This window comes from Lepus europaeus, chromosome X, assembly GCF_033115175.1.
Source record: "Lepus europaeus isolate LE1 chromosome X, mLepTim1.pri, whole genome shotgun sequence".
NCBI lineage: Eukaryota > Metazoa > Chordata > Mammalia > Lagomorpha > Leporidae > Lepus > Lepus europaeus.
In genome coordinates, this window is record NC_084850.1 from 11,579,700 (window position 1) to 11,723,878 (window position 144,179).

Genomic DNA, 144,179 nt, shown 5'->3' on the forward strand with positions numbered 1-144,179 from the left:
CATAAATTATCTCCAACATGCCAAACAACAAACGTAGAAGCCGAGGTAACAAGAGCAAGGAAGACACTATGATGCCCCCAAATGAAGAAGACACCCCAATGCAAGATTATGAAGATGAAGAGATAGAAGAAATGCAAAAAGCAGATCTCAAAAAATTGATAAGAACATTAAGAAGTTCTCAAAAAAAATTCTTGAACTGCAAAAATCCTTAATGGACAAGATAGAAAATCTCTCAAGAAAATGAAATATTAAGGAGGAATCAAAATGAAATGAAACAACTAGTAGAACAAGAAACTGTGATAGTGACAAGAAACCATAATGAAGTGAAGAACTCAATAGATCAAATGACAAACACATTAGAGAGCCTTAAAAACAGAATGGGTGAAGCAGAAGAGAGAATATCAGACTCAGAAGACAGAGAACAGGAAAGGAAACAGTCAAATCAAAGAAAAGAAGAGGAAATCAGAAATCTAAAAAACACTGTCAGGAATCTACAGGATACTATTAAAAAAAAACCAACATTCGGGTTCTAGGAGTTCAGAAGGCATGGAGAGGGAGAAAAGATTAGAAGGCCTTTTTAGTGAGATACTAGCAGAAAATTTCCCAGGTTTGGAGAAGAAAAAGAGACATCCTAGTACAGGAAGCTCATAGAACCCCTAATAAACATGACCAAAAGAGATCCTCACCATGACACGGCGTAATCAAACTCACCACAGTGAAACACAAAGAAAAGATCCTAAAATGTGCAAGAGAGAAATGCCAGATTACTCTCAGAGGATCTCCAATTAGACTCACAGCTGACTTCTCATCAGAAACCCTACAAGCGAGGAGGGAATAGCGAGATATAGCCCAGGTATTAAGAGAGAAAAACTGCTATCCCAGAATATTATATCCTGCAAAGCTCTCACTTGTGAATGAAGGTGAAATAAAGACCTTTCACAGCAAACAGAAATTGAAAGAATTTGTCGCCACTCGTCCAGCCCTGCAAAAGATGCTTAAAGATGTGTTACACACAGAAACACAGAAACACAATCACCAACATGAAAGAAGGTAAAGGAAGGAAACCTCACAGCAAAAGAACACAGGAATCTCAAACCATATATTAGAAAATATCTTTGGCAAATGGCTGGGCAAAGTTACTCCTTATCAAAAGTCACGCTGAATGTTCATGGCCTAAACTGTCCAGTTAAGAGACACCGATTGGCTGATTGGGTTAAGGGACAAAACCCATCTTTTTGATGCTTACAAGAAACACATATTTCCAACAATGATGCATACAGACTGAAAGTGAAAGGCTGGAAAAAGATATACCATGCCAACAGAAATGAAGAAAGAGCGGGCGTAGCCAACTTAATATCGGACAACATAAACTTTACCACAAAATCTGTTAAGAGAGACAAAGAGGGGCACTATATAATGATTAAGGGATCCACTCAACAGGAAGATATAACGATTATCAATGTATATGCACCTAATTACAGGGCACCAGTTTATTTAAAAGACTTGCTAAGGGACTTAAAAGGAGACTTAGACCCCAATACAATAGTACTGGGGGAATTCAATACTCCACTCTCAGAAATAGACAGATCAACAGGACAGAAGATCAACAAGGAGACAGAATATTTAAACAACACTATAGCCCAAATGGATCTAACAGATATCTACAGAACTTTTCATCCCACACAGAAAGAATTTACATTCTTCTCAGCAGTACATGGAACCTTCTCTAGGATTGACCACATACTAGACCATAAAGCAAGTCTCAGCAAATTCAAAAGAATTAGAATCATACCATGCAGCTTCTCAGACCACAAAGGAATGAAATTGGAAATTAGCAACTCAGGAATCCCTAGAGCACGTGCAAACACATGGAGACTGAACAACAAGCTCCTGAATGAACAATGGGTCATAGAAGAAATTAAAAGAGAAATAAAAATTTTTCTGGAAGTAAATGAGGATAACAGCACAACATACCAAAACCTATGGGATACAACAAAAGCAGTGTTAAGAGGAAAGTTTATATCAATAGGTGCCTACATCAAGAAATTGGAAAAGCACCAAATAGATGAGCTTTCAAGTCATCTCAAGGATCTAGAAAATCTGCAGAAAACCAAAGCCAAACCCAGGAGGAGAAGAGAACGAATTAAAATCATAGAAGAAATCAACAGGATTGAATAAAAAAAATTACAAAAAATCAGCCAAACAAGGAGCTGGTTTTTTTGAAAATATAAACAAAATTGACACCCCATTGGCCCAACTAACTTAAAAAAGGAGAGAAAAGACCCAAATCAATAAAATCAGAGATAAAATGGAAACGTAACAACAGACACCACAGAAATAAAAAGAATCATCAGAAATTACTACAAGGACTTCTATGCTAGCAAACAGGGAAATCCATCAGAAATGGACAGATTCTGGGACACATACAACCTACCTAAATTGCACCAGGAAGACATAGAAGACCTAAACAGACCCATAACTGACACAGAAATTGAAACAGTAATAAAGGCCAACCCAACAAATAAAAACCCAGGACCAGATGGATTCACTGCTGAATTCTATCAGACATTTAGAGAAGAACTAACTCCAATTCTACTCAAACTATTCAGAACAATCGAAAAAGAGGGAATCCTCCTAAATTCTTTCTATCAAGCCAAAATCACCTTAATTCCTAAGCCGGAAAAAAAAGATGCACCATTGAAAGAGAATTACAGATCAATATCCCTGATGAACATAGATGCAAAACTCCTCAATAAAATTCTGGCCAATAGAATGCAACAACACATCAGAAAGATCATCCACCCAGACCAAGTTGGATTTATCCCTGGTAAGCAGGGATGGTTCAACGTTCGCAAAACAATCAATGTGATACACCACATTAACAGACTGCAGAAGAAAAACCATATGATTCTCTCAATAGACGCAGAGAAAGCATTTGATAAAATACAACACCCTTTCATGATGAAAACTCTAAGCAAACTGGGTATGGAAGGAAGATTCCTCAATACAATCAAAGCAATATATGAAAAACCCGTGGACAACATCCTATTGAATGGGGAAAAGTTGGAAGCATTTCCGCTGAGATCTGGTACCAGACAGGGATGACCACACTCACCCCTGCTATTCAATATAGTTCAGTAAGTCTTAGCCAGAGCTATTAGGCAAGAAAAAGAAATTAAAGGGATACAAATTGGGAAGGAAGAACTCAAACTGTCCCTCTTTGCAGATGATATGATTCTTTATTTAGGGGACCCAAAGAACTCTACTAAGAGACTATTGGAACTCCTAGAAGAGTTTGGCAAAGTAGCAGGATATAAAATCAATGCACAAAAATCAACAGCCTTTGTATACACAGGCAAAGCCAAGGCTGAGGAAGAACTTCTAAGATCAATCCCATTCACAATAGCTGCAAAAACAATCAAATACCTTGGAATAAACTTAACTAAGGACATTAAAAATCTCTACGAAGAAAACTACAAAACCTTAAAGAAAGAAATAGAAGAGGATACAAAAAAATGGAGAAATCTTCCATGTTTATGGATTGGAAGAATCAATATCATCAAAATGTCTATTCTCCCAAAAGCAATTTATACATTCAATGCAATACCAATCAAGAAAACGAGACCTTCTTCTCAGATCTGGAAAAAATGTGATTCTGAAATCACATGGAGACACAGAAGACCTCGAATAGCCAAAGCAATCTTGTACAACAAAAACAAAGCCGGAGGCATCACAATACCAGATTTCAGGTCATACTACAGGGCAGTTGTTATCAAAACAGCATGGTACTGGTACAGAAACAGATGGATAGACCAATGGAACAGAATAGAAACACCAGAAATCAATCCAAACATCTACAGCCAACTTATATTTGATCAAAGATCCAAAACTAATCCCTGGTGTAAGGACAGTCTATTCAATAAATGGTGCTGGGAAAATTGGATTTCCACGTGCACAAGCTTGAGGCAAGACCCCTACCTTTAACCTTACACAAAAATTCACTCAACATGGATTAAAGACTTAAATCTACGACCCGAAACCATCAAATTATTAGAGAGCATTAGAGAAACCCTGAAAGATATAGGCACAGGCAAAGACTTCTTGGAAAAGTCCCCAGAAGCACAGGCAGTCAAAACCAAAATTATCATTTGGGATTGCATCAAATAGAGAAGTTTCTGTACTTCAAAAGAAACAGTCAGGAAAGTGAAGAGGCAACCAACATAATGGGAAAAAATATTTGCAAACTATACTACAGATAAAGGGTTGATATCCAGAATCTACAAAGAAATCAAAAAAATCCACAACAACAAAACAAACAACCCATTTAAGAGATGGGCCAAGGACCTCAATAGACATTTTTTGAAAGAGGAAATCCAAATGGCCAACAGACACATGAAAAAATGTTCAAGATCACTAACAATCAGAGAAATGCAATCAAAACCACAATGAGGTTTCACCTCATCCCAGTGAGAATGGCTCACATTCAGAAATCTACCAACAATAGATGCTGGAGAGGATGTGGGGAGAAAGGGACACTAACCAATTGTTGGTGGGAATGCAAACTGGTTAAGCCACTATGGAAGTCAGTCTGGAGATTCCTCAGAAACCTGAACATAACCCTACCATACAACCCAGCCATCCCACTCCTTGGAATTTACCCAAAGGAACTTAATTTGGCTAATAAAAAAGCCATCTGCACATTAATGTTTATTGCAGCTCAATTCACAATAGCTAAGACCTGGAACCAACCCAAATGCCCATCAACAGTAGACTGGATAAAGAAATTATGGGACATGTACTCCATAGAATACCATACAGCTGTAAGAAACAATGAAACCCGGTCATTTACAACAAGATGGAGGAATCTGGAAAACATCATGCTGAGTGAATTAAGCCAGTCCCAAAGAGATAAATATCATTTGTTTTCCCTGATCAGTCACAACTGAGCACCAAATGGGAAACCTATTGAAGTGTAATGGACACTATAAGAAACAATGTCCTGATCAGCTCCTGTCCTGACTTTAGATGTACAATGTAATACTTTATACTTTTTAGTATTTTGTTGTTGTTGTATTTTTTATTGTTGTTGTAGTACTAGTGGTTGAACTCTGCAATTAACACACAATTACTCTTAGGTGTTTAAATTTTAACTGAAAAGTGATCCCTGTTAAATATAATAGTGGGAAGAAGAGAGGGAGGAGGTGTACAATTTGGGGCATGCTCAATCGGACTTGCCCCAAATGGTGGAGTTAGCAATGTGCCAGGGGATTCCAATACAATCCCATCAAGGTGGCATGTACCAATGCCATCTCACTAGTCCAAGTGATCAATTTCAGTTCACAATTGATGGCTCTGAGAGGTCTAAGAGTCAAAGGGATCACACAAACAAGATTAGTGTCTGCTAATACTAACTGATAGAATCAAAAAGGGAGAGAAGGATCCAACATGGGAAGTGGGATACACAGCAGACTCATAGAATGGCAGATGTCTAAACAACACTCTGGCCTCAGAATCAGCACTTAAGGCATTCGGATCTGGCTGAAGAGCCCATGAGAGTATTGTAGGCATGGGAAGCCAAGACACCATGGAAAAGAAAAAAAAAAAAAAAGAAGACCTAAATGAAAGATCTCTGTGAGTGAGATCCCAGTGGAAAGAACGGGGCCATCAAAGATGGAGGTACCTTTCTCTGAAGGGTGGAGAGAACTTCCACTTTAACTATGACCCTATCGGAATAAGATCAAAGTCGGTGAACTCTAAAGGCTTCCAAAGCCTTGGCAACTCATGACTGGAGCCTAGGGAGATTACTGAGGCCATAAACAAGAGTGTCAAATGGTTAAATCAGCAACAGAAGTCACTGTGTACTTACATCTCATGTGGGATCTGTCCTTAATGTGTTGTCTAATGTGCAGTGATGCTATAACTAGTACTGAAACAGTATTTTTACACTTTGTGTTTCTGCGTGGGTACAAACTGATGAGATCGTTACTAATTATATACAGAATCGATCTTCTGTATATAAAGATAATTGGAAATGAAAAAAAAAAAAACCTGGTGTTAATTTGGAAATGTCATAGGCTAAACCTCCGCCTTGCGGCACTGGCACACTGGGTTCTAGTCCCGGTCAGGGCAGTAGATTCTGTCCCGGTTTTCCCTCTTCCAGGCCAGCTCTCTGCTGTGGCCAGGGAGTGCAGTGGAGGATGGCCCAAGTCCTTGGGTCCTGCACCCCATGGGAGACCAGGGAAGCACCTGGCTCCTGCTTTCGGATCAGCACGATGCGCCAGCCGTTTTGGCCATTGGAGGGTGAACCAACGTCAAAGGAACACCTTTCTCTCTGTCTCTCTCTCACACTGTCCACTCTGCCTGTCAAAAAAAATGAATTAATTTTTAAAATAAATATCATGTAGGATCTCTGTCTTTAATGTGCTGTACACTGTTATTTAATGCTATAACTAGTACTCCAACAGTATTTTTTCACTTTGTGTTGCTATATGGGGGCAAACTGTTGAAATCTTTACTTAATATATACTAAACTGATCTTCTGTATATAAAGAGAATTGAAAATGAATCTTGATGTGAATGGAAGAGGAGAGGGAGCGGGAGAGGTGAGGGTTGCGGGTGGGAGGGAAGTTTTGGGAGGGGCAAGCCATTGTAATCCATAAGCTGTACTTTGGAAATTTATATTCATTAAATAAAAGTTTAATAAAAAAAGAAAAACTATGTCTGAATTTCAAAAATGTATCAAAATTATCTTTTAATTCCAGTTTTCCATGAACTTTTTGAAGGAACTTCATCTGCATTTCCAATGTTTAAAGGATCATTATGCAAATGTTGCTTTTGGACAGAGGTGAAAAAGAATATGCTTTCATTTCAAAGTTCATGAGAAGAGTTTGGGCGAGTTCTATGGGAATGCATGAAGCAAACATATATGGACATTCACTTTACCCTAAATAATAATGAAATGTAAGTTGCCGAAGAAAAAAGAAATTCTTTCAAAACATTTATTATTCCAGTTTGTGAATATACAACTGAGAAATGATTGAGGTGGCAGGAGCTAGTCAAGGACTTTATTATTTATTGTGCTCATGTGTCTATATGAACATCCTGGGGGAAATGAAAATTACTTTCTTTGAGAATTGTGCTGTTTGTACTATTATTAAACACATTTCATATGCTTGTGAATATGTTAGCATAAGGGAACGATTGAGTTATATGCTACATTTGCTTCAGGAAAAAAATATTGCTCCTTAACTTAAAGGTATATAGAAACTCAAATGTGAAAATCCATAAATAGACAAAAAATTTCTTTGCTTTTCCCTGATTCTAGATTTCCAAAAAATCTCATTTCATCCATTTTAAAGACACCAAAATAATATCATTACAAATAAATGTAGGTATGCATACTTATGAATATGTAATTAAAATGAACATAAATGATTTGCATACTAGTTCTTTTTTTGCCTAAGTGCTTTTTGGCTTGCTTATTTATCTCTGTATCACTTATTTCATGAATATCTAAATAGTACCTAGATATTCATAAATTAACAAAATACTGAAGGAACTTTTGCTGATAACTTTATCTTCATTCTCACATTTATGTACAATATCTTTAAAGAAAAAGCTCATGTGTGATTCCATTAAAAATGTCAATATTTTTCCTAAAAATTAAATTTTACAAAATATACTATGAAATGATGATTTCTTTATAAAATGAGTTTACATAGAATCATTTTAGGGAGTTCTCCTGGATTATTATTATTTTTTAAATATTTATTTTATTTATTTTCAAAGGCAGTTACAGAGAGAGGAGAGACACAGAGGAAAAAAAAGAGAGAGATCTGCCACCTCCTGGTTCACTCCTCAAATGGCAGCAACAGCCAGGGCTGGGCCAAACTGAAGCCAGGAGCCAGGAGATTCTTCTGGGTCTCCCACGTGGGAGCAGGGGCCTAAGCCAGCCATCCTCCACGGCTTTCCCAGGTACATTAGCAGGGAGCTGGATTGGAAGTATAATACCTGGGACTTGAACCAGTGCCCATATGGAATGTCGATGTCTCAGCTGTGACTGTACCCAGTACGCTATAATATTGGCCCCTTGAATTATTTTTTAGATAACACTATGTAATAAGATCAATGTGATGTGCTATTTCGTGGATATATTGGTTACAGAAAACAAAATATATAACTGTATTAGCTATCCATTATGTTGAAAGCTAATTTTAACTTGTTTTAAAACATATTTTGAGGTGCCTGCTCTGTTGTGTAGCTGGTTAAGCAGTACCATCATCCCATGTGAGCACCAGTTTTAGTCTTGGCTGCTCCACTTCCAATCCATCTCCCTGCTGATGTGCCTGGGAAAGCAGTGGAGGATGGTCCAAATGCTTGGGCCCCACATGGGAGACCTGGAGGAACCTCCTGACTCCTAGCCTCTGATAGGCTCCGACCATTGAAGCCATTTGGAGAGTGAACCAGCACATGGATAGAAGATCTCTCTCTCTCTCTGACTCTCCTTTCTCTATCTCTCTCTCTCTCTCTCTGCAACTCTGCCTTTTAGATAAATAAATAATGTTTTTTAAAAAGACATATTTTGAAAACATACTAATGACAATTACTATGACACTGACTTGAGAACCAACAGGTTAATAAACAAAATAAGCATTCCTAAAATAAATCATAGTATATATAGTAATTTAGTAGTTAAAAAATAAGTCTTAGAAACCAATTTGGGGACTCGATAGAACTTTTATTGAGTTATGATGAGGATTTTGGTTATTTTCAGGATGGGATCATGTTTAAACCTCATACTGAATTATATAATGTACAAAAATATATCATCCATAAAAATAAACTCCAATACTGTAATAACAAAATTGAAAAAAATAAAGCCTTAATGTGGAAAAGAAAATGGACATAAAAAATGGCAATTGTCTCAGGAGGGGAAAGAAGTTTTTAGTTACAAAAGAAATTACAAATGAAATGTTTCATCTATTTTGTTATGTAACATTTTTAATCTTTCTGTTTAAAAGAAGGTAAAGGAATACAAAAAAATGCATAGGAATGAAACGAACATCTTAGGATATGATTGACATTTTTAGCCCTTTTTTATACTCCTTGTGGAACTGTGCTCTTCCTACTTTTTACTTGTTGAATATTGTGGCTGGTGGTGAGTTAAGTCTGTGATTATTGAGTGGATTAAAAGTATGTCTTTGCAAATATTAATGAAAAAAAGAAAGGAGTGAAGGAGGGGGATTGGGAGAGAGAGAGGGAAGTATGTTTATCATCTTAAAATTGTATCTATGAAATACATGAAACCTGTTATCTTTATATTAGTTTAAAAAAAGGAATAAAAAGGGTAAAGGAAACGTCAAAAATATATAATTATTAACAAAGTTAAGGACAGTTTGATATTTCTGACATATACAGCATTTAACAGCCAACAAAATAAGGCTAATAAGGTAGCTTAAAATGCAAAACACACAGCTAAATAATAGATGGAATATAAAGAGTCAATAGCTCTACAAAAAGAGTTCAACTTAAGTATTAATGAAAAAAGTCCACATCTAAACATATATATATATATATATATGCAAACACACACTCATATATACACATACATATGTATACAAACACACACACATACATTCAGAGGCATGATAAGGCAGTATATCTTTGATAGGCACATAAAGTGTAATTTGCTAGGCACATAAATTGTAGTCTGGTATATGTTTTCTGGAAAGAATTGTAACAACATTTATCAGGGACATTGAATGCAGTAATATCCTTTGATTCAGTTAAAATTTATCTAGGAATACAAAGAATAAGTGTGTAAAAAGTATTTATCAGAGTGATGATCCTAGTTGTGAAAAGCAAGAAATTACCGCTTTATTGAAAAATAGAGTGATTAAGTCACTGTCCTCTCAAATGAGATATTGTACACATTTAAAATTGTAAATTTTTTGAACCTTAGAAAAACACTTGTTATATTTTATCACAATTTACCAGTTACAAAGAAAAACTACATGAGCATCTTAATAAGATGCAGACAACATCCCTTTGATGAATATTTAAACTTGAGAAATTCTAGCTATGGTGAGCAGATTCAAAGGTGACCTCATGGTTCCTTTCTCCCCTGGTGTTCACATCTTTGTTTAATCCTCTCCCCTTGAGTATAGGCAGTAGCTATGACTTTCATCTTACCAATAAAATACAGCACAGGTGATGGGATATCACTTCAGAGATAATGTTAGGCAGGTTGTAGCACCAACATTGCTACAGGTCACACTTTCCCTTTCTGGATTTGATGAAGGAAGCTGGCATGTTGTGAGATCTCCCTATGGAGAAGGCCACATGGCAAGGAAGTGAGGAGGATCTCTAGCAGATGGTGGGTGAGAAATTTTGATCCTCAACTTGACAGCCTGCAAGTAACTGAATGCTGCCAACAACTCCTGGAACATGAAAGTAAATTATTCCCTGGTTGAGTCTCACATGAGACCACACTACTGGTCAACATGTTGACTGTACCTTTATATACTTAAACAGAGTACCCAGGTAAGCTGGCACCAAACTCCTGATCCACAGAGTGTGTGATAGTAAATGTGTGCTGTTTTAAGCCTCTAAGTTTGTGATGATATTGTTATGTGCAAAAGACAATTAATGTACTATCAAAATATTAAATGTGAAAAGCATGATAAAAGTGTATGTATTGTGCTTATGAATCTTTGCTGCGTAATCACTCTCAAAACCTCAATGGTTTATGAAATCACTCATTTTTAACTTACATTATGTGTTGGTGGTTGCAGGGAAGCTGTCCTTATTTCTTGATTGATTCTGTGACCTTGACTGAAGGACCAGTTCCTGAAGAAGGCATTCCCATCTGTATGACAACAGGACACAGTGGACTGAAAATGAAACCTCTGATTGCACTTAGAGCTTTTGCTAAGAAGTCATTTACATTCCATCAATTTGTTATGGTTGTTAGATTGAAGGCCCCATTTGCAGCATGGAGAACCCTTGTCATCTCCTAGGAGTTTCTCAGAGTTTTTAATATGTGCTTTCTTATAGGGCATCTCACAAACTCTCTCCACATCAGAATGAGCAATAGGGTTTCTCATATTGAACCTTCCTCAGTCTTCAAATCCCTCAGTCTTCCACTTCTGCTCCCAACCAGGGAAATGTACTGCTTTTAAAGTCTCCCCTGATTGGATCTGATTCATGAAGATAATCTTCTCATATTAAGGTCGATTTACTTGGAAATTTATTTGTGCAAAATCATGTGACAGCACCAGCTTGATGAGTGTTTAGATAACCAGAAGATGAGAATCCTAGGGAGAATTTTTGACATATGGATACAATAGTGACTAACTCAACTGAATGTTTCAAGGACTAAGTGGAATAAAGTTTCTAATGTTCCTAGCAAAGCTCTTAATATATGCCTTTGCTAACTGGAAGCTTGATTAGTCACCTTATAGCAAATTTTGGTTTTAATAAATTCTTAATATCAATCTTTAAAGCAAAGAAATTCAGCAAAACAAATGATAGAGATGATAAGTGGATGTCTAAGTAGATCTCTCTATATATACACACATACATACACACATGCATATACATGGAAAATATATACTTAGCATATTTTGATAATGATATCTACCTGCTTATCAAGGTAATGTAGTTAAAATTATTATACAAAGTGTAGGACTCCATCTGTATCCCATTAATGTGTTCTTTCTCTTGGCAAGGAAGTTGGATGCAGAAAGGATCTGTGATGTTCCTTTACCCAGGCTATGAGTTTTTCTTCACAGAGCCTTGCAGCATGTGCCAAAACAGGCGATGAGACACAAGGTTTGAAACCAAACCCATTTTTTTTTTCATAAAAGATTACAAATCACTGTCATTTCATTTCCAAGACCATTGCTTCAGCTTTTTAAAATGAATTTTTCCTGGACTATGATCAACAATCAGCAAAGGAAAGGCACTGAGATGCCAAACCCATGCTTCTGATACGTGATTTTCTAACTGGCAAACACAAAACTAGGAAACAGTCTAAAATGACTGTTCCATCTTAGTTATTCTTGGTAATAATTTATCACAAGTTAGAAACTTATACCAGCATGTATATATGAGTCCTTAGAGGTATTCAAATGCAAAAGCTATCTTTTCTCCAATGGATAAATTGAGGTGTGGAAAGTAGAAAGAATCCAATTAATATCCAACCGCAGATTCTTGTCTTCGGCTATTTTATAGTAATGGGATAAACTGGAAATTTCTGACTCTCTGCAAAGTAATGACTGGATCATTATTTCTATAGTTAACAAGATATTAGCTCACTTATGGCATCTTTCCTAAAATTAAGACACTGCTAGCTAGGTTTGGACCATGGTCAAATTCAAGGAGCTCATCTTTAATGACTTAGTTTTCTCCTTTGCTTACTCTGTGCCTGTATCTCCTGACCACTCTGCACCCATTTAGAATGGTTGCAAAACACGGTAAACATGCTTTATTCTGTGCCTCTCCTCACTCACTTGAATCTCAAGAAAGGTGAAGTTACACTCATTTATGGTGAAATATTACCATTTCATAAGGCCTGTGGATTCAGTTTTTGTAGACATATTTCTGTGTTGCTAAAGGATGATGCAATAGATGTTTAAAGTGTTGAAATCAGCAGATATGAATTCAATTGAGAGAGGGAAAAATTTTATTCAGAGTAAGTTGTAGAGATCACAGACTGTGTGGGGATTCTAGGAAAACACCATATTCCCAAATTCACTGCTAAATCACTCTAACATTTGGCAGATTACAAATCTATAATATGTATTAACCAAAGCTTTGCAAGAGGGGGACTCTCTAGCAGTGTTCCTTTTGGACACATGCAAGTTAACTCATGGGGATTGCTACATAACCAGTTATTTTGAATGAATACCTAGCAATGCAATGGAAAACAATCCTGTAGAGAGAGAGAGAGGTGTTCTATACCAGCTGGAAGTGCCTTATAGAGGTTGTGCAGTGGTTGGATCAGGGCTGACTTTCCTCAGACATAAGACAGAAAGCATACCATTTCTTCCTCCCATAGTATTGTTTGGACTGCAACTCTTCCTGTTAAGCCTCTGCTCCTTTCAAGGGCCAGATCAACCTCTATATCCTCTGGGTTTCTCATTCCCTTCCCAGACTTGACATGTTGAGTTTGGAGACAGATCCAGGGTATTTCAGAAACCTAAATTAGATATAAAGGCCCTTTTCTCCAGCATCACGGGAATGGTATTCGTAGCAATGACCTTCAAGGTAGGGCAGTCTGTCCCAAGGTAAATAGTTGGGCTGAGTGACCAAATAAAAAGAAAAAAAACTATGAATCCAAAGAATTTGCACTTCCACTTAAGATGCAGAAAACTTCAAGAGGAAGTTGTTTCCATCATAGCAATAAGATTAAAGGAGAATCTATGAAACCATAACCACTCCTGATTTGCTCAGATGGCTGAGGTCACAAAGCAATCAGGTGAACTGAGTCCCTTATGAAAGAGGCAGGACCCTTGTCTAGACTGTTGAGGAACAGTTCTCTTAGGTTTTTTATTCCGTAATTTCTTTCTGTTTCTTTTTCTTTCTCGGACTAAACAGAAGAGGGAGGAGGAAGGGGTGGGAAGAATTATTACGTTCCTAATGTTGTATTTATGAAATACATACAAATAAAAAACTAGGTACTGAAGCAGTAATTATAGCCCAAATTTGAAGAAAATTAAAAAAAAACTATTTTTGAGGAAATTTAAAAAAAAAGAAAGAGACAGAACACCTAAAGTGTTTTCCTTTAGGAAAACGTGGCAGGAAAATATGATAAACAAACATCAGGCAAAAATAAAATAACTGAAATTTTAATGGATTCTTAAAGATCTATTGTACATTAGTAATTAATTTTGAATGCTTGAAAGTCTCAGATAAAGGGGTGTGTGCACTCACTCACAAGCTCTTCCCAGCCTCCACCGATTGCTCCCAAGAATTACTGCAGACACTAAGACCTAAGAGAACGGACTTTTTTCATGTTGCAGACATGTAGATGGTGATCTGTTATCACTGGAAGCCAGTCAGAAAATGTTGCCCACTTCTCTAGATTTTTCTCTCATTCCAAACACGACCCATTTTCCATATGAAGAAGAGGAGAAAACCCTGGTGCTCACAAGACCCAGGCAAAGTCTCAGTGCTTTTGAAGGAAGAAAGATAGACATAAATGTCATTTGCCTATGCGATGAGATAAAGAAATATTTAGAGTCTAGGAGATCAAATACCATGGAGGGGGAAAGGAAACTCTCTTTACTATAGCTGACAGATAACAAAAAAGAGAGCTACTGTCATCAAAAGGAGTAGGGACACTATGAAATTGCTTCTTCTGTGGTCCATGTGCAGTGTCTAAAACAGAGCCTGCAGTTGGAGAAATGAGTGCCTCCTTTGCAAACAGCAAAAGTCTCCCATTGAGTGCTATAGTTTGAACATGTCCCTCAAAAATCATGTGTCAGAAACTTAATTCTCCAATGTGACAGCTGGAGACAACTGGGAGGTATCTGTGTCTTGGCAGTGGAAACTTCATGAATGGATTTATTGCTTTTCTTGCAGGAATGGGGAGTTTTTTCTCCTTTTTTCCCTCTTCCACATGTCCAGCTTACCTCCTACTTTCCACCATGCCTTAAAACAGCATGAGGCCTTCACCAGAAGCTTCACAGATGCTAGTAATACATTCCAGGATTCCCCAGTCCCCAGGACTGCTAGCTAAAATAAGCTTCTTCCTTTATAAATTACTTAACTACCTTGTATTCCATTATAGAAAGTGAAAATGGAGGCTGGGGTTGTAGCTCAGTGGGTAAAGCTGCCACATGCAATGCCAGCACCATATAGAGTCCTGGCTGCTCCACTTCTGAACTAGCTCCCTGATAATGTGCCTGGGAAAGCAGTGGTAGATGGTTCATGTGCTTGGGCCCCTGCACCCAAATGGGAGAAGAAGCTCCTGGCTCATGTTTTCTATCTGGCCCAGCTCTAATTGTTGTGGCCATTTGAGGAGTGAACCAACTGATGGAAGATCTCTCTCCCTCTCTCTATGTGTCTCCCCTCTCTCTGTAACTCTGCCTTTCAAATAAATAAGTATATCTTTAAAAAAAAAAAAGCAAATGAACTAGGAAAAGAAGTAACTTGAAATAATAATCCACTGCTGAGGGAATAAAAAAAATGTAGACAAGTATACACAGCCTACTAAAATATGGGGTTGGAATAGGAACAGTGAGAAAAGATTTCCAGTACTCCAAGTAGCATACCTTTCATGTCAGTGAAAAGGATGTATCAATTTCTTTATGCCTATGTATACTATAGAAGAAACAAAACCTTAGTCTGTCTCAATTACTGATCATATTGATTTAAAATCATACACTAAAAGCCTGAAAAAATGAAATGGCATACACATTTATGTGCATAAATAATATTATCTCATTAAAGAAAAGCAAGTTAAAACCATAGTTAGAAATAACTACATACCCACTAGAATGACTTCAAATAAAAGGACTGGCAGTGCCAAATGCTGGTGAAAATCCAATGTGAAGAAATGTTTCACAGATTCCTGTTGAGATGTGGAATGCTACAACCACTTTGGAATTTTTAAATAATGTTGGCTACATGCTTATCATGTGACCCAGTGACAATTCTGTTCTCAAGTAAGAAAAATGAAAACTCTTATTCACACGCAAATCTCTACAGATATGTTCTAACATATGAAGGTTTGTCTTGTGATGTTTTTACTATAAAGTAGTAGAGAAGCCATATACATTCATTAGAAACTGGACTTCAAATTTGGAATTTCCATCTTTTTCTAGGCTATTTATTGTAAGCAATGTGATCCTTTCTCATGATACTGGACAAGGCAGCAAGCACAAGAAACAACTAACACTCTCTAGTGTGCTGTGGTGATAAACCAGGATGTTTGATAGTTTAAGTGGGTTAAATACATTTTTAAAAGATTTGTTAATGTATTTGAAAGTCAGAGTTAAAAAGAGAGAGGGAATTGGAGAAAGAGCAAGAGCAAGAGCGAGAGCAAGAGAGAGAGAGAGATCTTCCATCTGCTGGTTCACTCTCCAATGGCTGCAACATCCAGGAATGCTCCAGGATGAAACCACGTGCCCAGAATGTTCTCTGGGTCTCTGACATGGGTAGCAGGGGCCCAAGTACTTGGGCCATCTTCTGCTGATTTCCGGTGCACATTAACATGGAGCTGGATATAAAGTGGAGCAGCCAAGACTCGAACCGGTGCATATATACGGATGCTGGCATTGCATACAACAGCTTAATGCACTGTACCACATTGCCGGCCCCCTAAATGCATTTTTACTTATAAAATGTTCATCTTACAAAGGGTTTATCGAGATGTAACCCTATCACAAGTCAAAAAGGATGTATATATGAATGATTATAATAGCTGTATTCATAATACCCAAAAATTGGAAACAACCAAGATATCTATCAATTAGGGAAAAGATAAGCAAAATACTGTAATGGAAAATATTCTACATTAGAAGTTATAAACTACAACAATGTGAATGAGCCTCAAAATAACTAACTATGCTACATGAAAGAAGCCAAACACAAAAGATGACATACTGTATTTTCCCTGTATATGAAATTATAGTTTGATGAGTTTTAATAAATGCCATTAAATGACCACATCATAATAAAGAGTATTTCCATCCATCCTCAGAATTCCCATGTCTCTGAGTTCTTTCTTAAATAAACAACCACATAAAAATATTCAGTAGTGCTTCCACACAATGTACAAGGAAATTGACAAGGATAATCTCACAATGTTTTGAAATATGTTACCTTAACAAGTGAGGAAATTGAGACTACAAAATATTAAATAATTTTTATGTGATCATAGAGAAAGTAAGTGCTGGTACCATGTGTATCTGACACCTCAGCCTGTGATCAATCTACCTTGCCATTGAGTTCTCCCATGAGGCTAAGAGAAGGCTTGACACTTTTATCAATAATTCTCTCAGTAATACTAAAGTATTTCAGGAGGAAAAAGCTTTATAAATATCCTAGTCCAACTTATTCTTTTGACAGATGAGGTACACAAATCTCAGAGGGGATTAGTGACTTGTCCAAGGTCATAGGGCCACTTATTGAACTTTCTCAGCTATAATCTAGATCTCACAACTCCCCATCTAGTACTCTTTCCAGTTTCTGTTTTTGGGAATCAATGGCCACTCAACAAAATGTTTATCAGATCAAGGGAATAAATTTGATTAACGTGCTCCCTTCCAAAAAAATACTGAATAGTATTTGAGTATCAGGAGGACCAGGTAAAAAAGTACAATAAGAGAAATCCATAGTGTAAAAAGAAGTTCTGTATTCACTTCCTGATGAGTATAGGTCACAGAAGCTACCTTCTCCATGGAACCATCTCTCTACCCACCTAGCAATTATACTGAAAAGTTCCTCTAGGCATGAACCCAAGGAGTCTAAAAGTGGGATATAACTAACTGCTCAAAATGGTTATCTTTCTTCTAGCAGGTTAATTAAAGAGTCCTCCAGAGAAACTGCTTATCTCAAGCTGATCTCTAGAACATAAGATTCTTTTGTGAGAATCTGCACCGGAGCTTTTTAGGCAAGAGAAGTGGTTGCAGTGAAACGTGTCACAATAACTACCATTTATTGACTTCTTACCATGAGCCATGCACTATTTTAGGTTCTTTACACCTTTTAGCTTAATCCATGAACTAGGATTATATAAAGCTGGCACCATCATTACTTTCTAACTTTACAGTTAAGGAAAATGATGTTAAGAGAATCTAAGTAATTTGCCAAAAGTCAACAGTGATCCAGGGAGGAAATTTAGCTCGCACATGCCTCACCATCACAGCACAACTGAAACCTTCTGCTACAGCTCTAGTGCTTTTGAAAGGATATTCAATTAAATTTCCAAATGAATGATGCCAATTTCAATATTCTGAAATATGTCCTTTTTTTGGTCAGGCTTCTAGTTTTCCTGTGGATATAGATAACAGGTTGTAGCTTATGGAACCACCTTCCAGCAGAAATTTGATTTCTGTCTCTGTCATTTACTGATTGGAATTGTGGTCAGGATAATTAGCTTGGCCTGGGTTTTTCAACATCAAAGTCAATATAATCTTGTTGAGCCTGTGTGACTGCTGTGTATGTCATCCAAAGTCCAGGTATGAGTCATCATCAAAAGAAGTGATGGCAGTTGTTCAATGGAGAGAATATTGACAAGATATGGACAGAATTCACAGAAACCAGCAAGATATCTAGCAATAGTGAGGATCCATTATCACCTCTAGGCCTGAAAGATCAAAGAGAAGGTACAGGAAGCTAAAGAAAATACTTTTACCATGGGTAAGCTGAGGCGACCTGAAAGGAGCTAGAAGCTTTAGCTGATGGGCACCACCATATCAGTGACATTGGAGGAAGCCAAGAGAATAAATTGCCTGACCATTCCCTACTTCTTTGCTTAATCTCTTGCCTCTATTCACTGAAGCCAACAAAAGTCAGAGAGCAAGAGAATCAAGTTGTCACAAGTTTACCTCCTGTTGTGTCACCTGAAAAAGGGTGAAGCGTGGCTCCATAGAGCACATTGAAAGCATAATGAGATGGCTGATATATGTGAAAATATCTGACACACAGCATGGGCTTATGCTACGCCCACAGCTGTGATACCCGTGTAGCAAGATGTTGCTGCGTTGGGGGTCTAAGGCTGCAGGGTTGAGGTTAGAGCTCTGTGGAGTGGGGCCTCAGGCGGCTCCTGTGCAGTCCGCGGTTGTAATGACCCCCGACTCACATTATGGAAGCCAAGACTGTCCTTGTTGACTTTGGGGACACTGTGTCCCTGCTCTGCTGATGATCTCATTATGCATTATCTACCTGCTGTGTTTACACTTTACTGCTTGCTCTCACAATTATCAGAAACAAGAAAATCAAGAAAAAGAAGTTAACGTTTCCCATAAGATTATGGAGAAATTTAAACAATCTTTACTTCTCCGTTTACTAACTCATTTTGTCAACCTTTGTGATAAAAGTTTTACATTTGCCTGTAGCATTGTCCTTTACTATATAAACCCAAGCCTTACTATAATAAATCGCAGCAGCATACTCATAACGTGTGTGTCTGTCTGTCATTTCCCCGCCGATTCCTGATTCTCCTAAGAGCCTTCACCCCCTGTTTCTCCCTCGGTCTGTGTCTCCGCGAGAGCCGGTCCACGGCAGGCTTAATCATATTTGCCTATTTTTTCTCTAGGAGTCATCTGTTTCTGACAGCTCAGCACTGTTTTCCCTTATTTCAGTAATATAACTTTTCCTGTGGTAACTGCATTAACTGTGGGATAGTGAGAATAGAGGATGTGAAAATATATCAGTACTTGAAAGTTGCATATTTATGGAGGTATTCTGTAGCTTAATGATCAAAGGTATGGGATCTAGAATGAGATAGACTGGATTAAATAATAGCTGGGACCTGAAGGTCAGAAGATTGTAGAACATTACTTCCCATTTTTGTATAAAGGGAACATAATACTTATACTGACTCGATAGCATGATTTTGAAGATTAAAGAAGATTGCATAAGTACTTAGCATGGCGGCTGGAATGAAATAGTGAGCTTTTGTGCCAGGCTTTCCTACTGTTATTCCATGTGTTCTTGACAATCAGGGCATCACTGACCCACTGCCTTCCCTACCAGTGAGTAGGTATGTGCCTCAGACTGGGTCAAATTGAATTTTTCTCCTGGGAATTTAAATTCTACACAGAATGATAAAAGGTTAAAATAGGCTACTGATGCTCAAGTCACACTGATAGCAAGGTCTTTAAGAAACTGTCAATATTTCTTACTATGCAACCCCAGTAACTCCTCTCATTCTGTACTTCCAGACCAGTCAACTGTTTCTATGGTTTTAAAAAGTACATTGAGTTGTCACCGATCAGGGAAAACAAATGATATTTGTCTCTTTGGGACTGGCTTAATTCACTCAGCATGATGTTTTCCAGATTCCTCCATCTTGTTGTAAATGACCGGGTTTCATTGTTTCTTACAGCTGTATGGTATTCTATGGAGTACATGTCCCATAATTTCTTTATCCAGTCTACTGTTGATGGGCATTTGGGTTGGTTCCAGGTCTTAGCTATTGTGAATTGAGCTGCAATAAACATTAATGTGCAGATGGCTTTTTTATTAGCCAAATTAAGTTCCTTTGGGTAAATTCCAAGGAGTGGGATGGCTGGGTTGTATGGTAGGGTTATGTTCAGGTTTCTGAGGAATCTCCAGACTGACTTCCATAGTGGCTTAACCAGTTTGCATTCCCACCAACAATGGGTTAATGTCCCTTTCTCCCCACATCCTCTCCAGCATCTATTGTTGGTAGATTTCTGAATGTGAGCCATTCACACTGGGGTGAGGTGAAACCTCATTGTGGTTTTGATTTGCATTTCTCTGATTGCTAGAGATCTTGAACATTTTTTTCATGTGCCTGTTCGCCTTTTGGATTTCCTCTTTCAAAAAATGTCTATTGAGGTCCTTGGCCCATCTCTTAAGTGGGTTGTTTGTTTTGTTGTTGCGGATTTTCTTGATGTCTGTGTAGATTCTGGTTATCAACCCTTTATCTGTAGTATAGGTTGCAAATATTTTTTCCCATTCTGTCAGTTGCCTCTTCATTTTCCTGTTTCTTTTGCAGTACAGAAACTTCTCTATTTGATGCAATCCCAAATGATAATTTTGGCTTTGACTGCCAGTGCTTCTGGGGACTTTTCCAAGAAGTCTTTGCCGGTACCTATATCTTGCAGGGTTTCTCCAATGCTCTCTAATAATTTGATGGTTTCGGATCATAGATTTAAGTCTTTAATCCATGTTGAGTGAATTTTTGTGTAAGATGAAAGGTAGGGGTTTTGCTTCAAGCTTCTGCACGTGGAAATCCAATTTTCCCAGCACCATTTATTGAATAGACTGTCCTTACACCAGGGATTAATTTTGGATCTTTGATCAAATATAAGTTGGCTGTAGATGTTTGGATTGATTTCTGGTGTTTCTATTCTGTTCCATTGGTCTATCCATCTGTTTCTGTACCAGTACCATGCTGTTTTGATAACAACTGCCCTGTAGTATGTCCTGAAATCTGGTATTGTGATGCCTCCGGCTTTGTTTTTGTTGTACAAGATTGCTTTGGCTATTCGAGGTCTTCTGTGTCTCCATATGAATTTCAGCATCATTTTTTCCAGATCTGAGAAGAATGCCTTTGGTATCTTGGTTGGTATTGCATTGAATGTATAAATTGGCTTTTGGGAGAATGGACATTTTGATGATATTGATTCTTCCAATCCATGATTATGGAAGATTTCTCCATTTTTTGGTATCCTCTTCTATTTCTTTCTTTAAGGTTTTGTAGTTTTCATCGTAGAGATCTTTAATGTCCTTGGTTAAGTTTATTCCAGTGTATTTAAATGTTTTTGTAGCTATAGAGAATGTGATTGATCTTAGAAGTTCTTCCTCAGCCGTGGCATTGCCTGTTGAAGTGAAATGGAAACTATAAGAAACAATGACCTGATCAGCTCTTGTCCTGACTCTAGATGTACAATGTAATATTTTATCCTTTTTAGTATTTGTTGTTGTTGTTGTTCTAGTACTAGTGGTTGAACTCTGCAATTAACACACAATTATTCTTAGGTGTTTAAATTTTAACTGAAAAGTGATCCCTTTTAAATATAAGAGTGGAAAAAGAGAGGGAGGAGATGTACAATCTGGGCCATGCTCAATCGGACTTGCCCCAAATGGTGGAGTTAGAAATGTGCCAGGGGATTCCAATACAATCCCATCAAGGTGGCATCTACCAATGTCATCTCACTAGTCCAAGTGATCAATTTCAGTTCACAATTGATGGCTCTGATAGGTCTAAGAGTCAAAGGGATCACACAAACAAGACTAGTGTCTGCTAATACTTACTGATAGAATCAAAAAGGGAGAGAACGATCCAACATGGGAAGCGGGATGCACAGCAGACTCATAGAATGGCAGATGTCCTAAACAACACTCTGGCCTCAGAATCAGCCCTTAAGGCATTCGGATCTGGCTGAAGAGCCCATGAGAGTATTGTAGGCATGGAAAGCCAAGATACCATGGAAAAGGAAAAAAAGAAGACCTAAATGAAAGATCTCTGCAAGTGAGATCCCAGTGGAAAGGACGGGGCCATCAAAAATGGAGGTACCTTTCTCTGAAGGGTGGAGAGAACTTCCACTTTAACTATGACCCTATCGGAATAAGATCAAAGTCGGTGAACTCTAAAGGCTTCCATAGCCTTGGGAACTCATGACTAGAGCCTAGGGAGATTACTGAGGCCATAAACAAGAGTGTCAAATTGTTAAATCAGCAACAAAAGTCACTGTGTACTTACATCTCATGTGGGATCTGTCCTTAATGTGTTGTCTAATGTGCAGTGATGCTATAACTAGTACTGAAACAGTATTTTTACACTTTGTGTTTCTGTGTGGGTGCAAACTGATGAAATCTTTACTAATTATATACAGAATCGATCTTCTGTATATAAAGATAATTGGAAATGAAAAAAAAACTGGTGTTAAATTGGAAATGGCATAGAAAATTAATTATTTTTTTAAAAAAATATCATGTAGGATCCCTGTCTTTAATGTGCTGTACACTGTTATTTAATGCTATAACTAGTACTCCAACAGTATTTTTTTCACTTTGTGTTGCTTTGTGGGGGCAAACTGTTGAAATATTTACTTAATATATACTAAATTGATCTTCTGTATATAAAGCAAATTGAAAATGAAGATGTGATTGGAAGGGGAGAGGCAGCGGGAAAGGGGAGGGTTGCAGGTGGGAGGGAAGTAAGCCATTGTAATCCATTATCCATTGTAATCCATAAGCTGTACTATGGAAATTTATATTCATTAAATAAAAGTTTAATAAATCAAAAAAAGTACATTGAAACTTTTAAAATTTTTAACAAATTCATTGAGATCTAATCTTATATGGTACAATTCACACGTTAAAAGCATATGAGTCAATGATTCTCAGCATATTCGTAGAGTTGTGCAACCATCACCACAATCTAATTTAGAATACTTTCATCATTCCCAGGAGGAATTCCCTGCTCTCTTGAGCAGTCATTCCACATTATCCAAATTTCTTCTTCCCAGTATATCACAACCACTAGTATATAGTCTGTCCCTATGGATTTTCAACAAGGATGCCAACATAAGTCAATGCGGAGAAAGTAATATTCCCAACATGAGACAACTGGATGGCCACATGCAAACGAATGACATTACCCACTTATCTCACATTCCATATAAAAGTTAATCCAAAATGAATCAAAGACCAAAACAAAGGAGGTAAAATGTATAAAATACTGAGAAGAAACAGGTTTATATTTTATTCCTTTGATTCTGGGAGTCACTCACTTTTCAACAATTTTCTTTTGGAAATTGTATAAAATTTTGTTTTTTGCTATTATTGTTTGCTTGTTTGCAAGTGCAGCATTCACAGTCTGCCACCACTGGCCCTCTTGCAGTTAGAATATTCTTCCTCAAAACAACTCCCACTCCCACACTCTCAGACCAGCCGCACAAAGTATAACACAAGTGGATTAGAACATGTTCTCTCAGCTTATAGCTGTAACATTATGTACATTTTTACATATGGAGAAACAACTGAGTAGATTTTTGGTAAAAGACAGCATTGCCAAGAATAGTCATCAATATTTTTATTTAACAATTCGAATGTCTGATTCTTGCCCAATACTTTGAACAGGAAAATTTTTCAAACTCTGAAGGCCCAGACCAGATTTCCTCAGTTGTTCACCCTAGGTCATCCCACTGACTGATATGCTAAATTCAGGCTTAAATGAAAGGACATTATTGCTCAAGGTTTGACTGAGTATGAAATGCTAATCCCCGTGGTATTTAAACAGCAAATCTCTGGGAGTTCAGTATGTGCTTTTGCAGGGCTAAACGAAGCTTCAGCAAACTTAAAATGACAAAAGAAATAAAAGTTAAGGAGTTGTCCAGTTTGGTACTGTGGGAGTTTGTGATGAGGAATGGAATTGAGAGTTTATCATAAACAGGACCAGTGAATTCCCACTTAGCCAGGGAATTTTAAATTTTCCAATAAATCGAATTAGAATATGAACATCATTAAAAAAAAGAAGTAAAATTACATACACACACATATATATATGTGTGTGTGTGTGTATGATGGGAGAGGAGAAGATGGGGAAGAAATCAGTGTTATTCTCATCAGTAATAATATGACATTCTAACTGCAAATGGGTCAAGGATGAATGCATGTACTCACATATCTAAAACAAATGACTGTTCGCTACACTGAGTAAAAATTATCAACCCCATAAAGTGAATGCAAGACTGTGTTGTTGAGAAAATGTACAATAACAGAAATTTTTTTAAAAAAAGAACACAATCGCCGGTGCCGCAGCTCACTAGGCTAAGCAGGTGCTTGAGCCCTGCACCCCATAGGAGACTAGGAGAAGCACCTGGCTCCTGGCTACGGATTAGCATGGTGCGCCGGCCGCAGCGGCCATTGGAGGGTGAACCAACGGCAAAAAGAAACACCTTTCTCTCTGTCTCTCTCTCTCACTGTCCACTCAGCCTGTCAAAAAAAAAAAAAAAGCACACAATAGCAATGTCCTTTATTGTATAGGGTGGAAGATGCACAGTTTCAACAATTTTCAGGGATTCTTTTTTCTTTGAAAAAGCCAATTGAACCACATGCTTAGAAAATATTATTTTTTTATATTCTGAAAGAATGAATACATGTGTTTCAAGTTAGAAAAATGCAGATGGAAAGGACAGCAACGTGAGCACTAATATCCATCTGAAGCAGGGGACAAGCTTGCTATTACTAAATCTGGGAAATAAGATAGATAAAGATGATATGTAATGAATCAACTGGTGTGGGAAAAAGAGTGTGTAAAAATAAGCAATAAACTAACCTTCCCTCCTCTTACATATCTTGTTGCTCTGAATCATTTGTTTTCTGGCTAGGCGGGAAATGTTACAATTCCTCATTACCTAATCCCAGATCCTCCTATCTTTTACTTTACATTAATTTATAGACCATTTTATCCACACCTATGGCTTCAATTATCATTCACTCACAGTTAAATTTCATAGTTCATATGTGCAACTCCAGCTTAGAGTGTCTCCTGTAATCTGCAAGTTATCCATCTCCTGAATATCCCTATATGGATGCCTCAAAAGTGTATGTTCAAAGCTAAACTCATAGATCTTCATCCCCTAAACCGCTCCGCTATCCTCACCATTTCCCTAAATGTCACCACCAACCACTAACATCCACAAGTCAGAAACTGAAGGTTTATCCGTAATATCCCCATATCATTCATATTCTGTAGATCATTCATTTGTGACAGAAGCACAAATTGAACCATGGTAGTTACTTCTAGTCTAGTATTATTAAATATTTATTTATTTGGAAAGCAGAGTTGAGAGAGAGAGAGAGAGAGAGAGAGAGAGAGAGAGAGAGAAATCTTCTATCTGCTGATTCACTCCCTAAATGGCCACAACAGCCAGGGCTGGGCCAGGCTGAAGCCAGGAGCCAGGAGCTTCTTCTGGGTCTCCCATGAGGATTCAAGGTCCCAAATACTTGGGCCATCTTCCACTGCTTTCTCAGGTGTATTTTCACGACCCCTCATATGTATGGGTTTCAAAATTTTCTGCACCAAAATAAACTTTTAATTCTATTTTCATGAATTTTTTGAAGTACCCTCATATTTACAGAATCATGAAACACATGGAGGTGAGGTGCTGAATGGAATACTGGGATGGGATGCAAGGTGTCAACGTAGTGGCTGTTTGCCAGTGGATATAGAAGTATTTCAATGTTTCAGCAGTAATCTCAGTGGTGGTAGGAACTTGGCCTTGGAATATCACTATTCTCCAGGGGCTATCCATGGGCTGCAAAACATTTACTATCTCTGATCCTTGGCCGCTAAATGTCATTTAAGTCAACCTGATAATCAATAATGTCTTCGTGTATTTTAAAAAGCTGCCTGGGTGTTAGAGCAGTACTTTGTAGGTTGAGAACTATTTCATCACCCCCACATCCAACCTCCCCCCACCACGGGAACTATGTAAAAAATAAATTCACAGGGCTTCAGCAGTTCTAAAATAGAGGCCCACAAGGGAACAAGCAATTCGATACCACTGTTACCAAGAAACTATATGGCCAGGAAGAGATAACTGGGAAGCAACAATAGTGATCATCAACAAGAAACACATTATAATCATAGACAAGAAGAGAGAGACTTGTGCCCCTTGCCTCCATCTTTTGTCTACCTCAATGTACTAGAAGTGTTAGGACTTGGAAAAGGAGAAGAGAAACATGTGTATCAGACACTGTGACCCCTAAACTATTCACATCCAGTTTTAAGCCTGTACTGAGGAAAATTAAGGGGAATGCAAGTGAAATAAAGACTGAGATAAAACCATAAACTAGATTGAAGTTTAATAACAAAAATTTCCCAGAGAGTTATTGAACCTGTTCAAGTCTTCATTAAAGGACAGAAAAGGGAGATTCAATAAATGTGGTTGAAGGAAATGACTGTAGAAAAAAAATTTTAAAATATGTCATGTTTATATCCCACTGAGCCCAGGCTCCACAATAAACTGATGGCAAAGCACCCTTATCATTTTATTTTAACCTGTAATTTGGCTCTTTCCATTCATGTTTGAATACACAGTTAGTGGGCTGACGTCTGATTGAAGAAAAAGATTTATAGCTTTTGAGAGACTATCATTTTCTTTTTCTTTCAATTATATTAAGTTTATACGATCTATGTATCAGCATGTTCGATTTTCTATTTTCCTCTCATATTTTTAGCCAATAAGGGGAAAATAAAATACAAAACATTCAAATAACTGCACAATAAACCCTGATGATTATTAAGAATTGCAACACAGCTGAAATTGAACTGATGTCTGGCTGGAAGTACTACTATGCAATAGTGCACACTATATGGTATAGTTACAATTTCTTAGTTGTTTTATTTCAGTTCAAAATTTGAAGTATGATAGACACCTTAGGTATTTAAGAGTAAAACATGGTAAAGTGTAGATTAGGCAAAGGTTGGGCAGTGAAACTTGAATATCAAGCACTGATAGTGATATCCTACATGGGGCCAGTGCTGTGGCTTAGCTAGAAAAGCCATTGCCTGCAGTGCCAGCATTCCATATGGGCACCGGTTCAAGTCCCAGCTGCTCCACTTCTGATCAGCTCCTGAGAAAGCAGTGAAAGATGGCCCAAGTCCTTGCCCCCTGCACCCAGGTGGAAGCTCCTGGTTCCTGGCTGTTTGGTGAGTGAATCAGCAGATGGAAGACCTCTCTTTCTGCCTCTGCCTCTCTGTAACTCTGCCTTTCAAATAAATAAATAAATAAATCATTAAAGAAATACCTTGCCTGAAGTTATATCAGGGGGAAAAATAAGGGCACCACCAGCAATCTCCACTTAATTAGCTGAATACAGAAAATCCACTTGAAGGCCTTTATTCTTAAAAATTAACATGCAAATTATCATATTATTATTTTTTTTTTACAGGCAGAGTGGACAGTGAGAGAGAGACAGAGAGAAAGGTCTTCCTTTTGCCGTTGGTTCACCCTCCAATGGCCGCCGCGGTAGACGCGCTGCGGCCAGCGCACCGCGCTGATCCGATGGCAGGAGCCAGGTGCTTCTCCTGGTCTCCCATGGGGTGCAGGGCCCAAGCACTTGGGCCATCCTCCACTGCACTCCCTGGCCACAGCAGAGAGCTGGCCTGGAAGAGGGGCAACCGGGACAGGATCGGTGCCCCGACCGGGACTAGAACCCGGTGTGCCGGCGCCGCAAGGCGGAGGATTAGCCTAGTGAGCCGCGGCGCCGGCCCCAAATTATCATATTATATCATCCCCATCCTTCAATGATGACATAGAATTATCAGTCTTTGTATTTTAAAGCTTTGAAATTTCAATTTTTTAAAATAAAACTTTAAATTGGGCCGGCGCTGTGGCTCAACAGGCTAATCCTCCACTTAGTGGCGCCGGCACACTGGGTTCTAGTCCCAGTCGGGGTGCCGGATTCTGTCCCGGTTGCCCCTCTTCCAGGCCAGCTCTCTGCTATGGCCAGGGAGTGCAGTGGAGGATGGCCCAAGTCCTTGGGCCCTGCACCCCATGGGAAACCAGGAGAAGCACCTGGCTCCTGCCTTCGGATCAGCGCCGGCGGCAGCGCACTGGCCACAGCAGCCATTGGAGAGTGAACCAACGGCAAAGGAAGACCTTTCTCTCTGTCTCTCTCTCTCACTGTCCACTCTGCCTGTCAAAAAAAAAAAAAAAAAACTATAAAAAAGTAAAACTTTAAATTTAGTTGATATAATTGCCCATATTTATGGGGTACAGTATGTCATTTCAATACATGTATGCAATCTGTAGTGATCACATCAGGGTAACTGGAATACCCATCACCTTCAACATTTATCTTTTCTTTATGTTAAGAATATTAAAAACCCTCTGTACTAGCTATTTTGAAACAGTCAATTTTTGTGAACCATAGCTATTCAAACTATAAATTTTAAAATTTTTAACAAATGTACCTCATCAATCTCATTATGAGTCTGATTATGATTATAGACTCTCTGCTCAGAAAAATAAATATACTGCATATACAAAGATTTATTTATTTATTTGAAACGGTTACAGAAGGAGAGGGAGAGACACACAGAGAAATCTTCCATCTACTGATCCACTCCCCAGATGATCCCAACCTCCAAGGCTGGGTCAGGCTGAAGCCAGGAGCCAGGAGTTTCTTCCAGGTCTCCCACAAAAGTAGCAGGGGCGCAAGCACTTGGGCCATCTTCTGCTGCTTTCCCCAGGCCATTAGCAGAGAGCTGGATGGGAAGTGGAGCAGCCGGGATACAAACCGTCGCCCATAGGGGCATGGCAAGTGGTGGCTTTACCTGCTATGCCACAACCATGGTCCCTGTATATACAATTTTAACTACAGTTGCATGCTTCCAGACTATTCAGTAACCTCAGATAGGACAAGTATATTTTACAAAAGTGAAAACACTGCTGTTTATCGTATCTTAAATGATCTCTTACAGTTTGAGGTTGATATTCTGACATTGTATGTTGGAGCTATGTTCCCTCTTTAATCTAGGAAGATCATTCTAATGGATTTAACCAAATGAAGAATGAATTTGGAATAAATTTGACACCACAAACAAGATTAATTTATATGGATCAAAAACCTTAATATAATAACCAAAAGTATGACACTTAGATGAAAACATACGTGTGAACACTAACACCCATAGGTTAAGCATAGGTCACATAGATTGAAAAATTGAAGCACAAGTAATCCAAAAAACAAATGCGGAAATGGATCTTCATCAAAAGTAAAAACTTTCCTACTTTAAAGAATACCATCAGGGGATGGTGCTATGGTGTAACAGATTGGGTTGTGGGCTGTGTGCTGGCACCGGCATCCTTTAGGGGGCTGATTGGAGTCCCTGCTGCTCTCCACTTCTTCTTCTTTTTTTTTTTTTTTTTTTTTTTTTTACAGGCAGAGTGGATAGTGAGAGAGAGAGACAGAGAGAAAGGTCTTCCTTTTTTGCCGTTGGTTCACCCTCCAATGGCTGCTGCGGATGGCGCATCTCGCTGATCTGAAGCCAGGAGCCAGGTGCTTTTCCTGGTCTCCCATGCGGGTGCAGGGCCCAAGGATTTGGGCCATCCTCCACTGCCTTCCTGGGCCATAGCAGAGAGCTGGCCTAGAAGAGGGGCAACCGGGACAGAATCCGGCACCCCGACCGGGACTAGAACCCAGTGTGCCGGCGCCACTAAGTGGAGGATTAGCCTGTTGAGCCACATCGTCGGCTGCTCCATTTCTGATCCAGCTCCCAGCTAATGTGCCTAAGAGGGCAGTGGGGGACGGCCCAGCTGCCTGGGTCCCTGTACCCACTTGGAGGATCGGGAAGAAGCTCCTCACTCCTGGCTTCATCCTGGCCCAGCCTTGGTCATTTTGGGGCCATTTGGGAAGTGAAGCAGGGAATGGAGGATTTCTCTTTCTCTCTCTGTCTCTTCTTTTTCTCTATGGCTCTGCCTTTCAAATGAATAGATAGATCTTTTTTTTTAAAAGAGTACCATCAGAGAATGAAAAATATTCTCACAGAATGGGAAAAAATATTAGTCATCTATCCTATAAGGGGCTAGTTAATTAATGGAAAACATCCCAACTCTTTTTTCATATGGCTAGCATAATGTAGTTAGCAAATTCTAACAAGGAGAGAAGGAGAATGAAACAAAAGAGTGTCAATTTCATCCAAAACACAATATAAAATTATAAATAAAATAAATAATATTAATAATAATAAAATAGTTACAGTTAATACAGGAATGCAAATTTTTCTGTCATTAAAGAATCAAATATAAATCAACAGATCAACAGATAAAACAAACATGATCATTTCAATAGACAAAGAAGATGCAATTGACAAAACTCAACATTCACTCATGATTTTAAAATGAAACCCTTAGCAAATGAGAAATATAAGAAAAATCCTTAGTCTCACAAAGGGATATATGCGAAGACAATGAGACTGAACATACATTTACTTATTGCTGAAAACTAAACTTATTCCCCCATGAGAAACAGATTTAGACAAGGATGTCTGGTATTATCACCTATATTCAACAATGTATTAGATGTTATAGCTAGTGCAGAAAGCTATCAAAAGGAAATGAGAGATGAGGAATGTAAGACAAAGAAAAAAATTGTGACTTATTTTATGTTTAAAGAATCCTAATGAATATACAAATAAACTATTAAAATTAATAAGAATGTTGCAGGATTATGGAAAAAATCAATATCAAAAAATTAATTGTACTCTTCCCTTCACTCTTCTCCCTTTCTCTTTCATTTCCTGTGTGCACACAGTGGAATAGTACACAAACTAAGGCAACACATCAAAGTTAATGAATCATTTCACAAACCAAATGGAGGGTGAAAAAAGTAAAACTCATTATGCACTATTTCATTTAAATAAAGTGTAAAATCTGTCAAAACTAAACTATATATTTAGAAATGCAAACATAAAGGGTAAACCACAAAGAAGAACAAAAAATCACATATATATATATATTATTTTTCCAAATGTGCTATACACCACAAAAAAGAAAAAAAAACACATCCAAAGAATGTATGCATGAAACACCACAGCAGGATAAAAGAGGTCTTTTCATATTTGGCTCTGTATATTTTTGTTGCTTAAATGTACTACAAAGAGAATATACATTTTCCACTATCATAAATAATTTATTTTTAAATATAATTATAGATGAAAATACTATAAAATACACCAAAAGCATCTATATACATTTTATACAGAAAGGAGCATTTCAGAGTTAAGATAGCTTGTATAATGAATAGAGGCAAAACAAATAAAAAATACTGAGACTTTTGAGGGCCTTCAGGTATTTTGAGATAGTTGATGCAAAGGATACATATGTGGGAATCAATCTGAGCTCTCTGGTACCTGATGTTGGAAGGGCTGGGGCTGTACCATGTAAATGTGGCTTGAGGTCATGCAGACTGAATCACATGGCAGCATTCTTTTTTATTTTGACCCTATCAAAGCTGGTAATAAATTCCGCAATTATTAGCAATTCTAACTACAGAGCACCAAAGAACTGATGAGGCCAGAGGAAAGGTCTGCCCTTTAACCAGCAGCTATACATTCAAGTCACCTTCAAGGCAATTTTCTGGGGCAAACCACTGCCCATGCATTTATGTGTGGTTAATGAGTAGTGAAAAGCCCTTTGGAATGTTCAGAGACCCTTTTCATTTGCACACAATTAGGGTAAAAATGAAATGTGCAAATTAACATTGAATGACATTCTTCGTTATCTTTTTTCTATCACATCATGCATGAAAACCAAAGGTCTCTTTGTGATAATAGGGTCTAAACTGCTTAATCCATGAATTTATAAACTTGTGTTATTTCCCCACAGAAAATTCGTCATGATTTCTGAGCTCTTGAAAAATTCCAGAAAGTGTTAATGCAATAAATTGTGTATATAAACTCAGAATTCATAGCAGAAGACTGGTAGGAAAATTTAAGTTCAGAGGATAAAGGATGAAAGGCGAATGGTAAACGTTTACTTTGGCAACTGAACTTTAAAAGATATGTGTTTCCTGAGGGGAAAAGCAGTGGACAAAGTTCCTAAATGCGTTTTGGATTTAACTCAGCTTGTACATTAGCATATATGGGAATTTGGCACTTGAAGATATCTTCTTGAGGAAAGATATGGAAGCACACAAGTGGTGACCTTGTTTGTGGAAGGAAAATTATAGGAACTCTGATATTGAATCTTCAGTGGTCTCTATCTGAACAGTAATAATGAAGGTTAAGGGAAACGTTGCTGCAGAGTGTTTCCCGTTAAGTCCCCACTTCTCTGATTTTGTGTCTTCTTCTGTAACATAGAGAAGAGGGTAATAATTCCTGCTTCACAGAGATGTTATTAGATTTAAGGAAAACATGTAGTGTACTTCAGATGTTTCCTAGTGCATTGTGGACATGTATTTTATATACATTATTATCATCAGAGTTTGAACATACATCATGGTATAGAAAGTGAAAAAAATTTAAGTTAAAGATAGAATTAGAAAGTATTTCTTAAGCCTGAATTTGAATGTGATTCAAATTACTAGAATATTTAGTAGTTTCTTTTTTTTTTTTTTTTTTTTACAGGCAGAGTGGACAGTGAGAGAGAGAGAGACAGAGAGAAAGGTCTTCCTTTGCCGTTGGTTCACCCTCTAATGGCCGCCGCGGTAGCGCGCTGCGGCCGGCGCACTGCGCTGTTTCGATGGCAGGAGCCAGGTGCTTCTCCTGGTCTCCCATGGGGTGCAGAGCCCAAACACTTGGGCCATCCTCCACTGCACTCCCTGGCCACAGCAGAGAGCTGGCCTGGAAGAGGGGCAGCCGGGACAGAATCGGTGCCCCGACCGGGACTAGAACCCGGTGTGCCGGCGCCGCAAGGCGGAGGATTAGCCTGTTGAGCCACGGCGCCGGCCAGTAGTTTCTAACTCATTGCTCTACATTTGCTCTTCAACTCCTTCCAATTCACCTATATTGAGGCCATGAATTTTTGCATGTGAAATCCATGGCCTCAATATAGGTCTCTGTTTTCCCTTTCTCCTTTTTGAAATGCTTCACAGGGTCTCATTGTACCTCTTTGTCACTGTCTCTGGAGTTGGCCTGCCAATCTCCAGGATGCAGTCTTTGGGATAAGCTTCCTCTCAGCCGCTCCAGTCATCAAACTAGAATGTGAATCCCTACCCTGCAGCCTGTCCAGGATGAAAAAGACACAACACCTCCAGGCAGCTCCACACCATCACTGGTCCTCATTCCCATGGCAACGGTGCTAGAACTGCAATTACTTCAAATTTTCAAACCACTATCTTCTAAAATGGAGGCATTCAAACCGCAGCCCACGTGCTGAGTGCAACCCTTTGCCTATTTGAATATGGGCCTTCAGATAAGAATAAATTTTCCTTTTTAAAATGATGTAAAAGAAGAGGCAGAATGAGATGAAGAAAGAGGTCAAGGAAAAAAAAAAAACAGGTGACTAGGATAAGGAACAAAAACAAAGAAGAATATGTAGTAGAGACCAGATGTGTCCCGCAAAACCTACAATATTTACTGTTTGGATCTTACAGAAAGAAAGGGTCCTGATTGCTGTTCTAAAACACAAATGTCATCTTTTCAATCTCTTGCCTAAAATCTTTCCATAATTCCCCTCACTCTAGGGATAAAAATCTAGACTCAATCATTTGATCCTACCTACCACCTGGCCCTTATCAAATTGGCCTCCATATGTACTCTCCATTAACAGAGCCAGAACTGCTTACACTGTTGTGAATATATGCTGGACTTTCATTCTGCTGTCCCCTTTGTTCACACCCTCTCGATTCCCTGGAATTCCCTTTCCTTCTGTCTCACTTGGAAAACTCTTCCTTGAAGTTTAGATAATCTCACCTCCTGTCTGAAGCCTTCCATGATTCTCCCAAGCAGAATTAATATGTCCTCCTCTGCACACTCACAGCATGGAGTTATGCCTTCTATTGCTGCACTTAATATAAAACTGTGTGAGCCACTACTCTCAGCTGGAAACTGAAAGGTTTTTCATTTCCATCTAGCTATTTTTATCATGGGGACATTCTAAAAGGTGCCTTATGTTTGAATTTATTTCTATGTCTGTTTACTGTTTACCTAATTTGGGAAAAAACAAAGACCAACAATCAAAAATTAGAACTATTATTTTCAGTTCACAGCAATATTGTTCTCAAGTCCAGGGAATACTTTGAGAAATAATTGAAATATTATCTGCACGGTCAGATACCTTCAAGTTTTTTCTTGTGAGAGAATAAGCTTTACACATATCTGAAGAACTGCAACTGTGTTTCAATATAATTGATGTTAGGTTAGGAATTCTTTTAACTTGAATTCCTACATGATTTAAGAGACAAAAGAGAGAATAGGAAAAGATTAAGTAATTCTCTAGTCAATGAAGTGAAATGAAAAAAAATCCGCACGAATATTCACAGTGCTCTATAAGACATGATCATTTATTTGTAAAAATCAATTAAATAATTAAATTTGTTATAGTGAATGCATACTATTGACTTCTATAGAAATGTTCAATAAGATGAGGCATTAACATCGAAAAATGTTGATGAGGATAAAGTGTGTTGGAAATCTATATAGACTATGAGCTTTATGTAGCATTTACTCACAGTGAAAGACAAAACACCCTGTGTGTATATATGAATGCATGTATTTACATATCAAAATGTGCAAGGTATGCCTTCTTAGTGAAATATTTCCTCTATGAGTAAGCGAGGGGGTGATGGATGCGAAAGCATAGCTGGGAGAGCTGGCAATCCAAGGCAGTCAAAGGGCATTTTGCTGCCACTTTTACTTGTGAATTGCTTCACTTTTTAGAAGTAATGAGCACGTTTTCCTTTTGTCAACTTGAATATAAAGCAATATTCTTTTCGATTTAAATTCAAACCAGTAAAATATCCACCCAAATTACGATGCAATTCTACACTACTACAACACAGAATATCTCCATGGGGCCTAAAAATATAGGTAATAGTGATATAGTCTAATTCATTTAACATACACACACATTTGTGTGTGTGTGTGTATATATATATATATATATATATATAACATGTACTAAAATAGTTATTCTGAACCTCAAAAATAGGTTGAGAAAATCAGAAATAAAATCATACAGACTAAAGTAGTTTCTACTGAAAGTGCATAAGACAGACAGGAGATAAAAGCTTTGCAATCATGGAAGCAAAGGACATGAACACCAATTTAAAAAAAGGAAGGGGATGTTATGATTTGTTACAACCAGTGATTTCAATCAGAATGAATTTCTAGAACTAACATATTTTTACCTTTGAAAATTAATAAAGCTGGTTGGTTAATTTCAGTGCAGACTAAACTGTAATATAGTCATTTTCTCCTCTTTGATTCATTAATTCAAATATTCATTCAGCCATAACAACTTTAGTAAGTTCTGTGATGAGACAGACCCTATAATAAGTGTAGATGATACAAAGAAGAAATAATTCATGCTTTTTCTTGAACTAACAAAGCTCAGAGTCCCATTAGCCTTGATTCTAAGCCAATGATCTCTAAGGGAGGCACTGGATATCTGCAACAATATTGGTCTTTTTTTTTTTTTTAAATTCCTTCTACAGTTAGTAGAGATTGTTCCTAAATATACCACAGATCCAAATTCTTTTCTGAGGCAAGAACTGACAATGTGGAGAGTCACTTTCTACAATTTGTTCATCATCTCTGCTTTATGAGCTTCAGCATAGGGAGTTCTTGTAACGATCCAGAAAAGAATATTTAAGTCTTTCCAGGTAAAGCATGTAAGACATTATGGAAGCATCTATAAAACCATTTAAAATGTAAACATCATTCTCAGATTGTGAGCCATATGAAAATATGGCCAGATTTTACCCATAATTTGCCAAATCCTATTCTATTAAAAACATTTGGGATGGGGGGAGGGCAGCAAAATTGTTCTTCCTACCATCTATGGCCAGGCAGTTGGCTAAGCTCTGGTAATAAGATGGAGAACAAAATAGACATGGTCCTTGCCTTTCACAGAGTTTATAGATTAGGCACACACCTGGTGCACAAAGGAAATCATTATACCTAGAAGCAATTGTAATCCCACGAGGATCTATGTTTATCTTATTTCCCCTGAATGTCACAAAACCAGCAACTATTTGAAAGCATTTCTTACACTTATTCCATGATGCTAAAATGAACTGTTTTCATTCACGTATCTCTAGTAGGCAAAAAACAAAAACAAAAACAAATAAAAAATCCTACTGAGCCAAGAATTATGTTTTATTTATTTTATATTCTTAGTACCTAGCCCCTCCTGACCCTTGTACATGTTATGTGCTCAATAACTGCTCGCCAGGTGAGTAGAACTGAAGTGATTTTTGTCACATTATTTGGGTGCCTTTTTTGGTGGCCCGTTTTCCTTTTACATTTTAAATGTAACTTAACTGTGTTGTAAGAAAGACTCTGAGTTCAAAGGCTTTATGCTTGAGAATGGAGTAGGGTATTATTTTCACTGCACTTGACATCACCAAAGGTCTAAAAAAAATCTTAGTGACATCCTATATTTTCAACTGGGAGTTGCAGAGAACTATTGTTTTCCTTTCCTCCAAGAAAAATTCTACCTAACAACAATTTTCTTGTAGGTTTCAGAAGGAGGCTGTTTGTGTACTTACCCCTCTGGTGAGATTGATCATGTCTGACATCGTTGTGGTTTCTTCCCCTTATTATTTTCTAAAGGGAAGGGACAGCTTTTCCTCCTATTGACTGTTCTGTCTTTGCTTTCTGTGGATAAAATGGAACATACAGGTAGTGACTACACAAAAATCCATCTAGATAGCTAAAATTGACACTTTTCTTCTAGTTGAGCAGATGTGAAACTAAATGTGTGTCCCTGTCAGCATGAAATATGCAAATGATTTCAAAAACATGCTATTTTTACTGGTAGGAGAGAAATGCATGTTCATTGTAGAAAGTTTGAAAACAGGGGCCCAGCACTGTGGCTTATGCGTTAAGCTGCCACCTGCGGTGCTGGCATTCTATATGGACTCTGGTTTGTGTCCTGGTGCTCTCTGTGTCTCCCTCCTCTGCACTGTGGCTCTGCCTTTCAAATAAATAAATAAATCTGTTTTTTTTTAAGTCAGCCTTTTCATTAAATGTTATTGAGAAAACTGGATAACTACAAGTAGAAGAATGTGATTGCACCACCCTCCTTGTTGTCCAATGTGAAGTAATGCTATAACTAGTACTGAAACAGTATTTTTACACTTTGTGTTTCTGTGTGGGTGCAAACTGATGAAATCTTTACTTAGTATATACTTTATCGATCTTCGGTATATAAAGATAATTGAAAATGAAAAAAAAAACTTGGTTTTAAATTGGACATTGCATAGAAAATTAATCAATTTTTAAGAAATATCATGTAGGATCTCTGTCCTTAATGTGCTGTACATTGTGATTTAATGCTATAACTAGTATTCAAACAGTATTTTTCACTTGGTGTCGCTATGTGAGGGCAAACTGTTGAAATCTTTACTTAATATATACTAAACTGATCTTCTGTATATAAAGAGAATTGAAAATGAATCTTGATGTGAATGGAAGGGGAGAGGGAGCGGGAAAAGGGAGGGTTGCAGGTGGGAGGGAAGTTATGGGGGGGAGCCATTGTAATCCATAAGCTGTACTTTGGAAATTTATATTTATTAAATAAAAGTTGTTTTTTTTTTAAAGGGACAGGACTTGTCCAGTGGGTGAGGCAGCTGCTTGGGACACTAGTATCCCATATTAGAATGCTGGTTCAATCCTGGCTCCTCCACTTCCAATCCAGCATCCTGCTAATGCATCCTGTGAGGCAGAAGATAATGACTCCAGTGCTTGGGCACCTAGCACACACAGAAGAGATCTGAACAGTGTTCCAAGGTCCTGACTTTGACTTGTCCCACACCTGGTTGTGAGAAGCATTTTGAAAGTGAACTAACAGATAGAATATTTTTCTCTCTTATCTCTGGATGAATGAGAATATGGTTAACATAATTAATCATAAGATAAACACAAATAAAAACAATTAGATCTCATTTCACAGATGTTAGAATAGTTATTATAAAAAAAGAAGAAAAATAATAGGTGCTGGTGAGGATGTGGAGATACAGGAACGCTTGCATACTGTTCGCAGGAGTGTTGGTCAAGCCATCAAGGCAAATAGTATTGAAGGTACTCCCATGTGATGCATCAATCCCTCTCCTGGGTATATATACAAAAGAAATGTAATCGCAGTGTGATAAAGATATCTGCACCACCATGTTCATTGCAGCATTACTCACAATAGCCATGGTGTGAAATCAGCCTTAGTGTCCATCAACAGATGAATGGATGAATGAAATGAGGTGTATATACACATTGGAACACTATTCAAACTTTTGAAAATTTGAAAATTCTGTTATTTGCAACAACAACATTGATGAACCTGGAGAGCTGTCTGTTCAATGAAATATGACAGGCAGTGAAAGACAAATACTACATGTTGGCTATAATAAAGTCAAACTCATTGGGGCAGAGAGTAGGATGATTATCAGGGTATGAGTGGCAGGATGTGTTGCACTGTGGAGATGTTGATCAACCAATACAAAATTTCAGTTAGGATGAATGAGTCCAAGAGATCCATTGTACAACACAGTGACTGTAGTTTACTAACAATGTATTTTATTCTTGAAAATTGCTAAGGGGTAGCTTTTAAGTGTTATCATTGCAAAAACATGATAAGCATGTGAGGTAAGGTAATGCATATGTTAGCTAGCTCAATTTAGTCCACATTCTATACTTATTTCAAAACATCATGCTACTTACCTTAAATATATACATTTTATGTATCAATTTTTTTAAAAGTAAAAGGCATATGTTTTGGTGTTTGATTAATAGAATGAATATTTTATTTTACTTTATTTGAAAGATTTATTTATTTGAAAGTCAGAGTTACAGAGAGGAGAGAGAGAGCAAAACAGAGAGAGAAAGAGAGAGAGAGCGCACTTCCATCTGCTGGTTCACTCCCAAAATGACCACAATAGCTGGGCTGGTCTGAAACCAGAAGTCAGGAGCTTCAACTGGATCACCCACATGAATTCAAGAGCACAAATACTTGAGCCATTCTTTGTTGCTTTTCCCAGATTTTTTTCAGGTAGTTGATGGGAAGTGTAGCAGCCAGGACAGGCACCAGAACCTGTAAGGGATGCAGCATTACAGGTGGTAGTTTTACCTAGTATTCCACAACACTGGCCCTACGAACAAATATTTTAAAAGTAGTCATATCCATTCTCCAAAGATGTTAAGTTTTCAGAAACTCAAACTAAGAATATTCCATTTTCTCTGCTTTCTGCCATATTACTCTTTAGAATGGTAAATACAAAAGAGCTTAACTACTAGGATTTGGAAATGGAAATAGAAAGAAAAATAAGGGGCTGGAGCTGTGGCGTAGTGGGTAAAGCCGCCGCCTGCAATGACAGCATCCCATATGGGCGCCGGTTTGAGTCGTGGCTGCTCCACTTCTGATCCAACTCTCTGCTGTGGTCTGGGAAAACAGTAGAAGATGGCCCAAATCCTTGCACCCCTGCACCCACGTGGGAGACCCAGAAGAAGCTCCTGGTTCCAGCCGTTGTGCCCATCTAGGGAGTGAACCAGCAGATAGAAGACCTCTCTCTCTCTCTCTCTCTCTGCCTCTCTGTAACTCTGCCTTTCAAATAACTAAATAAATTGTAAGAAAAAAGAAAACTATGCAAGACAAGAAGGAAATGATTAATAGTGTCTTGCCCCTTGTCTAAAGACTTCTCCATCCTCAGAGGAATGCTGCAACTTCACAGGCAACTGATTCTTCTTCCTTCCCTTTTCCATGAAAAGCAGAATGAAACTTTAAATACTCTAAGAAATTTATTTTTTAAGCTATCCTAGTATGAATCCTTTAGTAATGAATAATTACCTTCTAATATTTCTTAATATTTGAGAATTTTCTTTAAGTGAAAGCTATAGTTACCTTTATTTGGTCTGATACTTAGGTAGTAATCTGTAGATTTACCAATGATAACCATGGTCATAAATTACAATGGAATTGAAAAAACAGATTTTTTCCTTTCATTTGCAAGATTACATAATTAATGAAATGAATGCCTTAGGTTTAGAAATTGTAAATTTAAATAATTATGCTCACCTATTTTAAATCAATCATAATTTGTATTTATCATCTCTTTCCTAGAACAAATGTCTGCCCTAAAGCTCCTAACTTTAGGTAACATATTCCGAACTATCAAATCTATCAGCATATCACTTTTCATTGATTGAATTAATGACAAAGCCTGCTATAATTGTCTTTCTATTAGACATGTAAAAACAAGATACAATATATCTCTTTAGGATATGTCTTTGTTATACAGTTTCATTGTATATTTTAGTAGCAAAGCACATGCCACCTGGTGGCTGAAAGAAATATTTAACATAATACATTTCAAAAATACCTTGTGAAAAACCAGATTCCAAAAAACTTCGGATCTATTTCTAAATTAGTAGCAAACGTGTGTTTTGGGGCAAGACCCATGACAGTGGAATATCTTATGTGTTCAGAACGACACCGAATAAAGGCTGTGCCAAATGAATATATTTAATGGCAATACTCCATCGAAGATATTTTTAAAATCCCTTTCCAGAATTTTCCGGTATTCTGAAATATTTAGTGTTTTTCTGTCATATAGATTTTACTAAGCAGGAGTTCAATTCAGAGTATTTACATGCAAACAAAATAATAGTGAATTATCACCTCACAACCATTGATTGGTACAATCACTATATATATCAGACAGAAACAGAAAAATGAGGGAAAATGTTTTCTTTGCTTTCGACTAATTGTGACCACAGAAGCTCAAACAATGTTTTGGTAAAGTTTCCATTTTTCAAAAAAATAGTTGTAGTAAACACACGTAAAGGCTGGTACCTGTGGCATAGTGGGTAAAGCCGCTGCCTGCTGTGCCAGCATCTCATATGGGTGCAGGTTCGAGACCCTGCTGCTCCATTTCCAATCCAGCTCTCTGCTATGGCCTGAGGAAGATGGCCAAAATCCTTGGGCCCCTGCACCTGCATGGGAGAACCGAGAGAAGCTCCTTGCTCCTGGCTTCAGATAGGCTCAGCTCCAGCTGTTGTAGCTATTAAAGGAATGAACCAGTGGACTGAAGACCTCTTTCTTTCTCTGCCTCTGCCTCTCTGTCCTTTCAAATAAATAAATAAATCTAAAAACAAAAACATAAAATTACCCTAACCATTTTAAGTGTACTCTTCAACAGTATTATAGTATAATAGATCTCTAGGACATTTAATCCTATAAAACCTAAACTCCATACAAACTGAAGAACAACTCCCTGCTCCTTCTCCCCTAAAGCCCTGAAAGTCACCATTTGTCATTATGAATCTGTGCGTTTGACTGCTCTAGGTAGTTCATGGAAGTGGAATAATAACAGTATTTGTATTTCTGTGAATGACTCATTTTACTTAGCATAATGTCCTCCAGGTTTATTTTAGTTTTAACATAAGACAGGATTTCCCTTTTTATTTAGGTGGAATGATATTTTATTTTATGTATCCACAATGTTTCCTTTATCCAGCTGGTAATGGCCATTTGGGGTTCTTCCACCTCTTGACTATTGTGAATACGAGATGTTCAAATTCTTTCTCAATACCATGCTTTTCTTTTAGAAAAATCTCTAGAAGTGGTATTGCTGGATCATATGGCAATTCTAGTTTTAGTTTTGTTGAGGAAATTTCACACAGTGTTCCATAGTGGCTGCATCATTTTAAATGCCCACAAGTACTGCACAACAGTTCCAGTTTGTCAACATCCTGGCTAGCACTTCTCATTTTCTGTTTCTGTCAGTTCTTTCAGTCATAATAGCAATAGTTGTGAGGCAACATTTCACTATCATTTTGATTTGCATTTCTATAAAGAAAAGTGATGTTGAACACCCTTTCATATGGTTGTTCACCAAATCAATGCATTATTTGCGAAATATCTACCTAGGTCATTGGCCTATTTTATAACCAGGTTACTTTTCCATTGTTGAGTTGTAGGAATTCTTTATACACTCTTCTTATTAATCCTTTATCAGATATATGATTTGCAATTATTGTTCTCCTTTCCAGAGGTTGTCTTTTCATTCTATTGTTTCCTTTAATGTGCAGAAATATTTAGGTTTGATGTAGACACATTGATATATTTTTGCTCTTGTCATTTGTGCTTTTGGTGTCCCATGCAAAAAGTTGGTCAAACGATATGATGAAACTTTTTTCCCATTTTTTTCTCCTAAGAGTGTCAGAGGTTTAGGTATTATTTAGCTGTTTAATCCATTTTGATTTAATTTTGTATATGGTGTAAAATAAGTGTGCAACTTCATTCTTTTTCATGTGGTTATCCAGCTTTTCTAGCACCGTTATTTAAAGCAACTGTCCTTTGCCTATTATGTAGTCCTAGCACATGTATGACAGCTTATATCTGAGCTCTCTATTCTGTTCTATTGGCATACATCTCTTCATGCCAGTGGCATGATGTTTTGATCACTGTAACTTTGTAAAATGTTCAGAAATTAGGAAGTGTGAGGTCTTCAACTTCATGATCTTTCATTTTATTTTGTGGCAGTTTGGAGTACCCTGGAGGTCTGTGAACATTTCAGTGATTCTTTTCTGTTTCTGCAAAGGGCTTGCTCACAGCCATGTGACATGAATATCTAGCTTTTGATGTAGAGCAGTGTTAACCTCTGGTTTAACCCAGCAAAGGAAATTCTTTACTTTATGCATTGATTCAACTTCCATTATGCATGTGTGAACATTTCATCATTCATATTATTATGGCCTATGATAGCAACTTACTGAATGATCCATTTTTAGCCATGGTATTCTCCTAAAGTGACTTATACCCTAGACTCACACTATATAATTTTCTTTTGTATTTGTGCCTTTTATTCTGACTAGTTAGCTATTTATTCCTCCTGGACTGGCCTTGTACATTATCTTCTGTTCCACCATCAATCACTAATCTACTAAAGCTTCTTCCCCCATAGGAATTATGCCGTATCATCCTGACTTTAGCCCCACAAGGCCGCTTTCCCTTCCTGAGAATCTCACAAAGTAGGCACCACCAAATACAATGTCTGAATCGCTGTACTAAGCAGTGCAATTTTTAAGTGTAACATCAGTTGAACTGAGAAAATCTTGGCCCTTTTCTTAGGACCCAGAAATTTCTGTGCTGCACCTTTCTGCAACAGGATGTAAAGGCTGACTGTGTCTTAATCTCCTGTTGGATTCAATAGTGAATGACTTAAGGATAACTATATAGTATGCACTGGGCAAAGGAGACAATGTAATGACTTCCAGATGTGACCAAGACATTTAAAAATTCTAATTTGTTTTATGAGACCAACTCATCATAGCGGAAAGTCCATCTTAGTTCATATTATCTAAAAATGTCTTAGCTGATTGTTAATTGGTTATTCTGTTATATTTCAGTAGTGTCACAAAATTGATGCCTAATTTGACAAAATAATATACTGATTACAATAGAGATTCTGAACGGCAGACCAAATCAGCTGCATGAGAATGCAAGTAGAGAGATGAGCATTTGACACATAGCTAAGATGCTGCTTAAGATGCCCATATCCCATCTGGAAGTGCCCGAGTTTGAGTCCCAGATCTACTTCTGATTCCAGCTTCCTTATGGTGCACCCCCTGGGAGGCAGCATGTGATGGTTCAATACTTGGGACCCTGACACCCACGTGGAAGACTTGAATTGAGTTCTGGGCTCTTGGCTTCATCTTGGCCCAGCCCTGGTTGTTGCAGGCATTTGGAGAATGACCCAGCAAATGGGAGATTTCTTTATGTCTGTCTCTATCTCTCCCCTTTCAAATAAATAGAAAGTAAATTTTAAAATTTTAAAAATTCAAATTTTGAAATTAAAAAAGTACGTAGATATTGCAGTGATTTTGACAAAAACAATGCTCATGAAAGATTGATATGTTTGATTATAAAATTTTCCCAGCATCACATGAAGATACGTAAACAGATACAATGAAAACTATAATGGAGTAGGTGCTTTACATATATGATTTCACTTAATTATTACAATAATCCTGTAGCAAAGATGATATTATTATCTTATTTCATATATGAAATCATTAAAATCCAAACAGGTTTTGTGCTTCAGGTCACATAACTGGTAAAAATAATATCCAAAATTAAATTCCAGATATGGATAATGACAAAATTACATTCCATTATATTAACAGTTATGTGATAGCTTTAAAGGAAAAAGGCACTAGAAACTCAGATACCTGAGAAATTTAATATGTGCTGATCAGAAAATACTGAACATTTTGAATATTTGTTTCTTGAAACCATACACTATTATCAATATGAGAATTTTTATTATAAATATATGCATATATGTGTCATGGATATATAAGTATGGATCTGCTACATAAGTGACTCTACTACATATTTTAAAAGATGATATGCATTTTATCACTATCTTTAGCTGAGTAAGGACCAAGTCTATATTTGATAGATGGTGGCCCTCGTTTCTGGTTTGCATCTTGCAAGCCACATGAAAACTCATGTTTCTGAAGGGGATAGAGAACAATAGCCTGTGTGTTCTACCCCAACTCTGGATAGACCACAGAATCTACAGACCCATTCACTCATTTTGTAAATTTGTGTTAAGTACTTATTATATGAACTTTTCTAGGTTCAATGAGAAGCATGTAAAATAATTTTTTTAAAAAGGAAAAAAAAAACTTGCCTCTATCTGACCCATTGATCTGTCTTAAAAGTTTCTGGTTGCTTTAGGCTCATCAAACTCAACACAGGAAACTTATATGGTACAGTCAGTCATTCTATTCTTATAAAGCTTGTGAGACCCATACCACCAACATTGTGTAAGGATATGTGATTTTAACTTCAACTTATATATAATTATTATTGCTATGACAAATACATTTTAAAATCTCTCAGTGCATTACCCATGGTAACAGTTTTACTCTTTAACAGTAAGCAGCAGTTAAGGAACCATATCAGGTATTCCAGCAATCTGCTTTAATACTAATTAGCTAATAAAGTAATTAGCAATGTAAGAAATATATTACTACTGTTCTGTATTATGATTTAGCAGAAATTGCATATGCAGATGCGTAATGTGGAATTTCTAAAAATTCCATTTAGGAAATTTAGCAGTGTATTTAAATATTTCCCATTCACAGGCAACCAGCTGTGATGGAAAAAGCTATACTTAAATAGTTAGTCAAATTCGAAGGTGCCAGTAGATTTCAATTAGAACACCTGAAAGAGAACTTTTAAAAAACTTTGTTTTCCTTGTTGGCATGGATTATCACAAAACACTGAAATTGAGGTGCTAGGTTTATTTTAGCTATCTATGTACTTTTAAAGCTTTACAGTGCAGTGATTTTAAGTGCACAACTTTCTGGTAATATTAACTAAAAAATCTCCTTGCACCTGTGCACCTGTGCCAGATACTATTAGCATGAGTAGTCATAACATTAGTGTACATATTGTAGTACAATTGGGCATAGCTATTCAAAGGTAACATACACACATGAAGGGACCACAGGATGTTCATAAAAAATTTGCATAATCATTTATTCCATTTTCCAAAACTGTTTGACACACTTCATATAAATCTATATTTGCATCTATAGGTATACCTGTACCTATATCTTTACCTGCACTTATATCTGTGTCTATATCTATATTTATCTCTATATTCTGGCCAGAATCTTTTTATACTTCATATAACTACATTACATTATTGTACTGCTGAGACATCTGTACTATTAAAAGTACAGGCTTTTTAGTATTAAAGCAGCCATACAGTAAACAATGCAATAAATCAACAAAGAGTTTTTCCTTTCTTTTTGAAAACACACAGTGAAAGAACACAGAGAATTTTTAGAGCAGTGAAACTACTCTGCATAATCCTATAATGGTGGATATATGTGGCAATACACATTCATCCAAAGTTACAGAATGTACAACATCAATAGCGAATTCTATTGTAAGCAATTGACTCTGGGTGATAATGATGTCTCAGTGTAGGTTCGTCAACTGTAACAAATTTACCACTCTGGGAAAGAATGTTGATAATGGAGAGGCTATGCATATGTGGAAGAAGAGGGTATTTTGGAAATCTCTGCACTTTCCAATCAGTTTTGCTGCTGTGAAACTGAAACTGCTTTTACAAAATCCATTATAACATGATGAAGCATACCTCTTGTATCCACGGATAGATACTAAATTTAAAGAAGCATAGTTACTGTTTTCCTTTTCAAAGGATGTGTACATCATTTAAAATTATTGGGAGTCTAATTTTGTATGGTTTTATACAAAATGAATCACATAGATTGCTTCTTGCAACCTAGCAATCTCTGCCAGAAAACAACAACAACAAAAGAATTAAAAGTGCTAAAAAAAAAAAAAAAAGTAACCAAAGCATAAAACGAAGACATGCAGCATTTGAAAGGAATACAAAAAGAGCAACATCTACCAGCCTTTTTGGAATGTACATGGTTAGGTAGATTGTGAAATGTGTGAGGAAATTCTATGACCAAATGAAGCTTGAAAGGGTAAAAGGTTGGCTCTTCTCTAAGCATTCTGAGAAAACTCTGCAGAAATTGTGGGACTTTAGCAGTGGACTGGGATTGCCAAATGTGTTTAGTATTTAAGGGCAATGGTGAGTAGGAAATAGAAATGGAAATATGATTTTTTTGAAATATCAAAAAGAATATTTTGATCTTCATGATAGAACTAATGCAAAATTATTTTGCTAAATAAAGTTGTTGTTGTGAATTATCTAACTAAAGATGTAATCACAAATGAATAGATGATACTAACTCATCACCTTAACTTTCCTGCCATGCCTACAATATTTGATCATCTTTCCAGCTGGTCCCACCTTGATGATTATCATAAGCTTGAAATAGATGACACAACAAAAGCACTGAGATGAAACCAAAAAACATAAGCCAAAAATACATTGAAAGAAATGCAGAAACAAAGATTTCCCAAACTGTTACCTATTTTTAATTGTATGCAAGATTGTATAATATTGACTGATCAAAAATTATTTGAAGAAAAAAATGATTAATGTATATTGAATTTACAAGAATGTACCTTCTATAGTAATTTTCTTAGAAAATTGAAATGGGACTTGTTTGGAGAAGAAACACTAATCATTTAAAATACTGTTGCATTACTATCATCACCATCATTCAATAATAACTATTTTAAGTTATCTAGGAAACAAGGTGTAACCTGTTTTGTGAGGTACCTTCATTTAATATTGTGAATGGAAAGTTGTAATCACTCACTGATTGGCAAATAAAAAACAAGATAAAAACTCCTGGAAGGTCACTGGTCACTGAAAAACAAATTCAAGTGAAGACAAATAAGCCCCTGCTTATAGAAGTGAGCCATTCTGGTACAAAAGTCTAAACCAGCCCCAAATTGTTTCCCTTTATTTCCAGATCTTTTACTGGGTCTTTATTTATAAATGTTCAATGGGTTTTCTAAAGAAAATTCCCCAAACAGCCATCAACTTCTCACCCCAAATGGGGATATGAATCCAAGTCCTCTGATCACTTAGCCAAAACCACATATTACCTTATCTGAAGAGAATTCAGAAAATCAACACACAAAAAATTCAATAGCATTCTTATACACCAACAATGCTCTGGTTGAGAAAGAACTTATAAGGTCAGTCCCAATGAAGTATCCCCTCACTCCAGTTACAAGAGTTATTATCCAAAAATTAAAAAAAAATAACAAATGCTGGTGAGGTTATGGAGAAAAGAGAACTCTAATACACTGTTGTGGCAATGCAAAGTTGTAGAACCATAATGGAAAAACGTATGAAGATTCCTCAGAAAACTAAAAATGTATCTATAATATGACCCAGCTATTCTGCTTCTGAGAATATGCTTATTTGTCAAATGAAATGAAGTCAGTATATGAAAGAGCAGTCTGTGCTCCCATGTTTATTGGAGCACAATTCACAGTAGAAAAGATATTCAATCAAGCTAGGCATTCATTAGCTGATGACTGGGTAAATAAAATATGCTGTATACATGATAAAATATTATTCAACCACAAATAAGAATGAAGTCCTGAAATTTGCTACAAAATGGGTGGAACAGGATATCATTATGCTAAGTAAAATAGGTCAGACACAGAAAGCCAAATATCCCATGTTTTCTTTCATATGTGGAAGTTAATATACAGAAAGAAACTATAAAACTATAAACAGGTTTGTGCACATGTCATATTATTTGGTATATAGATAATTATAAATATTGTATTCAGTGACTTATACCACCTATATGACAATATATCTCTTTCCTAACTTTATGATAAATGTCATGAATATGATATTAATCTTTGTTTTGAAGAAAAATAGTATATATGTATATGTATATAATTTATCTACATATGAAATGAATATGATATAAACATTAAAAAGTGTTAAATCGGCCGGAGCCGTGGCTCATTTAGTTAATCCTCCACCTGCGGTGCTGGCATCCCTTATGGGTGCTGGGTTCTAGTCTCGATTGCTCCTCTTCCAGTCCAGCTTTCTGCTGTGGCCTGGGAGGACAGTGGAGGATGGCCCAAGTGCTTGGGCCCCTGCACTCGCATGGGAGACCAGGAAGAAACACCTGGCTCCTGGCTTCGGATCGGAGTAGCTCTGGCCATAGCGGCCATTTTGGGGGGGTGAACCAACGGAAAGACCTTTCTCTCTATCTCTCTCTCTCACTATGTAACTCTATCAAATAAATAAAAAAAGTGTTAAATCAAAATAAATTTAAAAATTGCTATTTGGATCACAAAGACAAAAGAGAAAGTACCCCATAAATATGTATAATTATTGTTAATAAAATATTTTAATGAAAAAGGAACCACATATTACCTTATCTTTAACATCGTTACCAAATCTGTTACTCCAATTCAATTAATTCAAGTGGCATATACTAAGAAGTTAGATTGTGCCCGGTATGGGGCTATACATAATCTATATATCATTGAGTAGGCAATGGGGAGGTAACAACAAGCAGAAAAAACAGAAGTCCCATTAGAAGTCTACAATTTGATAAGGAAAGGTAGTGGTTATGATTTACTCTAAAGGATGGTGAAGTACTTATATTATTTTGAGGAAATATGATTGACTGAATAGTTCAATTAAAGGCTTTCTTGACAAAATAGCATGTTGGATTTGGCTTGAAATATTAACCCCAGAACTTTCATAGACATACATAAGCGTAGATAAGGCTTCCAGTCAGCAAGTGCAACAGATGAACATAACAAGAGGTGCAGCAAAATGAAGTCATAAAGAGTGGTCATGTGTGTCCCAGTAATGCAAAATTCAAGCATTGAGTAATTAAATGAAAACTGGGAATGTGTAGAATCTACTTTTTCGAAATAATGTGCATGAGCAGTGACATTTGCTAAATGCCGATGAGCTAGCTGCCGGTCATATATCAATGCATGTCACTGAAAGTGTCTAACTTACTACTGGATCATTTCTTCAACACATTCTAGACATGATGTTTCAAAAGTGGAATTCTCATCCATTGTTGGAAATTGTAAGTTTATACCTTAATGCAATTTTAAATATTTCCTCCTCTATCACTACCATGCATCTAATGTGCATTGTGCTACCTTCTGCAAATATATAAAAGTTTAATATCTTTTTTGTAAAATATCACCCTAAATTACTCAGAAAAGTTAATCTTCTTTTTTTTTTAATTTTTGACAGGCAGAGTGGACAGTGAGAGAGAGACAGAGAGAAAGGTCTTCCTTTTGCCGTTGGTTCACCCTCCAATGGCCGCAGTGGTAGGCGCGCTGCGGCCAGCGCACCGCGCTGATCCGATGGCAGGAGCCAGGTGCTTCTCCTGGTCTCCCATGGGGTGCAGGGCCCAAGCACTTGGGCCATCCTCCACTGCACTCCCTGGCCACAGCAGAGAGCTGGCCTGGAAGAGGGGCAACCGGGACAGGATTGGTGCCCCGACCGGGACTAGAACCCGGTGTGCCGGCGCCGCAAGGTGGAGGATTAGCCTAGTGAGCCGCGGCGCCGGCCGAAAAGTTAATCTTCTATTTTGAAAGTGAAACACCTTTAGTCTCATTAATGTTTTCTCATCATACATTATTTCTAGATGCCAAAAGTTTCATCCTAGATACTTTGTGTGAAATGTGATACCTGGAACTCCATACTTTACTCTTGATATGTTGTGACCAACAGAAAAGAGAATAAAAACTATCATTTTATTTATTAAAAACTTTGAATTTCTACTAATAAAGCATATTTTCATTTGTGTCAACCATGCCCACTACTGGCTCACAGTAGTCTTGTACTCATTTGATTCGTATAAGGAATCCATATATTATACCTGTGAGCTTTCCTATAAGATGTTAAAACCAAGACCTTGAGGCTGGTGCTGTGGCTCACTTGGCTAATCCTCCACCTGCGGCGCTGGTACATGGGTTCTAGTTCCGGTTGGGGCGCCAGATTCTGTCCCGGTTGCTCCTCTTCTAGTCCAGCTCTCTGCTGTGGCCAGGGAGGGCAGTGGAGGATGGCCCAAGTGCTTGGGCCCTGTACCAGCATGGGAGACCAGGAAGAAACACCTGGCTCCTGTCTTCGGATCGGCGCAGCATGCCGGTCATAGCAGCCATTTGGGGGTGAACCAACGGAAGGAAGACCTTTCTCTCTGTTTTTCTCTCTCACTGGCTAACTCTGCCTGTCAAATTAAAAAAAAAGCAAGACCTTGAAACACTATACCAGCCACTAGGATCACACAGCCTGTTTATGACTGTACTACTAACCTCACACTCTCTGGATCTTCATTGTTCTAGAAATTAAGATAATAAAATTATATTTTTCATCAGGTTGTTGTCACAATTAGGTAGATTCATACATAAACACCATGTAATACAGTACCTGACTAGATACAAGTTCAAGAATTACTAAAGAGTCAGAGATGAGGAGAAGTCAGGTCCATGGATGAAGCTTCAGTAACCTGAAGCAATCAGTGAAAGAATGCCAACTTTTACAATCAGTCTTGAAGTAAGGTTGGTAAAAGTTTTCATTCTTTTAGGAAAACCATTGAAGATAGAGGCCAGAAACTGGGAAGAAGCTAAGACACCTCCAATTTGGAGACTTTTCAGGGAAGAGTTTGTGAATGGAAACCATATAGGTAGCCACTTGCCCTAAGGTCACAAAAGTATATGTCAGGTAGGGAAAAGTGATATAACCAGAGAGATAATACTGAAAGAGATTGAAATTTCTATAAACAAATTTTGTCTGAACTTTTCAAATACAATGATGGTGCAAATCTGAATCTACTTTGGACCTGAGTCAAAGCAGTTAAGCTTAATAACCAATAACATATGACCACACTTTTCATTTTTTTTAGAATAGTTCTATTATAAAATTGGCTCCCTTAATATCAGACTGGGGTTGGCAGTATTTTGCTTAGAAGTCAAGTACCCTATTCTAGTTTAGCAAGACAGTAACAACTGTAGACAAGGAATAATGACTCTAATAACTTTAAAATGGGGTGGGAACCGTTTTTTCTGCCAAGGGCCATTTTGATATTAATATCATTCGTGGTTCATACAACATTATCAAGTTAAAAATTAGCCTGCTATAGATTTACTGTACTTTTGAGTCCAGCCTGTGGTTGCTTTGGCAGAGCCAGACCAAATGATTTCACTGGCTTATATGGCCCAGGGACCAGACATTCCCCATCCCTGGTTTAAAAGATGCTTGAGGAGACTGGCACTGTGGTGCAGTGGGTTAATGCCCTGGCCTGAAGCACTGGTATCTCATATGGGTGCTGGTTCTAGTCCCGGCTGCTCCACTTCCTATCCAGCTCTCTGCTGTGGCCTGGGAAAGCAGTGGAGGATGGCTCAAGTCCTTGGTCCCCTGCACCCACATGGGAGACCCTGAAGAAGCTCCTGGCTCCTGGCTTCGGATTGGTACAGCTTGGGCCATTGCGGCCAATTGGGGAGTGAACCATTGGATGGAAGACCTTTCTCTCTCTCTCTGCTTCTCTTCTCTCTGTGTAACTCTTTCAAGTAAAATAAATAAATCTTTAAAAAAGATGCTTGAACTCTTTATAACCAACAGCACAGGATTTCCTCCAACTGCAATCTCCACGAAGGTTGGACTTTCTAGGACCACTGTTGAAATCTTAGTATATAACACAGTTCCTGAAATTAACTACGTGCTCAAAAGTTATTTGTTGAGTAAATAAAGCAATGACATTTCTGTTCACCTTAATATTTTTCCTTGTGATTAAGAGGAAAACACTTTCAGTAAGATGTTTGGGAAGATAAAAAATAAAAGCTGATAAATAGCATTCTACAATCATGTTTATTGTAAAGGAGCCCCTTAGGGGCTATGACGTATGGCAGAAATGATAAGGATGAGAGAAATACAGGATAATGTATGAAGCTTGTGTAAAGAAAGAAAAGGGGAAGAATAAGAAAACTTCTCTGGGCCAAAAGCATTGAATTTGTGCAAGGTTAGTGTAATTCCCTTAAATTTATCAGGTTATTGAATTTTCAAAATCACCTATTCTAGCATGATCAACAAAGCACAAATCTAGTTTATTATGATTACAAATGAAATCTTCCAAATTACTATAATTACTTTAAATTTTAATTTAAAAATGTAACCAAAATCAATCCGTGAGTTCTCCACATTTTCCACCAGGCTTCATAGTCCGACATGCACTGTACTCCTTTCCATGACACATCCTGTGGCGACAACAGTCAGAGAGATCTGGAAGCTTGGCATCAATGCGAGTTATAATTCAAAACACTATAACATTATGAAAAATGAGTCTACGGAAGTCACTTGTCACCTCTTGGTTTGCAATTTCAGAAGATTAATCTTTATTATCAAGGACAATTTTGGAAGATTTTTTTATTTGTTTAATTGATTGAGTGGAGAGAGAGAGATGGGTTGGGTCAGTCTGAAGCCAGGAACCAGGAACTCCACCTGAGCCTCCCGCACGGTTGGCAGGGGCACAAATACTTGGGCCATCTTCTGCTGCTTTCCCAGCTGCATTAACAGGAAGCTGGATCAGCAATGTAGCAGTCAGGGCTGGTGCTGTGGAGTAGCAGGTAAGGCTGCCACTTGCAGTGCCGGCATCCCATATGGGCACCAGTTTGAGTCCCCGCTGCTCCACTTCGGATCCAGCTCTCTGCTATGGCCTGGGAAAGCAGTGGAAGATGGCACAAGTCCTTGGGCCCCTGCACCCATGTGGGAGACCCAGAAGAAGCTCCTGGCTCCTGGCTTCAGATCGGCCCAGCTCTGGCAGTTGCTGCCAACTGGGGAGTGAACCAGCAGATGGAAGACCTCTCTCTCTCTCTCTGCCTCTTCTCTCTCTTTGTAACTCTAACTTTCAAATAAATAAATAAATCTTTTTTAAAAAGTAGCAGCCAGGACTTGAACAAATGCTCTAATATGGGATGCCCCCTTCACAATAGTGGCTTATCCCAGTATTCCATAATGCCAGCCCCTAAGGACAATTTTTGTTGCTACTACACAAGTGGAAATGATTATGTTTGGTATTGCTTATTTAGGACTTTCTAGCTGCTTCTTAGTACTTCTATGACCAAGAGAAAAGATGAATAGAAAACTAACTCAAGGAAGGGAGGAAGCAGGACTAAAAATTCAGGTCTTTTACAAAGGTCAGTGTGTCAGAGAAAGAACACCTATGAGGCGAGTCCTGGTTTAGAGCAAAGGAAACATGGAAAAGGTAGCGGAAGTAGGTAGTTAAAAATATTATTTAAGGCTTTGTGAAAGAAAAGGACCATAGCAGCTATGGCTATTTTCTCCCTTGATTATTGTGTGGATATATATGCTTGGACACATATGTGCATATACACACATGGACACATATAGCAACAGTTTTCTATAAAATAAATACATACAATTTTAAAAATTTTGTCTAAATTATATTCATTTACATATAATTTATATAATATATATGTATAAATATACAAGTATACATACAACATACACACATTCTTCAAACGTATTATAAAAAACTATGCATGGATTTCAAAAGAGGTTTACACAAAATTTTCTTATTTGAATTCCATTTTCCATGAATGTTGTGAAATATCATTGTATGTGTGTGTGAAATGATTGTACTGTGAATGCATGAGATATGGATGTGTGTACGCACATACACATCCACATCTCTCCTTTTCCCCATTTTGTGATTTTATGTAAAGATTTTTGTTGGTAGTTATCTTTACAGTTTAGTCTTTAAATAATAAAATGTCTAAATGGAACTAAAGCAGTACGAAAGATGGATGTCATGATTTTGGGGACTTTGTGTTGTGGAAAAGAGGAAATCATCTTCATTTTGAGGAGAGATCAAAAGCACAGAGTTTGTTGTATAAAAGTTAAACATGTAGGAAGATAGTTATGGATACTAAGTAGCCAAAGAGCACTGTGCTGGTTATTAAACTGTGGTCTTTCACCTCCTAATCAACATTTTTATACACTGTTCTCTCAGGCTGCCTCTGGGACTCTGCACAAGGTATTTTTTCTCAGTGTTAGATTTTGTCAACGTGGATCCTAAAGTGAGGCTGTAAGGCTGGAAGGGAAACAAGAGTTCTGATCATCTCTGATTACCTGATGATCCTGTCAGCAGTGCCCCAGTCACTGCCCTTTACCCTGGCAGTAACAGTAAGTTCCAGTCTCTTTTCTTTTGCAAAACCATTCTTCTGTTCTTCCACTACTATATTACAGCTACCTGCCTTAGGAGTTGTAGAAGAAAATTTTTGTGTGTCAAAATCAGAAAAATCAGTGTTTTTTTTTTTTATTTTAAACTGTGCAGCTTTTTTTGCTTTTTTTCTTAGCTCCTATTTTATCAGCTAATGTATATTAATAGAGTTAGCTTAGGCTGTTTCTTGTACAATAAATAGTATTAATTTGATGTCTTTCTTACAATCTACAAGAGTGTTGTGAGCATTAATAAGAAAATATCTGCAAAGCTTCTCAGATATGGAACAATGATATAATTCTGAGCTAAGACTCAATATGGCAAAAGAAATAATTTTCCATATTCAACCTTTTGGAAAATATACAGGCACCAATCCCAGATGAATGACTAATAAACTGAAAATCAGTCAAATAATAGTACAGCAGCAGCAACAGTAAAATATGTTCTTTTTCTTTCCAAATAATTTATTTAAGGAAAAATTAAACTGCAAGTAGATGGAATAGCAACAGGGGACTTTAGTGTATGATACTGAACAGTGGATGTTTCACTACTTTCTTGGTTTTCCTTCTACCTTTCTTCCTTATTGGAAAGGCGTGCAAGAAGGAGCCATATGAGGGTTTATTTAAGCAATAAAGTAATGAAAGGGAGAAGAGTATTGGCAAATCTTGACTACCGGAGTCCCAGTGAAATATATGTTCAAACTCAAAAGTAGGAATCCTATAAGAACTGTTATTGGTGGTGGGCTGAGGAAAAGTAAAAATGAAATGCCATTATATAAAACAAGAATCAGGGCAAACAAACAAACAAAAAGATGTAAAATCTGTCGACATCCATAAACAACAATTAGAAGGCATCACTGTCAGAGGAAGGAATCTCAAGGTTAAATGGCTATATGAAATACAGCTAAAGATCGTTTTAACTTATTAAAACAGATAAAAATATAAGGAATCTATTTTTCAATCTTGGTAAAATAATTTCAGTAAGATTCCTCTCTTTCTTGAAATAATTTTCCAAACATATTTAAAAGTTCTGATACCTTTTGGATGTGTCTCTTAAAAGTAAGTAATAGTGTAAAATTAGATCTACTTATATTTAGGATACTATTGCCAGCTGCTAGTATTTCCTGAGATAAGTTGGCCATTTTCTGGTTGTTGCTGTTTCTCTATCACTTGATACACTTACATATATACAAGCAGAAAAGACAATTACCATATTTCACTTTCAGTTCTACTTTGGAAGCCAAGTCCTTAACACCTATAAAATGTTCCCATTCCTAAAAACAGCACGAACTTCTCTTCCTTGTCATGTCACCATTTTTAGATATTTCATAATTTGGACATCAAATTTGAGAATATATTTATTATTTTGGTGTCTTCTTTCATTTTCTATCTTTTGCTTATGTGAGTTATTTAAAAGTCTGGCCCGTCTAAATGATTTCTTATTTTATTGAACACTTCCTGTTAATGTCCTTTCCAAATCTGCCTGGCACACAGTAAGCTTTGACTTTGTATGCTGGAGTAATATCAAAGTTTTGGACTGTGTCATCTCCAAAAGGACATACAAGTTGTTGACCTTACCATTTGATGGAAGACAATGTTCTGATTTTCTTAATTTCCTTGAAAATGTGCCATGGAAGCCTACCATTATTGCCTTAAACTATAGTATTTCACAATATTTAACAAAAGTGAGAATTTTGGTAAATTTTAAAGATGTGCATTCAGTAGTTCAAGGGCACGTCCATTCAGTGAATTAGAATAATATTTATTATACCATAGTTCCTTCTGGTTTACACCAAAACAAGAGATCTTGGAAGACAGAGGCAGTTCTTTTCACCTTGGTATGCAAATCCTGATATGTGACAGGAATTCAATAACAATTTAATAAACTGAATAAATGGTTGAAAAGATTATTTGCAGTCAGTTTGCCTTAATTTAACTTCATATATTCTTGAAATCCTTGAAGTTCTTGGAATCCAAAAACAAAGTTTTCTATTCCTAAATATGGATAGAGGGAAATATACTAATTTGTTTCTGGTCTATTATTTCACTCTTCCAGTGTAAAATTATGACATCAAACATTGGGATGTGGATGGGAAGCATGACAAGGATAAGTGCATTGCTTTTTGTGTGTGTGTGATTTTGGAGTGCTTTTGTCTGTGTGGTACATGATGTAATGCAGCTTCCTAGGAACTCTAAAAATAAAAAATACGTTTTTTCCAGATATACTCCAAGAACAGATGTGTTTAATGCAGAGTTTTCAGTCAGTGGTAAGGAAAGAAAAATGATTGGTTGAAAAAAGGTAGTTACCCGAAGTAGGTAATGATTTGAATGAGGACAAAAACCTACTTGAGAGTTATGTGTAATTTACAAATTGTATGCATGACTATAATAGAAAGTCATTTGTTTCTCCTTTATCCATTCTTCCCCTCCAGGCTAGTCTGTTCTTGCCACTAGTCTTAATAAATGATAAAAGCAGAATCTCTAATGAATTGGAGACGCCTTATGTAATAATACTTCATAATGAGCTGTAAAGAGACCCAAACACATTTACCTTTTGAGCTAAAATCCATTTAACCACAAATTTTTGCCATTCCTTTGCTACTCTGGAAATAATATACGAAATTATCTCCTTATGCAATTCCCACTGTGTTCACCAAATTCAACTTGTTTTGCAGCAAGACACTCCATCTTTAAAAAATTTTCTATTTTAGGTTAGGCATGAGTATTCTTTGGAGTGAAGTTGCTCAGGATTTGCCACAGTCCTTGAGATTTCTTTGCTTGCACTGCCAAATCACTGGAGATGGCTAGAACAGAGATTTTGTATTCACGTGAGAGAGAATTTAGATGTGATACAGAGTAGCAGTGTGAGAGGTTTTAGGATTTTAGGGCTTATAGAAGGAAAGGAAGAGGCCAGCGCTGCGGCTCACTAGGCTAATCATCCGCCTGCGGTGCTGGCACAACGGGTTCTAGTCCCAGTCGGGGTGCCGCATTCTGTCCCGGTTGCTCCTCTTCCAGTACAGCTCTCTGCTCTGGCCCAGGAGTGCAAGTGGAGGATGGCCCAAGTGCTTGGGCCCTGCACCCGCATGGGAGACCAGGAGAAGCACCTGGCTCCTGGCTTCGGATCAGCATGGTGCGCCAGCCGCAGCGCACCGGCCACACTGTCCACTCTGCCTGTCAGAAAAAAAAAAAAAAAAAAAAAAAGAGTGGGATAGTGGGTAAAGCCTCCACCTGCAGCACCTGCATCCCATGTGGGTGCTGGTTCATGTCCTGGCTGCTCCACTTCCAATCCAGCTCTCGCTATGGGCCTGGGAAAGCAGTAAAAGATGGCCCAAGCGCTTGGGCCCCTCCTGGCTCCTGGCTTCCAATCAGCACAGCTCCAGACATTGTGGCCAACTGGGCAGTGAACCAGTGGATGGAAGATCTCTCTCTCTCTCTCTGCATCTGCCTCTCTGTAACTCTGTCTTTCAAATAAATAAATAAATAAATCTTTAAAAAAAAAAGAAAAGAAAAAAAATAGGGGCCAGCGCTGTGGCACAGTGGGTTAACACCATAGCTGGCATGCCACATGGCACCCGCATCCCACACCGGGTTAGCACTGCACCAGCATCCCACATGGGCACCGTTTGGAGACCCAGCTGCTCCACTTCGGATCCAGCTCTCTGTTATGGCCTGGGAAAGAAGCAGAGGATGGTCCAAGTTGTTGGGCCCCTGCACCCACGTGGGAGACCATTCACAATAGTTCCAAAATTTGAGTATCTTGGAATAAATTTAGCCAAGGATGTCAAAGATCTCTACAATGGAAATTACAGAATATTAAAGAAAGAAATAGAAGAAGAGACCAAAAAGTGGAAAATCTTCCATGTTCATGGATTGGAAGAATCATATCATCAAATTGTCCATTCTTCTAAAAGCAATTTACAGATTCAATGTGATACTAATCAAAATACTAAAGACATTCTTCTAAGATCTAGGAAAAATGTTTCTGAGGGCTGGTGCTGTGGCGCAGTGGGTTAACGCCATGGCCTGAAGCGCCGGCATCCCACATGGGCGCCGGTTCAAGACCAGCTTTCTGCTATGGCTTGGGATAGCAGTAGAGGATGGCCCAAGTCCTTGGGCCCTTGCACATGCATGGGAGATCCGGAAGAAGCTCCTGGCTCCTGGCTTCGGATTGGCACAGCTCTGGTCGTTGCTGTCAATTGGGAAATGTACCACCAGATGGAAGATCTCTCTCTCTCTCTCTCTTTCTCTCTGTCCCTCTCTCTCTCCTCTCTCTGTGCAATTCTGACTTTAAAATAAATTAATTTCTTTTAAAAAAGAAAAAAATACATTAAAAAATTCTCTTTTAAAATATATGATTGCCTTTGACACTTTTTAACCAATGAGAAGTTCTTGTCTTTAAAATGAACATTAAATGTTAGTGATTAACTTAAAGATATTCAACCTATCATATAAGTCTTTCACTTTGTTAGACATATCCAGCCAGCCAGCACACATCTATTCATTCACCAAACTTTAAACTGGAGAATAACATTTCCTGTACTTTTATCCAGAATTGCTCTTTATGTCTACAAGGAAGGGTATGAATGGAAAACTCATTCGTAGGACAATGGCCCCCATATAGGAATGCCCTGTCATGTATAAGACAGAGTCTCAAGGATAAAATCAAAGTGGCTATCAAAAAGACACTTCTCCCTTCAAGGCTCAGAAAACTCACATCCCTTGAAATACAGGCAGATATATGAAAGGAGTCATCATTACATGGTCCATTTGGAATTTTTTGTCATTGCATTGGGTACTTGGATCCTATAGTTTTGGTATTCTGGATAGTCCTTCATCCATAAAGATAATAAAAATGAAATTGTTTAGAATAGCTCTAGCTATAAATGGGAGTAAAATGCACAACAACTTTAACACTGTGGGGGAAATAGTTAGCTAGAGGTCATTCCTTGAACACTTTTTACCTTAGAGTAGTTTTATATATTTTGAACAATGAATATTCCAAGAAAAGTCAAATAATGGTAGATATAGTAGACACTATATCTGTCTGAATAGTTATTGAGTGATTGAGATTGAACTCATTTACATATAATTTATCATACTAATGTGATCTTATTATAATTGCATCACACTTGTCAAATCTGACTTTCCTTTTAAAAACAACATATGTCACTTTAAGGGCAAAATAATGTTAAATGAATACTAGTTTTTTAAGTCAAAACGTTTCTAAAAACACAAATTTTATTTAGATAAAATAATGATATTGATGTCTTAAACGGGGGAATCTTCAAAAACTTTATAAAAAACATGTATCATGAAAAATTATGTATTACTTTCAACATTCTATTGCCCCAAAAGAAGTTTATTTTTTAATACTATTTTTCAAAAACTTTCTGAGGTACCTTCATGTTAGATAGGTAGAAATTTTGTTGAAAAAATAATAATGTCCACTTGTTTGGGGTCTGAAGTACAGAAGATGAGATTCCAAACTACAGTCTGACAAATCAGATTCTATAAAAAAAAAGAAATGTATTTTATAATGATCCTCTTTACAGAGATTGTTTACAATTTTTTTTAAAACTCAGAAGAAATGATAATACAAGAATACGTAAAGTGCACCAAGAGGAGGAATAATTCATGGATTTATTTTTTAAATAGTCCTTTTAAAGTAATTAAAAATAAACAAAGAAAAAATTAACCCAAATGTCTTCTTCTACCCATAATCCTTAGACTTAGGTAGGAAACATTTTGTCTACATGCTTTACTTTTTTAATATGTGGAAGTTTGCTATGTTTAAGAGCTGAAAGAAGTAATAATCTGCAAGAAAGACACAGTGCTATGTGTTGGCAAACATTACATTAATTAACTCTCATCAGACTAAGGCAGATTGAGTTCATAATGCCCATCTTACAGATGAGGCAGTGAAAGTTCAGAAAAGTTAGCTGATTTTTTTTTTGACTGGTAGAGTTATAGACAGTGAGAGAGAGTGACAGAGAGAAAGGTCTTCCTTCCGTTGGGTCACCCCCCAAATGGCCACCACGGCTGGCGCTGCGCCTATCCGAAGCCAGGAGGCAGGTGCTTTTCCTGCTCTCCCATGCGGGTGCAGGGCCCAAGCACTTGGACAATCCTCCACTTGCACTCCCGGGCCAGAGCAGAGAGCTGGACTGGAAGAGGAGCAACCTGGACTAGAACCTAGCGCCCATATGGGATGCTGGTGCCACAGGCGGAGGACTAACCAAGTGTGCCACAGCTCTGGCTTCAAGGTTTATATTTAAAAAAAAAATTGTCTTGTAAAAGCATTTGGGGAAAAAACAAAAGGTCCTCAATGGTGTGCGTGTGTGTGTGTGTGTATACTGAATGGGGACAGCACTATGATTCCCCGGATACAGTTGAGCATGGTAAAAATACATTGATTCTCATCAACTTTCTGTCTCTATGACAAAGCTTTGGTTGGTGTTATGGAACTTGTACAGCCCATGGGAGTAATTTTCTCAGCATAGTGTTTATTAGTGTTTATTAACTTTTTATTTTTTATTTCACAATCTTTATTACCTGGTAGCTGTCTGTGGGCAGTTGAGTTTTTTCTGGCCCCTAACCTTTGATAGTGGATGAGAAAGATGAGATTTTTCCAGATTAGTGAACACACAAAAAGAAAATGAATAAAGAAAACAGAGCTACTATTATGTTAGCATATGTGGCCTAGCAAAAGAATAGCGACACAATATGGGTGCTACCAGCAAGCTGTATGAATAAACACTTATCAGGAGACAGAAACCTCAGAGATCCTTCAATATAGCATGTTACTTTTTATTACTCTTCAATAAATAATAATTTATGAAAATCTGTGACAAATCAATGTCTAGAGGACACAGATTTTCAGACCCTGACACTTGATATCTAAGTTTTTGAAAAAGACAAAAGGTTACAAACTGTGTTGTGAAGAACTCTGGGGAAAATATAAACTCAGTTTAGTGGATATGCTGAGTGGAATGATAAGCCAGTTTCACGTTTTACCATTCTTTTGGTACCCTGTTGGATAGCACTTGTTTTGTTTTAATTTTGGAATAAGTGTAGGTATGAAATCTACTCCTTTAAATGGCTCCACTTGGCATTAGTAAAGCAATTTTCCCTAATAAGAGACATAACAGATTCAGAGTCAGCTCAGGTTTGAGAGTTAGAAGAGCAGGATAGATTAAACAAGAACATTACCAGCAAAAAGTAAAATCAGTGGATTTAAGACACCTGGCCTGGCACAACTGATGTGAACAGTTTCTCATTTCTTTATTGAGTTATTCTTGTGCTGCAAATTGACATATTAATACTTGTGAACATTTGGGTTCTATGTATTTATCTTTGGAAAATCTATTGGGTTTTTGAAGTTAAAAAGATCTCCAATTCTCTTGCAGAAAAGGAAGTGTGGAGTAGCGGAAGGTCAAACCTTGTCTGTCTCTCACTGGGTTAGCTAGAGTAAATTATTTAGTCTCTGTGAACTTTATTTTTTATAGTATAATAAGCCCTCTTTCACTTATAGAACTAAATAAAATAATACATGCAGGCAATGTCGATAAGAAGAGACATTCAGTAGCTAATTTTGCATAGGTTAGATTATGATCTGAAACCTCTCTTTAAACTTTTAAAATTTGTAAAAATGAGTAATTAGGATAAATTTCTTAAATTATAATGATAAAAGATCCCATTGTCAAATAAGTTTATGAAATTCTATATGCCATATCTGTTTTCCCTTGGTAAGTAAAAATTCATTTTAGCCAGCTGCGTGACACACTAGGTCCATATGGGCACCGGGTTCCAGTCCCGGTTGCTCCTCTTCCAGTCCAGTTTTCTGCTGTGGTCTGGGAGGGCAGTGGAGGATGGCCCAGGTGCTTGGGCCCTGCACCAGCGTGGGAGACCAGGAGGAGGTACCTGGCTCCTGGCTTCAGATCGGCACAGTGCCAGCCATAGCAGCCATTTGGGGAGTGAACCAACAGAAGGAAGACCTTTGTCTCTCTCTCTGTCTCTCTCTCTCTCTCTCTCTGTAACTTTATCTGTCAAATAAATAAATAAATAAATAAATAATTCATTTTAACATAATTCAGTGTATTGAGAAGTCTGAAATTTAACAAATAGTTTAGCTTTGTGCAATCAAGAATCTTTTAAATTTATTTGATTGTGGGAATGTCTCTTCCCAGAAGATATATTAGCATCCTAAGAAATTTCTTGTATTGAACTTAAAGAAACGGCAAGTTTATAACTGTGAAAATGCCAGAACAGAAATGAATCTTCAATATTAAAATAAATTGAGTTATTCGTGGTGTTATCTGGGTACCAAAATTAAGACTAAATAGCATTAAGATAAGTCAGAAAAAATGAAAAATACAAGGAAGGTAAAAGAGCACTTACTGGGGCCAATACTTGTTTCTGCTATAATTATTTTTGGTTGATAGTATTTGTTGTTGTTCGTTTTTTAAAGATTTTTATCTATTTATCTGAAAGTCAAAGTTACAGAGAGGGAGAGACAGAAAGAGAGATAGAGAAATCTTCCATCTGCTGGTTCACTCTGCAGATGGCCGCAACGGCCATTGATGGGCCAGGCCAAAACTAGGAGCCAGGAGTTTCATCCTGGTCTCTCACATGGTTGAAGGGTTCCAAACACTTGGCTAGTCTCCCACTGCTTTTTCCTAGGCCATTAGCAGGGAGCTGGATTGGAAGTGGGGTAGCTGGGACTCGAACTGCTGCGCATAATGGATGCAGGTGTCACAGGCGGTGGCTTTATCCACTATGACACAACATGGGCCCGGTTGATAGGTTTTAAGGACTAAGACTGCCTTTGGAATTAAGGATATTTGAGATATTGTTGATATTCTGGGTACAGTTTAATTGTGCTGACTGAGGGAGACACAGTATATCAGAGTAGTTCTAAGGTTCCAGGTATGCCTTTGCAAAGCCAAGAATAATTTCAATAGAACATTTAGAGAAACATGGCAAGGCTGTTGTAAAATTCACAATATTTACATTAATATATTTTAAGAAGAATGCCACCTTTGTTTTTCTTTTAATTCATAAATAGTGCTGAAGTCTTCCTGACACTTTATAGAATTTATTTATTTACTTGTTTCCTCTTGTAAGTTAACAATTTCCCTTAGCTTACTATTGTTCTCTATGGATGTCATGTGTAGTTATATGCAGTGGAAAAGAGACTGCAGGGCTCAAGGATTGGGTTTTAAAATTACTTCAAAAGCCTAAGAAGCATAAAGCATGGAAGCTGTTACTTGTGTTTTATTTCAAAAGTGTCCATTTAATGTTTTTTTAAACAGCAAAATGGTTTATTTTAAAGCATTCCTTTTAGTTAATTGAGTAACTTAGCACTATTATTATTTGTAATTCATCAGTGTTTTTGCTACATTTGCTCTCAGATTTCTGTTTCCATACTCGTATGAAAAAGAACATTCCATAGTTATCATAGTTATTGCAGTTAAATATAGCCAAGTCTCAGAACAGTTTTCTAAAGTTGAATAATGATAGGCGTTTAAATCATCTGGTATTTACTGTCCAAATGTGGCCTTTTCAGCTATCACAGCACTTGCAATGTGTACTATTTTTCAGGTAATTTTTTTTTGCTCATCCTATTGAATCTTGTTAACATTTATACTAAAGGACAAACAATTCACCTATCCTGATAAAATATATTGTAGCTTCCTGAGTCCTTTGCATTTAGAATAAATGCTAATTTGTTTTGATATCCATTACCACTTTCAAATTGCATTATGCAATATAATGCAAATGTAAGTTCTTAATTAGCTAGATCTGTTTTGTTCAAATGTACAACAGTATAGGGATTTTTCAACATACTGCAGCTGTTACCTATGAAGCAAACACATTTCACCTTACTAAGAGAAGCTGTACGGGTACATATGTTGTTAGGGACGGAGTCTTTAGTGTTTCCTTAAGCAATGGTATTTCATAATGGATTTCACATTGAATACAGAAAATTTTACCATTGCTACCCACTCAATTTCTGCCTCTAGGTTGTTTTTAAAGGAGAAGAACATGATATTTTTCAAGGGAATGAAAAGTGTGGTTGGAAGAAGAGATCTTCATAAAAGATGCAATATTTACCAAGGTCATAAAGAAATATGCATATCTATTTAATTATTCACTTAAATATTGCATGTGCATCTCCATATACATACTGTAGCCAGGAAATATTTGCATGAGTATAACCTGAAGACAGCCTCACAAAATGACAAAAATGAAGTATGTAAATATATATGTACATGAATAGATACTACAGATGGTATAGAAAATAGGACATTATTCGTAAATAATATAATAAATCTTTTGCCCATAGGATTTGTTGCCTAGATTTGGGGCCTTTAAACATCAACCAATTATGGTAAATGTTTAACAGTGGGAGTTCAGGCTTACAGCCAAATTCTGGCTTGAAAGCTATTGCTAGATTTAGTTTAGAGAGTTTTTCAGCTTTAAGCAAAAGCATTTCTGGATACTGGTTTCACCCTATTGTGCCTAGAACACTTGACATTTGAATAAGTGAACTGGTCATAACATGAGTTCTAAAGGAATGGACCAGGCAGTGTTAGCTGAAATGTGACAAAGAATGGACTCTAGAAATCCTAGGAGTACACTTCCCATTTATAACTTAGCCCTATATAGTTAAATCCAGTGAATTACCACAGACACAAACTAAAGATAGCTGTTTTCTTAGCTAAGCATCTACAAAAAGAGCATGACAGGGGAGCAGGGAGCCAAAAGATCATTTCAGTGTTTCCTTGTTTAGGAAAGGCAGGCATTTGAAATACATATATGACACCTTAACTCCCACAATCCCCTCCCCCAGATCCATTTGTTTTCTTAGCAAGTTTACTAACTGTATTACCAATCTGCAGGAAACCGGTTTGAACATTAGCCCTTCCTCGGGACATTCTTACCCTGAGGTAGAAAGTACTAACAAACGGGTCAAGAAGAGGCCTAGATGATCCACCAGAGGGATTGCAGCCTCTGGATCTTTGAGATTCGGCTGCTAAAGCCTCTTTCCTATAGACAATGAGGGACTGCTGAAGTGACTTTTCTTAGTCCATTTCATCTCCTCCCCTCTATGCTTCCCTGAGTTGTCCAGTAGCTCCCTTCCCTCTTAACAGACCCCCCACAGGGCCCCAAAGCTTCAAACCTTTTCTACCCCCCTCATCCCTAATGTCTCCCATCCAGCACACCACTCCCAACCAAAGTCCTCTCCCGGTCACCACCAAAGCCCGGAGAAGTGGAGTGCACACAACGCCTCCGTTATAGGGCTTGAGCTGGAAACTGGGCATGCTCAGTAGCCACAGCAGTCTTTTTTTTTTCTTTTGGTTGCACAAGTGCAGCATCGCTCATCCCACACCTCTCTTTCCACTACCCTATCCCTTGTCCCCACCCCCAGCTCCTTAATCATTCTGCTTAACCCTTTTTGTACCCAAGGTCCCAGGAGTTTCGAGGTGACCAGAAATAACGCTTTTCCTAAGCTGGCTGATTAGCTTCACTTTGGGTAAAGCCTCACACTTTTGCCTTAAAGCCCCTGGACCCTTAAGCACAGGCAGATAGGGGGAGTGCGAATACTACTGGATGCCTGGAAATTGGTCCCAAGAAGGCTCCATCCAGGATCGTCCGCTACCCAGAAGTATCCCCGGAGCACTCCATTCTGCTGGGTGACAATTAGCCAAAAATACCGTACCCGCGATACACAACCCAAGTGCGATTGCTCCATTTGAATGTCATTGTTGTTGACTCACCCCTCTCCATGCTGGAATTATACAATTCCGCGTAGACTCGACGACCCTATCTCTCTCTCTCTTTCTCTCTCTCTCTCTCTCTCTCTCTCTCTCTCTCTCTCAGGCCCCTACCCCCAGGCTCTCAGTGTTTCTTTGGCTTTTCCTGGGTTCTCCGTTGTTTTCTCAAAGGAACGCCGTGTGTGCGTGTGTGTGTGCGTGTGTGTGTGTGTTCCTTCCTTCTCAGGGGACTAGGGGGAAAGAAAGGGCTCGAGTGTGCGTGTATGTGGTGGGGGAATGGAGGCTAGCGCGCTCGCGTTTGGAAACTGTGTGAGGAAAGGGGTCGCTCTTCCCTAGGGAGTGTTTTAGGCAAAAAGAGGGGGCGGATGCCAGGAGCAAAGCACTCTCTCTGTCTTGCTCCTTGTGTGGGTTGAAGGGGAATCAAGTGGGGGTGTCTGGATGGGGTGCAGGGGCCTCTGGAATGTGCGGGGGTCGAAGTGGTTGGGTGTCGGGAGGGAGGGCTGCTTGTGTGCCGGGGGGCGGGGGCGGGGGCGGGGATTCGGCGCGTGTATGTAAAGGTGCAGCCCGTGTGCGAGGGGCTGGGTGCGCGCGCGGTGTCTGGCCGGGTACGCGCGCGCGCCGCAGCCCAGTCGCTCGCCGGCCTGCCTGGGCTGTTCGGTGGGTTTGACCGGGTAGCAGGCACGGGCAGAGCTGGATTTCGGATCACGTAGAGACCATCGCGGAAACTGCAACGCGGGTCCAGGAGCGGCGGTCCCAGCCCAAGACGCGAGGCTTTAGAGGTGGGTGAATTTCCAGCGGGGTCTACGCGAGCTGCACAGGCAGAAGCGCAGCTTGTTCCCGGCTCGACTCGACAACGATGTGCGCGCGTGTATGTGTCTGTTCGCGCGAGCGCGCGCGCCGCGGGGGGCAGGTAGCTTATTATTTTTAGTTTGGGTTGTGTCGGTTTGGGGTCGGCTGAGTGGCCGAAGTGGTCGTGGTGACTAGCCATGACACACGCACGCCTCCCACTTGCTGGCCCACGGCGGCGGCGCGATCGCTTGCTCTGAAGACTCAGAGAATCCGGGTGTCCTTAACATCGTTGCTGCCCCGGGCAGCGGGCCGGCGGAGAAAGTGTCGTGGTCTTGGGCTGTTGGCGCTGTCGGGGCCGCTGCACTGGGCTGGGTTTTGTTTTCTGTGTCCCACTCGCGGGCACAGTGCACGGACGTGGAGCTGGGGCTTCAGGCGGCGGGGCCCCCGGGCTGGTCAGAGATAGCTGGCATCCGGCAAGCCGGGGAATACGAAAGGATTAGCCGGTGGGTAACTTAAAAGCCCTGCAGAGCCAGGCGGGCGCTGCCAGAGCGACTTTCCAAGGTGCCTAAATGTTGAGCTGATTTCTAGCTTGTTGAGAAGAGGATTATGTTCCCAGGCCATGAGAAGGGGGCGAGCAAAGGGGAGTCTGGGCCGCCACTCGCTGCCGCGCAGCCACGAGGTCATTCCGCCTGTGGTAAACCGGTCCTTGACGCCCCAGTGCCATCTCCCTCGGGGCCTGAGGTGGCCATCTCTTCCTCCTCACCCGCCGTACTCCCGGGTCTAGAGAGGCTGACGGCAACTCCGGCTGCTACCCCGTGTGGGACAGGAGCTCGCCGAGGAATGTGTGCGCAGCAGGGCTGAAGGCCCCCGCGACATCCTGCGTGGTACCCCGCCTCCATCACCCGGCACCCGAGGCTGCTGCTCGGATCTGGGACCTAGGAGGGGGCTGCGTGGCGGCTCCAGGCACCGGGATGCGGCAAAACATTGCGGTACGCGCTCGCGCCAACATCCCCTCCAGCCGCGTCGCCACCACCGGCCCGAGGTAGCGCACAGGGGGCGGCAGCGGTCGGGTTCCTCCGCGGAACCCCCAACCCTTCCCCATCATCTCTCTCTCTCTCTCTCTCTCTCTCTCTCTCTCTCTCTCTCACACACACACACACACACACACTCCTTCAGCTCTGAGCGTGCGAGCCGACGTTTCCCTTGTCGGCTGTAGAGGAGCCAACTCTGCCTCCCTACCCTCGTCACTCGCCTGCCCCGCAGGCCCTCTCCCTCGGCAGGGGCGCGGAGCTCCAGGGGCGGCGCGCTGGTGGATGCCAGATCGGTGGTAGGGCTAGGGTTGTGCAGTCTTGGCAGACTGTGGGAGCAAAGCATCAGAGGGAAATGGAGAGACAAGGAAGACCGACTGCTCTCAGCAGCCTGAGAGGTGGCTTTTGGTACCCAACAAGTACTTTGAGCGGTTTTTTTTTTCTTTTCCTTTTTTGTCTTTCCTAATTTTAAATGTGCATGTGTTAGTGGTACCACGTGAATGTGCAGTTCCTTTGGCTTACATTCAGTGATCCCTTTCACTTTTGAACTCCCTTTTCTGAGGTTTTCTGCCATTCTCCACTTCTCCATGCTCTTGCCCTTTCAGTAGCTCACGCCCTCTCCTTCTTGAAGCTGCTTTTCCTCTCCCTTGCCTTCTCCAGCCGCTCCTGGCTTTCTCCGTTTCACAGAGCTTCCTCTGGGAACTTCCTAGCACGTCCTTGTGCCTTTCACCCTCTTGCTACTTAAAGTAGAAATAGGAGGAGGAGGGCGGCTTCTAATGTATTTTCCGAGCTGTTGATGCACCTGGTTCTTGTTTTTGTACTGAATCCGCATAATTCAGATTTTTAAAATTGTTGTTGTTGCTGCTTTCTGTTTTGGGGTTTTAGTTTAGTTGCCTTTTGGTATCTTTATTATTGGGTGTGTAGGGGGGTGGTTAGTAAAACGAAATGACTCAATTGAACCAAAATAGCTGTTCAAAACCACATCTATAACAAGGAAAAAAAAAGATCAACTGAAATTTTATTTTACAATTAAAGTTGATTTGGGTGATGTCATACTTAAGAATTATGACTTCTTTTTGCAATGCCAATCATGCTGTCACGGTGAATAGGGGGAATGCATGTCTATATGGCAGCCAAATAGCATCTCAGCACTGCAGGCTGTATTATGAACCTTACTACTTAAAATGCAAATCTTCCTGGGTCCTGGCTAATGGATTGTCTACCGTGAGATGTGTTGGGTTTTATCACTAGCTGATTCCTCATGGGCAAAATAAACAAAGGAGTTTCTATGTGACACTTCTTTCTTTGCATTCTACCCTCATTGTGTGTTCCTGAGTATTTTATTTATTTAATTAAAATTTTGTGGTAACCATATTGAAATTGCAGCCAGCTTCTCATTCATAATGGAAAAGACTCACATGGATAAAACTGCATCAATAAGATGCACACTGTTTGTGTTTCTTTTCATCTTTTCCATGAAGCAGAAACTCTGTGTTTGTGTGTGTGTGTTTGTGTCTGTAAGTGTGCAGGATTCAAGGAGTGTGTATGCCGTATTTGAGTAGTTGGCCACAACAGTGGGTTGGTTTCCTAAGCATTGAACTACCAAGAAGTGATTCTTTGTTTACAGCAGAAACATTAAGTGACAATGGGGGGGGGGAGCAGGGGGCACTGATGATTTTAGGACAAAAATGTGTTATACTAATATATCTGGTTCTGCAGATAAAGCTACTTCAAATTGTAGTGTGTGGTCTCTTTTTCCTCAGTAGTGGCAGTCTGTGGTCAAAGTGAAGGAGATAAACATTTGAGCCCAGCATCAACTGGACCTAGATTCAAAATGGCAAATACAGCAGTGGGAGAGGACCAGGTTCTGGGGGTGGAAAGGCTGCCTGTAGATCAGCTAGGTAAGCAGGTTCCTCTCCTGCCTTCAGAAACCCAAAGACAAAAGGCTCTTTTTCCTCCTGTTAGGAAGGTAACTGACTGGAAACTAAATAGCATTTATTTTATCTGAAAATAAAACATGCTCATTCTCTTCTCCATTGTTTTTATAAAACCCAAAAAAGGTTGTTTGTGCTTTGAAGGCAACAGTGTTCAAGATATAACTGATCCATGATAATGTGCTTACCTATGGGTTGAAGTTTAGGCAAATCTCTTCCAAGGGCGCCTTCCACCTATGTGTTTTAACTATCCCTTCTATAGCAATTCAGTTCTCTCATTGCCACCCTCTGTTGAAAGCTGAGCTCTAATGTCTTCTCTACTAGGCCTGTTTACCTGGTTAAAACATTTCCCACCAATTGAAATGCATTTGTGGTGAACACTTGATGGTCTGGGGACAGTTACTTGAGTTGAAAAAAGAAAATGCTTGTGTTCAGGAGCAGAGTTGGTTGGTCCGTGTAGAAAAATATTGTCAGATTGTTAAGGTTTAAGGTTATTAATAATCTCTTTTCCTAGTGTTTATTGTATGTACTGCACATGTAAATTTTGTGTTAACTATATGTGTGGAAATAAAATGTATTTCATTTTTGATGATTTCTCTTGCTTGACTGAGTGTGAACATTTGGAGTTTTGGATGCCTTAAAAATGCAATGCTAGGAATCACAGTCATGTGTTCACTATGGTATGATTTAAACAGGAATAATTTTTCAAGTAATGACCATTGAAAAAATGTTTTCTTTTTATTTTTTAGATTATTTCTCTTTATTCAGAAGCATAAAGTTGTTTGCTGAGTGCAAGAAGATGTTTCTTTGGCTCTTTCTGATTTGGTCAGCCCTGATTTCTTCGACAAATGCAGATTCTGACATATCAGTGGAAATTTGCAATGTGTGTTCCTGCGTTTCAGTTGAGAATGTGCTCTATGTCAACTGTGAGAAGGTTTCAGTCTACAGACCAAACCAGCTGAAACCACCTTGGTCTAATTTTTACCACCTCAATTTTCAAAACAATTTTTTAAATATCCTCTACCCAAATACATTCTTGAATTTTTCACACGCAGTATCCCTGCATCTGGGAAATAATAAACTGCAGAACATTGAGGGAGGAGCCTTTCTTGGGCTCAGTGCATTAAAGCAGTTGCACTTGAACAACAATGAATTAAAGATTCTCCGAGCTGACACTTTCCTTGGCATAGAGAACTTGGAGTATCTCCAGGCTGACTACAATTTAATCAAGTATATTGAACGAGGAGCCTTCAATAAGCTCCACAAACTGAAGGTTCTCATTATTAATGACAATCTGATTTCATTCCTTCCCGATAATATTTTCCGATTTGCATCTTTGACCCATCTTGACATACGAGGGAACAGAATCCAGAAGCTCCCCTATATCGGAGTTCTGGAACACATTGGCCGTGTTGTTGAATTGCAACTGGAAGATAACCCTTGGAACTGTAGCTGTGATTTGTTGCCTTTAAAAGCTTGGCTGGAGAATATGCCATATAACATTTACATAGGGGAAGCAATCTGTGAAACTCCCAGTGACTTATATGGAAGGCTTTTAAAAGAAACCAACAAACAAGAATTATGTCCCATGGGCACAGGCAGTGATTTTGATGTCCGCATCCTGCCTCCATCTCAGCTGGAAAATGGCTACACCACTCCCAATGGTCACACTACTCAAACATCCTTACATAGATTAGTGACCAAACCACCGAAAACAACGAACCCTTCCAAGATCTCTGGAATTGTGGCAGGCAAATCCCTGTCCAACCGCAATCTCAGTCAGATTGTGTCTTATCAAACAAGGGTGCCTCCTCTTACACCTTGCCCAGCACCTTGCTCTTGCAAAACACACCCTTCAGATTTGGGACTGAGTGTGAACTGTCAAGAGAAAAATATACAGTCCATGTCTGAACTGACACCAAAACCTTTAAATGCCAAGAAGTTGCACGTCAATGGCAATGGCATCAGAGATGTGGATGTTTCCGATTTCACCGAGTTCGAAGGGCTGGATTTGCTCCATTTAGGCAGCAATCAGATTACAGTGATCAAGGGGGATGTATTCCACAATCTTACTAATTTACGCAGGCTGTACCTCAATGGCAATCAGATAGAAAGACTCTATCCTGAAATATTTTCAGGCCTTCATAACCTGCAGTATCTGTATTTGGAATACAATTTGATCAAGGAAATTTTAGCAGGCACCTTTGACTCCATGCCGAATTTACAGTTACTGTACTTGAACAATAATCTCTTAAAGAGCTTGCCTGTTTACATTTTTTCTGGAGCACCCCTTGCCAGACTAAATCTGAGGAACAACAAATTCATGTACTTACCTGTCAGTGGGGTCCTTGATCAACTGCAGTCTCTCACACAGATTGATTTGGAAGGAAACCCGTGGGACTGCACTTGTGACTTGGTGGCATTAAAGCTGTGGCTGGAGAAGCTGAACGAAGGGATTGTTGTGAAAGAACTGAAATGCGAGACACCTGTTCAGTTTGCCAACATTGAACTGAAGTCCCTCAAAAATGAAATCTTATGTCCCAAACTTTTAAACAAGCCATCTGCACCATTCACGAGCCCTGCACCTGCCATTACCTTCACAACCCCATTGGGTCCCATTCGAAGTCCTCCTGGTGGTCCAGTGCCTCTGTCTATTTTGATCTTAAGTATCTTAGTGGTCCTCATTTTAACTGTGTTTGTTGCTTTTTGCCTTCTCGTTTTTGTGCTTCGACGCAACAAGAAACCCACCGTGAAGCATGAAGGCTTGGGGAATCCTGAGTGTGGCTCTGTGCAGCTGCAGCTAAGGAAGCATGACCACAAAATCAATAAAAAAGACGGACTGAGCACAGAAGCTTTCATTCCACAAACCATAGAACAGATGAGCAAGAGCCACACCTGTGGCTTGAAAGAGTCGGAAACCGGGTTCATGTTTTCAGATCCACCAGGGCAGAAAGTCATTATGAGAAATGTTGCCGACAAGGAGAAAGATTTATTACATGTGGATAGCAGGAAGAGACTGAGCACAATTGATGAGCTGGATGAGTTATTCCCTAGTAGGGATTCTAATGTGTTTATTCAGAATTTTCTGGAAAGCAAAAAGGAGTACAATAGCATAGGTGTCAGTGGCTTTGAGATCCGCTATCCTGAAAAACAACAAGACAAAAAATCCAAGAAGTCACTGATAGGTGGCAACCACAGTAAAATTGTTGTGGAGCAAAGGAAGAGTGAGTATTTTGAACTGAAGGCAAAACTTCAGAGTTCCCCCGACTACCTACAGGTCCTTGAAGAGCAAACAGCTTTGAACAAGATATAGGTCATGCAATCTTACTTCATGCAGAGGACATTTATTTAATGATGAAAGTGCCTTTTGTTGACTTCTAACTTCCAAATACCATATTATCAATAGGCATAGAGGCAAGTGTTTCCAAGGGTGTCTCATTAACTGTAGATGCAGAGATGTGTCGAATAGAAGAGAATTTCCTTAATAGATTTTACTACATAAAACCTATACTGTGGAGTCCTGTGGGGATACTGAAAACTCTATTGCCAAAGGGATGCTTTATACACATAATACACTGAATTTAACCTCAAGAGGCAAGTCTGTTTTGTACCCCAAAGCAAAACCTTCGTCTCTTTGTGCTTAGTAAAGCAAACTCAAGAAAACTGGTACCAGTGTTTGTACCTCAACTGGGTCCTTCATCTTGCACGTAGATTAAGTTGGTGGAACTGGAGTAATCCTTTTGATTTGTGGCATTGTAACAACTCTGTGTAAAGATAATCTGAAAAGTTAAAAAAAAAGCATGCAAAGAGAGAACATTCGATAGTATTTATAAATCGGTAACCTTTATGACCTGCATCTTGAAACCGCTGGATTTATAATGTTCAATTGTGCAAATACTTGTTTAAAATATACCATGCATTACATAACTATAAAATAAATTTCAACACTTTAAGCATTACCTGTCTATACATAAAAAACTAAAAGAAAACAATCAACGTGAGTTACGTAGCATTTGTGGTGATCTAAAGATACGTGGTATTTATCAGAATTAAACATGGCTCAAATTAACACTAGAGTTTGTTCTCAGTTATGTGAAATACCCACAATCCTTAAAGGTTGTCCAAAATTAGCAAAGTGCTTACCGTGTGAGCGCACCCAAAGCTATTTTTGTAACATAATTCATATTTATGAAGTACTTTGTATACTAAATAGGAAAATATGTACTCCTTAATATGTATTTAATATGCCTGACTTGTTTTCCTGATCACAGTGAATTTATCAGTAAGTATAAATTTAGACAGAAAAATATACTAAAAGAAACAGAAACTGATGTGTACAGAAATATTCTGGACTTTGTGATCAGGTGTAATTTAAAAACAGAAAAAAATACATAAAAACAACTAGTTCTGTGCTATTCTTGTGAATTTAGCATATTCAGATTTGTTACCAATTGTGCATTTTAAAATAGGTTACTTAGTTTTATAGTATTGTGTCTGGGGCAGTTGTTATTTGCCATCAGTTGTCTTGCTTTTCAGGATTCTATGAGCTTAATTCAAATAGTTTTCACTACAAATATTTAAAAAAATAATGAGTAAGGTTAATAGTATCTTGTATGCATCAGTATCCTGTTCTTTCATCATTCTGACTACTATCAGATAATCTAGTAGAACCGTAAACATCATGGTAATCTTGGCTATCAAAGCCACACTGTAAAATGCTTGCATTGGTCTCAGATGAGTCCACAGTCTGCAATTACAAATGATATGCCCCCGTGTTTGTGTGTGTTGTTAAGTTCTAAGTTAAAATCGGTCAAAGGAATGAATTCTTTGATAATGTGTGAAATCTGTTGACTTTTAGGAGAACCTGACTGGCAAAGTGATATCCAGAAACACATTGCCTTCTATCATAAATTGTTGTACTAATTAGTAAGATAACCAAGAAGGTAAACATAGACATTCTTCATGAATTTCAAGTGACAGATATTTTGGTGCAGCTTATAAAATGTTATTGTGGTAAAAGTTATAATAGCAGCCCCTTTATTAATCACTAATTTCAGGGCTTTAGGTGTTGGTTCCAAGTTAAAAACAATTGGCATTCTCAAAGGTGCGTGTGTGTGTGTGTGTGTGTGTTTTTGTTTGGGTGTATATTCATACATATAAATAATTTGGAGATTTTTTAATAGTAAAATATGTCTCCATATGTATGTGTTGGTGCTCTTAAAACCTTAATGTGTAATTTTAATTTTCATGACAATGTCTGTGAAAACTTTATAAAAACATAAACAATCCAAACAAATAATTGCTTTCTGATCTTGAAAGAGAAGACAAGATGTGTGCTCAATAGCTTGTTTTCATCTACAATTTCATAAGGACTTACTTTCAATGTGCCATTACCATGCATGCATGCATTCATGGATTAAAGGGCTCCTAATGCATACTGACAGGATAAAGAAGCAAAGGCTTCAAAGAAAGTGTTTTAGTTTATCCTGTCAATAAAGTATGGATTGAGGAATCTTAAATAGACACTTATGGGAGGAACCAGAAAGCTCCATCCATGATCTAGGGATAATAGGTCATTGGAATGATGCCTTTTATTCAGTGCGGTGATGCTTTGAAGATATTTCAAAGTTTCTGCAGAATTGTCAATGGAAAGAGTACCTGCTGCTGTCTCAAAGCTTGCTGTAGTATATCGACTATCTCATACTCATCTGATGAAAGGTATAAAAGTTTAACTTTTTTTAAAAAAAAATTTAAGTCTCTGTGGTTATTTGGAGATTCTAATTGTAAAGGAAAGTAACAAATCCTTGGTTAAGGCTGATGTATTTTCCTTAACTAAAGTCATTGTGCCTACATTATACACTGTATACTATGTTGCACCTGTGTCTCATTAGTTCTACTTGTACATTTTATAATGCAGTTAGGTATAAGTTCTGAGTTGAATACAACAGCGGTTAAAATACTGTATCTACATTTTGTTGGTTTCAACTATAATTTGGATGTTAACTTAACCCCTTTAGGTATGGCATGTAGGTCGGTATTGTATTTTTAGTAGAGATTTAATGCAAATCTCGAAAATCCAAGAAGTTATCATTTCTACGTTGGTCTGAGATATCACAGACTTCTTGGCATTACAATCATGTATACAAATTGCTTTAGAATGATTACTGAGAAAGTTAGATCTTATGAAATCATTGAAGGGGTTGAGATAATATATTGTGTCCATGTAATATAAATCAAGTCTTAAATTATTTTTTTATGAAATCAATAAAGATGATTCAATTCTTTAAAAGTAAATCTTTGTGTAATTTTATGAGAAAGCAGCTATTAAAATACAGTGATTGAGTCTATCAGGTAATTTATATTCTATATTTAGTTTTCCGTTCTAAATAATATACTGAATAAATATATTAACTAGAAAAAAAATTTAAGACCATCTTTCTTTTGTTGCTTTTTTAAAAGCATTTAATGTTTTTAAGCCATAATGATGCATAAATTGTACAGGGCATGGCCTCATGACTAACATCAATCAACAAGTATTTCCCAAATAACAGAACACACCTAGAAATGTGTGGTGATAATGTTGATTTCTATCTTTTGCATGATTTGTACATTGACATTGTATGAAATGAGCACAGTGAGTTATTTTTTGTTGTTGTTATCATTGTCACATCCAAAGATGGGGAGAAAATATATTAAGAATGTATTTATAATCACTATTTTGAAATAAAGTAAACACATTGTATTGTTTTTAACCTGATTTGATTATGATTATTTTAGGTTAGTTTATAAGACAAAAATCAAGTAATGCTATAAAAGTATTGTAAATCAGAGAAAGGAATTGTTCTAATGAATTTTGTTTGCTTTTAATAACATTCAAGGTATTAGAGAAAACTTATTAAATGCCATTTTTATGAAAGTACTAATAAAATTGTTTGCTACAATGGTATTTCTGAAGCCACAGTTTGTTAAACATTTCTCTTTCCGTTATTTTCAGAAGAAATAATAACTGAAGTGATTATTTTACCAAACTTGAGGGTAGGATATAAAGCTTTATAAAACTGTGTGAATCGAAACTAAACTGATTGTTAAGTCTCTGTTAAAAGATTTTTTTTTTCTCTTCTTCTTTTCAAAACATCTTTGCAATCTGTGTTCCTTCCCACTGGCAGCTCGTTTGGAGAAGAGTCAGATGGTACCAAGTCAACATGCTTTGATTTTTGCTCATTCTTATTAATCAGTTGGAATTTGATGCAACTTCAGATAAGCAAATATAGTATTCAATTTTAACTCACTATTCAAATACTTTTAGAAAAACTTTAAGGCTTCTATATTCCTCGGCCAGCTTAACTGTTTGCAGGTTAGTTACCCATTTATGAAGGAAATTATGGTTTTTCTTCTGTTCCTTTAAAGGTGACTGAAATTATCACTCCATTTCTTGAGGCAGCTATCCATGGTTGAAGAAAATGCATTAATTGCACTGTATTTCATTTGAGTGTAGAGAAAAATATAAACAGACTACATTACACAAAAAAGTGGGTTAAAAGCACTTTGCTTAGGGGAAGGGAAGTAAAGATAGAAACAGAGTATAACTTATGATTGTTATGGCCTTACATTTATACATATCTATGCTGATTGTTCGAACAGTGTACACAGGTACTTTTGAACTAAATGTGTTATGCTATGTGTGATAGGAAATTCATCATACATGCATTATTTTTGTGTGTGAGTACAGAGCACACGGCTTCAGGTCTCTATCATTTCTGTTATATACACAAGTGGAACCAAATCAAGGTCTGGCATGGTTTCCAGTCCTCATTCATTTAGTCATTACGGTCAGATGGGCTGAACTAAAGGATCCTGTTTGTGGCATCATTTACCATGAATAACTGCTGATATATACAAAGTTCACCTGATAGCTGTTAACCCTCAATTTTAGGTTTGATGAGGAACTGTTCTTTTTTAAATTAAAAGCAAATGAGAGATCAAATGAATTTGAATAACTTCCTTTAATCTAATTTTGAATTTCATTTTACTTTCATTTCATTTTAGTTTACACTAGTTAAGATTAAATTTTAGAAGGGGGAATCAAGGAAGGGAAACTATATTGTCTGTCTGATATGAAATAATGACTTTTATCTTTAATAATTGTCTTTAAATTGCTTTCTACCATATCTGCAAAAGGAAAATAAAGTGGAATTCTGAGATACATAAAGACGTTTGGCTAAATAATTGCTACTGAGAATAAAATGATTCAAACTTCCTATTGATTCACAATTACCAGATCCATTGAGTGTAGAACTTAAAACAGGAGATAATTATTAGAACTTCTACTTTAGTTTGTTTTTACAGACACTGCCTAAATACAAACAGAAATTCTAGTGGTTCCAATAATATATCAAATGAGAAGTTTCTTGTTTAAAAATGCTTATGAGTGAGGACTTTAGAGAGAGAAGGTGCATATGTAATGAATAACATAAAACCACTTTTAAATTAGCTATAGAAAGGAAACAATCTTAAAGTTCTTGAACACTAGCAGACTTCTCTTAGTTGGTACCTCATACCTGCTAGGTCATGTGAGATGCTGCTGGTTAAGAGTGTGAGGAAGCCATGTTGTGCAGTAGATATTGTGCATGGAAGCGTTTGAAAATCACTGTAAACTCTATTTTCCATACTAAGAATTGCAATGTATATTTCCATCACTGTTTCATGTAACTGAACCATTGTGGTAAAGTTTTGGAGTTGGTATGCGGTGACTTTAAAAGGCTGTTTTCATGAATAAAACTCTTTTCTTATAGGCCATATTTGTAGCTGTTCAGTGTGCTTATTAGTGTGAAATTAGTTGAACTCAAATTTAAAAAGAAAGGCAAATAACCAACTTTTTAGTTATATTAGTTTAAGTGGAGAGGTCAGGTCTACCTGCCTAACTACTTACCTACTTACTTACCTACACACACACACACACAATTATATATGCAAATAGTGAATTGTGCACAACTGTAATTATCTGCTCTGTTTAAGTAAATAAACTGTTTCTGCCTTGACTACCTAGATTTTTCTTTTTTTTATTTATTTTTTATTTTTTTATTTTTTATTGACAGGCAGAGTGGACAGTGAGAGAGAGAGACAGAGAGAAAGGTCTTCCTTTGCCGTTGGTTCACCCTCCAATGGCCGCTGCAGCTGGCGCGCTGCGGCCGGCGCACCGCGCTGATCCGATGGCAGGAGCCAGGTGCTTCTCCTGGTCTCCCATGGGGTGCAGGGCCCAAGCACTTGGGCCATCCTCCACTGCACTCCCTGGCCACAGCAGAGAGCTGGCCTGGAAGAGGGGCAACCGGGACAGGATTGGTGCCCCAACCGGGACTAGAACCTGGTGTGCCAGTGCTGCAAGGTGGAGGATTAGCCTAGTGAGCTGCTGCGCAGGCTGTACCTAGATTTTTCAAATCAAAGTAGATTCTGAGCCCCAAGTGAAAGTTGTTATACTTTATGCTTATATTTTACATTGAAACCTGACTATTATGGAATATACAGTAGAAATTAGGCCCAGTTTCTCTCTCAGGACTACCTTGGGTTTCATAATGACTGCTGTTTTGAGATTTGATCTCATTTTCCTTATATGTTAACCTCATCATCTTCATTTTCTATCTATAAGCTTGTTAAATAATATGATGCTGTGTGCTATTCCTAGGCAGTCAGTTATGGTGCAAATCAATGCTGCTAGTAGTACCTTTTACAGATATTTTGAGATAGCTATGTAGAGGTATCTAGGTCCACAATAAGGAACCTCAGAGACAAGAAAATTATTGGAACATGGATTTAAAAAAAAGATAAATTGATGGAAAGTTATGACTAAAAGATCTATATATAAGATCAGACAGGTTAACAACAAAGGAGTATTAAAACAAACAAGATATGTTTAGTTTGCAGATAAGAATCAACTGAATTATTGACAAAAATATTGGTAAAATATATGAAATCTTAAACTTCTTTCTGCTTATTTTCTACCTGTATTTTATTCTTTTAAATAGATATGAAATCCAGGCTATGACAACCCAATATTAATAATTCATAGCTTTACCAAACTCATTAAATTAAAATATCTAGTTGTCTTTCAGTCCTCAGTGAATTTCCTAATGGACTGATATCATGATTTGACTGATTTTCGTGGCCTGCTGATACAGCATTAGCTGTTAGAAATAATAAGTAATATGTGTTCAATGGGAATAGAAGGTGAGACATGCATATCACACATAAAGCATTTTAATAAGGAGAAAAAGAAATCAGTACAAACATTTGAGTTCAAACCTTGTGGTATAAAACTGCTAGGCTTTCTGGTTTGTTTTCAAAAACTCTATTTGGATAAATATTATCAAGTGCCTATTTCAGAAGGCATTTCCTGTAGGAACCCGCAGGAAACTGTATATTTGCCATGTATCCCCTGGCTCCATAGCAGGATGTGTCACATTTGCCAAGTCCTCACTGTTGGAAATTTTTTCTCTTCTGCTGTTAGGAATAGCCAATGCCATCTATGGCATGGGCTATCTTAGGGAGAGTTTTTACACACTGTTGTTTGTTAATCGCTGCCATGCATACAATAATGCTAGGGTTTTGAATGCAAGTATATATTATCGATAATAATATTAGCACACTAGGAAGCATTTTGGTTTTATATATTTTCCACATTGAGTGTTTTTAGTAATCAGTTATCCTCCAGCCCACAAATGCTACTACTATGTTTTATATTTTGTCATTCTCCTTCAGAGTGGAAGCTATTTCTCCATCTTGGAAACTCAGAGTTATTTATTGAAAGAACCATCACACTCATATCTGCTATTTTCTCATTAACCTATGGAAATATAGAAAATTTAGTATAATGAGTAATATGTTTTAAAGGAAATCCTGTTGACATAAAAATAACCATTATCAAATGGAGTCAGGAAAAAAGTCAACTTTTGGAAGATACGTTTGTGCTTTAATTTCTTTGCATTGTAATTAGAGTTCAGTGTGTTAAATCATGGACTGGACCCAGTGAAAGTGATTTTCACTCTGGAGACCCTGCAGTAACTAAAATGTATATTATTGCTGACATGTGGGGCAGATTTGCCATGTGTTGTCATAAACATGGCTGTCATATTTTTCCTTGCACTCTCTACTTCAGAAAGTATTCATTTGCTCAGATTTGACACAGCTGCTGAAATGCTGCTGTATCAATTCTCACCATGAAAATTCACAAAGCATTTTTTTATATGTGTAACTAAGCAGTTACACAAAACTTTATAAAACCATCAGGATTAAGATGAGAACTAAGGAAAAGAATGTATTACGGAAATCAAAATATAAACATTTTATAGAAATTACATCATGGTTGATGACCTCCCTTTGAACATGTTGACTTTTTTATGCTTTATTGTAATGTGTATATTATAAGAGAAGTAAGTTTCAGTACATAGGTAGTTTCCACTCTCTATTCAGTCTTCTTAGTTGTCTAGGCTGTGATGCAGTGTAGGATGTGTGAGTACTAACTTGGCTGTTAAATCTCAAATGGATCTATGACTTCACTTGCTCGTTGGAAGATCATTATATTGAATGACACTAGTTTCTAATGTAATATTCTCTACAGTGGAGTTAGCACTGAAAGGTCATTATTTCATCTTAAATGTTATTAGAGCAGGGTAAACCAAAAGCCCATTGATGTATATTTATATTCAATGTTTAAGGACCATCACAAGAAGATAGAGTGAATGTTCTTCTTGAATTTCCAAGTCAGATAATTTGATCCTAATCTTTTCTCTTTTGGAAAAGTGAATAGAATCAGAGAGGGGAAGTAACTTACTTAAGGTCACTCAGTACATTAACAGTCAGTCTTGTGTGGGACCTGATTCTCCTGACTCACAAGATGTTATTTCCATTGCACTGTTCTATTTGGAAGTTTCAGAGAGGAGAAAGATCTCTGTGTGAGGTTTCAGAGAGACATTCCATCAAAGCATAAAGAATAGTCCCTCCTGTTTGAATTTTTACAAAAGAAAAAAAACAACTTCCTTTGTAAATTGCACTGAAGATGGCACTCTAGTAATAACCTCACAGTAGAAATGACATGAATGTATTCATTATTTCAATCCTAAATTTCAATTTTGATGTTATTTCTTGAGCTTGGCAAATGAAAAAAAAAAAGGATAATTTATTGTAATGTCATGTTCTCTAGTAAGAGTTGAGTCTATCTTTATTATTTTCGCTCAATTAGATAGAATTGAATTTATTCCACAAAGAATTATACTTCAGTATGCAGCTTAACAGTCTGCATTAAGAATATCATCCGAAAATTAGCTTAAATGCAAAAAAATTCTCAGAAATACTTATTTGAATTTCATTCCAGAGATACAGAATTTTTTCTTTATAAAAGACAAAATTTTAAGGGTGCTTATTTGTTTATTTTGGATATTTTTGCCTTTAAAGAGTATGAATATATCCCAGATGATTCTGAAATGAAGTTCTGAATTTGTCTTCATTCAGTACCATTAACTAGAACCCCTTTATTTGTGGCTGCTATGTATTTCCTTGGCCCCTTTAATCATGAAGTGTATTCCTTCAGGTACTAGTTACTCATTGAAAATTAACAGTTTTACAGAATGGAATATCACTTCCCTTCTAAATAGTCACATTGTTAAATGTACAAATAAGCTTTGCCTAAATAATTTTATGTGCAAGCAGAGAAGAATAAAAGGTAATAAAACTACTTAATTTGGTTTGCTACTCACATCTTGCTTATTAGAGCAAGGCATATTCGCCCTTCTGCCTTCCCTCTCTCTTCATTTCACATACCCACTGATGCCACTGCCTCACCTTGCCTGCTACTTATGCAGCCCTCTAGTGCTTCACTCTTCTGACAGTGGCCATATAATCCCATTCCTATTAAAACTCTGCTTTTATTCAATGTTTTGTTTTTCCTACTTAATTCAGATTCAGATTCCAAAATCACATGCATCTAATTCACAGGCACATTAAATGAGTCAGTACTCTCAGAGGCATTTGCATATTTTTAGAGAAGATATCCAGGAGTAGGATAGGAGATCACATTAGTTGAACAAATGGCACTTAAGAATTATGGCAGAGTGGACAAGTCAGCCTTTCTTGCGATCCCCCAGTTTCATCACATATAAAGGTGTTACAGTTCAGATCAGTGGTGACACTGACTTAAAAGTGCTATCATGAAATCCCATGTTAAGTTCTCTTAGTGGCTTTTCTTCATTGAACTTTATTCATTTAGACTGGCATACAGGAGTCCATTAACTAGAGCTCTCCTGTGGAAATATTTCGGTTAAAGTCCTGAAGGGTAAGTTAAGTTAATTGTTGAAGAACAGTATTAGAGAAAGCATGTGAAGCTAAGAGAACAACATGGTATAAGACTCCAGGATGAGTATTAGGTCATTATGTGGTACAACTGAGCTAGGCAGGGGTTACACCAGGGGTTGTAGAACGTTTTCTATAAAGAGCTGGAGAGCAAATACTTGAGGTTTTGCAAGTCATGTCGTCTTTGCTATAACTAGTCAAATATGAAAGCAGTCACAGAGAATGAATAAATGGGAGTGGCTGTGTTCCATTAAAACTTTACAGTCTAGGGGATGGATTTGACTCATAGACCAGTGGTGACAAGCCCTAAGCTAGATAGTGAAAACCCTGGTATGAGACTGACTGACATGTGCTTTGGGAAGTCAGTGAAGCTTTTAAAAAGAATAGAAATTCCATGGTTAGGCTTGTTTAGGACAGATTTCTGAACATTATATGGAGGATGGACTAGAGGGAATTAGGAATAGAGTATCAGTAGGGGAAACAAGTCAGGAAGCTTTTGCAATTAGTACTGAAAAAAATGAAGGCAAACAAAGCTGTGATGAAGTATGTACTTGTGAGCTCTATTTTAAATATAGACTCTGCAAGACTTGCCAGCAAGCTAGATATAAATGTCAAGAGTGACAGTGAAGCCAAGGAGGACTTTAAGTCCTATGCCAAGAGAAATTTGATGGATGGAGATGCTGCTCACTGAGATGAGGAACTCCAGGGGAGAGAAGAACGTGGAGAGGAGGTATCAAAAGAACAAGACATGTATTTTGGACATGTTATGTTTCAAATGCCCCAAGCGTCTTCAAGTTGTTGAGTATGTGACTGACTTTTGCAACAGGAGCTCAGAGAAGAGATTAGGCCATAGACAGGATTGAGAATCATTATCATGGACATTGAATTCATAGGAGATTGCACCTGCACTTTGTCACTGTGCCTTGTTTTCTCCTTGTGCACCTTTTGCATCAGAATCACCCAAGGTACTTGTTAAAATTCAACTCTCAGATTCTTCCCAGATTCTCTGTGGGTAAGGCCAAGGAATGTGCATTTTGAAGCTTCCAACGTGGTAGCTATTTATATTAGATTATGAGAATCCCTGAGGTCTAGGAAACTTGGAAGAGAAAGCACCTACATAAAATAGAAATGGTAGACTGCTAAAGGAAAAATAAGGAGGGCATGTGTTCCTGGAAGCAAAAGAAAAGAGCTTTACAGGATGGACTCAGTGACTGATCATGTTTAGTGTTGCTGAGATAGCAGTCCTAATTAGGGTTTCCTGGTACTGATCCCACTTGGATTGCATACAAGACAGATGTGATAACAGCTGGGGACTCTGTGCCCTAACAGGAGACAGACTCTCAGAAAAAAAACTCCACAGAGAACGGATGGTCTGAGAAATGAGAGAGATGAATCAGGACCAGATTACTGCGCAAAGTGGGACCAAAAGATCAGTGCAAGTAAGACTTTAGGATTCCAGAGAGGAGGCATAGACACAGCAAAGCCAGCAGTAGAGTTGTGCACAGAGCAGGGGTTACAAGTGGGCACCAAGGGTCAATTGCCCTGGGGAACAGGGTCAAGTTGCATTGTATGATCACCAAACTCCAGCACTTTTTAAGAGGCATGGTATCAAGTTCTGCCGCACCTGGAATGAGGAACAAAGGAATATTAGAGCATCAGCCATTTGCTGTAGTCTTTGAATTGAACCAAATTCCGCCAGGAAAGCTACACTCCTACCCTATGCTGCCATGGCAACATCTCCTTAATAGAATGTGTTCTTTAAAACTGAGTTAATGCACATTCAGTAAATGCCTACTGTGTGTGTGTGTGTGTGTGTTTTCTGTGATGCAAGCAGGAAGAGGCAGAAAATTTGGACCATGTCCCAGCCCCTAAGAGCTCATAACCTACGGAAGGAGGCAGGTGTGAACATAAGTATTGCATCACAGTGCCAATGCAGTATTTTAAAGGCAGTGTGCTACAATAACAGGTGCTCAGCTATGGGGAGTAAGAAGGGTTTCATCTTGTTAGGACATGGTAAGCTAACCTTTGAAGGATGGCTTGGATGTTGAAAGGAAGAGAGGAAAGTTCCAGCTGAATGGTATATGGCAGAGAGGTTTGGGAGCACATGATACAGTAGATTTAATTGTGCAGTATGGCTGGATTGTGTGCCTCCTATGGGATATCTCCCACTGATTACCTACCATGTTCTTATAGATGGCTCCCAAGGACCTCAAGCTCAATGTGTGCCAGACTTATTATCCTCTCTGTACACAAAATTCTTATAGCCTTCTCCATACTAGTAGACAGCCCTCATCTTTTTTCGTGTCATACCGATCTCCTTCCTGTCCTTTGCCTCACATCAGAAAAGTCTTCACATCGCCCCCAAGTTCTTTCCTTTCCATGTTGTCTTGGACTCTCCTGTACCTCTGCTGATGTCTCCCTGCTGCCCCTCCCCCTTTGCTGGCACTCTCCCATCTATTTTCCACGCAGGTTCAATTTTAGTATCATTAAACTTCAAGTCACATTCAAGTTCCTTCCAAGAATTCTCATTTCTTTTAAGACAAGATAAAAATATCTAAAACACCATTTTCATTTATTGGGTATGTATGAATTGCCAGTCAGTGTCATAAGCATTTAGCGTGTGGCATGCAAATTCCTTTCTTTCTCATTTTTCACTGTTTATTGAACCACATATCATTTTTATTGTATGAATTTAAAGTGTACAACCCGATGTGCTTATATACATATACACAGTGAAATGATTATCATGGTCAAGCTAATTATTCATTCCTTACAGAGTTACCTTTATGTACCCATGTTATAAAAGCTCCTAAAGTCTACTTTGTAAGCAAACATTTGTTAATGATACAGCAGTATTACCTATGGCCTTCATACAGTATATTCGATATCTAGAATTATTCATCCTATGTAACTCCAATTTTGTTCTCTTTTTGATCTAATCCTTATTTTGTGCCACCCCATGATCCTGGTAACTGGAGTTCTGTTTCTAAACATCTGACTTTTTTTTTTTTTTTTAGATTCCACATATAAGTGACATAATGTGATATTTGTCTTTCTGTTGTCTGACTTCTTTCACTTAGCATAAGGTCTTCCAGGTTTATTCATGTTGTTGCAGTTAACAATATCTCCTATTTCAAGGCCTTATAATTTTCTACTTTATATGTATGTTATAGTGGCTTTATCCATTCTTCCATCCATAAATGCTTAGGCTGCGTCTATCTCTTGGGTATTGTGAATAAGGCTTCCATGAACAAATGACTGTATATATCTCTACAGGTAATGATTTTATTTCCCTTAGGAATATATCCTGTCTAAGTATAGCTGGGCCATGTAGCATTTTTATTTTGACTTTTTTGAGAAACGTCCATATTGTTTTCTATAATGGCTGTATCAACTTACATTCCCATAAACAATGTTGTGTTTCTTCACAACATTCCCAACACTTGTTTCTTTTCTTTTACATAATAGCCATTTGGATAGGTGTTAAGAAATATCACATTATGGTTTTTTAATCTTATTTTAAAATTTATTTATTTATTTGACAGGCAGAGTTAGAGAGAGAGAGAGAGGTCTTTTATCCGCTGGTTCACTCCCTAGATGGTTGCAACGGCTGGAGCTGCACCAATCCGAAGCTAGGAGCCAGGAGCTTCTTCTGGGTCTCTCACACGGGTGCAGGGGTCCAAGGACTTGGGCCATCTTCTACTGCTTTCCCAGGCCATAGCAGAGAGCTGGATCAGAGTGGACAGGACTAGAACCGGCTCCCATATGGGATGCTGGTACTCTAGGCAGCAGCTTTACCAGCTATGCCACAGCACTGTCCCCACATTGTGGTTTTGATTTGTATACCTCTGACGATTAATTATTCTGAGCACCTTTCCATATCTGAATTCTCTGTTTTTATGTCTTCTTTGGAAAATAAGCCAATTCATATCCTTTGTCCATTTTTAAATCAGCCTTGCATTATTTTTTCTATTGAGTTCTCTGAGTTTTTTTATGTTTGGATACAAAACCCTAATACGATAAATATTTTATAAAAATTTTCTGCCAATATATAGGATGTCTTTTAAAATTTTTTTTGGCTGTTTCCTTTGCTGTGCCAAAACTTTTTAGTTTGATGTACTCCTGTTTGTTTATTTTTGCTTTTTGTTGCCTGAGCTTTTAGTGTGATATCCAGAAGATCACTGCCGAGGCCAATGTCAAACAGTTTTCTTCCTATGTTTTCTTCTAACAGCCTATGCGATAAGCATTACAATTGTTTCTCATGTAAATATTAAGAAACGGAGGCAGAGATTATATACTAAGTGATGGAGCTGAAAAATAAACCCAGGCATTCTGGCCATAGATTGCAAACTTTACTATGCTGTATGAATTCTACAAAAGATAAACTATTTACTGTGGTCTACATAGCTGGCATGGCTGCATCTCCACAGGTCTTGCCAGCCTTAACTCATGCCATTGTTTCCTTCTTTCCCTTAATATTCTGAGCTGCATACTGAACTAAATTGTTGCAATTATGTGAACATGAAATCCTCTCTTCTCTTCAGGCTTTTGGACAAGACAGTTACATCCCTCTGCCTAAAACACACTTGGTTTCTCTCTTTGCCAAGTTGACTTCTATTTTTATCAAAGATCTCATCTTACTCATCACCTCCGCTGGGAAGCCCCTTCTTCACACTCCATAGTACACTCCTTAATGCTGATTTCAACTCTTTGCACCTCATATCAAAATTTCATGTGTTATTATCTGTCTCCCTCATGAAAATAAACTGGAAGTGCAGGATCCATATACTGTTCTTGCATCCCCAATGTCTACCATAGCACCTGGAACCTAGGATGTGGTGAACATATACTTACTTTTTAAGATTTATGTTATTTATTTGAATGACAGAGTTATAGAGATAGAAGAGACAGAGAGAGGTCTTCCATCCATCTGTTCACTCCCCAGATGGAAGCAACAGCCAGAGCTGGGCCCATCTGAAGCCAGGAGCCAGGAGCTTCTTCCAGTTTTCCCATCTGGGTGTAGGGACCCAAGGACTCAGGCCATCTTCTACTGCTTTCCCAGGCTATAGCAGAGAGCTGGATCAGAAGTGGAGCAGCCAGGTCTCAAACCAGTACCCATATGGGATGCCGGCCCCAACATATACTTATTGAAATAATAAATATAATGATGGATGTGACAGCAGAACAAATCTGATAGATGTTTTGGAATCAATTTTCAAAGATTTTAGGTGCCATATCAAGATGTTTACTTTTTCTGCAGACAATGGAGTGCCACTGGAGATTTTTGAGATGGAAAAACATGATCTAAATCTATTATTTAGGAAGGTGAAACTGGCACTTTTTGATATTAGAGACAAAATTAAGAAGGAAAACAGATAATTAGGATGGCATTAAGATAATTAGAAAATATCAACCAGTGTTTACTGCATTAAAACTGCCTCCATACTCAGCTACATGCTCCTTGGAAAAACCTATGTAGGTTATGCTTCTGTGGGTCTGCTTTAGACTGCACGCCTGTGGGTTGGCTGAACTAGGCTGACCTAGGCTGGCTTATGTCCAAACAGGTTCAGTTCCGTCTTCTTCATATATCTCTCATTCTTCTGGGACCAGATGGACACCCAGGGGAACCTTTTTTCCTTGCAGTGTGGAAAGCACAAAAGGATAAGCCCAACTACATAATTCTGTATCAAGCCCTGCTTGCAACATGTCAAGGACCATATCAGACTCACAGGCAAGCCCAACAACAATGGGTTTGGGAGAATATTCCTTTCATTGGAGATAAAGGGGACAGATTGAATATTTGCTGAACAATAATCTAATTTACCTCAGATGTTGTTGGCATGGTCTGTTATCAGTGGTTTTCAACTGGGGAGTAACAAGGCATACCCCACCTTGGAAGGTGAAAAAGAATTTTAGTGTGTGTATTTTTCAGTGCATGGAAAATGGAATTGATAGAAAAGTTTACTTTCGTACAAAAGTTTCTGAAATCTATGCATACAAAGGATCTTCAAAAAGTTCATGGAAAATGAATGCTACAAAAAAGCTATGCATGAATTTCAATTTTCTGTACCAAAATGAATTTATCTTTTTTTTTTTTTTTGGACAGGCAGAGTGGACAGTAGAGAGAGAGAGACAGAGAGAAAGGTCTTCCTTTTGCCGTTGGTTCACCCTCCAATGGCCGCCGCAGCTGGCGCGCTGCGGCCGGCGCACAGCGCTGATCCGATGGCAGGAGCCAGGTGCTTCTCCTGGTCTCCCATGGGGTGCAGGGCCCAAGCACTTGGGCCATCCTCCACTGCACTCCCTGGCCACAGCAGAGAGCTGGCCTGGAAGAGGGGCAACCGGGACAGGATCGGTGCCCCGACCGGGACTAGAACCTGGTGTGCCGGTGCCGCAAGGTGGAGGATTAGCCTATTGAGCCGCGGCGTCAGCTGAATTTATCTTTTAATTCTGTTTTTCCAAGTAGGTTTTGAAAAGCTATTATACATGCATTTTTAAATTTTGTTTGCTTATTTGAGGGATAGAGAGAGAAAAAATAATATTGAGATTGCTGGTTCACTTCCTAAATGCCTACAAGAGCCAGGACTGGATGAGGCTGAAGTCAAGTGTCAGGAACTCAGTTCTGGTCTGCCATGTGGCTGGCAGATACCCAAGAACCTGAGCCATCCCCTGCTGCCTTCCAAGATGCACATAATAAGGAAACTGGAATTATAAGAGGGCTAGGACTCAAACCAAAGTACTCTGATTTGGAATGCACATATACCAAATTGCATCTTAACCACTATGCCAAATGCACACCACTGATTATACATATTTTTGAATCCTACATTCCTTTTCCCATCACAATCATTAGTAGTAAAAGTAATTGTTATTCATAAGAATATCATGTCCCTGAAATCTGGTAGGATGGAACAAAAGTTTAAGAAGCAGTGTTACAGATGAGAGATGATGTGGCTCTAGGAGATGGGAGGGGAAATACACTGGACAAATGATTGGATTCAGAGTGTAGGGAGAAAGAGATTCGATGATGATCAAAAATATTAGAGACCAAGTAATTAATAACATAGATATAGGTTGAACATGAGAGGAAGTAATTTATTAATTGAAGAAATACTCGTGTCTATTGTGTACAAATACCTTTTTTCTTTTTAAAATTCATTCATATAAAAGGAACAGATTTCTTGTATTTCATACATTTAAAGAACATAATGATACTACCCACCTTACTCTCTCTGCCTCCTACCCTCTTTCCTCCTTCCTTTCTTATTGTTCTTTCAATTTTTGTTTTGACATACTTTCAACTTATTTTATAATCACACGCTTAATCCTCCACTAAATAAATAATTCAACAAGTAGTAAGTAGAAAACCACTATTCTTCAGAAGTATAGACCAAGGCTATAAAAAATAATCAATTCTTAATAAGTCAGTCTCACTCATATACATTACATTTTTGTACCCTATAAATTAGTTACCACAAATCAGAGAAAATGTAATATTTTTCTTTAGATACTGGCTTATTTCAATAAGCATAGTTGTCTCTAATTTCATCCATTTTGTTGCAAAGACAGGATTGCATTCTTTCTTATGACTGAATAATATTCCATAGTGAATGCATACCACATTTTCTTAATTCAGTTGTTGCTTAATGGGCATCTGGATTGATTCCACATCTTAGCTATTGTGAATTAAGCTTCTATAAATGTGGGAGTACAGATAACTCTATCATATGCTGATTTCATTTCCTTCAGATAAATTCCCAGGAGTGGGATGGCTGGGTCATACGGTACATCCATTTTCAAATTTCTTTATTCACTGACATAAATAATAAATATATGGTTCCAAACAGATGTTACATAAAAGACATATATACACATACATATTATATGTTCTACAAAGAAGTAAATATCCTATCAAGAAGAAGAAATTGTGAGTGCTCAATTCCACCGGTAGAGATAAACAGTGGAGAAAGTTGCAATAGATTTGAGCCTTAAAAATGGATGTGACTTCGACAGTGAGAGTGAAAGAGAGTGTAAGCAAGAACAGAGTTAAAAGTGTCTGGAATATGTGAGCACAATATATAAAGGGTTAATGAGGAATAGTTATGGAAACATAGGTATTCTTCAGTCTCTTTTGAAAGCAAGAAACAAATACAATTCAAATTAGCTTATAAAAAAAGGAAAATTCTAGAAAGTATTCTAACATATCTGAGCAAATCAGAAGAAGAACAAAGAAAGAGTGTAGTAGTCCAAAACATAACATTAACCACAGGATTCCACAAAGTACATCTCTCTAGCCCACACTTTTATTTGTCTATTTTTTCCTTTCCTGCTACTCTTCCATCCCTAATGTAGCCTTCCTACAAATTCTGTTAATTCTGCCTTCAAGAAATACCGAGAATCTTCCCACCTCCTCCAACTCTATGACCATCACCTAGGTCTGAAGCATTTCTCTTCCTCTCCTAGATATTGCAATGGCTTTCTAACTGATCTTCTTGTTAATACTCCTGTACCTCTTGTGTGTTTTTAACATGGTAGGGAAAGGGATCCTTTAAACACTGTATACATCTTTGCTGTTCCAAACCCTCTAGTGTTTCCCATTTCTTTCAGAATAAAAAGCTGACATTCTTACAATGGTCTATAAAGCTATACACACTCTAGCATCTATTACTGTTCTGACCTTATCAGCTATTACTTTCTCCATTATTTACCCTGTTCCAGGTATCCTGACTACCCTGATGTTCTTCAAACATGTCAGATACATTCTGATTTTGTGATATTTAGAGTTTCTTCTTGCTTGACATTGCATCTCCAGAAAGTCTCATAATTCATACCTTTACTTCCTTAAGTCTTTTTTTCAGAGATATATTTGTTTATTTGCAAGCTAGAATTACAGAGAGGGAGAGGGAGAGGGAGAGGGAGAGGGAGAGGGAGAGGGAGAGGGAGAGGGAGAGGGAGAGGGAGAGGGAGAGAGAGAGAGAGAGAGAGAGAGAGAGAATCTAATTTCCTTATGTTTTAACTAACTGAAAAGTTACCTTCTCAATGAAGCCTATCATGACTGCCCAATTTAAAATTGCAACCTGACTGCTGCACTCCAAATCCCATCCTTACACTGCTCTACATGTTCCCTTTCAGCCTGCTATATAATCCATTTTTATTATGTTTATCACTGCCCATCACACTTTTTGAAAATATGAAGTCCAAAGAGCTCAAATGTTCATGTGCTTTCTTTACATCTCTAGCATATAGGTAAATGCCTTGAATGAAATAAGAGTTTAATAACTTTGTCAAAATGCATTAATGAAACTATAATGTGAACATTCTCATTTGACTGTCACAGTTAGGTGGAATGTTAGTGAGGGACCCTGAGTCAGAGGGAAGAAAGAGCTAGAAGAAAGGAGGAATATTCTTGCAGACAAAATAATCACTCCACAAAGCCCAGCTACAATGTGAATTTCCAGTGACACCCTTCCTGAACCCTAGTTCTTCTCTATACTCAAAGACCTTTGAATAATTCCCCATACAATAGCGTGGATCAGATGCATATGAATTGGTTATGTACTGGTCTTTTCCTTTGACAATGTTGAACTTTACCTGAGTGCTGTGCTCCTGGAAGAGTGACAGTTAAGATGAACTTCTATCATCCATCCCTTTGTATTCTCTGAAGCGGTCTATTACAAACAAGCACTCTTTCCCATATGATTACTAAGATTCATGAAAGATGCCCCTTAAATACCTATGATGGGGCCAGATGTGGACCCTCCAAATTCCCATCCTTTGTCACACAAATGATCAGCTGAGACGTTTGTTCCCACTCATATATCAGAACTAAGTTCTCACTGGCTTGCCATGACCAAATTTTGTCAGGCTTCTCTTCCTTCCCCAGGCCCCTGCAGTTTGACCCACCCTTAGCCTGAACCTGCTCTGCTGGAAGCTCCTCTGGACAATAAGTTAGCTTCAGTGTGAAACATTCGCTGAACTCTACCCAATCATGCCACCCTTTCTCATTCATTCCACTTCCTTATATCCAGGTCTTTTCAGCTGTTTAAATATCTTTTTGTAAAAGAGAAGCCCCTTCCATGCTTGACCTCTGACACATTTCATGACTAGGGCCTCTCCCCATTGGTATTCGTTCCCTCTCTCAATTGCAAGAATCCCTTTCCCCTCTTTCCTAATAATTGTTTTGAATACATTGTCTCCTTGATTAATCCCAGATTTGCTTTTTACTTTATGTGATTGATTCTATTCTTTTCTTTTTTGATGGACTGTGGCCATGTATGATTCAGCTCTAGACATCCTGTACCCAGTACCAAGCCTGCCAGGGTAGGCATTGCTATATATTAGCTGAATGAACACACACAAGTGAATAAATGTGTTATGCCAGGTGCTGAGGGATTTTCTTGGCAAGATAAAGGAGAATGATAATTCTTCCCCTCCTCCAAAGATTCTGTATATCTGATAGTTCCTTTGATGATGTACTGAACTTTGGCTTTGTTTAGGCAAAAATTTCAGTTTATAGCTGGGACACAGAACTGACCTAAATCATGTCATAGGCCTGTGTTTCTGGTTGTTTATCCCCAATCTAAATTAGAAAGGGTTGAATTCAAGAGGTTCTCAATTGAATTTGAATTTACGTTCTAGCTTAGCAAGGTCCTTGAAGGAGTTTGGAGTATTGTTTTTAAAACCTTGAAAGCTGAACTGGCAGTGCATTGTTCCTGCTTCTATTGGTGGATGTACTCTGCTAAGCTCACATGCAGCTTTTGTTGCAGGGATTCTTGTTGTTCTACTTCTTTGCAGGCATCTTGCAGTTGACAGAATTGAGTACTGCAGGTTTGTCTGAACAGCTCTCAACAATTTTATTCAAGGCAAAGACGCTGCACCCCTCCCAGTGATTTTTATGTGGATCTTTGTGGTTTCCAGTTTGTCTTCTCACCTGATGCTGAGGATATCACTTAATTTCCTCCCCCCACCCCTTTTCTCTTTCTCCATAAAAAAAGTCAGTGGGCATTTATCTTTTTGTGTGTCTGTTTTGTTCTTTGAGGAAGGAACACCATTTGGAGTGTGGCTTCCTTGTTCCACTTTGAAATTAGGCAGCAGGCAGGGCAGACTACTCAGTTGCAATTACATTTCAAAAAAGAATTGAGAGTCAGATATTAACAGTGAGAAGGAGCGCAATGTTTCGAACTTGAGGCTGTGTTTCCATCTACTGTATTCAAAATATGACTGGTAAGAAAGCCATCCAGTCAGGAAAGATTCAAGATCTAACCTGTCCTTTTCAAAGGGCTTTTTTTTTTGACAGACATGGAATCGGTCACATCCCATGAAAAGCAGACTTGTGGGGGAAGAAGCCCCAATAAAAAAATGTTGAGCCGTGGCTCAACAGGCTAATCCTCCGCCTTGCGGCGCCGGCACACCAGGTTCTAGTCCCGGTCGGGGCACCGATCCTGTCCTGGTTGCCCCTCTTCCAGGCCAGCTCTCTGCTGTGGCCAGGGAGTGCAGTGGAGGATGGCCCAAGTGCTTGGGCCCTGCACCCCATGGGAGACCAGGAGAAGCACCTGGCTCCTGCCATCGGATCAGCGCAGTGCGCTGGCCGCAGCACGCTACCGCGGCGGCCATTGGAGGGTGAACCAACGGCAAAAGGAAGACCTTTCTCTCTGTCTCTCTCTCACTGTCCACTCTGCCTGTCAAAAAAAAAAAAAATGTCCCTACCACAGAAGGATACAGCAGAGAAAGTCAGAAATCCCAGGCTCCAATTTGAAGTGGTAGTGAGGCATCCTGGCTTAGAATCTAAGCCTGAAATGACAAGTGAGGGGAGAGATCTGAATGTGCTTGTTAAATCTAGATGATGTCACCCATTCTTGCTTTTCACTTCTCTGAAGTTCTATATTTGCTTGTTTTCTCTATTTTAAAGTGGAAGGAGCAGAAATAATAGGTCATGTGAATGTAAAACAGCCTGTTAAGTAGTCAATGAAAATTTTTGGCCAGTACTCTGGCATTTGCCATATCATAGTCAGCGATAGTTGTCCTCCCTTCTTACTGACTTCTATATGTATATTTGCCTGTCAATAATAGCAGGACTCAAAATATCATTTTATAGTTATGGTCTCCCATGTAGCAGTTTAGGACAGGGGTGGAAAATTTGGGAAAGGGACAGTAAGAAATTGAAATGTTAAGAGAGTATTTTCCAGCATTAAATATTATTACTTACTTTATATAATAAAATTGAAAGATATGGGGTGGCACTGTATTTAGATTTTCCTGACTGAAGGTCAGAAAAAAGGATTAAAATTTATTTGCAAAGAAACTGACTATAAATGATTTGAATTAGCAAAAATCCAGGGACTCAATATCATAGAAAAGGTAATTATAACAAAAAGGAAAAAAAAAGATTTTTCTATGTTATGTTTTCTGGTAAAAAGTGGAGATGGATATTTTCTGCTCTCATCTTCTTTACTTTTGCTCTCAAATTCCATATACATTCACTCAAAGATGCCTTAGATTTTCTTTTGTGATCTGCTATGTTCAGACATTGTTGCTTATCTGTTTGGGTTTCCTTTCAGCTTTCACTATTGGCCACATCTAATGCAGTCTGGCTACATCCTGAGCTGTTGTCATCTATCCAACAGAGACATACCCTATGTGAGTGTAGAAAACAGTAATATAACACTTGAAAGGTCAAGTGTGGTTAATTCCTTTGTCCATCTGGTGACGAATCTTTTTCTTCCTTCTCCCTGTCTCTTCATAGGAGTGGTGCTAAAAAACAAGAGTGATTAAATACACTATACTGTCCAACTCAAGGAAATTTCAGCATATCAAAGAGGCTAATAACTTTTTGCCAAATTCCCAGACCTGAGCAAAATACACACATTTATCTGGTAGTTCTGGTACTGCAAGCTGGAAAAAATTTAGCAATTTTAGAAAAGTCTACTCTACTGAGATACTTTTCAGAGGCTATATAACTCTGTCATCAAGAATTCTATATAACCAGCAACACCAAAAGCCCAGTTGGTTGGTTGGTTTTATGTGGGAAAAAATACTAATTGATTTATTCAATTAGTCTCTTTCCTCACCTGCCATGTAGCTGTTATTTAATAGCACTTATTGAGCCCTAGTATGGGTCAGTCCCAGAGAAATAAATTCGTTAGTATGATCTTGCTTAATATTCTTAGCAAACTTTGTACAAATGTGTACTACAATTAGATATTTTACCTGGGTTTTTCATAATCTGACTTTTTCTAGAGTTCACATAGTTTTATTATGAGTATGATGATACCAAAAAATTTCAGTACAATTTTCACATGAATAAAAAGGTAAATAATGCCTAAGGTTTATTGAAGTTCATATATTGCCATTGAGACCATAATGATTGTCATTGGGGCTCCTTATTACAATACTTCCCATCATTTTTCAGTTGTACAGATTGGATCCCCTGTGATGTGTGTATTATTGAAAATCACATCTCCCTTAGGCAGCCAACAAATTATTCTTAATCATTACAATGAAATTTTAAAAATTTTTATTGGGATAATGACATTTAACATGAGATCTACTCTTTGAACAGATATTTGAATATAAAATACATTATAGGTAAAATGTTATACAGATCTTTAAAACTTACTCACGTGGCGTCACTGAAACTATTTGAATATGAACACCCCTTGAATAGAAACTTTTCATTTCTCTCTCTCACCCTAACACTTGGCAACCCACAGACTCTCTCCAGTTCTGTGTATTTGACTACTTTAGATATCTCATGTAAATAGAATCATGGATATTATTTCTTCTGTGACTGGCTTATGTCTATCATATTAATCGCTGTTCTCATACATGATGGGAATTTTTCTTTTTAAAATATAAATAATGGTCCATTGTGCATGTTTGTGCCTGTATCACAATTTGTTTATGTAGTCATATGTCAATGGGAATTTAGGTTACTGCCACCTCTTCCCTATTGTGAATAATACTATGATGAGCATAGTTATGCAAATATCTCTTTGAGAAAATGATTTCAATTCTTTTGAATGAATACCCAAAAATGAGATTTCAGAATCACATGATAGTCCAAGTTTTAAGATGTTGAAGAACCTTCAAACAAATCCATGGTAGCTGCACCATTTTGCAGGCCCAACAACAGTGTACAAGGGTTTCAAATTCTCCCCATCCTCACCAATAAATGTCTTTTCAAAATATATAGTAGCCATTTTAACACATGCCAGGTGATATTCCAATGTGATTTTGATTTTTCATTTTCCTGATCAGTTACATTAAACATCTTGTCATACACCTGTTGGCTGCTTTTATATGTCTTCTTTGAAAGAATGTCTATTCAATTCTTTACTCTAGTTTAAAGTTGGATTCCTAGTTTCTTTCCTATTGAGTGGTTAGGAGTTCCTCACCTGTTTTGAAAATTAACCCTTTGTCAGATTTATGATTTGCAAATAGTTTCTCCCATTCTAAAGGCTGTTTTCTTAATTCTATTGATATGTTTCCTTTGTTGTACAGAAACTTTTTATCTTGATGTAATTCCACTAAGTGAGTTTTGCTTATGTTGCCTATGATTTTTGTATGATACCTATGAAATCATTGCTGAGACCAATGATATGTAGATTTCCTCCTATATCTTCTTTTAGTAGTTTAACAATTTCAGGTCTGACACGTAAGTCTTATTCCATTTTAAGTTGATTATTTTTGTGTGTAGTGCAAGATAAGGGAGCAATTTAGTTACTTTGCATGTGGAGCTCTAGTTTTTCCAACACCATTTGTTGAAAATCCTTTCCCCATTGTTAATTCTTTACACCTCTGTCAAGGATCAATTGACCATGTATGCATGGATTAATTTATGAGTTTGCTGTTCTATCCCATTGGTGTTGTTTGTCTGCCTTTATCCTAGTGTCATACTGTATTGATTATTGCTGCTTTGTAATGTGTTTTTAAATCCATACATGTATTGATTCCAGTTTTGTTATTTCTCATGATTATATTGGCAGTCGATAACCTTTGTGGTGCCATATTAATTTTAGAATTTGTTTCTGTTGTTTGACAGGGATTACATTGAATCTGTAGATAACTTTGGCTATTATGAACATTTTAATGTTATTAAGTCTTCCAGTCCATGTACATAGAATTTTTTTTCCCATTTACATTTATCTTCTTTCATTGCACCAGTGTTGCATAGCTTTCAGGGTACAAATCTTTCACCTTCTTAATTAAGTTTATTTCTAAGTATATTATTAATTTTGATACTATGGTTAATTAGGTTGATTTCCTAATTGCATTTTTGGATAGCTTGTTGTTAGTGTACATTAATGTAACTGATTTTTGTATGTTGCTTTTGTAACTCTACTCATTTTTTATTAATTCAAATATAACTTTTGTGGAGTCTTTATAGTTTCCTGTATATAAGTCCATGTTGTCTGCAAACAGGTATAATTTTAGTTCTTTTCCAATTTGGATGGCTTTTATTTGTCTCACTGCCTAATTACTCTGGCTAGGACTTCCAGTACTATGTTGAATAGAAGTGGAGTGTGAGCATTCTTGACTTATTTCTGATCTTAGAGGAAAAGCTTTTAACTTTTCTCCATTGAGATTAACATTATCTGTGGGCTTTCTTTATATGACCTTTATTAGGTTGACATGGCTTTCTTAAATTGCTAGTTTAAGTGATTTTTATCATGAAGGAATGTTTAATTTATCAACCACATTTTTATATATACTGAAATGATCATGTGATCTTTAATGTGTCTCTTTTAGTGTTATGGATCACATTAAGTGATTTTCATGTACTCAAACATCCTTACAGCCCAGTAATAAAACCTACATGATCAGGTTGTATGATTTTCTTAATGTATTGTTGAAATTGATTTTTTAGTATTATGTTGGGGTTTAAAAAGTATTAACTCAATCCACACACACACATATACACAAACACACACATATGTACTATGCTTAAAAAGAAAAATTTAATGAGACAAAATATTCCTCTTATATTTTACATTCAGATCTCTGAGAGTAAAAGATAAGAGAGATAATAAAGCTGAAAGAAAACAGACAATAAACAAACAAGGGTTATGGTTCCTACTGACCTTTTGAATAGTTTCTTTTTTTAAATTTATTTATTTGCAAGTCAGAGTTACACAGAGAGAGGAGAGACACACACACAGAGAGAGAGAGAGAGAGAGAGAGGTCTTCCATCTGATGGTTCACTCCCCAATTGGCCACAACGGCCGGAGCTGACCAGATCTGAAGCCAGGAGCCAGGAGCTTCTTCTGGGTCTTCCACTCAACTGCAGGGGCCCAAGGACTTTGGCCATCTTCTACTGCTTTCCAAGGCCCATAGTAGAGAGTTGGATTGGAAGTGGAGCAGCTGGGTCTCGAACCGGTGCCCATATGGGATGTCAGCGCTTCAGGCAGTAGTTACCCGCTCCATCACAGCACTGGCCCCTGAATAGTTTCTTGAATTCAGTTGGTCCTTTCTCCATTCTGGATCTCAGTTGCCCAATCTTTTGATTGTAGATATTAGATTGTAGTTATCCTTTGGTGTCCAAAGGGGATTGGTTCCAGGATCACCACACATATCCACATCTGTGGATGTTCTAGTCCTTTATATAAAATGACAGTATTTTCACTTAACTTATGCACATCCTCTTGTAGACTTTAAATGATCATGAAATTACTTATAATATTAACACGGTGTAAATGCTATGTAAATACTTGTTACATTGTATGGTTTGAGTAATAATGACAAAAAAAAAACACACCTGTATCTATATAGTATGATGCAATTTTTTGTAATATCTCTCCAATCTATGGTTGTTTGAATCCAGGAATGTGGAACCAGTAGATACAGAGGACTAATTGTGTTTTACTTTTTCCATAAACATGCAGCTGATTTAGTAGTTAATTTTTAAACTTTTATCTATTTACTTAATTAATTTGAAAGGTAGAAAGTTAGAGAAAGATACAGACAGAAATCTTCCATCCACTAGTTCAATTCCCAAATGTCCTTGGTAGCCAGGGCTAGGACAGACAGAAGCCAGGAGCCAGGAACTCATTCTTAGGTCTCCCACATGGATGGCAGGGAACCAACTGCTTGAACATCACCTAATGCCCAACACCAGGGCGCACATGAATAGGAAGCTGGTATTGGGTACAGAGCCATGACTTGAACCAGTCAGTCTGAAATGGGATACAGGTGTCCCATTTTAGTATCTTAACTGCTATACCTGCTTTGATAGTTATTATTCAATGAAAGCAATATATTAATAAAGTATAGAAAACAAAGTAAATAAAAAGAAAGGGAGATATATGATCCATAGCAAGTTTGTCTCCCATGAGTAACTTTGGATTTCTTCCTTACTGGCAACCACTATATCTAGTTTTGGTGCCCTTCCAAGATTTTCGTGGTTATTCCCACACATAAGCACATAATGTATTTTGTACATTGCTCAACTGGAAGAATACTGATGATTCTACTTAGGAAGAGGTAACAAAGTCTAGTGGATAATATAGTGTAGTCTTGAAAGTCAAACTGCATTTTTTTTTTGGACAGGCAGAGTGGACAGTGAGAGAGAGAGACAGAGAGAAAGGTCTTCCTTTTCCATTGGTTCACCCCACAGTGGCCGCTGAGGCCGGCATGCTGCTGCTGGTGCACCGAACTGATCCGAAGCCAGGAGCCAGGTGCTTCTCCTGGTCTCCCATGTGGGTGCAGGGCCCAAGGACTTGGGCCATCCTCCACTGCACTCCCGGGCCACAGCAGAGAGCTAGACAGGAAGAGGAGCAACCGGGACAGAACTGACGCCCTGACCGGGGCTAGAACCTGGTGTGCTGGCGCCGCAGGCAGAGGATTAGCCTACTGAGCCATGGTGCCGGCCTCAGACTGCATTTTCATCCCGATTCTGTCACTGTTTGAACTTGGTCACAGATCACTTAATCTTCTGTTAATCTCCAGATCCTCATCTGTAATATCAGAATGAATGTAGGGCTTAACTCACAGAGTTTGATGTAAAGAGTATGTGAACTAATAAAATAATATACAGGGGTGGGCATTGTGGTAGAGTGGGTTAAGTTGTTGCTCAGGGTGTCTATATCCCTTATTGGAGGGCTGGTTCAAATCCAGGCTACTTTACTTCCCATCCATCTCCTTGCTAATGAGCCTGGGAAGCAGCAGATAATAGATCAAGTAGTTGTGTCTCTGCCAAACCCAGATGGAGTTCCTGGTTCCTTGCTTTGGTGTAGCCCAATCCTGTCTGAGTAAATCGGCAGATAAAAAATCTCTCTCTCTCTCTCTCTCTCTCTCTGTGTGTGTGTGTCTCTCCCTCTCTGTCACTCTGCTTTTCAAGTAGATTTAAAAAAATTAAATAAGTAAATACGGTATAATAAATAATATAAACTATGTATAAATAATAAGGTAGTCACTTAGGTGATGATTAAATGCAAGATAATATATATTTTATTTCTTTTCAATTGAAATATGCAGAAGATCGTGCCCATGAGCAGTTTATCTGTCTCCATTCTTTTAATTTTTTTGAATTAACACACAAAAATTGTACACCTTTATAGAGCACCATGTAATATGTGAATACATTTATACATTGTATAATATCCAATCAAGATAAACATATCTATCTTCTCTAACATTTATCACTTTTTCTTTTTCTTGGTGCTAACATTAAAAATCTTTTTCCTTTTTTTTTCCAGAAAAGCACACAGTACATATTAATTATCTATAGTTTCATTATTATACAACAGAACACCAAAAATTCTTATTTTTATATAAATATAATATATGACCCATTAATGAAACTTTCCCCATGCTCCCTTCCCCTGTATTCTCCTCAGCTTCTGGAAACCACAATTATACACTTAACTCCTATGGGATCAACTTTTTAAAATTCTACATTTGAGTGAGATCATGTAGCTCTTGTCTTTCTATGTTTAGCTTAGTTAGTTAACACAATGACCTCCAGTTGCATCCATGTTATTGCAAATTACAAGATTTCATCTATTCTTTTTAATGACTTTATTTTATTACAGTAAAGCAAAATTTATACAGCCAGTTTCCCTTGAAGAACATGGAAGTTGTTTCCAATTTTTTGCTATTAAAGATGTAATTGCAAGGGAAATTCTTGCCTATACAATATTTACACAAAATTGTGAGCATATTGGTAGGATAACTTTTGAGCAGGATTTCTGTGTTATTAAAGGTGTACACTTAAAATATAGATCTATGTTACCCAGCTTGCCTACATTCAGTGAGTTCTGACGTGGGATTCCTTCATCAGTGCTACCTGGTAGCACCATTTGCCCCACCCGCATAAACTTTGTTTATTTTATTTTAAACATTTTGCTTTCCAATTTAGGAAAATAATATCTCACTGCTGTTTTAGTTTGTATATCTTCAGTTATATAATTGGAACTAAATATCATTTCCTATGTGTATAAGCTATTTGCACTTCTTTTTGTATTAACTGCCTTTTCGCATTCTTTGACAATTCCGTGATTTTAAAAATTGTTGATCATTAAAGAAACTTTCTTAAATTATTCTCCTTGTTCAGAAGCTTCCAGAATCTTTACTCTAATTAAAAACATAACAAAATGGGGGCTGGAGCTGTGCCTCACTTGGTTAATCCTCCGCCTGCGGTGCCAGCATCCCATATGGGCGCCGAGTTCTAGTCCCAGTTGCTCCTCTTACAGTCCAGCTCTCTGCTGTGGCCCGAGAAGGAAGTGGAGGATGGCCCAGGTGCTTGGGCCCCTGCACCTGCATGGGAGACCAGGAGGAGGTACCTGGCTCCTGGCTTCAGATTGGCACAGCGCACCGGCTGTAGAGGCCATTTGAGGGGTGAACCAACAGAAGGAAGACCTTTCTCTCTGTCTCTCTCTCTCACTGTCTATAACTCTAACTGTCAAATAAAAAAAAATTAAAAACAAAGCAAAATAAAAATTCTCCTTCAGTACCCATTTTGTAGAGAAAGAAATCAATCTCAAACAATTTAAATGACATGAGGTAGAGCTAATTAGTAGCACAATTGAAACTCCTACCTGTTTTATTTTGTTGTTTCTGTTCTTGCTGCTTTTTTATTTGCATATTTTATGGGATCAGATGCATTTTTAAAACAAAACCATTTGTCATATTCTTCATGGTTAATATATAGGTATAGCTATAATAGCTTCTCTACTACAGTCTCTCTTTCACAGTATAAGAGCAATAGGGTTTAGTATACGGAATGTATTATTTTTAAACATTTAAAACTTTTTTGAGAAAACATATCTTAGCATATATTATAATCAAAGGCTTAATGGCCCTAATAAATAGTTCAGCAAATAAAATGCAAATGACTATAGTCCAACAGAGCAAGGGCTATAAACAACAATCAAATGAAAAGATGTTCAAAATGTCATATTGACTTCACTTCTCTATAATTTTGTAGAGTGTTAATAGGTAAGTAATCTTGCCAGCAACTTCTACTCACTAGAGTCACCACTAAATATTTCCTTTGGGAAATATTTGCTAATTCTCAATGCATCTTTTCATTGAACACATTGTGCTGACCCATATAACATATCGACACATGACAGCATGTTCCATGTTTCCAAGCCTAACTAAACTTTGTAATACCCTTTTTCAGGGTCCTTTGTGATAGAGAAAATATTTGAGAAATACTGAGTAATTGAAATTTTAGGACCCTTCTAACTCTGAGCATTTGTAATTCCATGATTATGTCATGGGATTTTAAGACTGCCACAAATATACATCCTTATCCTATGTATGAATTAATTTGTAATGTTTTACTATGTAATTGATAATTGAATTTAAGCTGATATATTCCATCAAACTTCATAACGGGGTTATTAATTTCCCGAGCATTAGATGAAAGGCTGAACTGTATCAGAGATAACCAAATCTAGTTGCAAATTAGACACAACAAGGATACTTGTATTAAGTGAATATTTCTTGGATCAACTCTCAAGAATTCTGTCTCTATATTGTGGGGAAAGACTATAAAAACAATTTCTAATGAGCACTGCAGCTGTTCTGAATTTGGTCACATGTATGTGGAAAGAGTCTAAGGTGAACCATTAAGATAGGCTGTGGAGATGCTATAATGGGGTTCTCAAATCTGTGCACCAGTTTCCAGAGTGCTATTTGAGAGCTTGGAAATTTCATATATCTCTATATGAAAAACTCTAATGGACTCTGATATTATTGGGTTATGGATATATACCTAGGAATCACTGTCTTAAGTGACATAATTCTTCCCAACCATGTTATTCTTTGATTTCGTTTTCTCCATATGACTACCCAAAATGCATTTACTATACAAAGAGAAGCATGGTAGAAAAAGCTGGCTATAGTCCCAAAGATAGCCTATGCTATTGAGACTAGAACTGGAACCTAGTATTCAGGTATGGTCATCACTCTTACAAGAAGCAGAGACAAATTGGAATAATAAGACCAGAGGGGAGGGACCAAGTTGACGAGAGAACTCATATGTCCAGAAATGGTAAATTTATCCATAATCACATGGAAATACATAGTATATATGTTATATGTAATATATAGTATTCACAAATATTACATTTCTCCTTCTTGCATAAACATGGTGGGATGATGCTTCATAATCTTTGAAACTAAGGATGGAAATGTGACTTTAATTTAGGGTGTAATTTTTAAAACAATTCTGTGAGTCACCATATTCCCTTAATCCTGCAGTGGTGATAATGAAAGCATGAGAAGATGAAGCAGGGGTCCTCTGACAATGTAATGTAAGTGCAAAACAAACCTTTCTCTCTGGCCATGAAGATTCAAGAAAAGGCTATCTATAGATACATCTTCATTCGGTTATTGTAAGTTGATGTTGTAAAAATTATTATTTGTCATTGTGATTTTGCATGATTTTACTATGGAATAACTCAGCCCATCCTGGCTGATAAAGTTGTAAGTAGAAGAGTCAGGGTTGAATTTAGCTTATTCTGCTTTCCAAATCTGTGCTTTTGCTGTTGTACTACATAGCGTCTCAAATGATCAGCGTAAATTTTATAGCAAGAAGAGAGTATTTCATTTGTTCATTCATGCAAATATTTGATAATAACATGTTGGAGCTATTATAAATAGTATTAATAGATTAGAGAATTGAAAGATCTCTTCCAACTGTGGTATTCTAATCTCCTGATTGCTGTGGTTTGTGTGTGCCTTGAGTGTCCCCCAAAGGTTCACTGAACTTGGAGGCTTAAAATCCAAGACGGTGCTATAAGGAAGTACCTTGAATGTTTGATAGGTGGGGCTGACTTGGAGATCCTTGAGTCAGTTGGGGTGAGCCTTTGAGAGGGATTGTTAGACCCCAGTCTGTTTCTGCTCCTGGCAAGATCTAATCACTTGCTAACTCCTACACTATCACACAATAGCTAACCACACCATGAGGTGAGGGAGTCAAGGGACAAGTCTCACCATAGAGTCTATGATATGCCATTTGGAGTGAGCTACGTGAATATAGTCTCTATATGAAAAGCTGACTGATACTCTATGTGACAACTTAAAGAACCCAAATGCAAAATTGTGTGTGTGTGTGTGTTTCTATTTCTCTTTTCTAGGCCTAAGGCATATCCGCTTTATGTGGGCCTTTCCTAGTTCCATCTCAATTGGCCTTTTTAAGAAAATAGAGGTTCTGTTTTTTTCCCCGCTAACAGTCATGAAATTTGGTACCCAATCACAGTGACCCCTTATTCCTAACAACTTTCCTGATGAAAAATAGTATTTGCCTTTCAGCTCATTATTTCTGGCATATAATTCATTCTTAAGTTTATTTATAATTTTGAGAGGTTACATCTTCCAGCAGGTTCTCAAAGTTTAGTGCTATCCAGAAACTTGATTTCTCTATTTTGTGTAGTAATGGGGATGTGGAATAATTTCTGGCATGAGACCTTGCTATCACTATTGTAAGGAAACAAGTGTAGATTGGTGCCACCTAACACAGGGTACCAAATGTAAGAAAAAAAGGGTTGCAGAACAGAGAGAAAGACAGGGTACAAATTTGCAAACAGACCGAATTTATGCCAAGAAAATAAATCTGCAGGGGTGGGTGACCAACTAGTGGCATGCACAGACTGAACACAAGGCAAAGGGCCTGGACTTCAGGGGCTGGGCTTTTTTATATCTTAGGAGGGCTGAGGTGGAGGGGGGAGGATAAGGAACAGTGTGCAGAGGTGAATTCCTCCATACAGGTATTTCAAGTTTGGCCCTGCTGGCTTCCAAACCTGGGGGCAGATGCAGGGGGTGGGGTGGGGAACAGTACTGGATGTGAGAGGGAACTGGTCTCTTGAAAGAAGGAAGAGGTAACCAGAACCTAAAATGGCTGAGGCTTATGTCCTTGTTCCATGAACCATAATCACATCTATGTCATCACTGAAACAAATATGATCTTAAGAGTGATTTTGTTAAAGCTAAGATGTGATGACAACCAAGAAATATACTTATCATGTTCTTTGCTTCCCTTTTTTGAGTATTTTTCTTATACTGGCTACTACCATGTAACTCATCCAACTGCAGATATTCCTGAAGGAAATAAAATGACTGCATTCAAATAAGCTTTATAAAGCAGAAACCACAAAATGATGCCCACGTATTCTTTCAATACCTTGAAAGATGGTTGTCGGTGTATAAGGCATGGGCTGTCTGCATTCAAAGTCTTCCAGCAACTTTGGGACCAGGTCTGACACTATAACTCTCTAAAACCAAGCAAATACCTACTGGATAAGATAACTTCAAATTAATGTATCATGATGAATGGCATGCAACTCTTTTGATATTGAGAGAAAGCTCCATCTTTGCTGTAAAGACTAGAGCGCCGCAATCAAATACAGAAATCAGGGTGACTTTCAGTCACCCAAGTCACCAAGTATGTTTGTGCTCAGGGATGTAGTTACCCAGTTAGCCAAAGTATATGGGTACACTGGCTGGTAAGGTACAGTGAGAAAAATAAATTCTACAGTTAAGTTGCTAAAACATAAATGCTCCCCCCAAAGCTTCAAAAGGTACAATAGCATACCAAAGGTATCAAAAGGAAATGTAAAAATGATACCTCTTTAACTTTGCTGAACCAAGCATTTCCCAAATGTATTTGTTATTGAAACTGTTTTATTTTAATTGCTCTTATTGAACTGGACTAAGGAACACGTTTTGGCAAATACCAAGTTAAGGAAAAAGCAAGCTTATGGGAAGGATAGAGGGGACTTGGGTAAAAAACTTGGCTGTATTTCATTAATTATGACAAATATATTATACCAATATGAAATAATAACAAGGGAAGCTGGGTGTGGTTTATAAATGTGGAAAGTATATCATACTAAGGTGTTAATAATAGGGGAAGCTGAGTGTGGGGTAGATGGAAATTATTTGTATTACTTCGCCCTCACAATTTTTATTTTATAAATTTAAAATCTTTCTGAAATAAAAATTAAAAATAGGGGAAAATAAGATATTTAAAAATCTATGTTTTAAAAATATGAAAAGAGTGATTGTTTGGCATGGGAATCTTTTCTGTTTTCCACTTGTGTGTTACCTTGTACACTGTACTGACCCTTTACTCTGAGTCTCAAATTCCTCTTCTATGCAATGTAATGAACATACATTACACAGTAAGGTATTTTAGCCATATGAAGGCAGCTCACAGCAGTTGGGCATATAGTTTCTGAAACCATAGACCTGAATGTGGATCCCGACTTCACTGCATCCTACTTGTGTGATGCTTGTTTTTCCTCTGTTTTCTCATTTGTACAACAGGATAGTAATTGTACCTATTAAAGGAGTTGGTCTGAACATTAAATGTCATTAAAGCACTTTGAGTGACCATTCCACTAAGTTGAAGCTATTACTTTTATCTTGTCCAACTATCTGAGTTAGTATAATTGTTCAATAAATGGCAGTCAAGCCTCAATGAGAGGTAAGCCCATTAACAAAAGTTGGCCTGCAGTCTGTGTGAAATTTAGAGGATAAAAAGGTAAAGATCCCTAGACGTCAATCTCTGTATTTATCTAGAAGCCTGGTAGATGGCTGCTTTGATCAATATCCACAAAGATTTTCTTCCACTAGACACATTAGCCCTAGTGCATCAGTCTGTCATAGTTGAAGGATAAGGTTAAACTTTCAAGCTTTTCACTATCTGCCCAGCTTTGCACTCACCAAATACTACTCCACAAGACTTTCCAAAAAGAAATAAAAAGGTTCTTACAGTCAAGAGACATAAGTTAGGTCTATTTCCTCTTTAAGATTTCTGCCTCATTTATTAGTTCCTAGGGTGAATTTAGATATTATTTATAGTTACCCATTTCCACAAGAAATTGAGAGAATACTCATAATAAAAAACTATCAACAAGACGTGGCTTAAATAAATATTAAGAAGAGCTCAGAAACCAAAGAGAAATGATAGAAATAATTGAATGAGGAAAGGGGGAAGAAATAATTATGGTAATTAAGCATGAATTTTGGCTATGAAATCATTCCAATCTGAATTCCACTTACTTTTCCAACTCAGTCACTGTATTCCATGTTTTAATCACCAGTCTCACACTTGTATAAAAGTTAGAATTATTATTGAGCATTCTTCAGAATCTTCTTTATCAGGTACTATTCTTACTTCCCTAAGTCTCAGTATATAAATGTTTAAATTGTCAATCCATGATGGTAATTTTAAATGAGATATTATGCATTTTATTGTCAGCACACACATATACAAATTTTCACCTCTGTGTGTGTCATTAGAGTTGACTCCTTCTATCCTAGATAAATGTACCTGTTAACTTTTAGTCTTGGGTTATTTCAAGTGCCCAGAACCCACAATGATATCACATCACCCCTTCCATCCCACTGAAACAGCTAGAGCAAGGAAACTCATAGCTCACATGTTGCCATGCTCAACTGACTGTCATTATCCTACTTGATTTCATAGTTGCCCATTTGGTCCTCTCCTGCCTTGGATTTTGCATAAATGGTTTATTGCTTCTCCTTCTTACTTCACTAACAGTGTTTTGGTCAATGCTTTCTTCTCTCTCAGACTTCTAAATACCAGGGTTACTCATCATTCTATTCCAGGATTATGTCTCTAGGGGAAAAACCCAAAGGTCTAAGTGACCCTATATGATTTTCACCCCACTCCCTATCTGACCAAGTGGCCACATTTTTATGTTCTCTTTTACATCAATACTCCTTGAAATATTTCTTTCCACTTATTGCCTCTACTTTCTGTCTTCCTGATTTGTATTGAATGCACAATCATGCTTTCATTTAAACCATGCCACGGTACTTCAATGAACAGTTGTTGTCAAGGTCAAAGTGAGTTTATAGTTGCGTAATACAGGAAGATCAATGCATAGTCCTCCCCTTACTTAATCTGTCTAGAGCATTTAAAAAATTGATCACTCATTTCCTCATAAAACACTGATTCACTAGGTTCCAGAACTATCATTTCTTTTTACTTTTCCTACCTTACTAAACGTTCTGTCTATTTTCCTTAGATATTAATCATCCTTATGACCAAAAAACATTGGAATAACTCAATGATCAAATTTGGATCTATTTTCTTTTCCATTTGTATTAATTTCCTGTGTGAGCCTATCCAATCACATAACTACAAATATTATCAATATATTTATGAGTTCCAGATTATTTTTTTAAACTTTTCTTTAATGAATATAAATTTCCAAAGTACAGCTTATGGATTACAATGGCTTACCCCCTCCCATAACCTACCTCCCACCCTCCCATTTCCCGCTCTCTCCCCCCTTCCATTCACATCAAGATTCATTTTATTTTATTTTTTTAATTTTTTATTTATTTTTTGACAGGCAGAGTGGATAGTGAGAGAGAGAGAGACAGAGAGAAAGGTCTTCCTTTTGCCGTTGGTTCACCCTCCAATGGCTGCTGTGGCCGGCGCATCTCGCTGATCCGAAGCCAGGAGCCAGGTGCTTCTCCTGGTCTCCCATGCGGGTGCAGGGCCCAAGGACTTGGGCCATCCTCCACTGCCTTCCTAGGCCATAGCAGAGAGCTGGCCTGGAAGAGGGGCAACTGGGTTAGAATCCAGCGCCCCAACTGGGACTAGAACCCGGTGTGCCGGCGCCGAAAGGGGGAGGATTAGCCTGTTAAGCCACGACGCCAGCCATTTTCAATTCTCTTTATATACAGAAGATCAGTTTAGTATACATTAAGTAAAGATTTCAAAGTTTGCCCTCACATAGCAACACCAAGTGAAAAATACTGTTGGAGTACTAGTTATAGCATTAAATCACAATGTACAGCACATTAAGGACAGAGATCCTACATGATATTTTTTAAGAATTGATTAATTTTCTATGCAATTTCCAATTTAACACAAAGTTTTTTTTTTCATTTTCAATTATCTTTATATACAGAAGACAGATTTAGTATATACTAAGTAAAGATTTCATCAGTATGCACCCACACAGAAACACAAGGTGTAAAAATACTGTTTCAGTACTAGCTTTACCATTACTTCACATTGGACAACACATTAAGGACAGATCCCACATGAAACATAAGTACACAGTAACTCCTGTTGTTGACTTAACAATTTGACACTCTAGTTTATGGTGTCAGTAATCTCCCTAGGCTCTAATTATGAGTTGCTGAGGCTATGGAAGACTTTAGGGCTCGCAGACTTCGATCTTATTCCGACAGGGTCATAGTCAAAGTGGAAGTTCTCTCCTCCCTTCGGAGAAAGGTACCTCCTTCTTTGATGGCCCCGTTCTTTCCACTGGGATCTCACTCACAGAGATCATTCATTTAGGTCTTCTTCTTCTTTTTTTCAGTGTCTTGGCTTTCCATGCCTACAATACTCTCATGGGCTCTTCAGCCAGATCCAAATGCCTTAAGGGCTGATTCTAAGGCCAGAGTGCTGTTTAGGACATCTGCCATTCTATGAGTCTGCTGTGTCTCCCACTTCCCATGTTGGATTGTTCTCTCCCTTTTTGGTTCTATCAGTTAGTATTAGCAGACACTAGTCTTATTTGTGTGATACCTTTGACACTTAGACCTATCAGTGTGATCAATTGTGAACTGAAGATGATCACTTGGAATAGTGAGATGGCATTAGTACATGCCACCTTGATGGGATTGTATTGGAATCCCCTGGCACTTTTCTAACTCCACCATTTGGGGCAAGTCCGTTTGAGCATGTGCTGAAATGTACATCTCCTCCCTCTCTCTTTCCCACTCTTATATTTAACAGGGATCACTTTTCAGTTAAAATTTAAACACCTAAGAATAATTGTGTGTTAATTACAGAGTTCAACCACTAGTACTAGAACAAAAAAATACTAAAATGGGTAAAGATTTACTTTGTACATCAACAGTCAGCACAAGAGCCCATCAAGTCACTGTTTCTCATAGTGCCCATTTCACTTCAACAGGTTTCCCCTTAGGTGCTCAGTTAGTTGTCACCGATCAAGGAAAACAAATGATATTTGTCTCTTTGGGACTGGCTTAATTCACTCAGCATGATGTTTTCCAGATCCCTCCATCTTGTTGCAAATGACCGGATTTCATTGTTTTTGACTGCTCTATAGTATTCTATAGAGTACATGTCCCATAATTTCTTTGTCCAGTCTACTGTTGTTGGGCATTTGGGTTGGTTCCAGGTCTTAGCTATTGTGAATTGAGCTGCAATAAACATTAATGTGCAGATGGCTTTTTTATTTGCCAATTTAATTTCCTTTGGGTAAATTCCAAGGAGTGGGATGGCTGGGTTATATGGTAGGGTTATATTCAGGTTTCTGAGGAATCTCCAGACTGACTTCCATAGTAGCTTAACCAGTTTGCATTCCCAACAACAGTGGGTTAGTGTCCCTTTTTCCCCACATCCTCACCAGCATCTGTTATTGGTAGATTTCTTAATGTGAGCCATTCTCACCGGGGTGAGGTAAGACCTCTTTGTGGTTTTGATTTGCATTTCTCTGATTGCTAGTGATCTTGAACAATTTTTCATGTGTCTGTTGGCCATTTGGATTACCTCTTTCGAAAAATGTCTCTTGAGGTCCTTGGCCCATCTCTTTAGTGGGTTGTTTCTTTTGTTGTTGTGGATTTTCTTGATTTCCTTCTAGATTCTGGTTATCAACCCTTTATCTGTGGTATAGTTTGCGAATATGTTTTCCCATTCTGTCGGTTGCCTCTTCACTTTCCTGACTGTTTCTTTTGCAGTGCAGAAACTTCTCATTTTGATGCAATCCCAAATGATAATTTTGGCTTTGACTACCTGTGCCTCTAGAGTCTTTTCCAAGAAGTCCTTGCCTGTGCCTATATCTTGCAGGGATTCTCCAATGCTCTCTAATAATTTGATGGTGTCAGCTCGTAGATTTAAGTTTTTAATCCATGTTGAGTGAATTTTTGTGTAAGATGAAAGGTAGGGATCTTGCTTCATGATTCTGCATGTGGATATCCAGTTTTCCCAGCACCATTTATTGAATAGACTGTCCTTACTCCAGGGATTGGTTTTCGATCCTTGATCAAATATATGTTGGCTGTAGATGTTTGGATTGATTTCTTGTGTTTCTATTCTGTTCCATTGATCTATCCATCTGTTTCTGTACCATACCATGCTGTTTTGATAACTACTGCCCTGTAGTATGTCCTGAAATCTGGTATTGTGATGCCTCTGGCTTTGTTTTTGTTGTACAAGATTGCTTTAGCTATTCGAGGTCTCCTGTGTCTCCATATGAATTTCAGCATCATTTTTTCCAGATCTGAGAAGAATGCCTTTGGTATTTTGATTGGTATTGCATTGAATCTGTATATTGCTTTTGGAAGAATGGACATTTTGATGATATTGATTCTTCCAATCCATGAGCATGAAAGATTTTTTCCATTTTTTGGTATCCTCTTCTATTTCTTTCTTTAAGGTTTTGTAATTTTCATTGTAGAGATCTTTAATGTCCTTAGTTAAGTTTATTCCAAGGTATTTGATTGTTTTTGTAGCTATTGTGAATGGGATTGATCTTAGAAGTTTTTCCTCAGCGGTGGCATTGCCTGTGTATACAAAGGCCGTTGATTTTTGTGCACTGATTTTATATCCTGCTACTTAGTCAAACTCTTTTATGAGTTCCAATAGTCTCTCAGTAGAGTTCTTTGGATCCCCTAAATAAAGAATCATATCATCTGCAAAGAGGGATAGTTTGAGTACTTCCTCCCTAATTTGTATCCCTTTTATTTCTTTTTCTTGCCTAATAGCTCTGGCTAAGACTTACAGAACTATAATGAATAGCAGTGGTGAGAGTGGGCATCCCTGTCTGGTACCACATCTCAGTGGAAATGCTTCCAACTTTTCCCTATTCAATAGGATGTTCGCCGTGGGTTTTTCATATATTGTTTTGATTGTATTGAGGAATGTTCCTTCTATACCCAGTTTGCTTAGGGTTTTCATCATGAAAGGGTGTTGTATTTTATCATATGCTTTCTCTGCGTCTATTGAGATAATCATATAGTTTTTCTTCTGCAGTTTGTTAATGTGGTGTATCACATTGTTTGTTTTGTGAACATTGAACCATCCCTGAGTATCAGGGATAAATAACACTTAGTCTGGGTGCATGATCTTTCTAATGTGATGTTGCATTCTATTGGCCAGAATTTTATTGAGGATTTTTGCATCTATGTTCATCAGGGATATTGGTCTGTAATTTGCTTTCAATGCTGCATCTTTTTCTGGCTTAGGAATTAAGGTGATGCTGGCTTCATAGAATTTGCGAGGATTCCCTCTTTTTCAATTGTTCTGAATAGTTTGAGAAGAATTGGAGTTAATTCTTCTTTAAATATCTGGTAGAATTCAGCGGTGAATCCATCCGGTACTGGTCTTTTCTTTGTTAGGAGGGCCTTTATGACTGTTTCGGTTTCTGTCTCAGTTATGGGTCTGTTTAGTTTTTCTATATCTTCCTGGTTCAATTTATGTAGGTTGTATGCATCCAGGAATCTATCCATTTCTGATAGATTTCCCTGTTTGCTGGCATACAAGTAATTGTAGTAATTTCTGATGATTCTTTTTATTTCTGTGGTGTCTGTCATTACGTTTCCTTTTTCATCTCTGATTTGGGTTTTTTCTCTTCTTTTTTTAGTTAATTGGCCCAATGGGGTGTCAATTTTGTTTATTTTCTTCGAAAAACCAGCTCCTCATTTGGCTGATTTTTTGTAATTTTTTTTTGATTCAATCCTGTTGATTTCTTCTTTGATTTTAATTATTTCTCTTCTCCTACTAGCTTTGGGTCTGGTTTGCTGCTGATTTTCTAGATCCCTGAGATGACTTGAAAGCTCTTCTATTTGGTGCCTTTCCAATTTCTTGATGTAGGCACCTATTGATATAAACTTTCCTCTTAACACTGCTTTTGATGTATTCCATAGATTTTGTTGTGATGTGCTGTTATCCTTATTTACTTCCAGAAAGTTTTTGATTTCTCTTTTAATTTCTTCTATGACCCATTGTTCATTCAGGAACATGTTGTTCAGTTTCCATGTGTTTGCATATGCTCTAGGGATTTCTGAGTTGCTAATTTCCACCTTCATTCCTTTATGGTCTGAGAAGCTGCATGGTATGATTCTAATTCTTTTGAATTTGCTGAGACTTGCTTTATGGCCTAGTATGTGGTCAATCCTAGAGAAGGTTCCATGTACTGTTGAGAAGAATGTAAATGCTTTCTTTGTAGGATGAAAAGTTCTGTAGATATCTGTTAGATCCATTTGGGCTATAGTGTTGTTTAAATATTCTGTCTCCTTGTTGATCTTCTGTCCTGTTGATCTGTCTATTTCTGAGAGTGGAGTATTGAAGTCCCCCAGTACTATTGTATTGGGGTCTAAGCCTCCCTTTAAGTCCCTTAACAAGTCTTTTAAATAAACCAGTGCCCTGTAATTAGGTGCATATACATTGATAATCGTTATATCTTCCTGTTGAATGGATCCCTTAATCATTATACAGTGCTCCTCTTTTTCTCTCCTAACAGTTTTTGTGGTAAAGTTTATGTTGTCCAATATTAAGATGGCTATGCCTGCTCCTTTTCCATTTCTGTTGGCATGGTATATCTTTTTCCAGTCTTTCACTTTCAGTCTGTATGAATCTTTTTTAGAAAGATGTGTTTCTTGTAAGCAGCAAAAAGATGGGTTTTGTTCCTTAACCCAGTCAGCCAATCGGTGTCTTTTAACTGGACAGTTCAGGCCATTAACATTCAATGTGACTATCGATAAGTAGTAACTTTGCCCTACCATTTGCCAAAGATATTTTCTAATATATTGCTTTGAGTTTCCTGTGATCCTTTGCTGTGAAGTTTCCTTCCTTTACCTTCTTTCATATTGGTGACCATGTTTCTGTGTTTCTGTGTGTAACACATCTTTAAGCTTCTTTTGCAGGGCTGGACGAGTGGCAAGAAATTCTTTCAATTTCTGTTAGCTGTGAAAGGTCCTTCTTTCACCTTCATTCACAAATGAGAGCTTTGCAGGATATAATATTCTGGGCTGGCTGCTTTTCTCTCTTAGTACCTGGGCTATGTCTCGCCATTCCCTTCTAGCTTATAGGGTTTCTGATGAGAAGTCAGCTGTGAGTCTAATTGGAGAATCCTCTAAGAGTAATCTGGCGTTTCTCTCTTGCACATTTTAGGACCTTTTCTTTGTGTTTCACTGTGGTGAGTTTGATTATGACGTGTCGTGGTGACGATCTCTTTTGGTCATGTTTACTAGGGGTTCTATGAGCTTCCTGTACTAGGATGTCTCTGTCCTCCAAACCTGGGAAATTTTCTGCTAGTATCTCACTAAGAATGCCTTCTAATCCTTTCTCCCTCTCCATGCCTTCAGGAACTCCTAGAACCCGAATGTTGGTTTTTTTAATAGTATCCTGTAGATTCCCAACCATATTTTTTAGATTTCTAATTTCCTCTTCTTTTCTTTGGTTTGACTGTATACTTTCCTGTGCTCTGTCTTCTAAATCCGATATTCTCTCTTCTGCTTCGCCCATTCTGTTTTTAAGGCTCTCTAATGTGTTTGTCATTTGATCTATTGAATTCTTCATTTCATTATGATTTCTCATCACTAACACAGTTTCATGTTCTACTAGTTGCTTCATTTCATTTTGATTCCTCCTTAATATTTCATTTTCGTGCGAGAGATTTTCTATCTTGTCCATTAAGGATTTCTGTAGTTCAAGAATTTGTTTTTGAGATCTTCTTAGTGTTGTTATCAATTTTTTGAGATCCGCTTCTTGCATTTCTTCTATCTCAACTTCTTTGTAATCTTGAATTTGGGTGTCTTTTTCATTTGGGGGCGTCATAGTGTCTTCCTTGTTCTTGTTACCTCATTTTTTGTGTTTGTTGTTTGGCATATTGGAAATATTCTTTTGTTTCTTCATTGTGGTGTTTTTTCTTGTCATACTATGACTCTAGGTTAAGTGGACTGTCTGCTTTAGATGGAGCCATAGAGGCTTGAGATGGGTGTGGCCTGCGAGCTCTGTTTGGTTCCTCAGGATTGAGGGTGTGCCAAAGGTGACACTCCCAGTTTAGGCGTGGTAAATCTCTCTCTCTCTCTTTCTTTGTTTTCTTTTTTTTTTTTTTTTGATTCAAAAGGGAAGTAATTGCGCACAGCTGAATGGAATTGGAGGTGGTTAGCAGGCAAATGATATACCCACAGTAGCCAGAGATCGGAAGCTCTTTCCCAAGGACCACACAGGGAATCTCTGTTGCCCTCAGTGTGGGCTCCCACTGGGTTGACAACGTTACCGAATTGTAGCATCTCTGGAGAGCACTCACGTGAATTCCGTGAGCTCTCTCCCCCACCGTCTCTTGTTTCACAGTCTCAATTCTTTAGCAACACACATTCACTATGTTCCAGTCTCCTGTTATTTCACACCCCCCACCCAGAGTTAGGTTTCTCTGCTAGGCTGAGAGCTGGTTCAGACCTGAGGTTGCCCCGCTTATGACATATGTCCAAAATGGTGCCTGCTCTTTGTCTTGCTTGCCTTTGAGAGGTGAGTGGAGAGAAACTCGTGTCCGTATTGGTCACTTTCCTCTCTCTCTCTCTCTCTCTCTCTCTCTCTCTCTCTTCTAGTTAGCCAGGTGAACTTTTCCCCATGGTGTTTCAAGCCTCGTTCGCTCTAGCCTCCTCTTTCTGCTTCCCTGCTGGTGTCTCGAGCTATTGAGGTTTGGCTCACCTCATGTTCCAGCACTGGTGTGTTGAGTCTGCTGCTGGTGTCCCGAACTGTGGGCTCCCATGCTCTGCACGCAGGTCCACTGTGAATCACTAGTTACAGAAGAGTTTCCTCTGCTGTTTCTTCCCCTACTCTTCCTTGAACCTGCAGTATCTCCACTTTTATTAAACTGTTTCTTCCCGGACTATCAATGTACTCCCTATTCCGCCATCTTGCCACTCTTAAGTTCCAGATTTTTATCTCCTGCCTAGACTCTCTACCTCAACTGCAGATTCAAATATTCAATTACCAATTTTACACACATTCTAACAGACATTTCAAACTTAGCTTATCCAATGCTGAGCTACTACTACACTAGCTCAGAACTTGCCCCTCTTGTGGTCTTTGTCTCCATTTCTGTAAACAACATTTGAGTTGTTCAGCTGTTCAAGCCAAATGCTTTTGAGTCTGCTCTACCTCCTTTATAAATCCCATACCACATAACAATACTTGAGATAATCCTGAAAATTCTACCTTCATAAATAAATAAAACAAAATGAAGTGAATTAAAAGCAAAACAAATACTGAACCTAGAAACTTCACTATTCATACTTCATTGCTTCCATCTTGGTGCAAGCTAGAACAACCTCTTGCTTGGATGACTTCAAGACTCTCCTAACTAGTTCACTGACTTCATTCACTTCCCCTCTATGAATGATCTTGTTCAAATGCAATTCAGTAGAATGGCATTGTGGCCTAATGAGTTAAGCCACCGCCTGCTATGCAGGAATCCCACATGAGCAACCAGTTCAAGTCCCAGCTGCTCCACTTCTGATCCAGCTCCCTGCTAATACACCTGGGACTGCAGCAGAGAATGGCCCAAGTGCTTGTGTACCCATGTGGGGGACCTCAAAGAAGCTCCTGGCTTCCTTCTGTCCCAGCCCTGGCCTTTGCAAACATTTGGGGAGTGGACCAGCAGATTAAAGATTCTCTCTCTCTCTCTCTCTTTTTCTCCTTCTCTGTGTAGCAATGCCTTTCAAATACATAAAAATAAATCTTTTAAAATTTTTTAAAAAATAAAATGCAAGTCAGAACATGCCATTTCTCCGCTTAAAACCATGCAATGGTGTCTATCTCATTCAGAGAAAAAACCCAGGTCCTTACTTAGCCTTTAAAGGTCTACGTAATCTGTGACCTCATCATCTACTCTTTTTTTGTTCACTTCCCCAAGTCACACTTACCTCCCTCTTATTGTTTGAACATGCAAATGTTAGGCACATTCCTGTCTTAGAATCACTTCAATTACTATTCCTTTGTCTGAGTGACCTCCCAAAAATAGTCACATGTTCCATTCTGTCTTATTCAGATTGCCATTCAAATATGTTCTCGGAGATGCTCAATCTGGCCACTTTTATATAAAAAGGTGTTCATTTACTGTCTAACCCCATTATACTCAGGTGACATGTATGCTTATAGATATATCCCTAGAACTAGGAATTTTACTGGCATATTATAGATGCTCAATAACTACTAGATCAGTGCATGAAATGGGCATTCTTTTCATTATACAGCAGACTTCACACATTCAAAGACTTTCAGTAGCATTTCCAAAGCAATAATGCATTTTACTCATTAAGCATTCTGGTCTCTATTAACACAGGGACTACAGTGGTGAAAAATAAGGCATTTTTTTTCCTTTCAGAGAGATCTATCAGTTTCCAAAATTACTCCATTTCCCACTCCTGCCACAACTTCTATTAAATGTAGATTGTCTTTCTAGAATTGTATCTATGAAATGCATAAATTCTGTCCTCTTTACATTAATAAACATTTTAAAAGAAAAAATGGGAAACATTAGATAAAAAGAAAATATGCATGATAAAAACACTATGCAAGGTGGACCGTGCTGTGGCAAATTGGGTTAACGCCCTGGCCTGAGGCGCTGGCACCCCATATAGGCGCTGGTTCAACACCTGGCTGCTCCACTTCCTGTCCAGCTCTCTGCTATGGCTCAAGAAAGCAGTAGAAGAGGCCCCTGCAGCCACGTGGGAGACCCAGAAGAAGCTCCTGGCTCCTGGCTTTGGATTGGCACAGCTCCAGCCGTTGCGGCCATCTGGAGAGTGAACCATTGGATGGAAGATCTCTCTCTCTCTCTCTCTCTCTCTCTCTCTCTCTCTGCCTCTCCTCTCTCTGTGTAACTCTGATTTTCAAATAAATAAATAAATGTTTTAAAAAAAAACCACTATGCATGGATTGAAAAAAAGAAATGTGGACTTTCCCTATCACATGGCTGAATACAATGCTATTATTTATTTATTTATTTATTTTTGACAGGCAGAGTTAGACAGTGAGAGAGAGAGATACAGAAAGAAAGGTCTTCCTTTTCCATTGGTTCACCCCCCAAATGGCTGCTACGGCTAGCGCGTTGCGCCAATCCGAAGCCAGGAGCCAGGTGCTTCCTCCTGGTCTCCCATGTGGGTGCAGGGCCCAAGCACCTGGGCCATCCTTTGCTGCCTTCCTGGGCCACAGCTGAGAGCTGAACTGGAAGAGGAGCATCCGGGACAGAATCTGGCACCCCAACCGGCACTAGAACCCAGGGTGCCTGCCGCAGGTGGAGGATTAGCCAAGTGAGCCGCGGCACGGGCCAATGCTATTAGTTAATACACAGTAAGCCAACCAAAAATTGTAGGGAAAATTTTGTCTCTTCCTTTTCCCTATTCCTGCAAATCCAATCACTTACCACGTCCAGTCAATTCTACCTGGCAATATCTATAAGATTTATCATTTCCATTTCATTTCTACTGTGTAATAAATTCTGCTTTCTCAAGCCTTACCACCTCTACCTTCTTAAGCCCTCCTTGTCTTTCACTTAAAAACTAATTCACTGCCGGCGCCGTGGCTCAACAGGCTAATCCTCCGCCTTGCAGCACCGGCACACCGGGTTCTAGTCCCGGTTGGGGCACCAGCTTCTGTCCCAGTTGCCCCTCTTCCAGGCCAGCTCTCTGCTGTGGCCTAGGAGTGCAGTGGAGGATGGCCCAAGTGCTTGGGCCCTGCACCCCATGGGAGACCAGGAGAAGCACCTGGCTCCTGCCATCGGATCAGCGCAGTATGCCGGCCGCAGCGCGCTGGCTGCGGCGGCCATTGGAGGGTGAACCAACGGCAAAAAGGAAGACCTTTCTCTCTGTCTCTCTCTCACTGTCCACTCTGCCTGTAAAAAAAAAAAAAAAAACCTAATTCAATGAATCTTCCTGCCTTCTCTCCTGCTCCCTTCCAGTCCAATCTATTTTCTGCACTGCAGCCTGAAAGATCTTTCTCAAATGCAAATGCGATCACATGGCTCCTATTGTTACAACCTTTTGACGGTTCTCCATTGCCCATAGGGCAAACTTCAAATATCTTAACATGATCTCCTTTAAGACCGTAAATGATCATGAGCCTACTTAACCTCATTACCTTTAGGTACTGTTTTGTTTAAGCACATCTCACATCTGACCTTCTTCAAGAGACTTCCCAGATCTCCTTGTGCTCCTACAAATACTCCACATTGTCCAGCAGGATAATTTGATCAGACCGCAGTGTAGTGAATAAGTGTCTATGGTACTTATTCTCTTTTCTACTGGCGTGTCAGCACTAGATACTTACTATGTGATTTCAAAATGTCCCCTGCTGGAATTGTTCTCTTCTTTCCCTGACTGTGTTTCATCTGTTTCTTTCACTGTATGCTTTTTTATTACTTAGTTCTGGACTCTTGTCACCAGTACAGTCTGAGAGCTCCTGATGGGCAGGACTATGTGCCTCCTGCTGCTGTCAGTCTCCAATCTATGTGCTGCTGGTCTGTGAATTGGCTTGGAGTAGACAGTGAATCAATGTTTGTTGATGAACAAATCTTACTTATAGACATTTGCACTTATTTTGCATTTCTATCATAGCTTTTCCCTTTTATATTGTGGTTGCATAATTTAAAAATACTATTATAATATTTAATTCTATTGGGTTTTCTGCTAAAATATTTAGTACCTACACCTTTTCCACATTTGGTAATGAAATTATAAATAGAACTTTTTTCATAGAAGCCCAAACATTTTTGGGGGTTTGGGCATGGTGGTGTCACAGGTTAAACCACTACTTGGACCCCCACATCCTATATCAGAGTGTCAATTCAAGTTTTGGCTACTTCTCTTGTAAACCAGCTCCCTGCAAATGAGCCCAAGAAACAGCAGATGATGACCTAAATGCCTGGGAACCAATCACTCACATGAGAAATGTGGATGAAGTTCCTGGCTCCTTGCTTCAGCCTGGCCCTGCTCTAGCTATTGTGGGCACTTGGGAGAGTGAACCAGAGGATGGATGATTCTCTCTCTCTCTCTCTCTCTCTCTCTCTCTGTCATTCTGCCACTTAAATAAAAAAAATCTTTTAAAAAAAGAAACCTGACCATTTGCATTAAGGAACTTTATTGATTTGTTTTGTTTAGATTACATAAATTTATGTTTGATTTAAAAATTCATCATTATCAAAACTCATCTTTCATGACTGATTTCATTGTAAGCTGAATCCACTCAGCAGCTGACCTGAGTTAAGAGAGAAAAATGGTACCATTTTCAAGTATGTAGTTCAAAAATAATTAAAGGAAAATTAACTAAACTAATATATGAATATATTGTGAAGTTTGAGGACATTTATTTATTTGATTACAATGGATTTATATTAGATTTACATGTTATTTGCATTGGGTTTCTTGTAGATTTTTGGAATTGTCTAATTTGCAGACCTCTGTAAGACCAACGTAGAAAAAAAAATGTAGATTCTCCTGTTGGGAGTACTAGTTGGTTGATATGAATCTGTTCCGAACATATTCCAACAACACTTAGATACAACTTAAGATGCTATTTTGTTCCTTACAGTTCTCCCTCTTTTGAACTGAATGAGTCTCCTGTGTAAATCCCAAGAGTCATAGAGTCTGAGAGTGAGCTGGATCAGAAATATTAGATACAGATGATCCTCAAACAATGCACACATTGAGCTCTTAATTGACACCAAATGGCAAGGCTCTTTTTGACATATTAAAATTATCTGTTTTCTTAAATATTTAATTCATTACTAATAAGGGACTGTTGTCGCTTTGAATTATGTAGACTACATTTATTATAAGATCTGGCATACTTCTACTTCTATTTTAAAATAATATCTGAAAGAAAAAAAATTTAGAAAATTAGATGTATGAAAATGTATTTTCTAATCAAGAATATGATCATTACCTGCTGTCAAAAGATATCTTAAAATATTTAAGAAGCGAATTTAAGCTGTAAATACATACCATAGCTTTTTCATTGATGTTTATCTATATTTGTTCACCCTTTGATCTCACTCCAGCACAGCATAAACTAAGGAAACAAGGAGGAACAGAGGCTAATGGAAGAAACAGCTCCTGTTCAGAAGGAAAGACTGTCAGCTTCATTACTTCCTGGCTTATCAACTTTGGGCAGGTCACTCTCCCATTGTCATTTTCCATTTTCATACACACAAAAGGAGATATTTGTACTAAATCAGATATTTCTATGATGCTTTTACAATGTTCATAAAATTCATTTCAGTTCTGTTAAGTCAGTTCAATCGAGTAGTCTTTTTTTTAAAGATTTTATTTATTTATTTATTTGAGAGGTAGAGTTACAGACAGTGAGATGGAGAGACAGAAAGGTCTTCCATCTGCTGGTTCACTCCCTAAATGGCTGCTGTGGCTGAATCTGAGCCGATCCAAAGCCAGGAGGCAGGGGCTTCTTCCTGGTCTCCCATGTGAGTGCAGGGGCCCAAGGACTTCCACTACTGTCCCAGGCCACAACGGAGAGCTAGATTGGAGGAAGAGCAGCCACAACTAGAACTCGCACCCACATGGGATGCTGGAGCCGCAGGCGGGGGATTAACCTACTGCACCACAATGACAGCAGCTCGAACAATCTTGAGGGATAGCTACAATGGCATGCTGTAATGTAATAATGTACAACACAATATAATATAAATATAGCACAGGATTTGGAATCAGATAAATGAGAAATTAAATCTAGAATCTCAACTTACTAAAAGAAGTCAATTCACCTTGCTGATTTTTTGATTTATGTGTGTCTAATGGACATAATGATACTGCCTCTTTTTCATGATTGTTGTCAAAATAAGTTATCCTGAAATATGCCATTTTTTTCCTCTTTGGCAATGTTGAGAATACAAAGATGAACCTAACACAGTACCTGCTTATGCTTAAAGTAATCATATGCTATGTGTGTGGAGGGAGCAGCAAAGATTAATTTTTAAAATATGTATGCATTTTCATATATTCAAAAGGGAGTGTGAAAGAGAAAGTTATCCTAGCTTTACCTGCTGTGCCATAATGCCAGTTCTACAACAGTGAATTTAGATGTAGTGCATTCTGTAAGCAATACCACATGAGAATTTTAAACTAAGTGATCTGGGAGTTACAATGTCCAGGAGAACAATTTTTACTTGGAGCATCAAAGAATATCACATGCATTCCTTCATTGATCATTTATTGAGCACCTACTTTGTGCTAAGCAAGGGAATAAAGAGATGGATAAGAAGAAACCTATGCTTTTCAAATGTTTACAGAAAAAAGTGAAGTGACTATTGGTTTTCATTCATAGGTGTCCTTTAAGAAGCTGTTGTAAAAGTAAGGAACTCTATACCCAGAAATATGATCAAATAATTAAAAAAATTATATAAAGAGAACAGATTTCATGTATTTCAGACATAATTCTAAGAAGATAACCATACTTCCCTCCCTCCCTCAATCCCTTTCCTTTCTTTTCTTTCTTTAAGCTTTGCAACAAACATACTTTCAATTCACTCTGTAATCACAAGCTTAATGCACCTCTAACCAAGAACCTAATTTGTATTAATGTTCAGAAATTTCAAGAACCTCAATGAGTTCATTTTTTAAGTTTATTTGTGTGTGTATGCATGTGTGTATATCTGTATGTGTGTGTGAGAGAGAGAGGGAGAGAGAGACAGATCGAGAGAGAGAGATCCTTCTACCTACTGATTCAACTCCTAAATGTGGGCAGGACCAGGCAGAAGCCTGTAGCCTGCAACTCCATCTGGGTCTCCCATGTGGGTAGTATGGGCCTAAGCACTTGTACAATCATCTATTGCCTCCCAGGATGAATTATAAGGGATTTAGATCACAAGCAGTGTAGCAGTGTAGTCAGTAGTCATACTGGCACTCCAGTATGGGATGTAGGCACCCTAAGAAGTGGCTTAACCCACTGCACCAAAACACGTGCCCCTAGAAGTTCATTCCTATAATTCTTAGGTCCATGAATTCCAGATTCAAAACCTCTGATTTAATTATACACTTTATAAAAGAGAAGAGATTGAAAGAGAGTTAGAATTTCAAATGGTACCAAAGAATAGTCTTGGACTTTCAACCCACTTCCTCCAGTTCCCTGGTTCGTAATGACCACTTCTTTCTGCATTTTTGCTGGCTCAGGACAAAGAGCCTAGTTTCTTTTCTTGACACTCATTACCTGTAGCCTCCTTGACTGCTGACTGCTTGCCTGGCTTCTGAATCCAGCTCTTTTATTGACATCAAGCTTACATGCTATCCCAGTTGTCCGTTTTCCATATAGTTATTCATGTTCTCATTATATAATCTTTGCTTTCCAGTGCTGATGATGTCTTTTTTTCTCCCATACTAATGCCTAAGTTATCTCTTAGATCCACTCCCAGCAAAAGGCCCAATGCTACAGGTGAGCAGATAGTAAAGAGGTATTTGTGAGAAAGCTTCTTTTAGATACAAACTCCATGCTACAAACTTCAGCCTAGCCTATCAGATATGCTTGCACACTGCCCTAGGTGTTGTTCTTCATTTAATTTCTTACATGTATATATGAATTTATAGTTCATGGAGAGTAACCATCACAATAAATGATTGATACATGACAAAGCATTAATTCAGTGAATACTTGTTTTTGTTCATGCCTCAGTCAAGCAACCCAAAAAGGGTCTTATTACTACTCTGTCATTTTGGTCCAAAACTGATCATATTCCTTGTAAACCTCTGAAGATTGCTAGATGGTGAACAGGGAATAGAGAGTCAGTGCTTGGGGTGTCTGGATGGAAGAAACACCCATCACATTCCACTGTCCAGAACACAGTTCCATGGATTCACCAATTGCAGAGGTGGTGGCTTGGAAAGGTAGCCTCACTTGCACTCAGGAAGAAACTGGCACACATGACCACTATGTCATGTGATCTACCAAAGAATTCTCAGAAACAGATAGCAAAGACTAATACTCTCTGTTTATAGATGAAGGAAGGAAGAGGATCCCAGAGGTGAAATGATTTACACAAAGCCATAGAGCTGATACATGCAAAATCTGTGGTCAAACCAGTGCTGTCTACTCTGGTACTTAAATTGTCTCTTTATATGACACAGCTTGTATGCTACACTGAAATAGAATGCTTGAATGTCAGGGGATTTATCAAAGTGAAATCCAGGGGTCATTTACATCAGAAAAATTTGAAGGAATCAGTAATGTGGATTCACTGTCCAAAAACCTTGCTTGCTAACTGATTCAGTATCCGGGTGATAGGTTGAAAAATCTGCAGATGATTCTTATATGCAGGGTACAATTTGAGAACTCTCTGCCTTATTACTTTATTTGATTTTCACCTGTATGATTAAAAGTGCAAAAATTAAAGACACTTATGGAAGGCTGCTTTTTTCACCAGTTTATAATTTAATCCCTAATAGAAGACCTCAAAATCTGGCACTGATGATAAAAGAGTCAGTTGTATTTTAATGTTTAAAGACAAATGGTTTTCTTTCTAAAAATATGCATGTAGGGATAAGGGAGAGCAAGGATCTATAGCAAAATTATCATTCAGTTGGAGAGGTACTTAATAAAATGGGTTATCCTGAGTAGCCAAGTGACAGAGACCTGAAGCAAATTCCTTTGCAATTCAAGTTTTTTAAAAATGTCTCATTTTCTCTTGAGTTTAGAACTTTATGTGCAATTCAGAGATAATACTCTAAATTGAAGATAATTTTAGAATCAATTTAGCAGATAGGTTATTTCACCTGTCATGTTGCCCAAATACTGAATACAGATTTCAGTGCACAGATGGCATAAATATTGTACAGTCTATGACATCAGGAGTATAACTATTTCATAATTAAGAAAAAGATATAGAAATCATTCATCCAGTTTAGATGCTTCTGAATGTGTACCTTTGCATACTACTCAAAAATGTGTGAATGCTGATAAACTGCCTAATTATATTTTATAATATTTCATTTTAATGTGAAATTATACATAATATTTCACTTTCATTTGGAATTCCCGTTAATTTAAGGAATGTTAAATAGCTAACTAAAAGCTTTATAGAGTGTTGTTTGGGTAGTCAAAATGTTTGCGTTTCCTCCTTCAAGGTGGTTTTAGACATTAATTGTATTAATTCCAACTTTAGGCTTAAAATATCTTTCTCGCAACTATAATTTAGTGTTAATTACTTATACTCTTCAGAAGAATCACACGCAGAAAAATGCTGAATCATTAAATGGTACTTATTACTTAGATCCAAAGCAATCATTGCTAAATTTCCTTAAGTGGTACTATTGTCTTCATTAATAGATGCAGGTGAGTTGTTGATTCAGTTTTGGCCACACTGGGGGTGAGAATGATCCACTCCTCTCCTCTTCTGAAAAGAATGGATGATTGAGCATTGTGATTTTCAGAGAAATGAGGCCAGAGTTTATTTTATTTGCAGCAAAAGAGCCAAAACCCCATTTTTCTGCCTGGCTATACTCATAAATAAGAGTTTGGTATTTCCACCTGGGCTGTAACAGGCTGATGACTATAAAGGAATTTGGTGGTGGCCTTCACTATTTCAATGACAGTGTTTGCGGCTAGCAGGTCTGCATGCCCAGCTCCAGTCTTACAAACTTATACTTGAGAACAAACATGGATACCTCAGTATAAACTTAATGGTTCCATCCTGTTCAATTCTATTTTAGTTAAGTTCGCATACAATTTTATGATGAGGTCTAGGGTGTGGTATAGTAATGTGTGGCTGAAGGTGAAAGAAAGCTGGTCCTAGTCCAGGACACTCTTTCTGCCTTCTCTTTTACTGTGCAAAAGGGATTGCAGCACCCCAAGGGCTTTCTGCTGGTCATTGTAACTACAGCCATGCCAACCTATGTGATAAGCTGGACTGTACCTGAGTACCCAGTGGAAAAGGTAATTATCCAGCTGACCACAGAGGAGTTGCAGGAGAAAGTTAAAACAGAAAGATACAAGCACATTGAGGAAACAAGTACGCATCTCAACAGATCTGGGGATGTGGGTAAAATATGCTTGTTTCCTCATCTCATGCCTCATTTTTGCAGATATTCACTACGAGGTTTCTTTTGCTGGCTGTCCTCAGTAAATCTAGCATTACTCTGAAAATGTCCAGTTCGGACACTGCAGCTGAGGGAACACTGCGTTAGAGTCCCCTCATTAGTGGGGATCTGAGGAGTCATAATCTTCACAACAAATGTTTAGAAGCCTGGTTACAAAGCCACAACTTTGAAATGGAGCTATTTGAGTTAGAAAGTTGCTTTATTATGTGTTTTCTCTATAGGTCATGGTGTTAAGAAAACTAAAGTACACAGTATCTCCTAATGTGCAGAAGCTGTTAAATGAATAACTTAAGACTTTGTAGCATTTCACTATGCTAGCTTGAGGGTGTGAAAAGAAATCATATGTGTGATCCAGTTATGTCACTTGCTAATTGTAACCTTGCCCATATACTGAAGCCTCCTGAGTGTCAGTTTTTTCATCTGTAGAACAGAAATAGTAATACCATAAATGAGATTTTTATTCCTGAGGACTGTTTAAGGGAGCTTGGCTTACAGTAAAACCTCATGCGTGGTGGTGGTGGTGGTAGTAGTAGTAGTAGTAGTAGTAGTAGTAGTATAGTAGTTGTTGCTGTGTTTTTTGTTTATACTTTCTCACTTTCAATTCATTCATTCTCCCTGTGGATCCTGCTCCTCCACTGAAAAGGTTCCCTCCAAAGTCATCAACATCATTCTTGATGCTAAAGTTAACATAATTTTCAGTCCACATTCAAAAATGCCTCTTAAGAGAATCTGAAACATTGACCAACTCTCTCTTCTAAAGCACATTCTCCTTGGCTCTGTAGTAAATCTTGTAGGTAGCAACTATAAGCCTGGCACTATTTAATGCAGTTCGCACAACTTTCCCATGTGCCCATACAATAAATGCTGTTTTCTAGTGCCATGCTGCAGAAGCAGGGAGAGGCTGTGAGAAACTGCCTTTGCTGTAGATCACGAAGATGGTGAATGACAGAACTGAGCTTCAGAGTCCAACTTGTTCCTCAGGCTACTGTTGTACACCCACTGCTTGTCTCATGCTACACACTTGGCCTGCATAATCTTAGGTAAATTTTAAGTGGCTTTGATGTGTCAATCACTATGTTAAGTACTACATGTTTTATATGTATATATGTATAGCTAGATCCTTAACAGATCAGAGAGATAAAGTCTTTAATCCCATGATTCTACCAATAACTGTTTACATTGAGAATTTGAGGCTCAGAGGGATTAAGTAAATTACTCAATGTTAACCTGCTAGGAAGTGACAGAGATACGATTTGACTGATTCTGAAATATTTGCTCTTCATCTACCTCTTTCTACTATTCTCTTTATCTCTTTTGAAAATCCATGTGATATCTTCTAACATTAAGCTTTCCATTTTCTGCTGAACCATCAATTTTTTTTCAGGTTTTCCCCTTTGTCTAGTTGAATCTAGATGCTATACCTATCTCTTTCGTTGGTCACTGTCTATATCATCTGTCAAGACCATAATCCTGGGTTATCCTACCTGTTTGTGACTTTCTGAGGTCTTATTCATCTTCTCCTTCCTCAATCACAATTGAAGAGATACTCTTACCCCAGGCTGAAGCAGATCTCATTTCTTTTTTTTTTTTTAAGTTTATATTTTATAATACTTTTACATTTACAATTTAAAATAAAATAAATACAATTTCCATATAACTCACATTCAGCTTCCACTGTTTTTAATATCTTCTGTTAGTATTTTTGTGACAGCACATAAGCAGCATCCAGCTTCTCCTATTATTAACATGTCATACTATAATGATACATTTGTCACAATTGATGAACCACACCTAGCTTCCCCCAAGTTTTCTAAAAAAAAGATTTATTTATTTACTTGAAAAACAGAATTACAGAGAGGGAGAGATGGAAAGACAGAGATCTTCCATCCACTGGTTCACTCCCTAAATGGCCACAACAGCCCTAGCTAGGCCAATCCAAAGCCAAGAGCCAAGAGCATCTTCTGGGTCTCCATGTGCATGAAAGGCTATCTTCTGCTGCTTTCCCAGTTGTGTTAGTGGGGAGCTGACTTGGAAGTAAAGCATCAGAGACCCGAACTGGTGCCCATATGGGATGCCAGAGCTGCAAATGGTGGCTTAACCTGCTAGGCCACAGCTATGGCTCTGCTTCCCCTATCATTTTATCCAAAATTCCTCTATTCCTCCCACACGTACCCCCTCCTAACCACCATTCTGTGTTCATGTTGAAGTGGTTTTTTTTGTATTTTTAGTTTCCACACATGAGGGACATGTGGTATTTGCCTTTATGTATCTGACTTATTTCACTTGATGTCCTCTAGTTCTATCCATTTTGCTGCAGATGACAGGCTCCCCTTCCTTTCCATTCCTTAATAGATTTCCCTTTGTATATGTACATTTTTTATCCAATTTATCTGATTTGAACATCTTGGTTTCTTAGCCCTCTTCAGGAAATGTAATTCATGAGTGATCCTATTCTGCATCTTTAGTCCTGCCTACCAACTTCCTTGTTCCATCTCATCAGCAGTTAAACATGGTTAGTCCTTCATGCTACAGAAAAAAGAAAAAAAGCTAAACAAACACCTTCCACCCTGTGTCTTTCTCAGGGTACCAACCTAGGAAAGAAGTGCTTCTGGATTTTAGATTTCCCTTTATTTCTAAAATTGAAAAGGAGTGATTATACAATGTTATTTTATGTACTCATTATTGCAACAAGCTTCTCATTTAACTGTTTTCTGCATTTTGTCTCTCCCTTTCCAGTGACATTGTTCTAGCAAAGTCATTTGTGCATTTTGGTAGCAGCATTCAAAGGTAGAAAGACTTAGAAAGATGTTTTGTATTCCCCATAGGATGTAGTATAGAAAAGCTCAATAAATGCTTCTTAGAAGGAAAGATTATGCACAAAAAAATCATGCTCATTAAAACAAGAGTGACTTGCAGCCCATGCTGGGAAAAAATCCAGGTAAAATTTAGTAAGAAATATCTCTGCTAGCTAAGAATGGGAGACTGGAGCTGACTTTTATTAGGTTGCATTAAATGATAGCAGTTGTCTTTTAACTTTTATTTTCACTAAATAATTGTAAATTGCTAATTCATTTAGAAGCAAAACTGTAGGGCTGCATGTTACCAAATTTAATACAGTAAGAGACCAGCATAGGAAAGTTTGTGAAACCACGGCTTAAGAAAACTCCTTTAGAGCTCCAAAATATGAGTAGACACATCCTATCCTTTCACCTCTTACTCCTCACTGTATTCTTTATCTTGCCCTGATTCCAGATTTGTTTACATACTTTCTTTTTTATTTATCTATTTATTTATTTTTTAATTTTTGACAGGCAGAGTGGACAGTGAGAGAGAGACAGAGAGAAAGGTCTTCCTTTTTCCGTTGGTTCACCCTCCAATGGCAGCTGCGGCCGGCACACCGCGCTGATCCGATAGCAGGAGCCAGGTGCCTATCCTGGTCTCCCAAGGGGTGCAGGGCCCAAGCACTTGGGCCATCCTCCACTGCACTCCCTGGCCACAGCAGAGAGCTGGTCTGGAAGAGGGGCAACCGGGACAGAATCCGTTGCCCTGACCGGGACTAGAACCCGGTGTGCCGGCGCCGCAAGGTGAAGGATTAGCCTAGTGAGCCGCAGAGCCGGCCTGTTTACATACTTTCATTCATGAATGTTCATTCATTAATGGAGTGAATACCTGGTAACTGATTCCCTGTGCAGGTACTAGACCCTCATTGGAAATTATCCTGGGCCTCATTAAAGTTCTTTGCTGTGAGTTGCAGTCCCACTCAGGGGCTGAATGACTAGTTAATTCTAGTATATAAAGTCTGGCAGCCTGATTCAAAGGCCAAGCAGCTTCATTTACATTTCAGAAAACTCTGAAGGGTCATCCCATCTCCAGAACCCCCACTGAATCAGCAAAATCTACATTTTTTTTTAAATTTCTATTTATTTGCAAGTTAGACTGAGACAGAGAGACCAAGACAAGTAGAGAGACATCTTCTTTCTGCTAATTCATTGCCCCAAATGACTGAAAGAGCCAGAGTCTGGTCAGGCGGAAGTCTGGACCCAGAACCCAGCACCAGCACTCTACTGTGAGACACAGGCAACTTAACTACTAGGCCAAATGCCATTGCCTGCCCTCAGTATCTTAAATGCAACAAGTAAAGGAAAACAATATTTAAAATGCATTTAATTGTTCTAATTATTTTAGACAAGACTTATCACTATCTTTTTATGCTGTATTAGACTTTATTTTTAATTTTATTTAAGGAATACAAACTTCATGCATTTCATATATACAAATTTAGAAACATAATGATGTTTCCACCCTATCCTCTTTCCCGCCCATTCTCTCACCATTCTTCCTCTTCCCTCTCCTATTCTCATTCTTATTTCTTACATAGATCTATTTTTCAGTTAACTTTATACTCGTAAGATTAATCCTATACTAAATAAAGAGTTCAACAGAGTATGAAGAAAAATAACAAACAAAAAAAAACACTGTTCCTCAACATGCAAGACAAGAGATGTTCAAAACCATCTCATCTCAAAGTGTCAATTTCACTTCTACAGATTATCTTTTCTGTATCTGCCATTCAAATAAATATTTTTTAAAAGAAAAATGACTATTCATATCCTTTGGCAATTTCTTTAAAAAGTTATTTATTCATTTGAAAGTCAGAGTTACACAGAGAGATAAATAGAGGCAGAGAGAGAAAGAGAGGTCTTCCATCCGCAGGTTCAGTCCCCAGTTGGCCACAATGACCAGAGTTGCGCCAATCTGAAGCCAGGAGCCAGGAGCTTCTTCCAGGTCTCCCACGCAGGTACAGAGGCCCAATGACTTGTGCCATCTTCTACTGCTTTCCCAGGCCATAGCAGAAAGCTGGAGTGGAAGTGGAGCAGCCAGGACTTGAACCAGCACCCATATGGGATGCTGGCACTGCAGGCAGCAGCTTTACCCACTATGTCACAGCACGGTCCCACCAATTTCTTAAAAACTGGATTATTTGCTTTGCTATTGTTCAGTTTCTTGAGCTCTTTATAGATTCTGGATATCAATCCTTTATCGGTTGCATAGTTTGCAAACATTTTCTCCCGTTCTGTCAGTTATCTCTTTACTTTGCTGAGTGTTTCTTTCGCAGTGTAGAAGCTTCTCAGTTTGATTTAATCCCATATGTCAATTGTGGCTTTGATTGCCTGTACTTCTGGGGTCTTTTCCAAGAAGTCTTTCACTATGCCAATGTCTTATACATTTTCTCCAATGTTCTCTAGTAATTTGATGGTACTGGGTCATAGATTTAGATCTTTGATCCATTTTGAGTACATTTTTGTGTAAGATGTAAAGTAGGAGTCTACTTTCATGCTTCTGCACATGGACATCCAGTTTTCTCAGCACCATTTGTTGAAGAGAATCTCTATGATCCACAGATTGATTTTAGCTCCATGGTCAAAGATGAGTTGGCTGTAAATGCATGAATTGATTTCTGAAGTTTCTATTCTGTTCCATTGGTCCACACAGCTGTTTTTGTGCCAGTGCCAGGCTTTTTTGATTACAACTTCCCTGTACTATGTCTTCAAATCTGGTATTGTGATGCCTCCAGCTTTGTTTTTATTGTTTAAAACTACTTTGGCTACTCAGGGTCACTTGAGTTTCCATAAGAATTTTAACATCCCTTTTTTTCTAGATCTGAGAAGAATGTCACTGGTATTTTGATTGGCATCATATTGAATCTGTAAATTGCCTTCAGTAGTAAGGGCATTTTGATGATATTTATTCTTCCAATTCATGAACATGGAAGATTTTTTTCCATTTTATGTCTTCTTTTTTTTTAACTTTTATTTAGTAAATATAAATTTCCAAAGTACAGTTTATGGATTACAATGGCTTCTCCCCCCATAACTTCCCTCCCACTCGCACCCCTCCCATCCCCCACTCCCTCTCCCATTCCATTCACATCAAGATTCATTTTCAATTCTCTTTATATACATAAGATTGATTTAGTATATATTAAGTAAAGATTTCATCAGTTTGCACCCACACAGAAACATAAAGTGCAAAATACTGTTTCAGTATTAGTTATAGAATTAATTCACATTGGATAACACATTAAGGACAGAGATCCCACATGAGGAGTAAGTGCACAGTGACTCCTGGTGTTGACTTAACAAATTGACACTCTTGTTTATGGCGTCAGTAATCACCCTAGGCTCTAGTCATGAGTTGCCAAGGCTATGGAAGCCTCTTGAGTTCGCTGACTTCGATCTTATTTAGACAAGGTCATAGTCAAAGTGGAAGTTCTCTCTTCCCTTCAGAGAAAGGTACCTCCTTCTTTGATGGCCCCATTTTTTTTTTGCCAGAGTGTCTTGGCTTTCCATGCCTAAAATACTCTCATGGGCTCTTCAGCCAGATCTGACTGCCTTAAGGGCTGATTCTGAGGCCAGAGTGCCATTTAGGACATCTGCCATTCTATAAGTCTGCTGTGTATCCCGCTCTCCATGTTGGATCGTTCTCTCCCTTTTTTATTCTATAAGTTAGTATTAGCAGACACTAGTGTTGTTTGTGTGATCCCTTTGACTCTTAGACCTTTCAGTATGATCAATTGTAAACTGAATGCCTTCTGTTATTTCTTTAATATTTTATAATTTTCATCATAGGGATCTTTGACATTCTTGGTTAAATTTATTCCAAGATATTTGATTTTTTTTGTAGATATTGTGAATGGGATTGATCTTAGAAGTTCTTTCTCAGCCATGGTATTGTCTGTGAACAGAGTTTATTGATTTTTTGTGTTATTTTTATAGCCTGCCACTTTACCAGATTAACTCTTTTATGACTTTCAATAGTCTCTTAGTAGAGTCTTTTGGATCCCCTATAAGTAGAATCATGTCATCTGCAATTAGGAATAGTTTGACTTCTACATAATCTATAATTAGAAATAATTTGACTTCCACATTCCCAATTTGTAAAGCTTTGATTTCTTTTTCATGCTTAGTTGCTCTGGCTTAAACTTCCAGGACTATATTGGATAGAAATGGTGAGAGTGGGCATCCTTGCCTTGTTCTGAACTTCGTGGGAATGCATCCAATTTTTCTGCATTCAATAAGATGCTGGCAGTGGGTTTGCCATAGATTGCCTTGATTTTGTTGAGGAAACCTCAATCACAGGGCAGTATGTCCCACAGCACAATCTTGCCTTGTCCATTCATTTGCATACTTGTCCTTGTCAAATACGTAATCTACCTGGCTAATTAAGGAGATGCTTTTATTCTGGATATTACAAGAGATTGTGTGCTAATGAGGAACTTCTCAAAGCAAAGTAAGGAGGGCTAGAGTTTATGGAGTTGGCAGGTATGTAAACGTGCTAGGATAGAGTGGTCCTTTGTCATTAGCAATTTTCTAATAAAAATGATGATGATAGTTATTATGATGGTGATAATGGTGGTGGTGGCAACGTTGATGCTGATGATGGTGGCAGTTATGGTGGTCATGGTAGTGGTGATAGATTTTCTGACTTCCACTGCTGTCTGGAATGCAGGCTTTCAGGGAAAATTTACTACTGTCACCCTCAAGCACTTTGCCCAGTTGAACTCCTGCACACTTTCATCTCCCAGTCTGTTTCCAGGGAACTTATTCTAAGATATTCTACAATCTGAACCACTGGAACTGGATTTGTGCTTCAGTGATTAAAAGTCTGAACACTAGAAATGTATAGAGATGAATATTTTTATGAGATAATCTATGTCGGTTTGGACAAAGGGCAAGATTGCAGTTCAAAGCCTGCAAAACCCTTCAAGGGTAATAAAACTTTGGCTGCTAGCTGAGCTGCTTCAGGATCATGTTGAGACCCTGAACTGGAGCATCCTGCAAATGGGAACTTGGGAAAGCATCTAGATATAGCATGCTTGGTACTTGCAACCTGGTGCTTGAAGCTTGGTCCTTGGTGTAGACCCTTGGAGCTTCTTCTCACTTTATTGGATGGAAGAAACCTGAGAAAGACAAAGCAAAGAAGAATAGAATGGAACATGTATAATATCTTCAACTAAAAATCTTGGAGTGAGTACTTGGATATCGTGTCAAGATATTGCCAATAGAACATTTTGGAAATTGAGGCCTAATTTGTAACAATCAGGCTAGTAAATGCTTGATCTTATGTATTTTGTTCATGAAAAATAAATCTTACCTTTCAGATTGGTGAGGTCAGGGTCATATACCTTGCATTAAGGAATCTTTAATTCGCACTCATTAAAATAATAATGTTTCTTGGAAAGTATGTTCAAATAACAGTACTATAGTAATGTAAGATTTTAAAGCAGATACTATTATTTCTGTAAAGAATACGGAGAAGTCACTTTAGTGGCTACAAATTTTGGTTTTGGAATCTGGCAGAGTTTTGTGGCTCCGGTTTAGGTTATAACCATGAGGGAACCAAGAGAGAAAAGAATGATTGTTAGAGATTTTATCCTCTCATGTTAATTCTCAACAGTTCTATGCTTCACAATCTATGCAAAAAGAACACACATACATGAGCATTAATTAAGACAGGTTAATTGGCATACAAATGAAGTTTCAAAACTTAATCATGAGTGATTTCCAAAGATCATATAAAAGAAAACATTCACACACATCCAAAAATCAAAACACAAAGGGGGTGGGCATTTGGTGTAGTGGTTGAGTCACAGACTGGCTTGTTTACATCCATATCATACTGTCTGGGTTGAATCTATCCTCCTGATTCCAGCCTCCTACTAATGTAGACCCTAGGAGGCAGCAAGTGATGGCTCAAATTGTTGCTTCCCTACCACCCATTTATGAGATCTGGATTGACTTCCTGGATCCTGGCTTCATTCTGGCCCAGCTGCTGCCATTTCTAGGCATTTGAGGAGTAAGCAGTCAATGGGGGCATCTCTCATTTCTGTAATGTGTGTGTGTGTGTGTGTGTCTCATTATGACTCTAAAAACAAACAATGAAACATCCACCAGATAAAGCCAGTAGATTTATTAAAAGACAAAAGTATAAGAATTTAGATTAAAGATCATAATTGGCTTCATTTGTGATTCTGGAATCAGGTAACATTATATTATGTAAAATAGAATGATCAGAGGAGGTTGGTTTCATAGACAGAAAAATCTTAAAGACAGCCAAAACAAACAAAAAAGGATTTGTCATTTCAGAGTTAATTTCATTTTAAGGCAGGGATAGAGAAACTGAATAATAAAAAATAATTGGTCAACGTTATATTACTTCAGCTTACATTTTTTTTTCTGTAAGGATTAGAGTTGAGGGGGTTTTATTATTATGCTAAGACTAGCCTACTTGGGAAATCCGGTTCTTATCTTCCCTCAGCAACTTGGTATCAGTTTGATGAAGTGGAATTTAGTATGAATGACTCCATTTTAATTTTTACTCTTGTATATTGTGTCCCAGTTCAGGAGTTTAGTTCAAAATGACAGTCTTCTACATATTTTATTTAACAACTTCTAGACTAATTTAAGTTTGAAACAAATAAGTACTGGGACCAGTGTTAAGCTGCCATCTGCAATACTGGCATTCCATATGGGTGCAGGTTCATATCTGGGCTGCTCCACTTCCAGTCCAGCTCCCTGTTAAAACACTTGGGAAAACAGCAGAAGATGGTCCAAGTGTTTGGGCCTCTGCATCCATGTGAAAGATCCAGAGAAAGCTCCTTGCTCTTGGCTTCTGACATTGGCCTGGCCCAGTCCTGGCATTTGGAGCCATTTGGGAACTGAACCAGCAAATGGAAGATCTCTCTCTCTCTCTTTCTCTCTCTCTGTATCCACTGTCCTAACCCTGCAACTCAGCTTTTCAAAGTTGGCTATAGCATTCATGTAAGTTTTTTAAAAACAAATAAGTAGTTTAAAACAATTAATAAAATGAAGAGACATCTAGCAAAATGGAATAGTGAAGTAACACCTTGACAGTAGGGACTCCATTTTAGAGCATCTGAGACTCCATCTTGAGAAAGTACTCCCCACTGTGATACTCTGGCCTGAAGCTATGATCTAATAATATACTGCATCCCAATGGCAGAACATGGGAACTCCCTAGCATGATCGCTCAAGCTTAAAACTGACAAACTGTGACTTGGATTAATGTTAAGATTGTAATTTGTCTATTGTCAAGATTGCAATTGATGTTAGTTTCCCATAGCCCTTAGTTCAGCTTGACCCTAGTAAACATGTATTTCCCCTGATCCTAGCAACTGTATATTCTCCCTCTCATCCCTGTGGTTTTTACCTTTATAAGCCCTGTTGCTTTGAGCTTCAGGATTGAGAGTTCTTTAGGTCATGAGCCAGCTCTCCATTGCTGGCAATAACGAACTGTTGAATTTTATCAATGTGTGGTGCTCCTCTGTTGGCACTCACACAGCACAGCAATAGATATTTGCAAACCTCTTACTTGATGAAGAATTAAAATCCAAAATATATTAGGATCTCCAAAAACTCAATAACAGCAACAAAAAATCAACCCATCCAGTTAAGAAGTAGATAAAGAACATGGATAGCGAGTTCTCAAAAAAAGAAATACAAATGTCCAATAAATATATGAAAAAATGTTCAACATCAGTAGCCATCAGAGAAATGCAAATCAAAGCCACAATGAGATATCACTTCACCCCTGTCAGAACGGCTATTAGCCATAAGACAGGAAGTATAAAATGCTGGTGAGGATATGAAGAAAAGGGAACTCTTATTTTTAAGATTTTAATTACTGATTTGAGAAGCAGAGCTACCAACAAAGAGAGGGAGAGACAGAAAGATCTTCCATCCACTGGATCACTCCCCCAATGGCCGCAACGGCCGGAGCTGGGCTGATCCAAAAGCAGGAGCAGGAGCTTCTTCCAGATCTTCCACGTGGGTGCAGAGGCCCAAGCACTTGGGCCATCTTCTACTGCTGTCCTAGGCCATAGCTGAGAGTGAATTGGAAGTGGTGTAGCCAGGTCTTGAACCGATGCGCATATGGGATACTGGCGCCACAGGTGGAATCTGGCCACAACACTTCCCCAACAAGGGAAATCTTATACACTATTGTTAGGAATGTAAATTAATGCAGCCTTTGTGGGAAATAGTATGGAAATATCTTAAAAATCTGGGAATAGATTTGCCTTATAATTCAGCAATCCTACTACTGGGTATATATACAAAGGACATGAATATGTCATATCAAAGAGATCCCTGCACCACCATGTTTATAGCCGCACTACTCACAATGGCCAAAATATGGAGTCAACCAAGGTCTCCATCATCAGACGAATGGATAAAGAGAATGTGATATATATATATATATATATATATACACATATATATACACACATACATACATACAATGGAATATTATATTATCCAACTACGAAAATAATGAAATTCTATCATTTGTTGCAAAATGATTGGAACGAGAAGGCATCATGTTGAGTGAAATAAATCAGGCACAGAAAGACAGATATATGTGGGAGCTAAGAAAACTGAATATGAACACAGAATGGTTCTTACTAGAGGCTGCATGGGATGGGAGGTATAGAGAGAGTTTGGACTTTTAAAAAGCTGGGTATGGCTTATTAATTGTGACAAATGTATCACAATAATGAGATGTTAAAAACAGGCAATGCTGAGCCCGGGATATATGGGAACTCTTTGTCCTACATCATGTGGTTTTCTATTTGTAAATTTAAAACTATTCTCAAATTTAAAAGCATATTAAAATTTACATAAATGCTACAGCCAACATTCAACTTTAGCTTGCTTGCTCAATTTTTGTTACTTGTCTCCTTGCATAAGGAGAGTGCAAGATAAACCCTTTAGTATTGAGAAATGGTATCCTCAACTAATGATATCTCACTTTTCTGAGTCTCAATTTCTTCATCTCTAGTATGGAGGAAGTATTAAACATTTAACGGGATGTTGTATATATGGTGCTTAGCAATGGCTGGTCCATTATTGGCATGCATATGTGTGTGTGTGTGTGTGTGTGTGAAAAATAGTATTGGAATGAGATTGTGAGTTTTATAAACTATCTGGTAATTCATACATCAATAATTACTTTTGCATTGTTTCATAAAATTAGGTGTAGAGTGAAAAGCAGAACATTTTTTCTGTCCATCATTCCCCCATCATCACCCTCCCCACTTGAACGTGAAATCACTTGATTGTAAGAAAGTAGAAACAGAAACCTTTCAAAAGCGTTCAAGAGAAAAGGGGATTTATAAGGAAATTTCAACAGTTCATGGAAAATACATATTCATAATGTGTGAGCCCATACATAACTCATGAACGCATGAACTCCATGTCTATATGGCCTCTCAATGGATAGTCAATGATTCCCAAGTTCTCACATTTCACTTTTTTTAATAGAATTTTTTTATTTGACAGATAGAGCTACAGTGAGAGAGACAGAAAGAAAGGTCTTCCTTCTGTTGGTTCACCCCCCAAATGGCAGCTACGACTGGAGCTACGCCGATCTGAAGCCAGGAGCCAGGTGCTTCCTCTTGGTCTCCCATGAGGGTGTAGGGGCCCAAGCATTTGAGCCACTGCCTTCCAGGGCCACAGCAGACAGCTGGACTGGAAGAGGAGCAACCGGGACTAGAACCCGGCGCCCATATGGGATGCTGGGGCCACAGGCGGAGGATTAACCAAGTGAGCCGTGGCGCTGGCCCCCACATTTCATTTTTTTACCATCAAGTTATCAAGCTGTTATCTTTATAGATCAAAATCAACTTATATTTTAATACCATTTTCCATGAACTCTTATTAGTAATCTCTTTTAGTCCAATTTAGGACGCCTGTTTTTTTTAATCTGTTTTTATTTAATGTCCTAGAACAATTAGTAAAATATTTCCATTTTACAAATAAGTAAACTGACATACAGAGATAAGACGATGTTTTTTAAAAAGGTTTATTTATTTATTTGAAAGTCAGAGTTACAGAGAGGCAAAGGCACAGAGAGAGAGAGAGAGAGAGAGAGAGAGAGAGGTCTTCCATCCGCTGGTTCACTCCCCAATTGGCTGCAACTGCCGGAGAAGCACCAATCCAAAGCCAGGAGACAGGAGCTTTTTCTGGGTCTCCCATGCAGGTGCAGGGGCCCAAGGTCTTGAGCCATCTTCTACTGCATTCCCAGGCCATAGCAGAGAGCTGGATTGGAGGTGGAGCAGCTGGGACTCGAACCGGCAGCCATATGGGGTGCAGCCACTGCAGGCAGTGGCTATACCCGTTATGCCACAGTGCTAGCCCCAGCCCCTATAACTTTTAACAATAATCATTTCTCTACTGTTGGACACTTGAATTGTTTATATATGATTGTTCTTATTGCAAAACAACTTCAGGAAATATTTCTGTGCATACTGATTTTCTTAATCTTTGAAATGATGCTGTCAGAATAATTTATCAGGATTTTTAGTATTTACACAAAAAGTATGAACTCTTCAGTAGCTCAGTATGTATTTTTCTGGTTTTTCTTTCACAAGGTATTTGAATTAACTTAGAAATGCCAAATTATTTTAAAAAAATAAAGATGCCCTTGACAGTGCTTACTAATGATGACACTGGAATATGTGTTGTGTGATGAACATTAGAATTGGACCATTTGTGGGCTTTTTGTCTTGTGATTCACTTACTCTTCTTCATGATCATGAGTACTGAGTCTCAGCCTTGACTTGCGCTGGCCACTACTATCGGCCCTTAACTCAGCATTTCTGATCTCCAAAGTCAGAGATCTGTGGCTTTTTCAGGAATGGATAGTCTTCTGAAGTCATCAGACAATTATAGGCAAGGAATTTGACTAAGAAAAACTGGAATTTTCTACTTTCCCAGATGGTTTTAATTAATCATAAGGAAGAATAATTGTAAGTATAGTTAGGTGGTATTTATCTCTTGAGAAAAAAGGTTCAGTAGGAAGAAGAATGTAGTAAGAAGAGAGAAATGGTGGGGTGACAATGACAAAGTTGGTGAATGCTGTACTAGAAATGACAGGCGATCACATTTATTTTATTACTCTAGATTAATTCATCCTGTGCCCATAATACAAATGTTTAATTGGGTTCATCAGCAGATGTGAGAAGCATCCATTGAGAGTACTCTAATTTTTCACTCATGGTACAAATATTGACTGAGTCTCTTTATTTTGGAGAGAGATGGAGGGTGAAAGAGAGAGCACGAGAGAGAGAGAGAGAGAGAGAGAGAGAGAGAGAGAGAGGGTTGCTTTAGCCCACAGATTATGCCAAAGACGAGCTATTTAAATACTATTTAAGTACTTATATCATGCACATTGGCATGAGGAAATTATTATATAGAAAGGTTATATGCTATACCTAAGTAAAGAGTCATAAAAAGGATTGTAACTGAGATTTCAGGGAAACTTAACTCCAATTTTCCATCTAAAGGACACTGCCTCCTAGTGTCACAAGAAAAAATATGATTGAAGTGTGTTTAGAAGAGGAATTGATTAATTCTTTCCTTAGAGGTCAGAGAATGTCACTCATTGCAGAGTGGGTTTTGATTGGCAAGGGGTGACACGCAGTTGAGGAGGTAAAAAGACTGTTAAAGGTTGAAAATGCAAGATGAGTAAAAGCAAAGAGGTCTTAATGTGCCAGAGATTTTCAAAACAAGGGAGCTGATGGCTTTTGTGGGTGGCCCGTAGGTTGAGTGGAGCATGGGAGGCAGTTCATAGACAGCCCCGAGAACAGAACTTGGAGCTCCAATGCAGAGTGCCTTGGAATGTCATTCCAGAGTGTTCAGATTTCCTTACCTTCTGTAGTGACAACTGATTTCAAAGACAAATGTCAATGAAAAGAGCAGATAACTATGCTGGGGCCACAAATATGAAGACTGGCAACATTCCAGACAGAGTTTCATTGAGAGAACTGGCTGACGTTTGTAACCAGTCAGATCCAGCACTGAGAAAGAGGAAGTGGTCACAGTGGTGCTGAGGTTCTTGTTTTTGGGGAAGAGATGTCAAATTCAGCTTTGGTCCATTCTTCCACCATTTGGGGGTACCTCTCTGTGGCACCAGAGGAAAGGAAGGCTGGCTTGCTTTTGCAAAGACATTCCTAGTGCTAGAAGGCTCAAGGAAAGTGTCTTGATGATGTACTTCCTGTAATCAATAAAACTACAGTTTAGTCAAGTACCCACAGTTTATTTTATTTGACTTTTTGACCTAAAAAAAGCTTTTTATTTCTTACACTCACTGGTGTGAAGGATTCTTTCAAAACGTATTTAACACATATTTAGCATGACAAATCATTAGTCCCCCCCATTCTTTCACACTTTGTCTGAGTTGAAGGGATGACTGAAGCCAGTTCACAACCAGACACTGAGAACTTGCTGTTCTGCCATCTTTCCTGAGCTGCATATGCACAGGGATGTTGTTGGGTTTTGAACCTCTCCAAACCATGGAATGGAGGTGTACGAGAACAGAGAGAGGGAGTAGACGAGCACATGCAGAAGGAGTAGAAGCTTGGGAGGTACTTTCACGGGGCCTTTGTTGCTGTGGAAACACGTGCCTTTTTCTGTACTGCCTGTATGTTTACAAACCCCACTTTCTGTGTTACCAGTCTCACATCAAGCCTTCTTGCAACTGGGGGTTATAAGAGGGAACTTGAACACATTCTTAGGTGTGGCTGTCATTTTGGCTAAGTGAGGTAAATGGTAACCACCCAGCTATCTCACCACATCTAAGTTCAGTGGGAAAGGAAAGATGAAAATTTACCTCATCCCACTCCATGGATGACATGCTTCCACCTTGATTCACTTCTGACA

The 144,179-nt window shown here is 38.1% G+C and overlaps 1 protein-coding gene across 1 annotated transcript; it reads left to right on the forward strand.

Annotated features, from left to right (window-relative positions):
• The first annotated feature begins 71,254 nt into the window (after positions 1 to 71,254).
• On the forward strand, positions 71,255 to 73,855 carry SLITRK4 (SLIT and NTRK like family member 4). Its single transcript, XM_062184510.1, has one exon. The coding sequence runs from the start codon at positions 71,255 to 71,257 to the stop codon at positions 73,853 to 73,855; it is 2,601 nt and encodes an 866-aa protein (XP_062040494.1).
• The last annotated feature ends 70,324 nt before the right edge of the window (positions 73,856 to 144,179 follow it).

Excerpts from the sequence above, each read along its gene's own strand:
- SLITRK4 (XM_062184510.1), top strand. The coding sequence starts at position 71,255 with ATGACCATTGAAAAAATGTTTTCTTTTTATTTTTTAGATTATTTCTCT.